This window comes from Ascaphus truei, chromosome 3, assembly GCF_040206685.1.
Source record: "Ascaphus truei isolate aAscTru1 chromosome 3, aAscTru1.hap1, whole genome shotgun sequence".
NCBI lineage: Eukaryota > Metazoa > Chordata > Amphibia > Anura > Ascaphidae > Ascaphus > Ascaphus truei.
The window spans coordinates 401,944,552-402,080,264 of record NC_134485.1 but is presented as its reverse complement, the minus strand read 5'-3'; the positions used below and the strand labels follow the sequence as shown (position 1 = coordinate 402,080,264).

Sequence of the window (135,713 nt, the reverse complement as noted above, 5' to 3'; positions counted from 1 at the left end):
TATGTGGGAAGAGGACAATATCCTATCCCACAACCCATATGGGGAGGACCTGGTGCTATGGAAACACTACATTGATGATGTGCTGTGTATCTGGGGGGGAAGTAACGAGGATCTACTTAAATTCCAAGAGTACCTTAATCAAAACAAATTAAATTTAAAATTTACCTTTAGTAATAGTCCCCAAATCATAGATTTCTTAGATCTAACTTTATATATAGAAGAAGGGTCCATCGAGACAAAAACCTTTTATAAAAAGGTGGATGCCAACACTTACCTGTTGGCATCAAGTCATCATAATCAAAGATGGATAAACAATATACCCAAGGGGCAATTTCTCAGAACAAAAAGAAATTGTTCCAGAACTGAGATATTCGATATACAGGCAGAAGAACTAACGAATAAATTTATGGATAGGGAATACAATCACACTAAGGTAATAAGGGCACTAGAATCAGTAAAAAATATCCCAAGGGAAGATCTAATAGTAATGAATCCAAATAAAAAGAAATCCAAAGAAGGGGAATTTATTCCATTCATTACCAAATATAATGCCATGGCCCCGAAAATTACACAAATAATTAAAAAACATTGGGGCATCTTACAGGGAGACCAAACATTAAACACCATTTTACCAAAAATTCCCCAAATGGTGTTTAAAAGGGCAGATAATCTTAAACTACAACTCTCCCCAAGCTGTCCATTTGACGTGGCAAAAAAATCCAACACCACATGGCTTAGGGAACTCAATGGGTTCTTCACATGTGGGAAATGCATTGGCTGTAAATACAGTACCAAATGTAGGGAATTTAAATCCAATATAACAGGTGTTGTATTTCCAATTAAATCCTTCATAAATTGTAAAAGCTCCTTTACGGTCTACCTGTTAGAATGCCCCTGTGGGCTACAATATGTAGGGCGAACAGGTAGACCACTAAAGAGACGCTTTGCGGAACACATTTACAATATTAAAAGGGGTCTCGAGACACATAGTGTCTCGAATCACTTCAAAATAAAACATAACCAAAACCCCGAGGGATTGGTCTGCAAGGGTATAGATTGCCCCAAACAAAACTGGAGAGGGGGAGATAAAATCAATCTAATATCGCGGCGTGAAAGCTATTGGATATACACCCTAAAAACATTAACCCCAAAAGGTCTAAACATAGAGTTTGACCTGGCATCCTTTCTGAGAGATAGCTAATTGATATCAAATTGATAGTTGATCAATATCAAACATGCAAAATCTGTCAGCCAGCATCATTAAATTCCTATGAGTCCTCTGCTCAATCTGTCCCATACACACTATATGGATACCATTTTGAAGTTCCATTTTTATATAAGCTCATTTTAAGTATATAATCAATTAGTACTGTATTAAATGAATTCAGACATGAATGTTTATATATATTTATTTTCATGCATTAGAAATATCAATTGCATTTGACACCGTGGACCACCCTCTTCTCCTTCACATTCTCCATACTCTTGGCATTCGGAACAGAGCTCTATCCTGGATCTCATCCTACCTCTCCCATCGTACTTTCAGTGTCTCTTCTGCTAATACCTAATAATTCTGCTAATACCTCCTCCTCCTCTATTAATCTCTCTGTGGGGGTACCCCAGGGCTCTGTCCTGGGACCTCTTCTCTTTTCTCTGTATACACTCTCTCTAGGTGACCTAATAACATCTTTTGGGTTTAATTATCACCTCTATGCTGACGACACACAAATATATTTCTCAACACCCGACCTTACACCTACTGTACAAACCAAAGTTTCTGAATGTCTCTCTGCTATATCATCCTGGATGGCCCTCCGCCGCCTTAAACTCAACATGGCTAAAACAGAGCTCCTCATACTTCCTCCCAAACCTGGCCCTACTACCTCCTTCCACATTACTGTTGGAACTACGATCATTCACCCAGTAGCCCAAGCACGCTGCCTTGGGGTCACACTCGACTCCTCTCTCACATTTGCCCCTCACATTCAAAACATTTCTAAAACCTGTCGCTTTTTCCTCCGCAATATAACAAAGATATGCCCTTTCCTCTGTTGCTCGACTGCTAAAACTCTGACTCAGGCCCTCATTCTCTCCCGTCTTGATTACTGTAACCTCCTGCTGTCCGGCCTTCCTGCCTCTCACCTGTCTCCCCTACAATCTATCCTTAACGCTGCTGCCAGAATCACTCTACTCTTTCCTAGATCTGTCTCAGCATCTCCCCTCATGAAATCCCTCTCCTGGCTTCCGATCAAATCCCGCATCTCACACTCCATTCTTCTCCTCACTTTTAAAGCTTTACACTCTTCTGCCCCTCCTTACATCTCAGCCCTAATTTCTCGTTATGCACCATCCAGACTCTTGCGTTCTTCTCAAGGATGTCTTCTTTCTACCCCCTTTGTATCTAAAGCCCTCTCCCGCCTTAAACCTTTTTCACTGACTGCCCCACACCTCTGGAATGCCCTTCCCCTCAGTACCCGACTAGCACCCTCTCTATCCACCTTTAAGACCCACCTTAAGACACACTTGCTTAAAGAAGCATATGAATAGCACTGTGGCTATTCTGAACACGATACATAAAGCTTGGCCCCCTGCAGACGCACTTACCAGAACTCCCTCCTACTGTCTCTGTACGTTCTCCCTACCTAACAATTAGACTGTAAGCTCCTTGGAGCAGGGACTCCTCTTCTTTAATGTCTAAAGCACTTATTCCCATGATCTGTTATTTATATTATCTGTTATTTATTGGATTACCACATGTATTACTGCTGTGAAGCGCTATGTACATTAATGGCGCTATATAAATAAAGACATACAATACAATACAATACAAATTGTATTATCTGTTGTTGTTTTTTAATATCATATGTAATACTGTATGTGAATTGTATTTTAGAAATGTTGTGTTACAGTCTTATTATAACAAGTTTGTGATACATTTACCATATATGACAGTAGTTTGTAATGAAAACATCATCACACCAGTCAATCAGCCCAACACCCCTCTGGGAATAAATATCCTATCAGGGCAAGTCTAGGGCTATTTAGCTGTGCTTAAGCAGCACCTTATAACACCAATTAGCCCAATATCCCTCTGGGAATGATTATCCTATCAGGGCGAGTTTAGGGCCAATTAGCTGTGCTTAAATAGCACCATACAACATCCATGCTCCATTACCCCTGAGGAAGTGACGTCAGAGGTCACGAAACGCGCGTAGGGTGGAGCATAGCTGACGCATTGCTACGTGCTAGTACCAGCTGAGGAGGTTGCTGTTTGAGGTGACGACATCTGAGGTGGACCTGGCGCTCCGATTTGCGGCCGCGAGGAGGAGATACACACAGGATCCGGCCTCCACGCACATCACGGTTCAGCCCCTCATGCTTGCGGACGGCACATTGTAAATCGTGCAGTTAGATCATCTAGCATGTGAGTGCATTATATGTTGGTCTTTTTATTGTTTTATTAAATTGTACTGTACCACACTATTGGGCCTTTTATCTTTTGTGTACCATTGGGCGGACCGGCCATCTGTGGAGCGGGAGCAACACCAGTGGGGAACCCGGTGACAGATATTAATCTCCGGTTTAAAGATACCTTTCAAGGCATGCATTCACCCATCTAGATGTAAGTATCTAGCAGCTGTGTGAATGAGGCTTCAATACATATGAGATACTGCGCAATGGTTTCCTGTTCTCTTTGATTGCAGATCAACAAACTTCAGAAGAAAACCAGGAAGTCAGACTGTGGACATTTTCCAATCAGTTTTTCAACAAACAGGACTGATTTCTCAGGTTATGCACTTGATAGTGCGCCAAGGACTTTGCTCTCTGTACTAACATTTCGGTTTACAGCTATATGGAATAGCTTGTTTATTGTCCTGGGCAGCCCAATCCCATACCCTCCCCTAATCTGATGGTGTGGGGTATATATCATATAGTGGTTATCCTCAATACGTTTAACACACTTATTATTGTCACATTATTTTATTTATATTTTATTATTATTTATATTTCACTTGTTGTATATACTAATTCACTATACACACAATTCACAATAGGTTGAGCGCTTGGTTGTAGTTTAGTTTCTCTTTTCACTTCAGAAAGAGATCGAGCGAATTATTGTTAAATATTGGGGAATTTTGTGCAATGATGTGGTACTGGGCCCACATCTTGTCAAATCTCCGAAATTTATCTACAGAAGGGCTAGAAATTTGAAAAATATTTTAGTCCCTAGTGACATCGGTAAAAGTGTTAATAATGCAACTCATAATAATCGGCTAAGTGCCAAACCTAGTGGCAATCATATTTGTGGGAAGTGCTCTATTTGTAAGTATATGCATCCGGATAGAAAACAAATAATTTCAAAAAGCAATAATGAAACATTCACAGTGGATGATTTTATCATTTGTTCTTCGATGTTTGTGGTTTATGTAATAGAATGTGGATGCGGTTAACAATATGTAGGCAGGACCAAGCGCTGCCTAAAAATTCGCATCCAGGAACACATCAGAAACGTCAGGAATGGATATGATAAGCATAGTGTCTCACGACATTTTATGTTGCATCATAAGAAGGATCCTTCATGTCTTAGATTCAGGGGTATTCAGCATGTACCCTGTGAAAGAAGAAAAGGTGATAGAGTTAAAAAACTATCTACACAAGAAACATTTTGGATTTTTAAGCTCAATACAATGTCCCCTAAGGGGTTAAATGAAGACATAGATGTTTGGGCTTTATACTGAATCGTTAGGAATGTGTCTCTCTCTCTCTCTAGTTTAATCTATATCTCAGCAATGATTAACCATTTATTAGATTTTTTTAGTTTTGTAAAGATGTATATCCTGTAAGTAGGAATTGTTATTAATATCGTCTTCTTTTTATTTTATGTTCCAATTTGATATCTGTATTTTTTATCATGATTCTATGCTCTATATGTTATTAATAAAAATGTGTCTATGTGTTGTTGACATTGAATATTCAACCTGCTTAGGTTCTCCTCCCTTCTTTATACTCCCTCCGTTATTACGAATCCGATTGGGAGCTATCAATTAACTATTGTCCAATGTGGACAGAGGGAGGTGTACTTAATGCAGACTAGATTCAGTGCCAAACTATTCCCTAATGAAGTAGCGAGAGCTACGAAACGCGGCGTAGGATTAGTTGATTTTATTGTTCTACTTATACCTATTATCATTGGCAATATATTGCCGTTTGTTTACCACTTTGTACGCTACGATTGTGCAAGTCTATCGGATCGGGTACACTGGGACTCCAATACCTACTGGACTTACCTTACGTCCAGCGTGTACCACGTGGACACGGAAGCCTCTCTCTGTGACGTCATCCAGACGCGAACCCGGAAGTGCGACGGATAGATGCCTGCAGGCATCGCGGAGAGGAATCTACCTCCGTGAGTGACAGCCCCATTGGATGGAGCTGCCTTTCCTAAGGACTGCGTACCAGAGGGATGTCGCAGACCGCAGGAATCTCCACTGCCGAGTGATCCAGAGCCGTTTCTCCTTCCGTTGCCGAGTGGTAATCTGCTGTGCTACTAGCACTCAATGCGTTTGATCTACCTATTTTATGTACGCCTAATACTTACCTTTTATATGGAATTATAATGTTTTGATATACTTCACCATGCAGTGTGCGCTGTTTTTTTGTGTTTATTGTTCCCAGGTCATGTGGCTGCAAAAACAAGCCCAAATCATCACCTCTCCACAACCGTGCTTGACAGTTGGTATGAGGTATTTGTGCTGATATGCTGTGTTTGGTTTGTGCCAAACGTGACGCTGTTCATTATGGCCAAAAATCTCCACTTTGGTCTCATCTGTCCAAAGGACATTGTTCCAGAAGTCTTGTGGTTTGTTCAGATGCAACTTTGCAAACCTAAGTCATGCTGCCATGTTCTTTTTAGAGTGGAGGCTTTCCCCTGGCAACCCTTCCAAACAAACCATATTTGTTAAGTCTTTTTCTAATTCTAGTGTCATGAACTTTAACATTTAACATGCTAACTGAGGGCTATAGAGTCTGAGATGTAATTCTTGGGTATTTTGCAATTTCTCTGAGCATTGCATGGTCTGACCTTGGGGTGAATTTGCTAGGATGTCCACTCCTGGGAATATTTGCAACTGTCTTGAATGTTTTCCACTTTTGAATAATATTTTTCACTGTAGAATGATGGACTTTAAATTGTTTGGAAATGGCAATATAACCCTTCCCAGATTGATTGGCAGCTTCTAAGATCATTGCTGATGTCTTTCCTCTTTGGCATTGTGTTAACACACACCTGAATGCTCCAGACCAGTAAACTGCTAAAACTTGGGCTTTTATAGAGGTAGTCACACTTGCTGATGATCAATTAATTAAGGGCATTTAATTAGCAGAACCTGTCTGCTACTTAGCATCTTAATTCCTATGGAAGCAGTAAGGGCGTACTTAGTTTTTCACACATGGATTCTCCATTTTGGCTTTATTTTTGTTAAATTAATCATGACACAGTGTAATATTTCATGTGTTGTTGTTCATCTGAGGTTGTATTTACCTAAATTTTAGACCTGCTAAGGAAGAGATGATTGTAATTGTGTCCTGATATGTAAAACCATGGAATTCAAAGAGGGTGTACTTTCTTTTTCACATGACTGTATATTAGTGATTATACTTATTTATTCTAGTGAACTCATCAATGTTTCGGCTCACTATGGAGCCTTTCTCAAGATACAGGAGGCATTTTACCTCCTGTTTATTGAGAAATGTCCCATAACGAGTCGAAATATTTATGAGTGGAATATATTAAATCTCTCTAATTGTGAGTGCCTATCCCCTGGACTTTCTTTATTGTACAGTATCTTACTTTGTGTACAAGTATACAGAGCAGCCCTCTATCGTTACATATTAAAAAAATATATATATATATATATATATATATATATGGACGAAAAACAAACAAAAGTGCAAGCTCCATAGCACGTAACTGAATAAAAAATAGATACATTTATTTAAAAATCAGCAACCCATAAGAATGTGCACTTACAGGATTTAAAATAGAACCATTCATGGGAGAGAAATGTCTAATTGTGGTCATCTGCGATGGTAGGTGGAGTCCCCATAGGCAGAGTAGATGTAGAGAGCCCAGAGCCACCACGAACTCCTATACCGAGTTGGCAGCAAGATAGAAAGGCATTCAATGCCTTCACGCCCTTTGCTCCCTCATGTAGCAGTTACTAGCTCTTGAAAATGCCGCCAGCCAGAGCGCAAGGACGCCAGGAACTCCTAGTAACACGAACACATACGCGATGACGTCACCAGCCCAACACGTTTCATCCTATCATATATTCCTGCCTGATTATATATCTATATATAGACATATGTGATAAAAAATCACTGGCACTCCAATAGAAATTCAATAATGAATAGGTGCATGTCCCATATAAATAATAAAAGTATACATTACCGCATAGCAGCAAAAAGGGAGACAGCACTCAGGTGAATGAAAATAAATGTATTAAATACAGCACATAACTCCAACGTTTCGATCCCACAGGGGGATCTTCCTCAGGGTGGTGCAACAGACACAGGACAGTGAGTGACTTATATACCCCAACACCCAAGTGACATAAACATCTCCACATCATCAGAAAGCATCATCATCGGGCGACAAAACAGCTGTGCATAATACAATCTAATTAGATCATGCTCCAACTCCATGTCTGTACTCCTATTGGGGAATCCAAGTCACATGATCAAACCCAAGCTGTCAGTGTCATTGCATGTAAACAAACTGATGCTGCATCAGCAGGCCCGGTTGTCAAGGCAACCACATGTGTGCTCAACTCTTTAAAGGCAGCAGACACCGGTGGTTGTCATGTGTACTCCACGTGTATAGATACACCACTGCAAATGTGTATGTGCTGTAGCAGTGATGAATTTACTTCTAAACAGCACCTAAGAATAACAGGTACTGGCATGCGTATATCAGTAGAATCCTATGACAGATGGAACCCGCTGTAATCCCAGTCGGGTAACCCATAATAAACCTGTCGGCGTCACATGCTGCTTGGATATACATAGGTTGCTAGTTAACCCCTAGTATACCAGTACTGCTAAAGACACAAAGTGCGATCAAATAAAGGAACATACTGTCTGTAGAACTACATAAATATACAATATACGGACCTGCAAAAATGTGGAATAAAGAACACCCAATACACAGTGAGGGTAAAGTGAAGAGAACCGGGAGGGGAAAATAAAATCAATGGAAGAAGCTGAACGACAAGAATATACAAGCTGTAGTAAAATATACTGTATAATAAATGCCTTTTACATAATCATTTTGAACTACGCTGATCCATGTATACATACAGTTGATGTTGAACAGTAATAATTACAAAAAATTACAAAAAACAACCCAAGTTCATGTCCTCATTCAGGCCTTTGGGGGCCATAGAATCCAGTCTGTGAATCATCCTCGCCTCAAGCTGGAGCAAAAGCCTGTGTCTATTTCCTCCCCTGGTTGGAGTATGGGCTTGTACAACGGGCATACAACGAAAGGTGGCTAAGCTGTGCTGTTTAAGCTTAAAGTGCCTTGCCACTGGTAACAGCTTAAGATCATCAGAATTGGTGGGGTCAGCAAGGGCCTTGCGTATTGTGGAACGATGCATTGCTATTCGTTCCTTAAGCATACGCGATGTCTTGCCCACGTAAAGAAGCCCACAGGGGCATTTGATAATGTAGACTACAAATTTTGAGTCACAATTGAGAAAATCCACAATTTTAATTGGATAACCTTTATGCGGATGCATAAAAGTGTTGCCCAGCATTAAATACTGGCAATTTACACAACCTCTACACTTGTGCACCCCCGGAGCTTTTGTTAGCCAGGTCGTTTTCGCTGCATATTTATCCACTGGGTCCGCCTTTATGAGGTAATCCCCCACATTCCGACCCCGCCGATAGCAAAAGAGGGGTGGGGACTCAAAATGTTTTCCGATACGTTTATCATTCGCCAAAATGTGCCAGTTTTGCTTTATACTGCGTTGTATCTGGCTTGAGGCAGTACTATATGTTGTTACTATGTGAAACCGATCATTTTCAATGGTTGTCACCGTAGGTTTCAGTAGATCACCCCTTGTTGGTAAACGTGCTTTGGCTAATGCTTGATCAATTTCTGTCCGATCGTAGCCCCTCTCTCTGAAGCGATCTGCCATTTTCTGTAAAGCTGCTTCAACATGCGTAGGATCGCTTGTAATTCTCCGTACCCGGAGCATTTGTGAAAAGGGGAGTCCCCTCTTTAGAGGGGGAGGGTGATGACTCTGAGCGTCTAAGAGAGTATTCTTATCTGTGTCCTTTGTATGTATTCTAGTACACAATACATTATTTTCCTTGTATACCACGGTATCCAGGAACACTATATTAGTGGCACTGCGCTTCAGAGAGAGGGGCTACGATCGGACAGAAATTGATCAAGCATTAGCCAAAGCACGTTTACCAACAAGGGGTGATCTACTGAAACCTACGGTGACAACCATTGAAAATGATCGGTTTCACATAGTAACAACATATAGTACTGCCTCAAGCCAGATACAACGCAGTATAAAGCAAAACTGGCACATTTTGGCGAATGATAAACGTATCGGAAAACATTTTGAGTCCCCACCCCTCTTTTGCTATCGGCGGGGTCGGAATGTGGGGGATTACCTCATAAAGGCAGACCCAGTGGATAAATATGCAGCGAAAACGACCTGGCTAACAAAAGCTCCGGGGGTGCACAAGTGTAGAGGTTGTGTAAATTGCCAGTATTTAATGCTGGGCAACACTTTTATGCATCCGCATAAAGGTTATCCAATTAAAATTGTGGATTTTCTCAATTGTGACTCAAAATTTGTAGTCTACATTATCAAATGCCCCTGTGGGCTTCTTTACGTGGGCAAGACATCGCGTATGCTTAAGGAACGAATAGCAATGCATCGTTCCACAATACGCAAGGCCCTTGCTGACCCCACCAATTCTGATGATCTTAAGCTGTTACCAGTGGCAAGGCACTTTAAGCTTAAACAGCACAGCTTAGCCACCTTTCGTTGTATGCCCGTTGTACAAGCCCATACTCCAACCAGGGGAGGAAATAGACACAGGCTTTTGCTCCAGCTTGAGGCGAGGATGATTCACAGACTGGATTCTATGGCCCCCAAAGGCCTGAATGAGGACATGAACTTGGGTTGTTTTTTGTAATTTTTTGTAATTATTACTGTTCAACATCAACTGTATGTATACATGGATCAGCGTAGTTCAAAATGATTATGTAAAAGGCATTTATTATACAGTATATTTTACTACAGCTTGTATATTCTTGTCGTTCAGCTTCTTCCATTGATTTTATTTTCCCCTCCCGGTTCTCTTCACTTTACCCTCACTGTGTATTGGGTGTTCTTTATTCCACATTTTTGCAGGTCCGTATATTGTATATTTATGTAGTTCTACAGACAGTATGTTCCTTTATTTGATCGCACTTTGTGTCTTTAGCAGTACTGGTATACTAGGGGTTAACTAGCAACCTATGTATATCCAAGCAGCATGTGACGCCGACAGGTTTATTATGGGTTACCCGACTGGGATTACAGCGGGTTCCATCTGTCATAGGATTCTACTGATATACGCATGCCAGTACCTGTTATTCTTAGGTGCTGTTTAGAAGTAAATTCATCACTGCTACAGCACATACACATTTGCAGTGGTGTATCTATACACGTGGAGTACACATGACAACCACCGGTGTCTGCTGCCTTTAAAGAGTTGAGCACACATGTGGTTGCCTTGACAACCGGGCCTGCTGATGCAGCATCAGTTTGTTTACATGCAATGACACTGACAGCTTGGGTTTGATCATGTGACTTGGATTCCCCAATAGGAGTACAGACATGGAGTTGGAGCATGATCTAATTAGATTGTATTATGCACAGCTGTTTTGTCGCCCGATGATGATGCTTTCTGATGATGTGGAGATGTTTATGTCACTTGGGTGTTGGGGTATATAAGTCACTCACTGTCCTGTGTCTGTTGCACCACCCTGAGGAAGATCCCCCTGTGGGATCGAAACGTTGGAGTTATGTGCTGTATTTAATACATTTATTTTCATTCACCTGAGTGCTGTCTCCCTTTTTGCTGCTATGCGGTAATGTATACTTTTATATATAGACATATATATGTGTGTATATATATATATTGTGATGTCTCCATCACAGTGTAAGATTTTTGTCCCAGATTAAGGCAGGAAACATAGTATTTCTCTATGTGGGATTTATTTACAAGGATAAATAATACACTAAGAGGTCCACTGTCCCTTTAAGTCAAAACAAAATCATAAAATAAACTCCTACTTCTCTTAGGAGACTAACTACACATTCAGCTTCAACCCTTACTACGTGGATGGACAGCTAAACTGGTTGCCACCCCAAACAGGTACTATTATAGCTGAACACATACAGTCTCTGCACACAGCAATAAAGTGTTTCGCTTATCTGTTACTCCAGGGTTTGGAACAGGCGTCCTCGCTTCAGCACGGTCTCATGTCCTTCCTAGGGGAGCTCAGCCCCACGAGAGCTCAGAGAATCTCTCCTCTGTAATTCCAATGTTAAGGACAGGACATCCCCGCTTCAGCACTGTCTTGTGTACTTCCTTCTTCCTGGGATTAACAGCCCAGGCAGTCCCAACACTCTCCTCGACCACAGTCCAGCAGGCCTAGGGGGCTGTGCCAGCTTCCACAGCTGGGGAGAACTCTTCTCTGTCCCCTTCTCTGGGAAAGCAGTCTCTCTCATTGTGTATAGTCACTTCCTGGCTTTTAAAACTCCATGAGCAATCAGGAGTTCAGCCTGCTCAATTAGCCAGCAGCGGCTGCGGGCTTCTCTAGGGAGATTAACTCTCTGTGCGTTGGAAAGTCCCATAGATGCCCTATTCCAGTACCTAGAGGGAAGTATACGTACACATATACACACACACACACACATATATATTTGTGTGTGTGTGTGTGTGTGTGTGTGTGTGTGTGTGTGTGTGTGTGTGTGTGTGTGTGTGTGTGTGTGTGTGTGTGTGTGTGTGTGTGTGTGTGTGTGTGTGTGTGTGTGTGTGTGTGTGTGCGTGTGTGTGCATATAGAATATATGTTTTTCAGCTTGATCTAATATACTAGTGGGTAGAGTCCATTACACTATAGTATTTATATCGACTAATTATCTAGTTTGGGATTGAATGGCGACATTCCATTCTAAGAGAACACCCTTTTGTGTGGCACAATTAAATAACTATATATGTTGTGCAAAAGAGAATATGATTGAAGTGATTCACAATTGATTTATGGTTATCAATTGAAAATATATAAATCATTTTTAGCCATTAATATTGTCCAACAATTTGTTATATACATTTGAAATTTATTGAGCTTAAACAAGTAAATCAATAATCTTTTAATTAAATTTCAAGGCTATGGGTGATATTGAATATATATATATATATATATTGGTATATACAGTATGTTGTATATCAAGCTCTTTGTCTACTACTGTAGGTATGGCACTCTCTATAAAGATATTAATAATATTTTGATTTCTCATATCAATAGCCAGTTGGCTTTTGTCCTTGATAATTCATTATATCATTGACCAAAGTGAATTGGGAGGTGCTTATATAAGGTATGATTAGACATTATTCACATAACCCCTGAGGAGCCGCAACGAAGAAACGCATAGGGTTTGCATTTTTTCCAGGAGAGTGTAAGGTTAAAAACTGTATCTGTCAGCTATGTTCTTTTCAGGGCCTGAATAGGTTAAAACAGCCAAGCTTTATTTTTGCAAAAAGACTAGATGGTAAAAGTATTTCAGCTTTGGACCAGCTGTCCCAGGATATCTATTACATAAGAAACAAGATTATAAGAAATAAGATCACTAGTCTTGTTTCTGACCCCATTAGTAGTTATTGACCTTTGATCCCTATTTCTACTAATTTAGGCCAGATGGTATATGTCATTTTAGATGTATGATCTATACATGGGAACTGAATTTGTAACAGATGTATGAAATTGACACACAATGTATTGTCCTTGCCTTTTGTATAAATATTCCCCTGTTAGCATATTAAAACAGAAGTGATAATTCAGCCGCCTTGTGTGCATTGAATCTTTGCTTCTCCGAGCTCGACCATCATATCTGAGACAACAGAATATAGCAGCTGCGTGATGAAAACTCTCTGAGTGGAGAAAAGAAAAGGTTTCCTGCCCTAGGTCCAGATTTGACCTATCAATTTGGTGACAGAAGTTGGGATTTCGCACAGGAAAAGGTGAGTAAAGATTCTTTTTATTTGTTTCTCACCTTTCCTCTGCGAATCTAAGTAACCTAAATTTTATAGGGCAGAAGAATCGAGGGTTTAAGTCCCCCGATTTATATAACAAAGGGTTGGAGTCCCAATTGTTTAATTGAGAATCGAGGGTTTACTGTAAGTCCCCAATTTATATAACATAGGGTTGGAGTCCCTGGTTAAGTGAAACGAGCTGTATAACTGTATGGTGTCTCAGATAGGATGGTAATTTAAGTTAAGATAAGAATTGTTTAAAGTTAAGTTAAGATAAGAATTGTTTAAGTTAAGTTAAGATAAGAATTGTTTATTATTACGTACGCATAAAGTGTTAACATTTATTTTCTGTATAAACTCATTATGGGCACTAACATTTCATCATCTGCGGGTAAGTCAGATGTTAAGTCAGATGTTATTAAGTATAAGACTAACAAAAAGAAAAGTGTTAAGAAAAGTACACAGCAAGTTGTTCCCTGTAAGCGGAAGCCAAATCAAAGCCCTAAAGAATTTGCAGTAGAATTAATTGGGGATTATTACTGTGACCCGTTTGTGGATAATTTGGCCGGCTGGTCAGAAAAAATGGAGTCTAGTAACCCATTTCCCCGGGATGGCTCTTTTAATGATTTTCATGTACTTATGATAAAAGGCACATGTTTGGGAGGAGACCCTGATTGGCCATGGTTTGGAGGTGACCCCAAGTGGAATCATAAATATATGAGGGAAAGTGGCAGTGCTTGGGTTAAGATTGCACCTTATGGTTGTGAAATATCCCCCGATGGAACAGTATGTCCCCCGGTATGTCCATCTGCTATAATGGGTGCAACTGCCCCGAGTATGCCCACATCCCCTCCACCATACGTCCCCTCTATTTACCCTAGTTTGTCCGCCCTCGCACAACCCCCTCCCTCACTGTCAGTGGCATTTGTGGATGAGGACATAATCCTCGCAGCCCAGTGATTAAGGCATAATCAAAGATCTCAGGTTGCGTCTCCGGTTGCATCCACGGTTGCGTCTCCGGTTGCGTCTCCGGTTGCATCCGCGGTTGCGTCCCAGGATGAGTCTTCGGTCGCATCCCGGGATGCGTCCTCGGCTGTATCCCCAATTGCGTCCTCAGTCCATAGTGCGGCTGTTTTTATTTATGAGGAAAATGAGTCAGTGAGTGAGACTGATCAGGGTGACACAATGGACCAATACACTTCTGGTCCTGCGGGTCACACTAGATCTCTCACGGCAGCAAAACAAAAAGGGAAGGAATTGGGAGCTCATGAAAAAGTAAATTCTAGGAAGGTAAATAGTAAGACTAAAATCCCCAAGGATAATTTCTCTTCAGAAGAACAGGAAACTATGAATCTTGGTTTAATATCGAAACAACTTGGGGAGGTTGCATACAAATTGAGCAAAATAGCTACTGCAGAGTCCCCTGTATTATGTAAGACAAACCCTCCAAAAACAGATGAGTCCCAGTCCCAAACACTGGAGGTATCCTCTGCAAGTGTGTCATCTGTAGCTATGCCCTTTATGACAGTAGGTGAACAAGTGGTTATAAAACCCCCAGATACACTTGTCATGAATGCATGGGCACAAGGTTGCCCTGACCCCACTAAACACCCTGAGGCTGCGGTTAGGTATCTAAAAAGATGTACTAAACACATGAAATTGGTGGGTTCTGATTATATCTTTTTGTTAGATTTAGTCACTAAACATGCAGGTATCAAATGGACAGAGAGGTGTAAAACTCTTGAATCACAATATGATAATCCTACTGCAACTATTGACAATCATTGGGGAATATCTGAATGGATAGCAGAAATGTGGAAACAGGTTTTGACTGTATTTACAGATGAGAATGGTTCTAGACAAGACATATCTGAGGCTATTGCATGTGTGCAAAAGGTGGATGAAACTGTCACTGATTTTTTAAGAAGGTTTAAAGAGTGTTGGAAGAATGACTGTGGTTTGTCATTAGATGGCGCTCTTGCTCCATTGTATATTCAGCATGCAATGAACAATATGTTGCCAGGCAACGCACAGACAATTAGAATGTGCATTGATAGGTGGCATCAGCTAAATATAGTGGAATGGGATCAGTGTGTTAGAGTGAAAGATGCAGCAGGGGTTTTTCCCCCTCCCGTGAAAAATACGCGACGCTCCAACGCGACCATGTATTTTGACGGAGGACGGGGACGGGGACGAGGTAGAGGTGGTAGGAATCAGGGTAGACGATCCTTTGCAGGACCCCGTAATCACTCAGGAGGGAGATATCATCATAATGGGCCCTGTTTCAATTGTGGCCAGATGGGACATTGGCAAAATGAGTGCCCATATCACTTTCAGGATGCAAATGGGGAGGCAACTGGCTCATGGCAGCCACCGCCTCAAGCCACATCACAAAACCCCCAACACCCCCCACATAATTATCAGGGAGGACACCCCAGGCCCAATTTGCATGTCCAGTGGAAACCACAAACCCCCCAACAATAGGGATGCCAGAGGACGGAACCCCTCATTTGTTATTTGGCCGAACTCTCCTCTCGATGGGAAAATTTACCTGTGGTAACTTTTACTGTTGACGGGACCCTGTATGATTTTTTAGTTGATACAGGAGCAACCCGCTCATCCATTTCGCAGCGGTTTTATAAGGGTCCGGTCACAGATGCAAGTGAGTCCTCTATTGGTGTTGGTGGGGTTCCAGTGGAATGCAAAAGGACACCACTTTTAAATTTAACGTCTGCAGTCAGACACGTGTCCCCTGGTATTTCCCCTTTGGAGGTGCAGCATTCCTTTTTGATTATCCCAAAGTGCCCCGTTAATCTCCTGGGAAGAGATCTTATGGGAAAAATGAGTGTGACATTATATATCACAGACAAGGGTGGGGTTGTGTGTGATACTCCCTATTGTCTTACCACTCCTGCAGGTCCAAAAGAAGATTATGTTACCTGTTTTGTTGCAAGACATACATATGACCCCAATGGGAAGGTTCGCACTCTGATGTTTGATCAGGAAATCAGACAGCAATTGTATGCAGCTTATGATTTTGCACGCACACAAAAAGCATATGTCAATATTGCCTTTCAAACTCCGATTGAGGCTTGGGATTCGTATGATCAATTTCTAGATCATGCTGACCACCCTCAGCCGGACACACAGATGTCATCAATAACTGGACTGTATTTGACACCCCGCTATGCATACATCATTACCCCTGACTGTACATATGAGTGGATCAAAGGACATGACATTGTTTTAAAACCTTGTTATTTGCCTTTGGACAGTTTGCCAGCAATGACTTGTTTTCAAACTTGTGATATTACACCACAGCACATTTTTCCACATCCCTCACTTTCTGAAGTACCCATTTCCTTATGGGCCACGTCATCCACTGACCCAGGTTTTATTGATTGCTCTCCTTATGAGGCGACCTTGAAGCCTAATACCTCCCCCATGTACATTAAACAATACCCCTTATCTGCAGATAAAGAACAGGGTATTGCCCCCATTGTACACGAGCTGTTAGCCAAAGGCATTATTTCTCCTACTGTCTCCCCATACAACACACCTGTTAACCCAGTCCCTAAGCCAGGAGGCCAGCAATGGCGCTTTACACAGGATTTGCGAGCAGTTAACGCACTGGTACAACCTATTGCCCCCATAGTACCAGATGTGAATTCAATCCTCACTGGTATACCTACCACAGCGACCTGTTTCATGGCCGTGGATCTGTGTTCGGCATTCTTTAGTATACCGGTACACCCCAATACCCGGCCTCTTTTTGCTTTCACGTACAGGGGGGGGTCAATATACCTGGAACCGTTTACCCCAGGGGTATATCGACTCCCCAACGGCCTTCTCAACCATAGTCCGTAAAACCCTTGAGTCTTGGTCCCCGCCCTATGATTCTGTATTGCTCCAATATGCAGATGACCTGTTGCTGTGCTGCAAAGACTATGAATCATGTCTCACTGACTCTCACAGCCTGTTTCTACAATTACATGACACAGGACACAAAGTGTCACTCAAGAAACTGCAATTTTGTCTCCCAGAGGTACTATACCTGGGATTCATCCTGTCACATGGGCAAAGGACATTGGCTCCTGAACGTGTGCAAGCAATTGTTGCTTTGCCAAGGCCCAAAACCAAGACTGCATTGCTATCTTTTCTGGGTGTTGTGACATATTGCCGTCAATGGGTTCCTGATTGTTCATATTATGATCATATTCTTCGACAGGCAACCCTCAAAGACATGCCAGATGTTATCCAGTGGAACAATGAGATGTCCGATGCCTTCCGGACACTGAAAGCCTCCCTCTGCTCTGCTCCTGCTCTTTACTGCCAAACTATAAGCAACCGTTTCACCTTTATTGCTCTGAAGGTGGAGCGACTGTGGCGGGTGTCCTTGCTCAGGAACACGGCTGTGGTTATAGGCCCGTAGCTTTTTATTCTAAAGTACTACCTCCCGTGGTGAGGGGAATGCCGGCATGCTTAAGGGCCGTAGCCGCCTGTGCCATGATGGTTGAAGCTGCTCAGACCATTGTTCTTTCACACTCTCTTATCTTGCATACAACACACCAAGTTATACATATCCTTAACAACATCACCACACAGCACATGACAGCTCAAAGGAAATCAGGATATGAGACAGTTTTAACTGCAACCTCTAATCTGGTTGTCAAGTATTACCCCTCTCATGCAGGCCCTGCGGTACTACTGCACAAGTTACTTTCCTGCACTGACACAGGTGACCCAGACGACAGTTTAACACATGATTGTGCTCTGACTTTAAGGGAAGAGACATCTCCAAGATATGACTTATCTTCCTCCCCTTTGTCAACCGGTGACATTGTATTTGTAGATGGCTCTTGCTCAAAACCTATGGATGGTGTTTTTCTTACAGGTTTTGCAGTAGTACAGTTGCCTGACACTGTTTTAATGGCAAATGCTTTGCCCTTTGTTTCAGCCCAAGCTGCCGAGTTGGTAGCCCTGACACAGGCCTGTATACTGTTTGCTGACAAACCAGTCACCATCTATACGGATTCCCGGTATGCTTTTGGAGTGGTACATGATTTTGGGGTAATCTGGAAGAATAGAGGTTTTCGTACATCAGACAATAAAGCAATTTCTCATGCACAGCTAGTTTTAGGTCTTTTAGATGCTATGTTGTTGCCCTCACAGTTAGCTATTGTTAAATGCAAAGGGCACAGTAAAGAGGATTCAGCTATTACTGATGGCAATAATTTGGCAGATATGGTAGCCAAGGATGCGGCATTATCTGCCCAGTTTCATCCTCAGTATCCCGAGGATCACATACCACAATATACTCTGATCTTGCAACCACCCATCCCACAGTTTGACATATTATCTCTTCAATCTCTCGCATCCAAAGAGGATGTTCAGTATTGGGAATCAGAAGGTCTGACAAAGGATGTGCATTCTCTTATGTCAGACAAGGAGGGAAGGGTGGGTATACCAAAGACAGCAGCACCAATTTTTATCAGTCATTTTCATTCTTTTGGTCACATTGGTCGCAAACAAACCTGCAAGACAATACAGACTAAATTCTGCATTAAGGTTCTCCCACTGTTAGTGGAGACACAATTATTTAGGTGTTTGACCTGTGCTCGTAATAACCCCACGGGTAATATTCACGGAGCACACGACCATTTGCCACCACCTGATGGCCCTATGCAGTGTCTACAAATTGACTTTACACACATGCCTAAAGCAAAGGGTAAATTACAATTCTTATTGGTAATTGTGGATCAGTTCTCCAAATGGGTAGAAGCATTTCCCACTGCAAGGGAAGATGCCAAAACGGTGGCTAAAATTTTGTGTAAGGAAGTTATTCCTCGTTTTGGATGCCCATTGATTATCAATAGTGACAAAGGTACCCCATTTACAGCTAAAGTCACGCAGCACATTTGTACACTGTTGTGCATTGACTGGAAGTTTCATATTCCATATCATCCCCAGTCATCTGGTCAGGTGGAGCGCACAAACAGGACGATCAAAGACAAAATCAGGAAGGGCACTAATGGCACCTTTCGAAACTGGCCTGATCATTTGCCTGCTGTACTAGCAGAGATAAGGATGACCCCAAACAAAACTACTGGGTACTCTCCTTTTGAAATTTTAATGGGTAGGCCTTTTCCTACCCCCTGGGCACGGAACCATGGCACGCCACTAGTAGGGAACGACTTGCAATGTATAACTGAGGAATATGTAACACAACTTATTGAGAAATTGAATGGCATCTCTGGTGATGTTTCTGTCTCTTTGCCTTCCCCTTCAGGTGAGCCTACCCACCCCTTTAAGCCTGGAGATACTGTCCTGGTCAAACAGCTGTTCAAGAATAAGACATTGGATCCTCCCTTCGGACCACCTGTCACCATGATCGCCATCACCCGCACTGCCATACTCACAGACGACAGTCCAACATGGATCCACGCAAGTCGCGTCAAGACCGCACCCATTGGTTCCCATGGTCCACCCATCCTGGACCCGTCGGCAAGCTCCTAATGTTCATCATATGTTTATCAATTGTAATAGCTTTGATTTTGGGGCTAATTTGGGGATTAACTTCTTGCATTGTGTATCACAAAGACACCATACCCATTAGTTATAGGTTCAATTACACAATCCAGCACAACCGACAGAAAAGGGAGCTTCATAAATCATCTTGGGAAAAGGATAATATATATGTAAAGTCTCTAATAGTTGTTCACCAAGAAACCAAACCTAATACATCTTGTTGGGTGTGTGGACATGGTCCACATAGCCTTAAACATGGCTACCCAGCAGTACCTATCCCTATTGATCAATCTAAGTTACAGGAGATAGTAGAAAGGGATCTTTCATGGAATCTTACCCCTGACGACAAATCTCAAGAGAGAAAGGAATTAGATCAGATCCATCTTAGTGAAAAGGTTGTAGCCGGAGCCATATGCTACCAGAATGTACAGAATATTCAGGGAGATTCAATTTCTCTATTGCACTCTGACTGTCAGGAGGCAGTGATCACATTACTTTTTAATATACCTCTTATCACACAAAGTGAACATACGATATTTGATTCTCTGAAATTAACCATGAATTGTAGTGAGTTCTGTCAAAATTACGTTACTTATAATGACACCGCCAAGATATGTACCAGTAACCCCCCCAAGTTGTACACGTGGTTCAGAGCACAGCTCCAGACTTGGAAAGTATGGATAAACCCAACACGAACCAATCAGTTCTGGTCAATAGGTGCTTGTGCGTGCGGTGATGGTTTTAGCAACAGTAGTTGTAAATATGGTACTTCACAACTATTGGAAAGAGCGAACACAAGTTACCCACCTAAGATTAAACTCCCATATGGGTATTACTGGTTATGTGGCTCCTGGGCAACTAAGTTCGTGCCCTATAATCATCCCGCCCCGTGCTATCTAGGTTTTGTTCTACCCGCTTTTCAGGTGAAACTTACTCTACCTGAAGGCCGGTTAAGGAACAAAAGAGGTTTAACTGTCAAAACAAGTACAAGCGAAGCATTCGCAGGTACCTTATTCCCTTTTTACGGCATCCTTGATTTATATTCCAAACTGGGATTACTGGTGGACGAGCTAGATGACGCTATAACTAGACTCACTAATGAGCAAGAACAAATAAGAACGGTAGTTTTGCAAAATCGCATGGCACTAGATTATCTGTTGGCAGCACAAGGAGGGGTTTGTAAGTTAGTAGGTAAAGAATGTTGTGTTTATATTGATGACCAATCAAAAAGTATACATCATGACATGGACACTCTAGCAGAAATTCAATCTAGAATGCGAGAGGAACCAAAAGGGTTCGATTGGACATTTGGTCTTGGAAATTGGTTAGGTGTATTGGGAATGAAAATTCTTTATGGAATCATTGCAATCGCAAGTTTATTACTTTGTGTGTATATGTTGATCCAAATGACTAGATGTGTAATCCGTTCTATTTTTGCCAAAAAGGCTGCTTCTGCTTCTACCATTATGTATATGTCTCCCACAATGAGAGCGAGAGATATCAATAGTCTTGGTAGTCGCCAACCACTCATATGTTCATCTCTGATTATCAAACGAGATACCTAAAAGAGATAGGTTTCTGCATTCCCATGGTCTCTTGGAGGTTTCTCCCTTGGAGTTTTTCCTCTCCTGAGTGGTGTGCAGAAGAATAAATGGGCCTGGTCAATTGGATTTTTCTTCCAGAACAAAAGGAGGGAGAGTGTAAGGTTAAAAACTGTATCTGTCAGCTATGTTCTTTTCAGGGCCTGAATAGGTTAAAACAGCCAAGCTTTATTTTCGCAAAAAGACTAGATGGTAAAAGTATTTCAGCTTTGGACCAGCTGTCCCAGGATATCTATTACATAAGAAACAAGATTATAAGAAATAAGATCACTAGTCTTGTTTCTGACCCCATTAGTAGTTATTGACCTTTGATCCCTATTTCTACTAATTTAGGCCAGATGGTATATGTCATTTTAGATGTATGATCTATACATGGGAACTGAATTTGTAACAGATGTATGAAATTGACACACGATGTATTGTCCTTGCCTTTTGTATAAATATTCCCCTGTTAGCATATTAAAACAGAAGTGATAATTCAGCCGCCTTGTGTGCATTGAATCTTTGCTTCTCCGAGCTCGACCATCATATCTGAGACAACAGAATATAGCAGCTGCGTGATGAAAACTCTCTTAGTGGAGAAAAGAAAAGGTTTCCTGCCCTAGGTCCAGATTTGACCTATCAGAGAGGTAATCTAATTTTGGCAGTCAGAGACACTCAGAGATTCTGTGAGCTCAATACTCAGCCTGATAAGCAAAAGTCCATGAGGTAATGACGTCACATGATGCGGAAGCAGGAGACGGAGTGAGAGCAAGGAGAAGCCTGCTAGGGACAGAGAGTTAGACGCAGGAACACCGGGTGAGATGCCGAACGAGACGGGAGTGAGAGACCCGTTCTCTTACAGTAGGTTATATTCCCTCCTCGCAAAGTCATGGACTATATGTAGGTGTAATAACTGAACTTTGAATATGTTTTATATTTTTTTTTTATTAAATAAGTAATTACACATATGTGTATGTGTTTTCAACTTAACCCATCTGTAACAGGGGAGTAATCCCTGTTCAAGTAATGTGCCTCTAATCCAGCAGTGTGGTGGTTAACTGCTGGTAGTCAATTAACAAACACCACCTGCCTAATTAGATTGCTTACAAAAGCCTGTCTTTTGAGACAGGAAGTGAGACTCCTTAGCTCACACCTGAGCTGAACTTTGGAGACAGAGCAGAGATTGTCTTTGACTCTCACAAACAGTCTTGAGCCCTGCCAGAAGAGACATCAGAGCTGCTTCCCAGACACAGGAGAAACTTCTAAACCGGAATGCTGACACACCTTGAGGAAAAGGAAGCTGAACCAGGGACAGAGAAGATTTTCCCTCCAAACCACAAGGAACAAATAAGACTTTTATTTACAAGACTTTTTATATCTGTTCATTTCATGCTATATGTTAGGGGCTGGGAGACATGCTTATCTAAGGGAGTTGTGAACCGCATATTAGTTCACTAGAAATACTCCCAAGTGAATAGAAGCTTTGTTTACCCCTTGTTTGGATGGTTTCCTGATGTTAAGGAAAAGGCGCAATAAAAGGCTTATTTAATTTCACCCTAATCAGTCTCCGTTGCATATCTCTGTGAGCGTCCGCCTACACCATCTTTGATCACTGAGTACCTGGAGGATACCAGACCTAGCTGCAGTACAGAGTCCTGAAGTGGGCTCACAAACAAAATATTTCTGATTCCAGTTCAAATAAGTGTTTGGAGACATGCATTACCTTACTCTTTAAAATGTGTGTGTTACTAATACCGATCCAATCTTTGTTACTGTACAGGCATACTGCCCCATGTTTGTTTTCTTCTTTTTTGCCTCTTGATCTGCACCTAAGTCATTTTGCTCATTATATATATATATATATATATATATATATATATATATATATATATATTCGGAACAATAGAGGGGTGTACTGTAAACTTGTACACAAAGTAATGTACTATATGTAAGGGTTCCGGTCCTGGTTTTGTCTGGAACTCACCCTTACATGGCTATAGAGCTTCCAGGCAAATCCATCCCTGGAATTCCACTGGGCAATTGGAATCAGCTGCTTCTGGACTTACACTGCAGTCTGCTTCTTGTAGCCTGCCATGCAACTCTGTCCCTATTGGCAGCCCGTGCTATTTAGGTTCAGCCCTTCAATCAGGAAGTGGCTGAGCATAATTCTGAAATCACGGTTTCCTGGTAACCTGTGCTTGCTACAAACATCTCTGCCTGGCCTACCTTCGGCCTTCCTGCTCCTGTGCTGAAGCGCTGCATCCCCAGCACCAAAGCTTCAGTGTTTCTGTGGCCTGTCTGCATACTCTGCTTCCTGATGCCTTCAACACTTCCTGCCCTGTATCTGTGCTTGTCACAAGCACCCCAGCTTAGCCCATCTGGCCTTCTTGTGCTGAAGCGCCTATGCTGAAACGTCCAGTCTCCTTGTCTCCTGATCCACAGGTCTTCCCATGCTGGAGCATCTGCGCTAGATTCCCTGTGCTGTAGCTTCTCTGTTCCAGAGACCTTCCTTTGTGCTGAAGTGCCTATGCTGAAGGTCTATGCTGAAGTCTTCCTGATGCCGACCCCGCCTGTGACCTTGACCATTTTCCTGTGCAGCCTACCTTGACCCCCAGCCTGTGACCTTGACCAATGCTCCTGTGCCACCTGCCTTGTCCCCAGCCTGGATAACATTTAACCTGCCTTCTCCAACCCCGACCCAGCTACCCACGACGACAGAATCCACAATCCTGACCCGGCAAGATTGAGCTGTGCAGTGACCTGGAAGAGTTCTTCAGAAGGCTGCATCTTAAGGAATTCTTCCATGACAGACACGACCAAGATTATGCTAACACTGCAGAAGGAGGGCTGCTGCACATGAGCAGAGAGAAGCAAAAATCTGGATCCCACAAACTGGATGCAACCCGAAATTGGACCGATACATCGAAAGCTTTAGACACAGAGCCAAATCCACCATCCTGGACAAAGTAAGGAAACAAACATATAATCTGACACTGATCGAGAGGAGAGCCATAGAATCGCTAATGGCTAACCACAACATAACAATCAAACCTGCAGACAAGGGAGGAGCAGTGGTCATAATGAATACCACAGACTACCTGCGGGAAGCGCACAGACAACTCTCTGATGCAAAATATTACACCAAACTGCAGGAGGATCCAACAACAAAAATACATGAGAACTCAACAGGATCATTAAAACATTCCCGATCCACACAAGAGAACAAATTCTGGACCTGATACCAGCTAACTCAAAACCTGGCACATTCTACATGCTCCCTAAATTTCACAAAGAGGGTAACCCTGGGCGCTCTATTATCTCTGGATATGGCACACTTACTGAGAATATTTATGGCTGGGTGGAAGGCATTCTAAAACCACTTGTCAGGAAAACACCCAGCTATATCCAGGATACCACCGACCTGCTAAAAAAACTTAATGCCATTGGCCCCCTCCCAACAGGAAAACTACTAGCAACCATGGATGCAGAATCACTTTACACAAACATCCCCCCAAAAGATGGGATTTCAGCCTGTAGATACTGTCTGGGACCGCAGGAGTCACTCACAGAGACAGTGACTAAATGCATTGATTTTATTCTGACCCATAACTACTTCACATTTGGAAATGACACATACCTCTAGACAACGGGACTGCTGTGGACACTCGGATGGCACCACAGTATGCCAATCTGTTCTGTGCAAAACTGGAAAGTGACTTTCTTTCCTCCTGTCACTTGAAACCCCTTATATACCTTCGATACATTGATGACATCCTCCTTAATTGGACCGCTGGTGAACAGGACCGCCAACAGTTCCATGAGAACTTCAATACGTTCCACCCGACCATCAACCTCAAACTCACCCATTCCCCGGACGAAGTATATTTCCTAGACACCACTATCAGTATAAAGAACAACCAACTACAGACTTCTGTATACCACAAACCTACAGACAGAGCCAGTTATTTGAGGGACAACAGCTTCCACCCGACACACACTAAGCATGCAACCATCTACAGTTAAGCCGTACAATACAACCAGATATGCTCCGAAACAGCAGACAGAGGCCAGCAGATTACAGCCTTGAGATCAGAATTAATAAACCGTGGATATAACCAAAGAAATGTAGACCAGCAAATCCACAAAACCACCAGAATACCAAGAAGTGATCTCCTTGAATACAGACAGAAAGAGACAAGCGACAGAGTATCTTTGGTGGTCACATATAACCCACACCTAGAAGCCCTATGCAAGATTGCCAGGGAACTACAGTACAACCCATTCTCCAGGAAGATACAAGACTGCAACAGGTCTTCCCTGAAACACCCTTATTATCATACAGACAAACTCATAATCTCAAGAAAATGATGGAGAGAAGTAAAGTATTCAACAGTACAACTCAATGCGGGACAAGACCATGCCAGGACGCAAGATGCAAAACCTGCGCAATGTTCCACACAGTGGGCACAATACAAATACCACACAGGAATCTGGAGTACAAAATCAGAGTACACCTGTTCCTCCAGCAATGTCGTGTACCTCAGGGGGCTGCTACTACATAGGTGAGACGGGACAGGAGCTATACAAGAGAATGAATCTGCATCGCCACAGCATAACACTAGGAACAAGAGACAGTCCTGTCGGCGAACATTTCTCTGACTCTGGCCATAAGATGAACAAATCTGAAGGTGGCCATACTCAAAGGTAATCTTAGAACACCGAAAGAGAGACGGTTCCAAGAATACAAATGTATGCAACTGTTCGAGACACTTAGCGGTGGCCTAAACAGAGACTGCAGTTTCATGAGTCACAACTGACACAAGAGAACTCCCTTCCCATGAGTGCTAAAGGCCATGTCTATACATACTGCACCATATGATTGCACACACAGCTGTCTCTTGCAGATATAAATACTCTATGTAATTCCATCCCTATATACCAATAGGGACCACATATTATCTACACACACTTTTAGTAATGCAACACCCTCTTACATTTTCACACCATTGGTATACACCCCCACTCCACACACACCTTTTGTAAAGCACTGTATACACTGTGGGAGCGTTATAATTTTACTTTACATACACACATACACACATACACACATACACTCTTACATCACTAACATTCAGGGACAATTTAACACCTCAAGTCATAAATCGCATACAGCACAGGGGGGAGGGATAGGTTTCAGTCATTGCTGTATCGGCGGATCCCATCATTCTTCCAGTTGGTGTGCCTGGGTGCTGGAGCACCAGGCAGGTACCTACATCACTAAGTGCACCAACCAAGTAGCACACACCATAGTGGCAGCGCTGATCACATATAGGGGTGGGGGTTAGACTATTGTGGACACCAGAGTGGTCAGGTGCCTGAGGGCCCCATCAGGTACTGTGAACATGATGTGGGGTGAAACAGCTGTGGGTAAGGCCATGTGAGGCTGGAAGGGTAGCTGTAACCAGTAGTATTTCTATCCTCATTATCGTTGTAGATATATGTTCCTAAGTAAATGTTATTGTTATGGTATACGGTGTGTGTGTGTATCAGTATATTGGTTCCTGTGAGGGGCTCCTCTCACTATGTTGGGATCCCTCCCAGGTGGAGGCACTGCACCAAGATTGTGTTGTTATATCACCCCGGGCTCCTCGTGGCGGAGGCTTGGGAACTCCGTGAGCCAACAGGTAATGCCAGCACCAGTAAACTCTTTACACTAGGGGGAAAGAGGGCTACATAGATATATATATGGCAGGAATCAGGAATATATGATCAGGCAGGAATATATATATATATATATATATATATATGCAGACCTGTCTAAGACATGCAAATGAACATACAGTAATATTTACAGTTGCTTTATGCTTTACTGTGGAGGGTTTTTGTCACTTTTTTTACCCACCATAACCTTAATAATTGTGGTATATATATATATATATATATATATATATATATATATATATATATATATATATATATATATATATATATATATATATATATGGTTTCTGTCACTTTTTATACCCACCATAACTTAACTAAGTATATATATATATACTTAGTTAAGTTATGGTGGGTATAAAAAGTGACAAAAACCCTCCACAGCAAAGCGTATAGCAAATGGAAATATTACTGTATTCTCATTTGCATGTCTTAGACAGGTCTGCAACCCTGCCTTTCACCATTATCACCCAGCACACAGCACTTCCACTGCAGCAAGGGAATCTGGGAAATGACGCAAATTAGCACACAGTGCCACCTTTTTCTTCAAAACCATTCAACATAGTTCCCCTATAGGCTTAAGCTTGCTGCATGGTCACAGCTTTGAGCACAGCTAGGGTTAAGATGCATAGCCAGTAAACCCACCCACAGACAGACTGCGTGTATTGTAGCCGTGTAGGATTAATATGAAGTGATACAATGGAGTATCAATAGCTCTCTGAAAGATATCCTCTGTGATGTATAATTGCTGAAAACAACAGGCAGATACTGGGGATAGAGGAACGATCTCACCAGATTGTGTATCCACAATGAATGCTCCAAACCAGCAAACTGCTAAAACTTCGGCTTTTATAGAGGTGGTCACACTTGCTGATGATCAATTAATCAAGGGCATTTGATTTGCAGCACCTGTCTGCTACTTAGCATCTTAATTCCTATGGAAACAGTAAGGGTGTACTTAGTTTTTCACACATGGCTTCTCCATTTTGGCTTTATTTTTGTTAAATAAATCATGACACGTGTAATAGGTCATGTGTTGTTGTTCATCTGAGGTTGTATTTACCTAATTTTTAGACCTGCTAAAGAATAGATGATTGTTATTATGTCCTGATATATAAAACCATAGAATTCAAAGAGGGTGTACTTTCTTTTTCACACAACTGTATATATATATACACACATATATATATATATATATATATATATATATATATATATATACACACCCATATACAGTACATACTCAAGTAAATAATACTGATACTACTAATAGTAGAAACAAAGCAAAATATGGATACTAGCACCCTATAGGAATGAAAGTATGGATGGTGCACTAGGGGAAATAGAGCAATGCATAAAATGGCGTTCCTGAAAGACACTAATTCCAGATGAAAGTAGTGAATCAGTAGGACCCCAGGTTACGTGCACTCAGACCCATAAATATGATATGTATGGTATAATACCTGAATAGGAATAATATACTAGAAACAGTACATTCTTAATGCTAGAACAAAAAAACATACAAATTAAAAGAGAGTATGTCAAATTTAAAAGAATATTTTATTAGTATATAATAGTTAAAATACAGGGGTTTATATACAATGGGCGGAAACAATTGCTGACCGATAGTAGCTGGTGGTAGTAGGATAGATAGTTAGTGATTAATGCGCTCCAGCGCTGGATCCATTTTGTTCATGAAATATAAATGGGTACATAGAATAGGGCTAGTGAGATAATGAAAATATTGTCCTCTGTGGGGATAAAGTGTACGGGTGTACACGAAACGCGTAAGAGGGTGCTTACCTCCATTTGTTTTATGGATTAAATAAAGGCTCATTCTTCATCACCTTGGGACCCACTTCTTTGACTGTGCGCCAGTTCTCCTTTTTCTACATTGGTGCTACTGTAGTAGGATACCTATGTTATGTAAATAGTATTGCATGTGTGGTCCCCGCTCTCAGAGGAGATTATGTGGTTGACTATTTGTGACAACATATGGGGCAATATCTAATGGAGTTTGACAGATGTGTAATATCCCCAGTACATCATTTTATAGGCGTTTTATTTCAAGGAAACGCATACGGAGGAGTGGGGCGCAGCCTCCCAGGTCCTTGGCCAGTCCTCTGTGGAATATCGCTAGCAGGTTCTTGCTCCTATTGTGTCATATAAGTTTCTTTAGTGTTCGCCTCCAGAGGGAAAATAATTATATAAACTGATGATGTTAATCTTTCAGGCCCTTGGGTGGAGCTGCATAGCAGCTCGTACAGGGTAGTGGAGTCCCTTAGTTGAACCAGTAGAAAAAAAATGTTGCAGCTGGAGAAATCTCAAATTCTGAGTTTGAGGGTTTTGTCTTTTTTTTAGGGCCTCAAATGTCATAACTTTTTGGTCTTGGATTGGATCTTGTATTCTACACATGCTCACTTGTCTTTATTTCTTAAACTCCTCTATTGACATATCTGGAGGGAAGTCAGGGTTGCGGTATAGTGGGGTCAAGTGGGACGGGTTCTTGGTAGCCCATATAATGATTTATATGTGCCTCATAGCTGTTACTCGTGGCTATAATCAGGTGGGTCAAGGCCTCCTTTGGTCTTGATTTTGGCCAGCCATAAGATACCTTGGATTCTAATAGCCCCAAATATGTTTTCAAACAATAACCAAAACACATAAAATACAGTTTTTTTTAACCAGTTACTACTTTGAAGATGGAAGGGTCTACTCTAGCTCATACATCTCTGGGGAAGCCTAACTAATCTTGCGGTTTCTTTTTGTGTGCCCAACTGGACATTAGTCTTGGGGGCAGGCATGATCCAATTTTTTCTCCCCAAAGAAAATGTGTCTGGTTATATAATTTGTATAAGGTATATCATGCTTTCTTGGGAACAAACTTCCATGAGGAGGGGAATATCAATTAAACATCTCTATTAACATTAGTCGCTGCATCAGGCTATGCCAATTAGGCTCGGGTGCTAGGTGCCCAGACATTTTCATGGAGGACAAGGACAGTGTCCCAAACTGATGCCTTCTACAGGGTCTAGACATGGTAAGCTGGGTAAGCATTTTCTGCTAAATATTGTGGAGCAGGCCTCCTTGGCACATCATTTGTCTTGAGCCTGGATCAGTGGGGCCCTCGGCAGCCATGGATTCTATCATATCAGTGTCTGTTTAACCTTGCAGGTTCCAGTTATATCTTGGGGGTCACTGTCACTGTGACAGGCCTTGTTGATTCCTTTCTAGGTTAGGGATAGGCAGGTTTATTTCACTGAGGAATATCAGGCCTTCTTCCATATGTTGGATTGCAACCCATCAATTATGATCACCAAGTGAAACAACAAACCCCATCTGTATCTTATTTAACTCTCTAGTTATATGGATATGAGTGGTCTGAGGCCCTGTCTCTTACTCACCATATACTGAGTCAGGTCTCTGTAAAACTGCAGCTGTTGACCCTCATGTTGGATGTAGGGTATTTCTCTGGTCTTGCAGAGTATCAGTTCCACAACATGGGGATAATGCAATTGCTTGACAAAGTCTCTGGGTCTGGTTGCATTAGGGAGCTTTGGTGCCAGGGGGCTGTGTATGTAGTCTATTAGGAGTTAATCTATGCTTACTTTTGGAGCATGGTCTGCCAGACGGGTGTTGCATATTGCTCTAGTTGGTCAGGTTGGACCGACTCGGTTAAATTTCTTAACCATATACTGGAACGCCTGGCCCGGTTCTCTGAGTCTTACAGTTAATCTTGCAGAGTGGTCATCTGTAGACTTTGCCTTTCATCGTCCATCTCATGTTGATAGTGTATAACCTCTTCCAGTCTGCGTTCTGTAGCATCTGTCTGTTCTCCTAGGCCATTAATATCCTATCTCAGCCAAGTGTTACTTTTATGCATTTCCTGCCAGAAGGTTTTTGTAATGTCTCGTAGCAGTTTCTTTAGCTCTACTCTCATAAGAGGCAGAACATCTACATCTACTGAGAGGAGATACTGCTCAGACTGCGCACGTGGTGATCCACCATTTTCTAAGCTGCTTCTTGGGGGGCTGTTGGTTTTTTTTTGGTCTAAAGAACTTTGCTACCTCCTGAGATTTCATGCTCTTAGGTTTCATGCCTGCCATTTACCATACACTTTTGTTCAAGTTGCCATCTATTCTGGTCGGTTCAGTTGTCCACAGGATCATCTGGTGGCATCCGTTGTTCAAGCAGCCATCTTGGAGCACATCATGCATGTGCCACTTTCAACTATAATTTATTTAATCTTATTTTGTACTCCTCTTCACATATATTGACATAACGTATTTATTGTTCATGTTGATGTAGGTATCTTGATTGAACAAACTAATACTGAGGTATAGTACTTAAGCTATTTTTAGTATGCTTTTAAGGAAATATATAGTCGTGTGTGTGTGTTTGAGGGAGTGTTGTTACTACGGCAATCGAAACACACATTTGTTTTCTATGTTGAACATTTGTTGTGTGCAGAATGAAATAGGACGCATGACGTCACTCGCTGCATAACTATAAATGTTATTGTTGATTGTTTGTTCATTACTCCTTGATAAAGCATGTTTTGAGTGTGCAATGCATAGGAGAATGTTTTGCACCTTTGTTTTAATCATGGCAAAATAAAATGTATTTTGTTATCTTTGGGAAACTACTGTTCTGATTATCAGAAGTGCACCATACTTTCCTTGTTCTACTCGGTGAACCAGCAATATCTAAACATGTAACACTGCTTATCAGCAGTGTGTCAAGCTAGTAGCAGTATCAAGAGGCGTTGAAAGGGAAAGTGATACACATACAGTATCACAATGGAATGTACTAAACGCCAAGTGTAATTTGTTCCAAACTGTTGGGTCCTCTTATTCTGCATATCCCCTTTAATGGTCACTAGGTGCACATAATGCATGTTTGAGCACCACAGACTTAATATTCCTGATTCCCTTCTGTCATGGAACAGTGCAAGTGTATTTAAACCCATCCCACCTGTATAGGTTGCTAGGTTAGGTCATTTCATGTACATACATCATTCAAATGACCTATATCTTCATTTTAATAAACTCACTAAGTAATTTGGAACCAGTTCATTTGGCACAAAATAGGCATTATAATACCCATAATGTACTGTACATGCACAACACAAACATGGAATACTTTTTCTTAATAAAACTTGGTTAGTACAGAATAAAACAATGTATGTATGATGGATGGTGTTTAGTAATGAAAGAGGAATGATAACCTTATACTCTTTAGACACAAAATAGGTCTGGGATTTTTTTTACTCTGAACCTACCTGTTTGTTGATTTATTGCAATGAATGAGCTGTCCTGAATTTAATAGGATTCCAGCTGGCCTAGATTTTGTAGCAGAGAACCGCAAATTCATTCATAACCGAGCTTTCCTACTGGGCTATCAATCAGGTCTTCAGTCCGTCTAATGGAATGAGACATGCTGGCCCTCTAGATTAACCTGATTCAATTTAATGCTCAAACTATTTTTCAACTTAATGTGCCCATTTTTATTTATTTTTCAATGTTATAGGTTTGTGCCAAACAACAAATTAAATGTAAATCTATAATCATACACATTCGGTAGGTCAAGAGTCTGTATTCCTTATATTCCATGATTGAGTATGGGAATGCCATGCAAAAGATGCATTATAATGTATCTGTGTTCCACATCAAATTAAAACATATTAGCTTCGAATATACATCACATAAAAGGGGTCTGTATTTATTCAAATTCATATAACATTTATTCTGCATTATGAGTATACAAACTTATATATCTCTTAAAAAAGCCACAAAACATTTTGCAATGATTTCATTAATTGACTCCACATCAAAAATACACGTACACTCTCATGTACTGTAGGAAATGTATTAAAGTGGCATATAGCTATAATGGGTAGCAAAAGCAAGCCTATTAAAGAACATCAGACATGATCCAATAGAGATGCAATGAAAATGAAAACTATCATGGTTAGGTCTAAAAATGATTTGGGCTTGTATACTTAAAAGAGATCATATGTGGCTGTGTATTAAACTGTTAAAGAGAGAGTGTTGTCTTTAAAATAACACAAGGAACATAATTAAGACTATGCATACCTTTATAACAATGTACAGTATCATTATTTTTTAGTCTTGCTGACCATCATTATTTACTTCCACTACTGTGGGAATTCTTGTCTACTTCAGAATCTTGCAAATATTTCAAATGATATGTCAAGTAGAGGCTAAAGTTGAAAACATTCAGGGGCATTCCCTGGACACTATTGTTGCTCCTCACAGCTCTGGGGACCCCTTATGTTCCAAGACATATGACTGAATTTGGCAATAAAAAAACCAAGATGGCTTCTGAGGTCACCCTATACAGTTCTGCAATGTAATTTCCCAATAATGTCATAACTTGTCATTGGCCTCTGGGGTGACATTTTACGGGAGATTTAAAAAGTTAAATATCATGGTCATGGGATAAACGGGGATAACTGTGTGTTCCACATTTCAGTCGTCCCCCCCTCCCCCACCCCCCAAAAATGTAAAAAAAATCAAGCGGCATGAAAGTAATATATTGCATAAACATATATATTATATTAAACAATTTACTAATATTTTTCAAAACACAAACTATATAAGGATCATTTACATAACACATCATTGTTTGTTTGTTTCATAGTCCATTTTGGAGATTTAAGCAAATGAATAATTATGTTTCAATCCGTTGTCAGGTTCTGGGCATAGTTACATGTTGGAAATAATAGATTTATAAGTCTGAAGTTTTCTGTCAAACGAATTCACAGTGTGCTGACATTTTTGTACAGTAATAATTTAAAATGGATTCCTGAACATCAATAATCTTCATATCTGTAGATAAACTGTGTGCCACTTTCTGCACTTTCTGTCATTACCCAGAAACCCTGCCTGAGACGTGAATGTGCTAATGTGAAAGTGATATTTGTATTTGCTGGATGCAAGAGGAAAGGAAAAGATTTGCATAGGATAAATGCATGGATGAATACTCATAGATTGTATGTCTCCTTACCCCATACCCCTGTAGTTGACCTGTGGTACTGTATATCAGAGAATAACATTTTAATAAATAATAATGATGGTAGCAGTAGCAGCAATAAAAGATATAGAATAAGTTACAGACCCGAAGATTGGACTAGAACACATGGCATAAATTGCAATAACAGAAGCACAGTTTTTAAGCAGAATACATTGCATAGACTCAGAATTATGAATACATTTCATTTAAGCAAAAAAAAGGAAAATGAACAATAAAACTAAAGTACAGTGTCCTGGGAGACGAGACGGCTTACACAGGGATCATAGCACAAGGCAGAGTACGGGGGTTAGATACAGTAAACAGGGCTTTATTCTGGCAAAAGCCAATAAAGAACATCACAAGCAATAAACATAGTTTAAACACAAAAAAAAGCATAAAACATTGATACAGTGCTTACGGGGTAGAAAAGGGTTTCTTATCTCTCAAGGTGCTGGGCGCGACATAAGTCAGCTTACCCAGGTAGTCTACTACAAATCTAGCCTTGTTCGCGGCTAAAGTCTCCAATCACCACTGGCTCATATTTTCAAGCAGCCTCTGATCACCGAGAATATCCACGCGCAACATCCAACTGCCTGGAAATCTGGAGCAGTCTGGCGTTTGTGTATTTCCCCATGGCGTTCAGCCAATCACATCGCAGAGGGGTAGACAAATGGGCCAATCCCAGGTGAGGGGCGTGGCTACAGGTCTGGCCATTTGCCGATCATGATGTCAGGTCAAGTGGGAGATATATATAATCAAAAATGAATAGACTATACCGTCACCGGAAGGTCCTTAGCAAACTTCAGATCTAATATGCATGGATGACATACTGTATGCAGAACACAGTACCGGGACATTGATCTCAGTATGAAAGTATTGTTTATTCCCAAGAGGGGCCCACTTGAGATGGGGCATTATCGATGCGATGCAGGAGATTTTCAATCTACAGGTGCGCCCACGACTATTCTAAAATTTGCCTTGGAAAATCTGGGGCAATAACCAACAATACCCCAGTAATGTTGCAACATTTTCTGTGACATTTCTGCAGAGAAACGAATGGCCCATCAGAATAACATAGCAGGGGTCCCAGGCAGTCCATTCAGTTTGAATGGGACTGCCAGAGACCCCCGCTGTGTTAATCCGATGGGCCATTGGTCTGTCTGCAGAAATTTCACTGAAATGTTGCAGCATTACCTGGATATTGCCCCAGAATTTCCAAGGCAAGTTTTAGAATACTCGTGGGCGCACCTGTAACTACTGAAAAGGGAAAAGGGAAACAAGCAAGCATACCTCCTGTAAATACATTTCTTGGATTCAGAATCCATTATATCTGTTAGAATCCATTTTGGATTTGTAAATGGGGTTTATATCTATTTTGTTTACCAAGATTAGTTTGTAATGTTAGTTTCAAAATTTAAGAAAGATTTTGTTTTGTAAAAAATTAAAAAATAATTATTTGTTTTTGTAAACATTTGACTAGGAACAAAGCTAAGGTCAAGATTAGAATATGAGCTACGAGCCCCTGCTACAAAGTACAGATGTAGCCACGAGTATTAGAACACTTGTACCTGGGAAATTCTGGGAGATTCTGGGGCAGTCTCACAGTAAATGCCTCAACATTTCTGTGAGATTCTTAATAGCCCATAGGATTAACACAGCAAGGGATCCCTGCAGTCCCATTCAAACTGCAGGGACCCCTCCTGTGTTAATCCGATGGGTCATTAAGAATCTCATAGAAATGTTGAGGCAATTACTGTGAGACTGCCCCAGAATTTCCAATGCAAGAGTTCTAATACAGTACTTGCGGCTGCATCTGTAGCTGATGAAGGACACTGTTTTTCTTGTATTATTTGTTTTATTATACCCCAGGACATACTTGAAAACAAGAGGTAACTCTCAATGTATTACTTCCTGGTAAAATATTTTATAAATAAATAAAATAAATAAATTATGGTTTCATTTCAAACAAGCTACCTGTATGTACAGGTGATAACTAGGAAATAGTTATACGGAAGTAGATGCGTTAGAGCTAATAAGATACAGCTGAGGTAAGAATATAGAATTATATATTGCCACGTGCTTTACATATACAAATAAGAAAAACATAGAGAGAGAAAATGGGCAATGTAGTATTGCTGCTTTAAAAGAATGGTTAGCATGTGAGTGCACATTCTCAAAGATTTTATCATGGTTATTGATTCCTAAATATAACCTCATATACAATCTGCACTGTTGTATTCCTTCTCTGTTACCCCACAAGCTTTGATGACTACCTGATCACCATTATAGAAGTTGCCACAGACTTAGTTCTGCTTGTTTTATTTAAACAAAATGTGAGTAGTAGTGACTACTGGTACATACAATTCCACACACACTGGAGAACGTATTACACTGTGGTGTGTTTTTATCTCTTCCATTTGGTGTGATATTGCGCTCCCCTATGTTGGAGAAAGTTGGAAATTCGGAAGAACCCAAGAAACAGTCCCTCAGTGGGTTTGAGCAGCAGTATGTGATTATTATTTTAACTTTTGCACTTTATCATGTTTATATTTACTTGAATCACAGATTACTGTATCAGTCACCATTAATGAATGCACGGTTAATTGATTATTTTGCACCAAATCAGGAGGAGTGCCGATTTGCAAATGGTGTTGTGTATATAATACATTTGTTATGCATGCAGACTTTCACAGTCCCTTTGATCCTGGAGAGAGATGCCTGTGTGATTGTGTGAAGTTAACCTTTTATTATTAAACAGCTATGAGAATATCCTACATGTTCCACCATGGGCTTCCAAGGTAACTTGCGGATATTTTGTTCTTTCTTTCCCATTGATGACTATGGGGAGTGGTGCTCAAAAAAAATGACTTGGGTTGTCTTTTTCATCAAAACAGAATTTTTAAAAGTAGATAGGATTGGACTTTTACTAGATCATTATGGCTTAAGCAGGGTTTTACCTAAATGACTAACACAGGGACAGATTCTGTTTTACAAATGGATTTACAGTAGTTATGAACAGTTAGGTTCTGCTTTTGTTTTACTGCTTATCAGTGTGAGTTCTGTTTACTAAAAAGCAATAAGCTATAAGGCATGTTACAGTCCATACAAATGAATGGGACAGGGTCACTTACTAACAGTTAAAGGACCCCACCCATTTATTTGTTTGTTTTACTACTAATTTACTACTAATTGTTTTTCCAAGTGTTGCCTGGTTTTAGGAAGACTTGTGGGTTGTTATTTTTATTATTATTAGTTAAAGTCTCACAGCTGCAATATTGGAGCAAAACTAGTTTAAAATGCTGCATTGTATTTATCAAAGGTAACGATTTACTTGTTTCAATGGTAAGTTTAGTGCAGCTTTTTCCCCCAGTTATGTAGCTTGTAGACCAGGCCAGCACAACATACAGCCCGCACGATGACTCTGGCTTGGCGCCAGTTAATTAAATAAATGTAAAAAAAAAAGTTAACAAAATGGCGGCGAATCCACGCGGTCCCGGCGCGCATGCGCAGGGCCCGCTCCCCCCCCGCTCCCAACTTGGGACGGAGGGGGAAGTAACAGCCGGCTCCTCCTGCGATCCCACTCCCCCCCCTGCTCCCAATGTGGGATGGAAGGGGAAGTAACAGCCAGCTCCTCCTGCGGCCTGCTTCCCACCGCTTACCCTGCGGGCAGCTTCCCGCATCCCCCCGAGCTCACCTCCCATGCCCCCCCTCTGAGCCCACCCCCACGCCCCCAAACCCACCTCCCGTCCCGGCAGCTGCCGCGGGAATATCGGGGGCAGGAGGGGCAAGCTGCACCCACCAGGTCAAGGTAAGTCACTGTCACCCACCCACTCACTGTCACCCACTCACTGTCAAGTACCCACTCACTGTCAAGCACCCAGTCACTGTCACCCACCCAGTCACTGTCAAAGTCACTGTCGCCCACCCAGTCACTGTCACCCACCCACCCAGTCACTATCACCCAGTCACTGTCACCCAGTCACTGTCACCCAGTCACTGTCACCCACCCACCCAGTCACTGTCACCCAGTCACTGTCACCCACTCACTGTCACCCACCCACCCAGTCACTGTTACCCACACACCCAGTCACTGTCACCCACCCACCCAGTCACTGTCACCCACCCACCAGTCACTGTCACCCAGTCACTGTCACCCAGTCACTGTCACCCAGTCACTGTCACCCACACACCCAGTCACTGTCACCCTGTCACCCAGTCACTGTCACCCAGTCACTGTCACCCACCCAGTCACTGTCACCCTGCCACCCAGTCACTGTCACCCACCCAGTCACTGTAACCCAGTCACTGTCACCCACCTAGTCACTGTCACCCACCCATGCAGTCACTATTAGTCACTGTCAACCACCCAGTCACTGTCACGCACCCAGTCACTGTCTCCCACCCAGTCACTGTCTCCCACCCACCCAGTCACTGTCTCCCACCCAGTCAGTGTCTCCCACCAAGTCACTGTCTCCCACCCAGTCACTGTCAATCATTCACCCACCGTCATTCACCCAAGGGGGGAGAGTGATGTGAGGTGCAAGGGGGGAGAGTGATGTGAGGTGCAAGGGGGAGAGTGATGTGAGGTGCAAGGGGGGAGAGTGATGTGAGGTGCAAGGGGGAGAGTGATGTGAGGTGCAGGGGGGGAGAGTGATGTGAGGTGCAAGGGGGGAGAGTGATGTGAGGTGCAAGGGGGGAGAGTGATGTGAGCTGCAGGGGGGAGAGTGATGTGAGCTGCAGGGTGGAGAGTGATGTGTGGTGCAAGGGTGAGAGTGATGTGAGGTGCAAGGGGGGAGAGTGATGTGAGATGCAGGGGGGAGAATGATGTGAGGTGCAGGGGGGAGAATGTGTTGAGGTGCAGGTGGGAGAGGGATGTGAAGTGCAGTAGGGTGGGATTTGTGTGGTTTGCAGGGGGGTATTGTGTGTTTGATGTGGAGGGGGAGTATTATGTGTGGGTGAGGGGGAGAGATGGGGGTATGAGAGATAGATGGGGAGTATCGCAAAGGTTGATAGTGAGGGGTTCTGGGGGAGATATGAGGATGATGATGAAGGGTGCTGGGAGAGATATGAGGATGATGATGAGGGGTGCTGGGGGAGATATGAGGATGATGATGATGAGAGGTGCTGGAGGAGAGATGATGATGATGACGATGATGATGCTGATGATGATTTTACCCGTGTGGCCCAATTTTTTTTCCTTGGAGCAGTTCGGCCCTTTTCACTTTACAAGTTGTGCAGGCAGCTGTAGACTTTCATAAAATGACCCCCTTTATTTACCATCCTGACTGCAGATATACAGTGCAGTAGCAACATGAAAAGTTTGTTTTTTAGACCCCCACATATCTGGCAGTAAAATGTAGTGCAATCCCCTCTCTTAACCAGCAAATAAAGCTGGCTCCATATGTAATATAAATTGCTCTTACTGTAATTGATGTCAGTGAAAATAAACACATTTGCATAAAACACTCCCCATTTTGTTAATTTACACGTTCATGAAAAGTTCCCATTTTAAATTTGATCCCAAAAAATGATGGGATAACATTTAGTAAATCGCAAGCAAAAAGCAAAATCTCCAAAAACAATTTGCTGGAATATTGGTATTGGGCACCTCGTTGTCCCACCGACAACAGGATGTTCCACCCCCTGCTGTCACTCAACATCCCTTTTTCACTTCTGTACATGACCTCTGAGGTGCTTTACATCTTGGCACTGCTTTGCAAACATGGCACATAATCCTCAATTGAATCTCACTGATTAAACTTGAATTATTCCATTCAAATGTGGAGGTACTATGGAAAAGGAGTTCACACCCTTAAGTGAAATCATTTTTTTTTTTTTTGCAGCTGAATGAATTGTATTTAAGGAGTTAAAACATTTTTTTAAATGATTGTATACGTTAAAAAAAATGAATGAATGCAGCATTCTTGACAAGAATGTTACAATCTCAGATCACTGAGCCTGTGATGCTCCATGAGTGATTCCCAAGGCAAACAGCAGACGGGATTACAGACCTCGTGTTCTTCAGCACAGTCATGTGATAACCTCCTGATCCCTGGAAGGCAGCAAGCTGTGTGCATGGGTCTCCTCGCATGACCACTGATCAGGGACTGCTCACTAGAAAGGAAGGTTTGTTTGATCAGCCAGCAACAATGTTATCACTTCATAGTATACTTCCAAAGCGTCATTGACTTTCTAACAAGCAGCAAACATAACTGTTGCAGATCATGCGTTTTCTGATCTGACGTATCTATATCTTGACAGAGACGTGTGATGTAGGATGCAAAATGCTACCCGGTAGCACATATACAGTAGGGTTACATATAATGGTTGGTAATTATATTAACCACAATGATTGCTGGTATCATAGAAAAAGCAGTTGCACTTTTAACTGAAATGCATTACCTTATATGCAAAATGAGGCTCAATTGGAAATTATACTTTACACTAAGAGAACCCCTTAATGCTGCAGAATTGTTAAATAACTGCAGCAGTAAACAATTGGATTATTTTTTTTAGGTGATATTTTGGTATTTGTAGTGTAAACAATTGGATTATTTTTTTTAGGTGATATTTTGGTATTTGTAGTGATGAAGGAGGACCTTAGTATCCTGATGCCCTGTGATTCTTCATAAATAATATTGTACAATATGACTCCTACTGTATCTTCTCTTGTAATGAATGTGGAGTGTATGAAATTATGTCTCCTGCTGCCATTGCCTTTCAAATGCATTAGTTACACTCTACTAATAGAACTGATCTAATTTGTCTGTGATTAAATGTGTGTGGGGTTTTAATGAGAAAAACAAACAGGCAATAAAACGTAATCAAAGTTTGGGTAGGATAATTTAGTAAAAATCTCTAATTTCTCACAGAAAAAAACATTTAAAACGAATTTAAAATCAAGGAGATTTAAAAAAAAGTCACTTGCTGATAGAGAAACATATTTAGAAAAGGTCATTTGAAGTTAATATGTTCAGGCACATTCAACACACATTCCTTTATCTTCAAAACCTATCATGGGCAGTGCTAACTTGGGCAGGGCTTTCATGGGAACGGAATAAAAAAATTATACACTTTTGCTATAAGCCACCACACGTGATCATCTCGAGAAGTGAGGAAGAAAAGAGCAAAACTTCTTCAAGTTTAGAGGAAGCTGTTGGGAGGTCTAGTAACAGAAGCACCAGTATGTCTGGGAAGGTGATTTTTGTTTCGGTTGGCTGCCTACTGGTTGTCTTTCACTCTTGCTATGGGCAGTTCCCCAGGGCCTGTAGCTCAGTGGATGCACTCCTAAGTAAAGAGTGTTGTCCAGCTTGGCCTGGAGATGGTTCTCCTTGTGGAGAACTCTCAGGGAGAGGGTTTTGCCAGGATGTTCTCTTGTCTGACTTCCCTTTGGGTTCCCAATTTCCCTTTAGTGGGATTGATGATAGAGAGAATTGGCCAATCGTGTTCTACAACAGGACATGTCAGTGTCAGGGCAATTTTATGGGTTACAACTGTGGTGACTGCAAGTTTGGCTTCACAGGGTCAAATTGCACTCAAAGGAGATTGCTGATCAGAAAGGAGATCTTCCAGTTGAGCACTGCTGAGAAGGACAAGTTTATCGCCTATCTCAATCTGGCTAAACGCACAACCAGCGCTGACTATGTGATAGCAATCGGGACATATGCCCAGATGAACAACGGTTCCAACCCACTCTTTGCAGATACCAATGTGTATGACCTGTTTGTCTGGCTGCATTACTATGCATCCCGGGATGCCTTCTTAGATGGAGACACCGTGTGGAGGAACATTGACTTTGCTCATGAAGCCCCAGCCTTTCTCCCATGGCACAGATTCTTCCTGCTGCAGTGGGAACACGAGATCCAGAAGCTGACAGGAGATGAAAACTTCACTATTCCTTACTGGGACTGGAGGGATGCGGAAGAGTGTGACATCTGCACTGATGAATTCTTGGGAGGACGTCATCCCACCATCTCCAATTTCCTCAGCCCAGCTTCCTTCTTCTCTTCTTGGCAGGTATGACTGTGTTTTAGCAGCATCAATGCAGAATGTTGTTGTTTTTTTCTCTCCTCCCTCTCCATATTCATGTATATTTATACTGTACATAAATGCATACAAGATTTTATAGAATCATATGCTTAAGCATATATTTATTATATATAATTACAGTATATGCACACAGCAATTAGCCATCAAATGCTACCCCTGATTACATTTGTAGCTGCTGCACATTTTGCAGCCCAGAGCTGATTAGTTCTGTTGTTGTACAATCAACTACAAATGACTATACACTTTTCAAGCTTCAGCAGGAAATTAAAGCTGGCTCAGGAGAGGACTTAAAAAGAAGAAAAAGGTAGCACATTAGTTGATCCTTTGTATATTCCTTCAATTAGTTCTCACTGGTGGAGAATGGTCACTGATTTTGTAAATGCAGCACAGGATGAATGTTGAAGGAAGTGAAAGGATACATGACAGCATCAACTATTCAACAGTCCAGACTCCTTTATCTGCATATTCTGTTACATACTGTACAATACAAAGACTCTACAGTACATCCTGACAATATGCTTTGTATCTTAGAAATAGACTATAGCTATGTTTCTCATTATGCACAGCCTAATAGTTATGCATTTCTATGATCACACAGTGTATATGTATACATACATATAAAGCACTCAGGAACCAAGCTTATTAAACTTTTAATTTCTCTATTAGTTACTGAGAGTGCCTTTTTATTCTTGTACAGCATACTCTTTGTTTTCTAATGCACCCTCTCAAGTTTTTGAAGGTTACTCTAGTGCCGCCTTTCCTACTGTATATTATATACATATATTTTTCCATTATATATATAAAAAATATACATTACAGTACGTCACCTCGTTTTCAAGTATGTCCTGTGTGTGATTGATATAATCAATCAATCTATCATGCAGTCAAAATAAAGATACAAAACTTTATTTAACCAATGTTTCGATTTCCAAAAAATTGATATTTTGTAATTATTGTTACCCATTTCTATCTTATTATACGTTATATGTACAGTATATACATACAAAGAAGTGTAGCAGGGCAATCACAAAAATGTCGTCTCTTGGCCTGCATGCACAAAATGCAAACGGGAAAGAAATGCAGCACTCGCAGGGCTTATATGAAATTACAGAAGTGTCTTTTATTTTGCATGCAAAACGTCTCTTTTTTTTTTCTTCAGGCAACAGTGTATATGGATTAATTAAAAAAGAAGAGAGCACAGTATTTGTCTTATAGGAGTCCTACTCGCATATAGCTCACAAGAAAGAATTGTAAAGATATAACAAATAAAAATGCGACTTGTGAGCACATTCACATATCTCAGACAGGTTTGCACCCTGCTCTTCACTATTATCTGTTGGCATTCAATACTTCCACTGCAGTCAGGGATTCTGGGTAATGATATGTAAATGAGCACACTGTGCCTGCTTCTTGTCCATTGTAACATGTAAGTTTATGCCACCTGTAGTAGATTTTCAGCACAGCCTGGGTCGAAGAAATGCATAGGTATAGCTACAAACTTACTCTCAAAATACAGATGTAGTAAAGGTTATTGCACTAGCTGGTGCATTGTGGGATATTCTGTGATTCTGCATTATCACTACCATTGAATAAGCCTATAATATATATTAGCTCTTAGTGTGCATGCATTGTCTTCTATATACTGTATAACCTGTTCACTTATGTAACTATGTATTGTAACCATTAATTATTTGTCATCTTAACTCTATGCCCAGGACATACTTGAAAACGAGAGGTAACTCTCAATGTATTACTTCCTGGTAAAATATTTTATAAATAAAATAAATGCAGTCAGAACATGATATTCTATGTTACCAGCAGGTGCAATAGAATTTGCTATGTCTGTAAAAATCCTTCAAGAAAAAATATCCCCTGAATTATTTCCTTTAATTTAGGTGTGTCTGTGTTTTGTATTGTGAGGGTGGTGGTGTGCGGATGGGTGAAGTGTGTGTGTGTATGTGTGTGTGTGTGGCCAGTGGGGGATTGACTGAGAGGAGGGGGGCATTGAGTGTAAGAGGAGGGGGAGAGTGTGAATGAGAAAGGGGGAAGATAAATATATTGGAGGGGGGGGACTCTCGCAAGGCCACCGACAGGGGTGGCCCCAGTTGAAACTAGTCCTGGCCCCGGGAAAGCTGTCATCGACCTTGCTTGGAGGGAGTGCCCCTTTAAGTAAACATTTCTCCAAGACCATGGTAGGTCAGTTTAGAGTATATAATGAGGATAGCACTTTCTAGTTTTTAAAAATGCTAATTAATCTCTGCACTAAGAAAAGTGTACACCTAAACTTGAGGGTTTAGGTTGACATACACCTCATCCTAAATCACCTGTACAGGAAGTATCCTTCCTCAGTGTTGGAAAGAAAACCTTCAGATGCATAAAAAAAAATTTGTACGCATCTACTGAAATGGAATCTTGACTCTTAACAGACTAACTTCCTTTCCTCAAATCTTGGAGTCATAGGCACCTATTTCCGAATGTATCTCTCGGGTTTTTTCCCATTTCTCATTCATCTCAGAAGATGGCATAAACAGTAGATTAATCGGTTTGTGGATAGATGAGCAAATGTGCCATCTCTCTCCCTTTTTACAGTTTTGATTAATTGGCCCCATAGACTTTAGCCCACTCTATGCTTTTTATAAACCATATGTCGATGAATCCATGAAGTAATTACAGAAATATTTAATAACCTTTATCAAAAGTCGCTGTATTAGTTACAATACTGGACATTTGTGTACCCCAATAATAGTAGTTCAAGTTAAACATTTTGGTATCAGTAACACTGGGCCTGTTTGGATTCTAAATTAAAAACCTTCTCTCATATTTGCATGGTGGAATACTGTACAATAATATATAATAAGAACTTAAAAACTCAAGAAAAAGTACTTGACTCCAAATAATGGCAATTAGATGTCTCCCTGGATCAACATCGAATGTTTACTTATTTGGTAAATCCCTGTATACTTTTCCTTTATAAAAACACGTCCAAACCTTTTTGAAGATATCTATTGTGTCTGGAATTCTTATTTCCTCCAACCTTAAGGGATGACCCTTTGTCATTTTCGGGTGAATAGTTCTTTTGAAAGCTCCTTGAGTTGTCCTAAAAATATATTTGTATATAGTTATCATATATCCTCTTAGACGTCTCTTTTCTAATGTAAACAAATCTAATTTAGCTAGCCTCTCCTCATAAGCCAGATTCTTCTACTCCCTCCCCCCCCTCCCTTTATTAATTTGGTGGCTCTTCTCTGCACTTTCTCTAGTTCCATAATGTATTATTTAAAGAGTGGGGCCCAAAGGTGTACTTCCTATTCAAGGTGTGGTCTTCCTGATGCTTTATAGAGGGACAGAATGATGCTTATTCCCCTTCCGTCAATTCCCCATTTAATGCATGATAATATCTTATTTGCCGTTGCAGCTACTGTACTGTATGACACTAGCTCTACTAAATTCTTCTCCATCAAGGATTCCCCTAATTCTTCCCCATTTGTAAATTGCCTGTTTATTCTTGTTTCCCAAATGCAAAACCTTAAGTGTATCTGTATTAAACTTCATCTGCTATATATCTGCCCAAGTTTATAGTCTATACACGTCCTTTTGAACAGAAATTACATCCTGCTCTGATTTCACTACCTTACACAATTTAGTGTCATCAGCAAAGATGGAGACTTTGCTCTCAATGCCAACCTCAAGGTCCTTTATAACAAGTTGAAAAGCAGGGGTCCCAGAACAGATCCTTCAGATACTGCACTCATAAATGAAATCTTTTCAGGTTGGGCTAAAATTGTGACAACTGTTTTGTATTCTTCAACCAGTTTTCAATCCAGGTGAAAATATTTGTAGAGAGACCACTTTACTTTACTTTGTACACTAACCTTGTGTGGCACTGTATGAAAAGCCTTTGCAAAACCTAAGTAGACCATATCAGCTGCATTACCCTGGTCTTTATTCCTATTTACCACATCAAAGAAACTAATAAGGTTACTTTGGCATGACCTATCCTTCATAAATCCATGCTGACGATTACTAATAATTTTGTTATCCATAAGGTATTTCTGAATATGTTCCCATACTAAACCTTCAAGTAGCTTCTGTAAGGGTTCCAGTCCAGGCATTGGCTAGAACCCGCCCTTACCTGGTTTCTGTGGACATTTTGATTACTGGCAGCCTGCTATATTGGCTGCACGTGTTCAATGGCTTAAATAGCAGCCAGTGACTTTCAGCCCCTGCCAGAGCATTGTATATGTTTGCCTGTTGCTGTGCCTAGCCTGTTGCTGAGCCTTCCTTGCTCGTGAGCCATCCCTGTGGCTTCCCTGTTCTGGAGGCTAGCCTGTTCATCTGGAATCCTTGTTGCTGACCCCGGACCATGACTCCGACCTTGCTGCCTGCTGCCTTCCCTGACCCTTTGCCTGGACTTTACACCACTGCCGCCAGCCCTAACCTCCTGCATGCTTACCAACTACGGATACTCTTAAAAGACTCTGTCCCTGGGCTCTGGTCAGTTCATTTGCATCCCTAATTCAGCCCTGCGGGTCCACTTCCTGATTGGAGATGAGCACCATCACATAATGCTCAGGCCGCATATGGATCCTGCTGAGGTAGGGTTTGTGCTGTCCCTCTGGGGCCAAATCCTGGATAGGCACTCCACCCTCCTGACTTTGTAGGACACTGTAATCGCTTCCATCAACTCCAGATTGCTAATCCTTGCTAACCATCCTCGTTTTGCACCCCCAGCTGATTCTTCGTCGGCACCTACCACTCCATTTCAGCAAGCTAACCTTGTATTCCAGGATCCAAAAGATGAATTTTCCACCGCTCCTGTTTCAAGGCCAAGTACACCTCACTGTTTCCTCGGCCGTAAGTGCTGTAACCCTTGATGGTTCTAAGACTCCTGATTCAATGTCTGAAGTCCCTATTACTGAATCTAAGGATCATGTTTCAAAGTCAAGTCCCCCTTTCTCTGACTCTCCTGCAGTACCTGCTGTAACCTTTGCTAGTTATAACGCCTTAGATTTAAAAGCAGGTTCCCCTTTCTCTGACTCTCCTGTAGGTGTTTATACCTAATTATTAATGGTTTATTCAAATGGTAAATTTATTTTTCCTCTTATGAGATATCATTGGATGATATGACTCTGGGGTTTTTTGTTTGCCTTCCTCTGGATCAATAAGTAAGTACGGATATAGGATAAAGTATCTCTTGTCTAAATTTAGCATAGGTTGAACTTGATGGACATACGTCATTTTTCAACCTCACTATGGTTACTATGTAACTATGTAATGCTAAAACTCCTGCTTTAAAGTTGTTTCCCTTTCTCTGATTCACCTGCAATGTCTGAGGTCCCTTTGATGGTTTTTAAGGCTCTTGCAATAAAGTTTCTCATAGTATCTGGTATACCTACTGTGGATTCTCAGACACCCCCTTCAGCGACAAGCAGACAATTCTCAGACACCCCCTTCAGCGACAAGCAGACAATTCACATGGTTAAATATACCTAGTTCTGTTTTTTCCAAGACAAGTACTGCTGGGTTCCATGCAATGTTGGATAACCCCATCTTTGTTTCTAATGTGCTTGCCATAAAATTCCCCACAGGATCTGGTATACATGTACCTATTCTTTTCCAGACTCTCACTTCAGAGACAAGTGTATATTTCTCTGATCCCTTTGCAGTACCTAGTGTAACCACTGCTGATTCTCAGACACTCATTTCAGAGACCAGCATATCTTTCACTGACTGCTCTGCAGTGCCTGTTATAACCATTGAGGACTCTGGGACTCCCATTCCAAGGACAAGTTTAAGTATCACTGTTTTTTCAGCAGCATCTGAGGTACTTATTACTGACTCTAAGATTCCTACATCAAAGGATAGCTTTCTCCTCACTGGTTTCAATACAGTACCTTTATGTAACCTTTCATGAGTCTGGGACTCCCACTCCAAAGGCAATTTTATGTGTCGCTGATTCTTCCGGAGTGTTTGAGGTACCCCTTACTGACTCAAAGACTTCTGCTTCAAGTCCAGGTTTTCCTCTCCTCTCACTGATTTCCCTGCAGTACCTGATGTCCTTACTGATTTCAGGGCTCCCGCCTTTAAGACGGATTTACAGCTTATTGATTCCTGTGCAGCACCTAACATGACCTTTCCTGAGTTCATGACTTCCCCTTCAAAGATAAATGCACCCGTCTTGGACTTCCTTGCAGAGCTTGATGTACCCATTCCTATTTCCTGTACTCCCGCTGTGGGGACGGGTATACTTCTTTCTGATTGCCCTTCAGTGACTGGTGCTTCCTCTGCGGATTCTGGAGGCCCCACGGCAGAGACAAGTTTATTGCACATTGATCCTCTTCCAGAACCTGTTGTATCTATTGCAGATTCCAAGGCTCCCACGTCAAAGTCAAGTTTACTACTCATGGATTTTCTGGTCTCTGTATTGATGCATTTCCAAGCCCACCTGCCATGGGGTGCTGGCCTCTGGGAGATGGCCAGTCCCATGGCATAAAGCTACTTCATCACCTCAACTGTGACAGATAAGTTGCTATGTCTAACTGGACTGGACCTCGACAAGAATATTGTATCTGTGTCTGAGTCATCTTATGATGCATTCTGTATATCAAGACTAGCAGTACCGCTGCTTTCTGCCTCAGAGAGTGTACTCAATAAACAGGGTTTCTTCAAGTCACGTACTTGTCCAAGACGTTTCCGAAACAATTCAAAGTAACCAAGATCACTAAGTGAGCCAGGTTCTGAATGCCCAGAGGTCTCTCCTGAAGGGGGGGGGGATACTGTAAGGGGTCCAGGCTTTGGCTGGAGCCCGCCCTTACCTGGCTGCTGTGGACATTTTGATTACTTGCAGCCTGCTATATTGGCAGCACCTGTTCACGGGTTTAAATAGCAGCCAGTGACTCCAAGCCCCTGCCTGAGCATTGTATATGTTTCCCTGTGTTCCTAGCCACCTTGGGTTCTAGTTACTGAGCCTTCCTTGTTTGTGAGCCTTCCCGGATCCTGTTGCTGAGCCTTCCTTGTTCATGAACCATCCCTGTGGCTTCCTTGTTCTGGAGGCTAGCCTGTTCATCTGAAATCCCTGTTGCTGACCCGGGGCCATGAGATTTTCCTGGGGGGGCGGTGGTTACAGAGGTCCTGCGCTCTCCTCCAAGTCATTTAAATTAAATACTGGGGGACCACACGAGGTGTCTGTAACTTCTCTCCTACCTGTTCTTCGGTGACTCATCACCATGGTAATCCGGCATCAAATGGCGCCATGGGGTTACATGATGTTGCATTGCCATGGCAACGTGACATCACATGATTCAGCGATGTCATTTGATGCCGAAGCCAGGGGGGGGGGGAGAGCGCTAGCAGGGGGGAAACTTTGCACACCCCTGATATAGAGTATACATTTCTTAGACAAATATTAAGTAAGCAAATAATGTCACATATAGGTCCGTTATTTAATGCTTGATAGTTACTATATTTTGCTAAATTTCACTGCTGATTTTAACCTCTGACACCATTGTTCTGTTCCATGAATGACCACAGGAGCAGGCACTCACATGGCCCTTGTGCATTCATGGGATGCCAAATGACTTTTGCCATACCACAATCCTATCAATCCCTTATAGCTTTGTGAGGGAACTGACTGAAAGACAAAGACTTCATTTGTTTGTAAAGATAACATGCGGAGGGATCAAGGGCCATGTGATAATTGTGAAAGCAAGTTATTACAATTTTACTATACCGTACTCATTTTATTTTATTGCACAATGAAATATTGTGAACATGGATTCCATTTCACTCACTCCCTAACATTCTTCCTAAGAAGACTTGCTATGCGTATGCTTCTAAACTAGCATCTATTGTCTTTGCCGTTTTTGTTAAATATGATTATGGCATTTCTTTGTCTAGTGGGATCTGGACATGAATATAAAATAACCAAAATGAAAATAAATATTTAGTGCTAAATGTGTGGAAACTGGTTTCAATTTCTTGGTCCATTTATACAGAAGTTGGCACGTTGGTCCATAAGCATCTGCTTGAAATTTTCATTGGTCGTATCAGGTCTACAACAAAAGACAAGAACCCCAATGCTACATCCAATGTGACAACTATTTAGTACATTAATATGTATTTTATCTGTATTCTTTCTAAGTATGGGTCATTTAATTTAATTCTTTGGCCAAAATATACTGTAAACCCATTTCAGTGTGTCACGCACCCCATGCTCTTGGCTGCAGTGATGTTTTGTTTCCTCTTCGCTCTATGCAGTGGAAGAAATAGAAAAGACAATATAATATTGGTAGTGTAGCAACTACTGAAATGTGTTTACATTATATTTTGGCCAAACTATTAAAGTAAATAACCCATACTTATGACTAAAGAATATAGATAATATACATATTAATGTACTAAATAATTCCTCATGTTGGATGTAGCATCGGGATTCTTGTCTTCTATTGTATACTCTACATTAGTCACAAAACCAGTAGCACTCCAAATTACACATATGCATGTATGTTGTGTGTTTGTTTTGTTTTGAGCATGCTACAGTAAAACTATGTCTGGGGGAGGACACAAAACGCAATATTCCTCTCCAAGGTGGAAAGTCACTGGGAATCTCAATTTGAAATGAGCAGCATATGTAAAGAAAAAAGAAAACATATAGTGCAACAAAATTTAATTAATTAAAACACTCGAGCAAGCAGGCTCCAATACACTCACATGCTCCAGGAATAATAAAGGCAATTTAACCACTCTGGGTTCAGACGCAGTAGAATGCTCCGGTCAGCTGCTACACATCCACCGCTTCCGCATGCAGACGGCATCTGACGTCATGGCCCAGCTCTCTCAGTGTTCCAGCAATAGAGGAGGATCATCGGGCTCCGTGGTAGTCAAGGCAATGCAGGACGCACAGGCAGGAAGATGCAAAACACCAGCACAGCTGATCTCACGGCGAAGGGGAGCTGACTGCTTCACAAAGTCTGAGCACACAGGAAAAAACCTTACGCGTTTCGTCCAATAGGGCGGACTTCTTCAAGGGGTGTAAGGATACTGCACCATGGGTCCACAATAAATAGTTCCTCAAATGGGAGGGAGTAGATGACATCACGGCGCATAGCTGATTCTAATAGGCTCAGCACACCTCTACATCAATTAACCACTTCAGTAACAAAGAGAAACGAACACTAAAAGTAAATGTATATTTAACATGATATATTATATAATAAAAATACATTACAAAATTACACAATAAAAATATATAAATATATAAAAATATACCTGAAAACAAACTCCCTAACACAACGACGGATCTAAATGGAGACAAAAGAGGAGATCAGTGCATATATATAAATAGCATTATATTAAAACATTATATTTTAAAAATATCATTAAAAATATATTATATAAAACAGACTATCTTATAAAAGAGGATAAATATATATATATTTAAAAATGCACACTATCGTTATTAATTTTAAAAAGAAGCTAAATCTATATCAATATTAAGACCCAAAGGCTTTAGTGTACGCAATTTGTGTATCCAGAAAGTCTCTTTTTGAGAAACTTCCTGGATACGATTGCCTTCTCTCCAATTTAAAGTGACCTGATCAATGCCAATATAATTCAGACCCCTCGGATCAGACCATGGAACATTTTAAAATGTAAAGGAACACTGTGATTTTCCATACCATTCACAATGTTCCTTACATGCTCCAGAATTCTGACCCGAAGAGGTCTGATAGTGCGGCCCACATATTGTAGACCGCAGGGGCATTGTAATAAATAAATAACAGAGGTACTTTTACAGTTAATAAAATTATTGATTTTAAAAACCTCTTTGGTCACTTGAGACTGGAAGCAATCGGTTTTACTAATACAAAATTTGCAAGCTTTACAGCCCGTACACCTAACCAAGTATCACTAGTTGGTAATGATCTCAAGAAACTAGGAGCAATTCTATCTTTAATGTTGCGTGCTTTGGTATAAATAACTTGAGCACGATCTGGTAAAAATGTAAGGTGAAGATTGGAAAGTAGAATCGCCAAAGTCCAAAAAATGCACCATCTCACCAAGTTGAGGGCTAAAAAAGTTTAATAAAGACTACATAAAATGAAAATAAGGAAACAAACAAAAAACTAATACATAACAACCCTACGCGTTTCAGGCACCTTAGTGCCCTTTCTCAAGGGGGATAATGGGGACTGAGAGTGTATCTGGTATATATAGCCCATCCTATTCAATTAACACGCAGTTGGAATGGATTGATATTACATTGATTGGTTAATTGTAACTTCTTATATGTTTGTGGATATTCAAGATGACCAATGGATATTCAAGGGAACATACCAAAAAACTTAATAATGATCAAAGTAATTAAAGAATAATACAACTCATATAATTACAAATAAAGATTAAAAAAGATAATCTTTAGATTTGAGTATTATCTCAATGGTGCAATCCTATAACATAGTAATGACATTTATATGGAGACATAGTATAGTCCATTAAAGCAAAGGGAAAGGGGGGGAGGAGAGAAAAGGGATAATAACAAGGGATTGATTGGGTGCAAATGTTAAGTAACAAAGGGCAATCATAGCAATCATGAAATAATGCTTACTGTCTATAAGACAAATATTCATATAATTACAAATGGTTGCTTAGAAATAAACAACAAGATTACCAAACAATGTTAATTATAACAAAAGACAGATGCTAGATAAGAAAACAGATGTAAACATTCATAAACATTGTGCAATTTATCTAAAGTAATGAACATGTTAAAGAAAATATTTAAGGTCCCACTCTGTATTCAACCCTTTAGGAATTAATGTATCGAGTGTGAAAATCCAGTGGGCCTCTCTGCGGTAAAGTGTATTAATTCTATCACCGCCCCTGTAATGTATTGGGATTTGTTCATTTGCTGTGCATCTAAAATTTGTTAAGGTACCATCTTGGCAAATACTAAAATGTTTTGATACAGGATGTATCTCATCTTTTTTAAGTATTAATCGCATATGCTCGAGGATTCTCAATTTAAACATGCGTGTTGTTAAACCTATGTATTTCTTTTGACAACCACAAGTCAACATATAGATCACAAACTCCGTTCTACAATTTATGAACATTGGGATGTTGTAAGATCTCGTATTGTCAATGTTGGTAAAAATTGTGGATTTCGTAACATACTTGCAAATTTTACAGCGCCCACATGCAAAACATCCTTTTAATATAGGAAAAAATTCTTTTTTTGTAATTGATATGTTCTTTTTAATTACACTGGCGACACACTTTATTCGAGCTCGGCTAGTCCCACGAATTCGGGTATACCCGGGTGTATTGAGGTTTGTGACTGTTTTCTGCCCGAGTGCATTGAGGTATTTTCCAGGCAGGGATTGAAGCATTTTATTCCCGCTGGCTGCAATACTGCACAGTATATATATATATACTGCATTACAATTCATGAATTTATGCCATCTGGTAGACACGCGAAGCATTGCAGCCTATTAAATCCTAATCATTATCATTTAACAGATCAGCCGCCCATCAGCCAGGCATGAACCCAGGCTGGGAAGGCAAACGCAACGGAGCTTGTGAGAGGTGAGGAGCGGCGCATTCCAGGTATCTGCCAGGTACATACTGGGTATTTGCTCGAATAAAGTGTGTCGGTGCAGTACACTAGGGGCTACAATATTTCCTATAGTTTGTGATCTTTGAAAGACAAATCTGGGTCTCGTGGTGGTAATGCTCCTGAGCAGGGGGTCAATGGTTAATATAGACCAATGTTGATTTACGATATTTCGTATTGCTTCAGCTTGCCTGCTGTATTTCGTAATGAAATAAGGGGTGTCTGTGTTTGTATTTCTCTCTTTAGAGATGTTGCTATCAGTAAATCTATTAATAGCTTGTTCTGTAGATCTATTGATCATCCCCTCTCTATTTTGTTGGAGAGCATTTTGATATGCTTCTTGGAGATTGGTTTTTGTATATCCTCTAGCGAGGAAACGATGGGTTAACTCAATTGATCTTTTATGAAAATCTTCCAAATTAGAGCAATTCCTCCTAAGACGAATGAATTGCCCACAGGGTATCCCCTTAATGAGAGCACGACTATGTGCACTGCCTGCATGTAGCAAGGTATTTTTGGCATTATCCTTGCGAAAAATGTCAGTATGAATCCGTTGGTCCAAACCTACATAAAGTTTCAAATCAAGGTAGTGTATATAAGTGGAGTGATGGTGTGATGTGAAGTGTAGATTAAACGTGTTAGTGTTTATAAAATTAATAAACAATTGTAGTTCTTCCACCGTCCCGCTTCAGATGATCAATAGGTCATCAATGAAGCGGCGGTAGAAGTGTATGTGGTGTCGAAAGGGATTGCTATCTCCAAACACGTGGGTCGCTTCCCACCAACCCATGAAAAGATTTGCATAGGAAGGTGCGAAGCATGTGCCCATGGCGGTCCCACGTGTCTGGAGGTAGCAAGTGCTACTATTAGACTTACTATTTATAGTATAGACTTACTATTTACCTGATACCATTTCACTGCAGTTGGTTTGGTTTGATTATAATTTTTTTGAGAGACTGGTATACTTTGAACCTTTTTTCCAATCATTTTCTGCAATCAAGTACTTTATTGAACACAATTATGGATTCAGAAACAGAACCAGATACAGCCAAAGAGTCTACACCTAAGACACATTTCGCATTTAATTGCTTTGATATTGCTGATAGACTCAGAAAAGCTAATTCTGTTTTTGACAAAGACCATGAACTGTTATGTGAAGATGCGCAAGATTTAAAAAAAGTATTTTTTGCAATTGGAAAAATTGATTTCACATGATCGAAGGGTTTGGTGGGAAATTACTACCCTTGAGAATTATCAGTTGACTAAGCGCATTCCCAGAGGTTTACGAATGAAAAAAAAACCCTACTTTTGGCTTTGAGAGCGATGAGTTTGAGAGACAGTGGAGACAGATTTTGGATGACTGTTCTCTCAGACTCATAGATTTAATTACCTCACACAGACAAAAAGAGAAATTATTAGCAAAAAAAGAGGTGCAGAAACTTCAGGATAGATTATCAGAATTCACACATATGAATGAATTTACTGAATTTGATGAAAAGTTAGCTGCTAATATTACTAAATTTGAAAAAAATCTTATGCAAGCTAAACAGATTAAATATGACAGAGATAGACTTGATTACGAACGTAATCAAGTCTATCTATGGCAAAAAACACAACCTATGCCTAAAACAGTTCAAAAACAATCTGGTGATTATGCAGCCCTAAAACATAAACAAAACAAACCGACTAAATCTATCCTGAAAAAAGCACAAGAAAAACAACAATCTAGTAGACAGTATGACAGAGATACTACTGATATTGATACAACAGACAATGAGTCAGGTACATACGGAGTGTCTTTTTCTGAATATGAATCCCTGGCCTCTTCTACTGAAGAGGCTCCGGTTACAAGACACACACACAGTAATCCAAATACTGTCTCCAGACGCCAAACTAGGTCAAAAAACGACGAAAGAGGAGATATAAATCCAAAGCCAAATATAGGGGGACAACCAGCGAAAAAGAGACGACAATAAATATTAACGAGACCAATGTAATAAATTTGTCTAAACATGTACTCACGAGGTCTGAGTTACAGGTCTTGGATCTGGGTTTAACGTTTTCTCCTGATAAAGATTTTGATCTTTTCTCCACTACAGTTGATTTATTTAAATTTATTAGAAAACTTTCATTAAAAAGATTTTTTAAACAGAGAGAGACTAATGTGGATAGAGGGATCGGAGTCACTGAAATTAATGTCAATAGAGATGATGATTCTAGTGTTAAACTTTTTGATATTAACAACCAACTTACCTTTAAGGAACACTGCTCTCTAAATGATATGATGGGATTGTTAGAAGAAAATGTTAAATCACAAGATCCAAGTCTTAACTTCCTAGGTAAGAAACCATCAGGATTACACAACAAATCTAAGTTTATTCCAGATAATGCAAGAGGGACAGCCATTGAATTATTTAGCCAAGCAGTTAAGAGAGATTTTCTCCTTTTGTCAAAGGGTATACAATTTTCAGTCAAACCTAACAATAGAGATAATCTTAGTCCAGAACTTAGACATGCGCTATCTATCCTCAAAAATAATGAGAATATAGTAATTAAAAAAGCGGATAAAGGTGGCGCAGTCGTAGTTATGGACTACAACTATTATCAAACTGAAGCGTTCAGACAATTAAATGATAATACATACTATGACATTTTACCCTCTGACCCAACGAGAAAATTTCTATCAGAACTCAATGAGTTGTTGGAAGTGGTAAAGGATCTTTGTCTGCTATCTCCTAAAGAGTTGGACTATTTACAATGCCAGCATCCAATCATTCCCGTGTTCCACCACCTACCTAAGGTACACAAATCGTTAGAAACACCACCGGGGCGTCCAATAGTTTCAAGTATAGGGGCACTGTGTGAACACTTATCCATTTACATAGATTATTATTTGCAACCCATTGTGCACTCCCTACCGTCTCACCTATTAGACACGTCACACCTTCTCACTTTATTTCAAGATTATCACTGGTCACCTGATTTTCTGTGGGTTACTTTAGATGTTTCTTCACTTTATTCCATCATTTCGCATGCACACGGTATATCAGCCACGAGACACTTTTTAGATCTAGATCCATCACTATCACCGCTACACACTGCCTTTTTACTTGATTGTATACACTTTTTGCTTACATAATTATTTCCTTTTTTCTGGCACTTGCTACCTCCAGACACGTGGGACCGCCATGGGCACATGCTTCGCACCTTCCTATGCAAATCTTTTCATGGGTTGGTGGGAAGCGACCCACGTGTTTGGAGATAGCAATCCCTTTCGACACCACATACACTTCTACCGCCGCTTCATTGATGACCTATTGATCATCTGGAGCGGGACGGTGGAAGAACTACAATTGTTTATTAATTTTATAAACACTAAAACGTTTAATCTACACTTCACATCACACCATCACTCCATTTATATACACTACCTTGATTTGAAACTTTATGTAGGTTTGGACCAATGGATTCATACTGACATTTTTTGCAAGGATAATGCCAAAAATACCTTGCTACAGGCAGTGCACATAGTCGTGCTCTCATTAAGGGGATACCCTATGGGCAATTCATTCGTCTTAGGAGGAATTGCTCTAATTTGGAAGATTTTCATAAAAGATCAATTGAGTTAACCCATCGTTTCCCCGCTAGAGGATATACAAAAACCAATCTCCAAGAAGCATATCAAAATGCTCTCCAACAAAATAGAGAGGGGATGATCAATAGATCTACAGAACAAGCTATTAATAGATTTACTGATAGCAACATCTCTAGAGAGAGAAATACAAACACAGACACCCCTTATTTCATTACGAAATACAGCAGGCAAGCTGAAGCAATACGAAATATCGTAAATCAACATTGGTCTATATTAACCATTGACCCCCTGCTCAGGAGCATTACCACCACGAGACCCAGATTTGTCTTTCATAGATCACAAACTATAGGAAATATTGTAGCCCCTAGTGTAATTAAAAAGAACATATCAATTACAAAAAAAGAATTTTTTCCTATATTAAAAGGATGTTTTGCATGTGGGCGCTGTAAAATTTGCAAGTATGTTACGAAATCCACAATTTTTACCAACATTGACAATACGAGATCTTACAACATCCCAATGTTCATAAATTGTAGAACGGAGTTTGTGATCTATATGTTGACTTGTGGTTGTCAAAAGAAATACATAGGTTTAACAACACGCATGTTTAAATTGAGAATCCTCGAGCATATGCGATTAATACTTAAAAAAGATGAGATACATCCTGTATCAAAACATTTTAGTATTTGCCAAGATGGTACCTTAGCAAATTTCAGATGCACAGCAATTGAACAAATCCCCATACATTACAGGGGCGGTGATAGAATTAATACACTTTACCGCAGAGAGGCCCACTGGATTTTCACACTCGATACATTAATTCCTAAAGGGTTGAATACAGAGTGGGACCTTAAATATTTTCTTTAACATGTTCATTACTTTAGATAAATTGCACAATGTTTATGAATGTTTACATCTGTTTTCTTATCTAGCATCTGTCTTTTGTTATAATTAACATTGTTTGGTAATCTTGTTGTTTATTTCTAAGCAACCATTTGTAATTATATGAATATTTGTCTTATAGACAGTAAGCATTATTTCATGATTGCTATGATTGCCCTTTGTTACTTAACATTTGCACCCAATCAATCCCTTGTTATTATCCCTTTTCTCTCCCCCCCCCCCCTTCCCTTTGCTTTAATGGACTATACTATGTCTCCATATAAATGTCATTACTATGTTATAGGATTGCACCATTGAGATAATACTCAAATCTAAAGATTATCTTTTTTAATCTTTATTTGTAATTATATGAGTTGTATTATTCTTTAATTACTTTGATCATTATTAAGTTTTTTGGTATGTTCCCTTGAATATCCATTGGTCATCTTGAATATCCACAGACATATAAGATGTTACAATTAACCAATCAATGTAATATCAATCCATTCCAGCTGCGTGTTAATTGAATAGGAGGGGCTATATATACCAGATACACTCTCAGTCCCCATTATCCCACTTGAGAAAGGGCACTAAGGTGCCTGAAACGCGTAGGGTTGTTATGTATTAGTTTTTTGTTTGTTTCCTTATTTTCATTTTATGTAGTCTTTATTAAACTTTTTTAGCCCTCAACTTGGTGAGCTTATGGTGCATTTTTTGGACTTTGGCGATTCTACTTTCCAATCTTCACCTTACATGTTGTCGTTGCTGGATTGGAGTGACGCGCTGAGTATCTGAGGGTACGTGGGTGTTGGCGTTTACTGCATTCTCCCCTGTGAAATCACGTGTCTACAGGGAGAGGAGGATTCACCGGACGGACCGGACGTACTATGACGCACTTCCGGCACTCGGGAACTCCACGCCAGAGATGAGAGACCGTGCAGTGGATATCCAGGACGGCTTCGTTTTTTCTGCAGACAGGGCCGCGCATGAGGAGTGCTACAGGAGGGATCCATAGAGGCACCGACATATGCTCTCTATATCCTAAGGATCTCAGGTAGCGGTTTCCATTGGAACTCCCCTTCTTTTTACACGCAGTCCACAGTGTCTTCTCCATCTACCTTAACCTTCCTGTTACACCCACGTTGTGAAATCCCCTCGTTGCTTACCTCAGCAGTCCTACGTAATTACTACTTATTATTAACTTTTTTTGTACTCTCTGTTTAGAGCTGTGAGTAGCTTTATCATCGATCTGGTAAAAAGTCTTTTAAATATTCATCACTTTTTAAAATATGCCAATGCTTATTTAAATTTTTATTGAAAATCAAATAATTTTATTAACTGTAAAAGTACCTCTGTTATTTATTTATTACAATACCCCTGCGGTCTACAATATGTGATCCGCACTATCAGACCTCTTCGGGTCAGAATTCTGGAGCATGTAAGGAACATTGTGAATGGTATGGAAAATCACAGTGTTCCTTTACATTTTAAAATGTTCCATGGGTCTGATCCGAGGGGTCTGAATTATATTGGCATTGATCAGGTCACTTTAAATTGGAGAGGTGGCAATCGTATCAAGGAAGTTTCTCAAAAAGAGACTTTCTGGATACACAAATTGCGTACATTAAAGCCTTTGGGTCTTAATATTGATATAGATTTAGCTTTTTTTTTAAATTAATAACGATAGTGTGCATTTTATATATATATTTATCCTCTTTTATAAGACAGTCTGTTTTATATAATATATTTTTAATGATATTTTTAAAATATAATGTTTTAATATAATGCTATTTATATATATGCACTGATCTCCTCTTTTGTCTCCATTTAGATCCGTCGTCGTGTTAGGGAGTTTGTTTTCAGATATATTTTTATATATTTATATATTTTTATTGTGTAATTTTGTAATGTATTTTTATTATATAATATATCATGTTAAATAACTCCCACCTTTCTTGTATACATTTACTTTTGTGTTCATTTCTCTTTGTTACTGAAGTGGTTAATTGATGTAGAGGTGTGCTGAGCCTATTAGAATCAACTATGCGCCGTGATGTCATCTACTCCCTCCCATTTGAGGAACTATTTATTGTAGACTCATGGTGCAGTATCCTTACACCCCTTGAAGAAGTCCGCCCTATTGGACGAAACGCGTAGGGTTATTTCCTGTGTGCTCAGACTTTGTGAAGCAGTCAGCTCCCCTTCGCCGTGAGATCAGCTGTGCTGGTGTTTTGCATCTTCCTGCCTGTGCGTCCTGCATTGCTTTGACTACCACGGAGCCCGATGATCCTCCTCTATTGCGGGAACGCTGAGAGAGCTGGGCCGTGACGTCAGACGCCATCTGCATGCGGAAGCGGTGGATGTGTAGCAGCTGACCGGAGCATTCTACTGCGTCTGAACCCAGAGTGGTTAAATTGCCTTTATTATTCCTGGAGCATGTGAGTGTATTGGAGCCTGCTTGCTCGAGTGTTTTTATTAATTAAATTGTGTTGCACTATATGTTTTCTTTTTTCTTTACATATGTTGCTCATTTCAAATTGAGATTCCCAGTGCCTTTCCACCTTGGAGAGGAATATTGCGCTTTGTGTCCTCCCCCAGACGTTACTTTGGGTCATTGTGAAATCACTCACACTAGCTGCATCTCCTCATGGTGATATTAATTTTGTTTTTTTAATATTATATACCGTATATTGTTAAGGTTTGCGCTTACTTTCCTTGCACCATTACAGTAAAACTATGTCTATTTTAGCAGGTCTTCCATTTTAATTTTATCTACTGTATGTCAATATATTATACTGCTTGTATGTATCAAATATATTGTACTGTCTGTTTTTGATTGGTACTTTAAATTTACTGGTTGGATTTCATTCCCCCTCTTCTCCTCTGACTTCTCCTGAGAGTCCCATAAAATGCTTAACCTCCTTGTTTACTTAGTGAAAATATACGTAAATCATATTTAACTTTATATCCATCAAAATTCTCCCTGCTTTTTTCCTCGTGCTCCTTTTTCATCCTTTCTTACTGGTTAGAATTTTGCTGATTGATGATAAAATCCACTGTATGCAGACATTTGCACAGAAATCCTCTTTATCGTGTACTTAATTTATTCTTCCAACTACACAGCTGCGATCCCTTGACTTTACCCACAAAAGTTGCCTGTTTATTCCTATTACCCATATCACTACTGGCTCTGCGCTCCCCCTGGAGATGTGCAAATATGTCTGTTCCTTCAGAAAGGTCACTACAATTCTTTAACATTTGCAAAGTTAGTCGCTGAACATGCTCTTTGCTATTTAGTTTGAGAAATGCTGCCAAATTTAAGCTTATATAAGAGACCTGTGCAGTGCTGATTCTCTTATGACCTTGTTATACACTATGGATCGTAACAGTAAAATGATTTCAAGTAAATGTAATGTAGTTGGAGACTTTATGTTAATTAAAGGATGAGAGGTTTTTTTTTGCTCATGCAAATGTTAACATTGTTGCAATTTTTTTACATTGTAAGTGACATTTGCCATATTTTTAAGTGTGCAAATGTTTAGCTCATCTCTATGCCTTTCCATCTGCCTTAAAATAACTCTTAATAACTGTGTTCATGTAGCTTGTATGCCACAAACGAGATGCTATTTCTTTGTCTAACAGGTTGTATGCAGTGAACCCGAGGAGTACAACCGTCTGAGGACTTTATGCAATGGCACACAAGAAGGTCCCATACTTAGAAATCCTGGAGGACACGATAGAAGGAGGACTACTAGATTGCCTACATCAGCTGAGGTTGCGTTTTGTCTGACATTAACAGAATATGAAACTGTGCCCATGGATATATCTGCTAACTTCAGCTTCAGAAACACTTTGGAAGGTAATAGTGTTATTTCTTTTACCCTCCATGTAAGAGGCTCTGATTTCTAAAGTGTGTCATTTTGATTAAGAAACCTACTAACCTCTCCAACAATGGGAAAGTCACTAGCCAATCATTTTGGGCTCAAATGGCACATTTCACACGGTTTTCTAAAATATCTGTATTCCTTCTAGAATAGCTCTTCTTATATTTGCATTTATTTATATTTTATAGCTGTATATTTAATACTTTTACTCTTGTAACACTGTACAAGGAGGGATATATACTGTATACATATACATACATACATACGTATTCTCCTGTCTTTGAGCTACTGCCAAACATGGTTTTCCCATTCATTTCCTTTTATATTGTTTCCGATTATTTTATTTTTTTTCTAGGTTTTGCTAATCCAACCACAGGAGTAGCTAACCGGTCACAAAGCAGTTTACATAATTCTTTGCACATTTTTATGAATGGCTCCATGTCCCAGGTTCAGGGATCTGCTAATGATCCTGTTTTTGTTCTTCACCATGCCTTTGTTGACAGGTAAGACTCAACATCAGTTTTCTAATGTATATGTAGCACACTTTCCCCCACCCCCTGGGAGATGTGTGGCTACAGGATGTGTGGTGTGGTGCGATAACTGTGGCTCACAGAAAACCTGAGCCTCTGCAGCTGGGAACTTGGGGTGCACCTGGGATGCTCGGTAGCGCCTCCACATGTATGGGATTCTACTGTGCGGAATACCCCCATTACAGGACACAAAGAATTACACATAAGATAATGCTTTTACTGCAGATGACCAAAGATATCTCACATCCATATATATATACAGTCTCACCAACCACCAGGCCATGCACGGCCGTACCCACCAGCCCTTCGTCCCCCAACTGGAACACAGTCCCCAACGTACTGAAGGGGCCCTTGGGCAACCAACCACCCTGGCATCCACAAGGTAATACCCCACCCAATGTGTGGTACAGCGCTGCCCACTAAAATGTTTGGTTAGTGCACGTGGAGACTTGGGTACCTGCCGGGTGATCCCATACCCGGGCGTGCTGTGGAAAATAGGATCCAGCGATATCAGCGATGAGTCCGCCTCTGTGGTGGGTGGTATCCAGCTGGAGTGTCCCACACTGATGATAGTCTCTGATGGAGCAAGTGTCTGGTCTGTGACCCAATGTTCTGGTTCAACAGGGGCAGTGCCCCTATCTATTGGCCTGTCCCTGCAGCAACGCCAAGCTACACAGGGAAGTCAGGGCCTAGCTGGGGCCTAATAGGGGATTTCTGGCCTAGTGCAGGTGCCACAGACACCTGCACACACCTTTTACACCTTCCTTGTCCCAGTTCCGACTGGCGCGGTCTTCGCAGCGTGCCAAATGTATCTTCTGGAGAGCAGGGGAATCCGGGAGCCCTATTGGCTCTGTCGCGTCATGTGATTACCAGCCCACTGCATTCTGGGGGCTGTGGTCCCCACGGAGCCCTCTCTGGTTAATGGCCGCTTTGCCCGCCTAGTCCTGTGCATGCGCGGCATCTTGATGCTTCCAAGATGGCGGTGCACGCACCCCTCCGCTGCCCACCCCGCACCCCGCGGAGGTAAGGGTAATGGAAAAGGGACCCAGGGGGAACCTAGCTACATATATTCAAAACAAGAAAACTACAGTAAATGCAGTCCAGTAATTAGTAATCTACTGTTGATGCTGTGTAAAGGTTACAACAATGGGTTTTAATGCTTTGAAAAATAAGTTCTGGTTGTGAAGTTTAGTTTTATGGGAATTCATTAAATACCATCTAAAAGCTAGAGAGCTACGCTACTACTTTATTTTAATTTCCTTTTATTCAATAGTGACTTTCTCGATGCTCCGGTTTTTATATTGGCATTAAAGGTGCTTTTCCACATTCTGTAGCAGGAAAAAATTATTTGATTCCTGTGGGGAAAAAAGAATGATCTTTGAGTAGGTCCTTCGTAATTCTCATTTTATCTGAAAACGCTTTTATCATAATAATTAATAAATAATAATTATTGTTCTTGAGTAGCGCTTTACAGAGACATTTTGCCAACACAGTCCCTGCCCCATAAAGCTTACAATCTATGTCTTTTGGTGCCGTAGGCTGCGCTTATAGTGCCGGCGACGCGACGTCGCGGCAAAACAAATGTATTGCTGCCGTCACATGCACTTATAGTAAGCGCGACGTGACGGGAGCGACACTGGTGGTGCAAATTTTTGAAGCCGGTCAAATTTGATTTTTCAGAGGCTGTCGCCACATGTGACAGCCTCTTAACGAATCAAAGACCTGGTCGCCCGTGACGTCGCAGGAAAGCGAATTACAACTTTCGCTAGCAGCGACGGGTAACGTCATCCATCACGTCAATGTCGTACGCACTATAAGTGCGGCCTTAGGCTGCGCTTATAATGCCTTGCGACAGCGACGTCGCTCCGAAACAAATACATTAACTCTGTCGCAAGCGCTTTATAGTAAGCGCTATAGTAAGTAATTTGATTTTTTTAGAGACAGTCGCCAAATGTGACTATCTCTAAACCAATCAGATTGCGCTGCCCACCCCCTTCGTGATGTCACTGCCTTGTCGCCAGCGACGTCGATAAAAAAACAACCTATAACTTTCGCTAATGGCGACGGCAACAGGTGACGCCATCGGTCGCATCGCCAGCACTATAAGCACCGCCTAAGGCACAGGGAGATAAAATTACTTGCCCAAGGTCACAAGGAGCTGACAGTGTCTTTACTCACTGGGCCGCTCCTTCAGCCCATTAGCTCATAATTACTTTGTCAAAAAATTTAAGTACAGTATATAACAAAAAACAAACAAAGATGCCCAAAGCTACTTCCAATGTGACAAAAATACACAGTGCAATACCTATATATTCTCTTGAAAATGGGTCATTTAGTTTAAACCCTTTGGCCAAAGCGTCTTAAGCCTGCTGCCACTTACAAGGCATGACCGTTAGCAGGTCCTAGCACTCCCTGAGTTAAAATTCTTATATACCTGTATAATTACAGGAAGAAGGATCTGCATTGGATCTGTCCCAATCAATGACATCCCAATCACACAGTCAATCATGACATGGGTATTACGAGGTATACCCCACGTGATTTGTTAAAATAATGGCCGCTGCATCTGTATGTGTAATGAATGTTACAAGGGCTAGAAAACCTTAGTACTTTATGTACAGTACTACTGTAAGCGTATTAAATGTTCTGCAAAAGAGTAAAAAGTCTTATAACAATGAAACCAGTAAAAACTTTATAAAACAAAACTTATTTTTTATTAGGCTGCACTTAGTTCCGGCGACGCGACGTCGCGTCAAAACAAATGCATTGAATCTGTAGCATGCGCTTATAGTAGGCGCGACGGAGCGATGGAGCGATCTGCATCTCTGTATTCAGTAGAATTTGATTTTTACAGCGACGGTCTCACCATGTGACAGGCTGTAAACCAATCTGATAGCTTTTGATGCAGGGAGAGGGAGGGGGGGGTGATTGTGTGTGTGTGTGTGATTATGTGCAGGGCCGCCAACAGGGGGGGACTGCCGGTGTTGGCATCCCGGGCCCCATGGGCAGGGGACACGGCCGCCCGGACCCCCTGAGCGGTCAGTTTATTTAACGCTGCACCCGGTGCTGGGTCTCTCTGACAGCAACACCGGAAGTCAGCTGGGCTAAGCTTCTGGTGTGCCGGTGTGAGAGGGAGGCCCGGCGCGCATGTGACAGACAGGTACCTGCAGTGGGGCAGGAAAACTGCTGTGACCTGCGGCCGGGCCCCCTGCAGTCCCGCCGGGCACCGCCAGCCACCGCCCCCCCACAGCACTGCCAGCCCCCAGGTCCCCGCCGCCACCCCACCTCCAGTAACCGCCCCCCCCCCCAACACAGCACCACCAGCCGTCGGGCCACCGCCACCACCAGCCATGGTCCCCCCCTCCACAGCCCCGCCAGCCGCCGAGCCCCTGCCCCACAGAACCGCAGCCACCGCCACCGGCCCATGCAGCACCGCCAGCCCCTGCAGCCACCGCCCCCCCTTGCACCAACAGCACCCAAGTCACAACCCCTGCAGCACCGCCCCCCCCACCCTGCAGCCACGAGCACACCCACCCCTCCTGAGATCATCCCCAATGTAAGCCTGATTTTTATATGTATTGGGGGTGTATTTTATATATGTATTTGGGGGGGTTGGGGTATATTTATATGTATTGGGGTTAAGTAAAAGTTGCGCGCTAAAAAAAAATTCTGTGGTATGTGCGCTATGGATTGGGGGGGCCCTGATTGTGTGTGTGTGTGTGTGTGTGTGTGTGTGTGTGTGTGTGTGTGTGTGTGTGTGTGTGTGTGTGTGTGTGTGTGTGTGTGTGTGTGTGTGTGTGTGTGTGTGTGTGTGTGTGTAGTCTGTCAAGTGAAACACACTATTTGAACAAATATTAAATTCTCCCGTAATTTACAGTAAAACTAAAGTTAATTCAGCATACAAACAGAAATTACAACTCCTCTCCATTTCCGCCTTCCCCTTGCTCTTGTCTTCGCCCCTTGCCTTCCCCCTTGCCAGCTGTCACTCACCTTGTAGCAAGAGACGGTCTCCCAAACTCAAATTACAACTTTCGCAAGGACTACGGCGACGGGTGACATCATCCGTAGCCGTAGCTGTAGCCGCAGCTGGCACTATAAGCACAGCCTTGTATGAAAAAAATTCCCAGTACATTTTTAGTTGATTATTGAAACAAATGCTCGTCCCCAACGCCGTGGGTGTTCCAGGAAAGATGCATTTTATGCCTTAAAAAGGCAATTATGTTGTCTTTCACAGCTTGGAAAAGAATCAGGATCATAATGTAATGCCCTTTTATTTCGTCCATAATATTTCTGCTCAAATTCGAAGTCAGTGCTTTCTTGCCCGAATTGCCATCAGAATTAAACATATTAAACCACTGAAGATACAGCTCATAACTGACATGGTGTTTCATAATGAGGTAGAGCACTGCCGAAAAAGGAAGCAAAAGGGCTGGGGCAAAAAATAACAATTATTTATTAGGCATATAAGCCAAAAAAGACAAACACACGAATTTAAATTCGTGTGTTTGTCTTTTTTGGCTTATATGCCTAATAAATAATTGTTATTTTTTGCCCCAGCCCTTTTGCTTCCTTTTTCGGCAGTGCTCTACCTTCTCCCCTTTTTCTTACCTTATCAACCATTGGTATAGTAGCACGCCCCGGTACATATCATTGCTGAACAGCTGGAGGATTTTTCTCTACTAGCTGCTGAGTGGATTGGGTTTTCAGCCAGTGTGTGGCCGGCACTCCAGGCCCCTACCTGTGCACCGGGAACAGAACACAGCTGACGGAGACGAACATTGCGGAGGAGTGGATCGTCCTCCGTCTTCCCATCAGCCACCACCCCATGACAGAGTCGGACGATACATCGCGGGAGAATCACCTGGCACCCGGTAAGGTGGTGTGAGGCTCTGCTTGCAGGTCTCTACTACCATCAGCTTGTCCTTGCATACCGGGTAGCCATTACCGCATGTCCGAGTGAGGAGGGTTTTACCCCGTCTGCTTCGGGGGGGTGTACCATCGGATCGGCTGGAGAACATACCGGTTCAGCACAGGTGAGGTGGGGGTCGTTTAGGCTCACACACACCATCGGCATTACCCACGGGACACTCTTTGCCTTATTTCTTCATGCGTACCGGTTTGCTGTGGCATTTTATTACAGTTCATAACATAGACTTTGCAGTATTTGCAGCATCAACTTGGGGGTCCCCCCCTTTTTTCCGTGTTTCATAATGAGAAGGGCTAGTATGGTAACTTTTTCTGCGCTTCTCAAAGTATTTTTCCTGTATCCTTTGCGGGTGGTCTGTTAGCGTTATGTCTGGGATCGTGCACGTATCGAATTGCATTTGAAGCTGTACTCTCCTGGGTGCTGCGGGTCATGCAGAAGGTGTGCTTAATTCACTGGGCGAGGATAAATGATCTGTGGGGCTTCACATTTGTACCAGTACACCTCTGGGTGCAGCGGGTGTTTGTGGAAGAGGTGTGCTTCTGTCAGTGGGTGAGGGTAGAGTGTCTGGTAGGATGCTTTCCTCCGGTGTTGTGCGTTGTCTTGGAGGTGTGCAGGCCAATTCCGGTGAAGTAGAAGTTGCAGGTGGTGGATGCATTTCTCCAGGTCACCCTCCTGTTCCTGCGTCGGACATACAGTGGGAGGGACAGAAACAAAATAATAGAGCCCAGGAATACCATAGTTAATGTTGCCCATGACCCTCTGCATCACCTTCATTCTCTCCAAAAGTTGATCTAACTTTGCCTCCATTCTTTCTCTGTATTGCTGTGTTGTGTTGCAAATTCTTCCGTAGTCACTTAAAGATTTCACTATGCGAGCTACCTAACTCGGGCTCACAAAAGGTGTGAGTGTGGAATTGTGCTCTCTCTCTAAGAGCTTGGGTGCTTCTTTTGTCAGTGGGTCTTCTGCTTGTGCATCAGTGCAACAGGGGACATCTCGTTCGGCTTCTGTTTTCAGGTGGACGTCTGCTGGGGACTTCTTGTTCATCTTCGCTTGAACCCATTCAATGTCCTTATGTATGACAGTTCTAATTTTCTTCCTGCAAAAGCCCTGTCCAGGACATTTTGCCTTGGGAACTTTTAGTGCCTTTTCTTTTGGAACCTTAGGCTTTCTGGTCATATTTGCCTTTGGCACGCAGAACAACAACGCATGACATATTACACAGTGTCATGATTTATTTAAAAAAAATAAAGCCAAAATGGAGAAGCTATGTGTGAAAAACGAAAAACTCCCGTACTGCTTCCATATGAATTAAGATGCTAAGTAGCAGACAGGTGCTGCTAATCAAATGCCCTTGATTCATTGATCATCAGCAAGTGTAACCCCCTCTATAAAAGCCGAAGTTTTAGCAGTTTGCTTGTCTGGAGCATTCAGGTGTGTGTTAACACAATGCCAAGGAGGAAAGACATCAGCAATGATCTTAGAGAAGCAATTGTTGCTGCCCATCAATTTGGGAAGGGTTATAAGACCATTTTTAAACAATTTAAAGTTCATCATTCTACAGTGAGAAAGATTATTCAAAAGTGAAAATCATTCAATACAGTTGCCAATCTTCCCAGGAGTGGATGTCCCAGCAAATTTACCCCACGGTCAGACCGTGCAAAGCTCAGAGAAATTGCAAAAAAAACAAGAGTTACATCTCAGACTGTACAGGCCTCAGTTAGCATGTTAAATGTTAAAGTTCATAACAGTATAATTAGAAAAAGACTGAACAAGTATGGTTTGTTTGGAAGGGTTGCCAGGAGAAAGCCTCTTTTCTCTAAAAAGAACATGGCAGCACGGCTTAGTTTGTAAAGTTGCATCTGAACAAACCACAAGACTTCTGGAACAATGTCCTTTGGACAGACGAGACCAGAGTGGATATGTTTGGCCACAATGCACACCGCCACATTTGGCGAAAACCAAACACAGCATATCAGCACAAACACCGTATACCAACTGTCAAGCACGATGGAGGGGTGATGATTTGGGCTTGTTTTTGTAGCCACAGGACCTGGGAACCTTGCAGTCATTGAGTCGACCATGAACTCCTCTGGAAACCAAAGTATTCTTGAGTCAAATGTGAGGCCATCTGTCCGACAGCTAAAGCTTGGCCGAAATTGGGTCATTCAACAGGACAAGGATCCCAAGCACACCAACAAATCTACAACAGAACGGCTGAAAAAGAAAAGAAACAGACAACTAAGGGAACTACAAAACAAGTCACCAATGCAACAATTCAAGACTTGAATTCATGTATAAAACCTGAATGATAAATATAAAATGGTTTAAATATACAGTTATGTTTGTGTATGTATCTGTTTTGAAGCATCTACATCAAAATATCTACATAGCTTCTAAATAATCATCATATAGATTCAGTCCAAGCACATACAATGAATCAATGCAAAATGCAATATAATATAAAATACAATATGATATAAAATACATTACATATTACAATATACTATAAAATATAAATAAATAAATACATTGCACTTGCATAATACAATATAATATCCTGTAAAAAAAGAGGGATGATAGGGCCAAAGAACGTGCTAAAAAACCCCAAAAAACTGAGGCTGGATGAGTGCGCTGGTGTTAATATGCTCATTGAAACATTTGGGGGACAATGTATCTAATGTATAGATCCAGAAAGTCTCCCTAAGGCATAACCTCCTGAATCTATCACCCCTCAACAGGGACACCGGAACACTCTCCAAGCCTCCAATGGTCTTGGATGATGGGTCTTTATTATTTTTGGTCAAAAAATGTTTGGACAAACTATGGGCTAGGTTATCATTAATAACATTTCTCCTGTGTTCCAAGAACCTAGTGCTCATAGTACGAATGGTTCTTCCCACATATTGGGGGCCACAGGAGCATGATATGAGGTAAACTACAAAAGTTGAAAGGCAATCAATTCTACCTTTTACCTCATATTCATTCTGATTGGAGAAGGAACAGAAAACATTACCGGTAACAAAATATTCTTCATATTTTTGGCCTGTTATACGTTACTTGTATATTACTCCTAATATTACCCCTAAATATTTTTGGCCCCCAGTCGGTTAAGGGATGTTGCCAGTGAATGCTCTAATTCTACGAATTAATTATGTGGCAACTATTCATGTGGGCGCAAATGTTGTCTCACATGTAAACATCTAGCTACAAGTAATGTTTTCTGTTCCTTCTCCAATTACTGAGCATTAGAGGTAAAATCAAGGTTCGGCTGCTGTAGATAGTAGTCAGGTAGGACCAGGTTACCAGATGGAACTGTCAAGGAATAATCAGGTTGGAGCTGCTGTTCACGATGATTTTCAGATGGTGTCCGATTGCAACGTATAATTCAACCTGTTGGTCCCGTTTCTTCTCCTTCTGAAGTTTCCATGATCAAACATATTCTCAAAGGATGGTTCCAATACCCCAAAACCTTCTGTCACACCTGGATTGGGGAGGGATGTGAATGAAGCAATCATTAATTGACAAAGTAAAGCGCACTGAATTTTTCCATTTACTAGAGTCAACTGAATCCCTGAAGTATTCATAATTGGCAATGAGATAGCTATATTTTCTGATACAGTGGCTTTCTTATCTGCTGCATCGTTAATTTTCTGAATATAGTAGACAAATTAGACAACAATCTGGTTTCCCTACAGCAATTGACATTGCACTCTTTCTCAACTCACGAAAAACTCAGGTGTGAGTGACCAGAACGTCTAACTATTGTATAAGTTGAAGACATTGAACTTTTATGTTTTGCAACAAAATATTAAAACAAACAAATTTTGATAAGGTCTTGAATGGGGAAGACCATTAAACAATGAGGAATTGTAATGAATTCCAGTATATTGCTGGATCAGTCTTGCACCTGCTTGAGACTTACAGCACTCTACATAGACTCACTAACTTAACACATTCACTGTGCCATATGGCGGATAGGCGATGAATTTCAAACAAATAAATCAGAAATCTGTCTGGCATATCCTGTTTAATTCAGGTTTGAATAGCAACACGAAGAGCTGTCTCCAGATGTAATCATTATACATCACATTTAGTTGAAGACATCTCCAAAACAAAACGATTGATGTCCAGACTTTAGTTAAGGAAAACTAAACTTACAGACAGGCTACATCTGTATTGTGATTCTCAGAAGGTCTTGAGTTTGAAATATGAGCTTTCATGTGTGTTGTTGGCATAGAACACTACTTGTGTTAAATTCTAATTTCATATACCAAATACAGCTCAACCCCGTTATAGCGCGATCCGCTATAACGCAGATCCGGCTATACGCGGTTTGAGCGTGGACCCCGAATTTAAAAAAAATATTTTTAAAGTTTTTTTTTTTGCACACACACTGCACACACTCACTGCACACTGCATACATTCACAGCTTACTACATACACTCACAGCACACTGCACACACTCACAGCACACTGCACACACTCACAGCACACTGCACATACTCACAGCACACTGCATACACTCACAGCACACTGCATACACTCACAGCACACTGCATACACTCACAGCACACTGCACACACACACTCACAGCACACTGCACACACACACACTCACAGCACACTGCACACACACACACACTTACACACACACAGCACACTGCATACACTCATAGCACACACTCACAGCACACTGCATACATTCACAGGACACTGCATACACTCACAGCACACTGCACACACTCACAGCACACTGCACAGACTCAGCACACACTCACAGCACACTGCATACACTCACAGCACACTTCATACACTCACTGCACACTGCACACACACAGACAAACTGACACACACTCATATACACACACACACACACACACACACACAGAGACACTGTCTCTTTAAGGGAGCTTGCTCTCGCAAGGTGGAAGCAGAAGCAGAAACAGGGAGAAGAGCTGCCAGATGCCGGGTAAGTGCTTTGTGCTGTTGCCGCTTCCCCGCCGGGTCTGGGAACGCTGGGAGAGTTCGCAGCTTCCCCCCTCCGGCGGACACGGTACCACCACAAAAAAAAAATGTAAAAAAAAAAAGGACCGCTATAACGGGGTTAAGCTGTATTTTTATTTTATTTTTTATATCTATAACCTTTACAATGGGACCAGACTAAGCCCACCCTCCTCGGCAAGTTCGATTTTCCCACTCATCCATCTCGAATGCCATTTTTATGGCATGGGGGAAACTTTTTTCTGTTAAATTTAAAAATATGTCTTCTATTTCTTAAAACGCTATCTCTGTAAATCCTAGAATATTCTGAACCACCTAATCACATTTGGCTGAGTTTGCCCTAGGCAAATATATTAGTCTGGACAGGGCTACTCCTGAGTGTAATGGGCAAACAAATATCTGACTTTTGCACCCTCATAATCAGGACTTGTTTGGCATCATTTGATTTGTCTGATCGCAGAAGTTACACAGATATATTTGTTGATCTTGTGAATGATGTCGGATCCACAATATCTTCTATTAAGTAAACTTACACAGACGTGGAATGTCTTCCTGGTAACACCCACTTGCGTTACCCAGATCCCTTGAGGAATTTATTTTCAGTTATCTAAAGATGCTCTGTTTATTTTCACAATCAGAAAGAGTTGTGGATATATGGTTTTAATCTTTCCTCCTCCTCCCTCACAATCCCAAACCAGGTTTGCTCTTTGATAACCCCACTTTTAGACAGCCACAGAACATGCTGGGGTCATTCTGGCCTGACCCCAGAAATTGTTTCAAGTTCATAAAAAAAAACATATTTTTAAGATGTAACTTGAAACTCAAATTAACCTTTTGTATCCCGACGTAGTCAAATACTGAATCTAGATAGGGCCTATCATCGCACTCCCCCACAGTGACTTTACCTACCTTCCTGTAGTGTTGCTTCCAGTTTTACTGAAGGCCTATTCCCTCCTGCTCTACCAGAATGTTTTTCATTGGCGGCATTGGAGAAAACATTAAAATTTGTTAGAATGAACCAGACAATAACATAGAAAAAAAGACATGACGTTGAAATATTTGTGCTGCATGAAAAGAAGCTGTTTATGAGTGCACAGATTGCAGTATAAATGTCCTTTGTTCCATTTGTATGGTGTCACATTTTTTCCCCAACATATTCTCAGTAGTAAATGTTGAAAAAAGCAGTGCACGGCCAGAGGAAAGGATCCAAATTTGTTTTTTCTTTATTAAGACATGGTTAAAAATAGGAGGTACACAGCTCTCCTATGCGTTTCGTATCGCAAGTACTTTTACAAGTACAGTACTTCAAGTATATCAGTAGGCCTGTATAATGGCATTTTGGTAATATTTCAGATGAGAAAGCAAAGTAAAGTAAAAAAAATAACAATTTTTAAACCATTCTTAATGAACTGTGATATTGCAAATAATGAATGGTTACTAAGATCTCTTTTTATATTCTCACACAGTCCAAAAAAATGGTTTGCTCTGCAGAGGGTAGCTCTGTTTGTCTATTAGTGCGTTTTAATTTTTTAAATTTGAATTTAAAAAATAAAATGTATTTTAATGTAACTTGTTTCTTTTAAACAGCATCTTTGAGCAATGGCTCAGAAGACACCAACCCTTATTGACGGTTTACCCAGAATCCAGTGCGCCAATTGGGCACAATCGTGGATACAATATGGTTCCTTTTATTCCACTATATACTAATGGAGAATTCTTTAACCCATCAAGAGATTTAGGATATGATTATGACTATTTGACAGAAACAGGTACTGTTTTTTATTATTAAAAACCACACTAACATATACTTATTAAACTAAATATAGTAGTACTTTAATGAAAAACTAATATTAAATAACATGCTGATGCCTAATAAACTCACTCAGATTAAAATCATCCTGATTAATTATGTGAAGCATTCATTTTAATAAAACGTTACCCAATACAATGACCTAGATAGCACTAGCCAAAAGAGTGTGGTATGTACAGTATGTTGTAACGAGTGCTCGCCACAAACAGGACGTTACCGCAAGGACGAGGTGGGTATTATTAAACACCGACCCAAGCCGAGAGGCCACGTGTGCAGGCTCATTGTCGTATATCCGGTTCAGGGTAGGAGAAGTTGGGTAGTAGATATACTCGCCATGGTCGAGGGGGGGAGACTGGAGGTTAGTAGAGGTCACATAGATGGGGTCGAGGGTAGCAGAAGGCAGCATAGTAGGTCGAGGTATAGATGAACTGTAAGGAAAGGCAAAGCAAAGCAAGGCAGGACAAGGTATAACAGAGTGGTTGCAACCAGCACAAAGTCACAAGAAATAAACTGTTTTGCTCAGCCAATTTGCAGAGGCAAATGCTGAGCATATAAAGGATGAACAGCCAATTGGTGATCTGCTGGACAGCAGGGACTGATAGTGAAACCAGAGCACTGATTAGTTGCTATGCAGTGTGCACACAGCAGGTGCTGATGAGGTAAACCTGCAGCAAGTCTGAATCAAACTCTGAAGCGGAGCCTGAGCCCAATCCTCACATATGTACAGTATGTATATCTTGTATAGTGTGATACTGGATGTATTATGGTACTGCCAGCAGTAATATAAAAGGGGGCGGTAGGGCCAGGCTTGGGAGCAAGTATGAGGAGTTCTGTCTGACATGTTCAGTTTGAGTTGACGGAGTGCCATCCAGGATGATCTAGTGGATGTAGAGATCTAATGAGGTCACCTAGAGAGTGTGAAAAGAAAAGAGCTCCCAGGATAGACCCCTGGGGTACACCACCCACAGAGAGATTGTAGGTGTTGACAAATGAGACACTAAAATTACAATGGTAGAGGTAAGAGGGAATCCCAGATAGAGCTATTTTACTGATACCAAGATTATGGAGAATGTGAAGGAGAGGGTGGTCCACAGTATCAAAGGCTGCAGAGAGGTTGAATAATAGTAACAAAGTTTAATGACCTTTGTCTTTTGCAGCATGGAGGTGATAAGTTATTTCGTGAGGGCTTGTTCAGTGGTGTAAACAGAGTGGAAGCCAGATTGTAGAGGATCTAAGAGAGTAGGTGGTGAGAAAATGAAGTAAATGAGAGAACACAAGGGGTTCAACGAGTTTAGAAGCAAAAGACAAGACAAGGCGATAATTAGAGAGAAGAGCTAGGCTTGTTGGTTTTTGAGAAAGGAATATAACTGTTGCTTGCTTAAAGGAGGCTGAAAATATAGTAGAGTAGAGGGAGACAATTGAAGATATGTGTGAGTGTAGGGATTAGAATAGGATAAAGAAGGTTAAGGAGATGAGAAGGAATGGGGTTAAGAGGGCAAGTAGTAGAGAAGAGACATGCATTGACACGTCCTCTGTGACAGAGAAAAGGAGTCAAGGAAGGCAGGAGGAGAGTTAGGAAGAGGTGTAGTATGTGAGGAGAAAACAAAGGGGATATCATGACGAATGGAATCCACGTTTGTCTTGAAATAGTCAGCAAAGTCCTGAGGTGAAATAGAGGAGGAAAGACCGGTAACAGATGGTGGTCTGAGTATAGAGTCAAAATCAGAGCAGAGTCAGCGTGGGCTAGACTTGTGAGTTTTGATTTGTGATGAAAAGTAGGTTTGTTTAGCCTGGGAGCTGGCTGAGTTGAAACAGGATAGAATAAATTTGTACTGAAGGAAGTCTGCAAGAGCATGAGATTTCCTCCAGAGGCATTCAGAGGAGTGAGTGCATAAGCGGATCATGCATGTGTGGCAGTTTAGCCAGTGTTAGAAGGGTCAGAGTGGAAGAGAAAAAAAGAGGCAACTAGATCAAGAGAGGAGGATAGGGCAGAGATGTTGTTCCTGACCAGGTTGTCAGTCTGTAGCAGAGCAGAGGGAAGATAGGGATGAGAGTAGAGTGGAATCAAGAGCCAGTAGGTTAATGGAACGCAGGTCTCTGCAGAAATGAGGGGTAGGTGGAGGTGAGAGAGAGAAAATTAGAAGATGATGGTCAGAGAGAAGAAATGGAGAAAAGTGTTTGGTAAAAACCAGGTCTAGGTAGTGGCCATCCTTGTGGCTGTTGGCTGAAGCCATTGGTGAAGACCAAAAGAAGAGGTTAGAGAGTAGAAGTGGGAATCCCAAGGGAGAGAGGGGTCATCAATACTGGTAATTGAGGTTCCTGAGAAGAAGGGGAGTCAGAGGAGAGAAATCTGTATAGCCAGGATTCAAAGAGAGAAAGACAGAAGGGGGATGAGTAGAGATACAGTGGCGGCTAAACTAATTCTCAGGCGGCCTGCACCGCGGGTAATTTAAACCCCGTACTGACGTGGCCGGTTTTTTTTTCCTGGCGCCGCAGGCGCTTCCCATTGTTCAACGCATTAGCGCTGAATGGGGAAACGGGCCGCGCGCGGCCCCAAGATACGGCTGGCCCACGGCCAAGTTCGGCGCCAGCCAAAAAAAGCCCCGAAAAATTACGGGTAACTGTTAGAATGAAGCTGGCTGCAGCAGTAGGTGGGGTATAAACAGATGAGACCACGAGTATTCTAAAGCTTGTCTTAAACTAGCCCGGTTACATTCTGGGTATGTGCTGAGTGTAACCTGGCTAGTTTAAGGCAAGTTGAAGGCATTTCTGCATTGACTAATGACCCATAGGATTAACACAGCAGGGGTCCCTGGCAGTCCCATTCAGTTTGAATGAGACTGCCAGGGACCCCCGCTGTTAAACTGATGGGCCATTAATCAATGCAGAAATGCTGGGTCTAGTTTAAGGCAGGTTTAAGGCATATATCCAGCATGTACCTGGATGTACCTGGGTCTTTTTGGCGATTACCACTGGTTTGTGTTAGAACAGGCCTGCACAACTTGTAAAGCGAGAGGGGCATCATCATCATCATCATCATCATCATCATCATCATCATCATCATCATCATCATCATCATCATCATCATCATCATCATCATCATCATCATCATATCTCCCCCAGCACCTCTCATCATCATCATCCTCATATCTCCTCCAGCCCCCCTCATCAATCTCTCCCAGCACCCCTCATCATCCTCATATATCTGCCCCAGCACCCCTCATCATCAACCTTTGCGAGACTCAGCCTCTATCTCACACCCCCATCTCTCCCCCTCACCCATACACAATACACCCCCTCCACATAACACACAATACCCCCCTGCAGACCACACACATCTCATCCCCTGTGCACCTTACCCCCTCTGCACCTCCCCCCTGCACCTCACCTCACATCACTCTCCCCCCTGCATCTCACATCTCATCACTCTCCTGCACCTCACATCACCCCATTACACCTCCCCCTCCACCTCACCTCCCCCCTGCACCTCAACTCACATTACCCCACTACACCTCCCCCCTGCACCTCACCTCCACCCCTGCACCTCACCTCACCCCCCCTGCACCTCACCTCACCCCGCTGCACCTCACCTCACATCACTCTCCCCCTGCACATCACATCACCCCACTGACACTGACACTCTGCCACTGCCACTGACACACTTCCACTGGCACGCTGACACACTGACACACTGACACACTGACACACGGCCACTGACGCACTGACACTCTGCCACTGACACACTGACACTACCACTGACACACTGACACAGCCACACTGACACACTGCCACTGACATAGCCACACTGACACACTGACACTCTGCCACTGACACAGACACTCTGACACACTGCCACTGCCACACTGACACACTGCCACAGCCACACTGCCACTGACACACTGACACTAGCTCTGAGGAGCAGCTGCAGGGGGGGTGTCCTACCTTTCACTGTGGAACATGCTGGATGGAGGGGGAGCCATCTTGGTCCCTGGCAGCAGGCACCTCACTTCCTGCTCTCACTAACAGGCTCCACTGTCACTAACCCCGCCCCCATCCTCTGCAGTCAGACCGGCCTTAGCTCTGTTCCTTCTCTCCTCTCTGCCTGCAGGGGATCTCATCAAACTGCTGGCACTCCTTCCCTAATAGGCAGAGCGGGCTCAGGGGGAGGGAGGGGGGTGGAAGGGCATCACGATGCTAGCGCTCCTTCAATGTGTCGGCAGAGCGGGCTCAGGAGGGGGTGGGGAGCGTGTCAAAATGCTGGTGCTCCTTCCCTCCTGTGTCTGCAGAGCGGGCTGTAGGGGGGGACATCATGGGCCGCACAGGGAATCCAGGCGGGCCGCATGCGGCCCGCAGGCCATATGTTGTGCAGGCCTGTGTTACAATAACCGTGGGCATTACAGTATAACTGCCACACGGAGACTTATCAAAAAGCTGGACAGTGTGAGCCTCAAAGGAAGGACAGGAACGAGTGGGATAGGAAGGGTTTGATAATGACAGTTTGAGGAGTCCTGCTCCTCCACCCCTGCCATCAGAGCGTGAGTGTGAGACCACAATAAGAAAGAGCAGCTTCCAGTGCAGAGTCAGACTGAGGGAGCCAAGTCTCAATAGTAGCATGGAGGAACAGAGAGTGAGATAAAAAGAAGTCATGCACAGAGAGGAACTTGCTAGAAATGGAGCTTGCATTCTAAAGGGCACAGAGGAAGGGGAGAAGGGAAGGAGGTTGACCGAGGATGGGTATGAGGTTAGAGGGGTTTACACTGCAGGGAGGTGAAGTTGCATGTGAGATGTGAGGATGAGAGTTTATAGAAATAAGTTATGCAGGTATTTATGCCACCATACTATCATTAGTGATCAGCAAAAGAGTGAAAAAGCTCAATATTTACTTAGTTATGTAACAGTGTTTCCTCTACCCTCTGGGAGATTCTGCCATTACTGGTCATGTGGTGCATGATACCTGCTGGTAACACAAGGGCTGAGCTGTCTGCCGATGGTAGTGGGGACACAGGATCAGGTTTCTGGGGTACATTATGTGACAGTGAATTGGTAACAAGGCTCACTAATAAAGGTCAAGCCCACTTCGTTGCCCCTGATCCATGTTTAGGGGTCCTAGAGTCTCAGCTCTTGGACCTGACTGTCGTGTATGTAATACCGTGCTTGTATGTAAAATATGCGAAAAATTATTTTTATGTTTTTGCCTTTCCAGGAGTGCCAGCAAGCAGAGATTGCTAGGCTATGAGTTTCAGGGTGGGTTTTGCGGAGAAAATCTTTACAGATTGTGGCTAGGTACTGTAGCGGGGTTCCAGAGTTACAGGATAAACAAAAAATATAGCCAGGAATCAGGTAGGATACATTGAAGCACAATGCTCCGGTCAAAATCCTACCCTAAAAACGTTCGTGCAGCTCACCGCCAGGAGTCTCTGCTTCAGCACAAACCAGAAAGGTAAAAGGGGCATAGGGTATCAAGGTATCCCCAAAATGGTACAGAGGTCCCTAGTCTAAAGGGGGGTGACCAGTTCATGCCCAAGTCACCTCTGAACCTGGTACAGGGGTTCTGGGGGGTGCTCCAGCTAAAGCTGTGAGGTTATTTTGTGTAAACATGTAAAGTCAGGTTTTTGTAGTGTGGCAGGGATATGGCTAGTGAGAATAGAGAGTACACATTCTTATTCTATCCCTGGCACCAAAGAAGGACTTAGACATTTTTAGCAAGACACAGTATCCAAGTATATTTTATTAAACGGGTATGTTTAAAATGTATAATGCTTGGTGCACTGTATATGAGGTGGGTATTTCTAAGTCCAGGGTTCCAAGAGCCCAGCTGGCTACCAAGTTGTTGCCAATAAGTCTGCTCTGTTCCTGGACTTGAAAGCCACAGAGATGCTAAGGTGTTGAGGATAACTCTGGTACTCCGCCCGTCCTGAGTACTCATGTCCTGGCATGCATCATGGCTATCAGGAGAACATTTGCCCAACCCCAGCGGGGGGATCAATATGCTAAAAGGCAGAGGTGCCAGGTTGGCGCATGCCCCTTGGCATAATTGAAAACGTGGACGCCTAGCTTCAGGGTACCGGCAAAACGTTGATAGGCTGGTGGCAAAATTCCCATACTCTGATTGGCTGAGGTATTCTGTGAATGGGACTAAAATCCTATAAGAAACTTAGCAGCCAAACAGCTCGGGAGATTCTAAGTACCAAGACAGCAGTGGCAGATTTGAACTGACCAAAAGATGCTCTGAGAGAAATAGACACGGCTTCAGAAATTTCAAGGCAAGACATTTTCTAAATAGGGGTCGCGGCTGGAACTACAAGCCGAAAAAAGAGAACCAGGACATTTGGTACTTGCTCCCGGTCAAGGGATTTCAGCACCTCCAGAGTGGAAAGAGAGGTGGTGGCAGGAACTGCATGCTGAGATCAGTTCCAGGACTTTCGGGCTTAGTCCCGGTCTGTAAGGAATCGGGGAACATGTCTCCCGTGGCGTGCTTCCTCCTTTCCTGATGCTTTGCATACTCTACTGCAGCTTACACGGAGGGCTTTCAATGCTTCCACAGAGATTTGCTCCGCCCCCGCTTGTGACGTGCGGCCGCCCTGCATGGTGCGCACACGTGACGCTCGTGCACCGCTCCCCAGCTGCGTGTCCACACTCCTGATCTCTCTCACCTGTCTCCTGAACCTCACAGCCTATCCCTGTCTCTGTAGTAGACGCTCCTCCACTCTACTCCCTGTCTCATTGGCTGCCTATTCTCAAATATGCTCAGCTCTCTCACTCCTTCTTTGGCTGAGCATAGTTCATTGTTGCCTTGCTGTTCCCACGTCCCTGTTCCTGCTGTGTTGCTTTGCCTTGCCTGTCCCTGTGTTTGATCTCCTCTGTACCGACCCGGCTAGACTTTGGACCCTTCTGTGGATATCGACCGTGGCTTGCCTCTGACCTTACGTATCTCTCCATCCATAACCACGACACACAAACAATGACTATTCTACTGGCTCCAACTCCTTGAACATGGCACCGGGCTACCGACTACTCTCCCGGCTCAAACCTCTAACCTCGGCAAGTATAAAGACCATTCTACTCTCTCCAACCCTGACACGGCAAACCTTGACTATCCACTCTCCAGATGTGCCTCCGTTGCTGTGGGTGGCGTGTTCTATACTCTCCCACCTCAGTACCGGGGTTCTGCCTTGTTCGTGGTGAGCACAAGCATTACACAGTCACCTAAAGGACTTGTAAAGACTTTGTTTTCTATGCTATTTCGACTAGGAAAGGTTAGTTTTGTAGCCCAGACCCCACCTGTAAGTCTGTTTTCCTCTATATCATTGTAATCCACTGTGTGTATGTCTGTTTCAATGAAATTTCAATTTGTTTTACTTCTTGGTTTTGCTCAATGAATGATCCCAGTAAAAAGGTGTAAATGCCTGGTCTTCAGTGACAGGCTTATTTTTACTGGTGGCAGCGTTGGGATCATTGAGCCTATGTTTTAAAATCCTGCGGGGTCTTATAACATAGAGGGAAACTCGAAGACTGCGAGCTTTCAAAGCAAGTGGTAACGTACACATGGTTTACAAAGCAGAGAAACCACAGGTTCTCCTTGTCACTTAGTTTAGTGCCATCTGGCGAACATGGACAGACGTTCAGGTCAGGACCAAGCCAAGATTGTTGTCCTATTTGAGAGCTATGGGTTACCGATGGATGGTCGGTCAAAGACTTTGCTTGAGGAGGACATAGAAGCTCACGAAGAAAGCATTTCTCCACTTGAGGGGGACATAACCTCAGCTGCAGTTGCAGTGGTCACAAGACAACCCAGGGCGCAGGAGGTTATTCCAGCCCCGGGGGTGGTGGAAGGACATGGGGAGGGAGTGGGCATCAACATGGACATTGTGGGGGGACCAGTTCGAGGGAGTGCAGCACTGGTAACCCCAGTGGCTACCAGAATCTCCACCCCTGGAATCACCGCTCTCTTTTCCTCATGGGGAGAGGGGGCTACCTTGGACGAAAGGGACTGGCTGCTTGCAGCCGCACAAGGAACATCAGCCCCACACTCCCACCTGGTTAACAGGGAGCAAGCCTTCCCCCGAGTGGACCACCACAGCTTTAGAAAATTTGTGGATGGCACGGATAAAATTGATGGGTTTTTAAGGAAGTTTTAAACCCAATGTCACAGATACAAGGTGCCAGAACGAGTGTCCACATCGCGTGACATGTGACATGTAAATAATGGGATACTGGCACCCCATATCTGGGCTTGTAACTCGGGATGCAGGGTGTCTCTGAGGCTGAAATCAAAGCAGTTCAGCTCAGGAGACCCCCTGCTCCAGCACACTATTAATAAAAATTGCATTAATGCTGCTTCATTACCATAGCGGATAGACGCTATGTAATGAATTATTGTTTATTGATATGTGTGTTTTGACACTACTGTACATGAGCAGGGGGTCTCCTGAGCTGAACCGCATTGGTTTCAGCCTCGGGACCCCTACTTCATGAGATACAGGCCCCGTTATGGGGTGCTGGAATCCCCCTGCAGAATTTAAATCCCCTGGTCACGTGACCGGGACGTTTAAATGCATAGGAGGTACCGGCACCCCATAATGGGGCCTGTATCTCAGGAAGTAAGGGGCCCCCTATGCTTAAACCAACGCGGTTCAGCTCAGGAGACCCCCTGCACATCTGCACTAGGAATAACATTTAAATGTTAAAATAATTTTTTTTCTGGCGAGATTAGATCCTGCCGGGTGAGCCCTTCTCGGAACGCAGGTCGTCTCGGCACCGGCAACTGGCCATGTTTGGAAATGCTGCTCTCACTGGTATTCGGGGCTTTCTGCATACCGTCAGAGCAACTCGCCAAAACATGGCGAGTTCAAAATCCTGCCGATAATTGTTTTCGGCGCTTACTGCATGAGGCCCCAAATTTGTATATTGTTATCATATCCCCTCTTAGGGGCCTATTTTCTAAAGTAAACAAATCTAATTTAGCTAGCCTCTCCTCATAAATCCTATTATCCATCCCCTTTATTCATTTGGTGGCTCTTCTCTGCACTTTCTCCGGTTCCATAATATCTTTTCTATGGAGTGGTGCCCAAAATTGCTGTCCATATTCAAGGTGCGGTCTTACTAATGCTTTGTAAAGGGGCATAATTATGTTTACTTCCCTTCCACCTATTGCCCGTTTAATGCAAGATAAGATCTTGTTTAGTCTTTGCAGCTACTGCATTACTTTGGGCAATATTGCTAATCCTGTTGTATACAAGCACTCCTAAATCCTACTCCATCAAGGATTCCACCTATTTTTTCCCATATAATTTGTACTAAGTCGCCTGTTTATTCTTGCTTCCCAAATGCATAACCTTACATTTATCTGTATTAAACCTCATCTGCCATTTACCTGCCCAAGTTTCCAGTCTATCCAAGTCCTTCTGGTGAGAAATTACATCCTTCTCTATTCTTCTACCATACACAATTATCATTAGCAAAATTGGAGACTTTGCTCTCTATGCCAACCTCAAAGTCATTAATAAAAAAGTTAAAAAGTGAGCGTCACCGATCCCTGAGGTACTCCACTCACAACTGTAGCCCAACCTAAAAATGTTCAATTTATTACAACTTTCTGTTGTCAATCCTTCAACCAGTTTTCAATCCAGGTGCAAATATTTTTATTGAGTCCAATTTGCTTTATTTTGTACACTAATCTCTTGTGTGGAACCGTATCAAAAGCCTTTGCAAAATAAAAGTAGACCATATCAACTGCAATACCCTGGTCTAAATTACTACTTACTGTACCTCCCCCAAAAAAATAATTAGGTTAGTTTGACATGACCCAATCCCTATCCTTCATAAATACATGCTGACTATTCAGAGTAATTTTGTTTCCAACTCTCTTTTCCTGAATATTATCCCGGTGTACACCTTTAAGTAGCTTCCCCACTATTGATGTCAGGCTTACAGGTCTGTAATTCCCCGGGTGTGATCTTGCTACATTTTTAAATCAAGGCACCATGTCGGTTTTGCACCAGTCTTGTGTTACTGAGCCTGTGGAAATGGATTCCTTGATATTAAATGAATGGTTTGGCTATTACTGAACTTAACTCCTTATGAACTCTTTTACATTCTTTATATCTAAAGATTTATAAGAAAATACTTTTGCAGCACATGTTCCCCCACCCCCTGGGAGATATGGCAGCTACGGTATATGTGCTGCTTTCCTGTGGCTCACAGGAGACCTGAGAGAGCTGCTGGGAGCCTGGGGTGTATCCTGAGCCAGTAATTGGTAGCGCCTCCACCTGTACAGGATCCTGCTATGTGAGATAACCCTGTTACTGGAACCCCATACAATAAAACACACGCTGGTACGTATAACAGTTTTACTGCATGCGAAAGAATACTGAACATATGAAAAACAGCTCCCCACACGCTGTCACGCATGACCGTGCCCTCCAATAACCACCAATCCGGTGTCCACACACTGGCGATATAGTCACACAAAGTCCTGAGGGCCCTCAGGCACCCAACCACCCTGGTGTACACGATTATAAACTTCCGGCCAAATGTGTGAGACAGCCCTGCCCCCCATTAACGTGTTTATAGTTGGTGCACTTGTAGTACCTGCCGGGTGCTCCGACACCCGGTAATGCCCCACTGAAGGATAGGGTCCAACAAGAGCGGTGGTCAGCGATGACGTCTTTTATGTGGTAGACCGGGAGGCCTGGCATTTGTGACTCAACTTCGAACACTCCGTCTCGCCAACGGTCGGCCAATTTATGTTTCCCGGGGATTCCGAGGTTGTGGATGATGATGAGTTTACTCTCAAAGTCCCAGCCTTGTTCTGATTGTAGGCGGTTGGGTAGGCCATAGTGCATCAAGTATCGCTCCCACCGGATCTTCGACACATGATGGCCTTCTGGTCTTTAGTGGGGAAAGCTTGAGCGTAGCGTGTGTAATTGTCCGTGATGACCTACAAGTCACCAGTGCCTCTGGTGTCTGGTTCAATGCATAGGAAATCCATACACACCAGGTCATGGGACCTGAGCTCTTTAAATGAGCCATTGGTGTGGTTCAGGTGGGGAGGGTCATGCGCTGAATGCACCGTGAGCAGCGGCGGCGGCACTGTTGTTATACTGACTCTCGCATCCGTGGCCAGAAGAACCGGTCTCATATCAGCCCAAAAGTCTTCTATACACCAAGGTAGCCATGTTCGTCGTGCAGTGGGACCAGATTTTGCAGGTTCTTGGGCAAGACCCAGTTTCCTTCTATCCGTGTGATTGTGGTACTGCACCACCCGATAGAGTAGACTGTTATCAATTTTGAATTTATCCATTTGTCACATGAGTATCACGACCATGTCGCTGGGGGCACGTTTCAGTAGCGCAGGCTTGTTTTGCTGGATGGCTTGGTGGATCATGCCAGCCACTTGATCCTTCATTTGATATTGCATCATAACATTTCCCGCAATGATTTTGTCGTGATTGATATTCATCCCTTTCGGGGTCACAGTATGTGGCCGGAAGGGCCTTGGATTGGCATCCCAAGAAATCCGTAACCCTCAGTTCAGAGAAGGCCCCTTTATCATGCACAATAGCACCGTTGAGCATATAGGTCGCATCCCTGGTCCAGGGATCTCCTCCCAGAGGCCACCATCTGGGGTGGTACCCAGTCCCGGTCTTCGGGATAGAGCGTCGGCTCCAATGTTCAGGGGCTCAGGTTTATATTTCAGTGTAAACCGGTAATTGGAAAGGGCCGCCAGCCATCTGTGGCCGGTGGCGTCCAGCTTGGCGGACGTTAGTATGTATGTTAACGGATTGCTATCCATCCATACCTTGAAGGTGACGCCGTAGAGGTAATCATGGCGTTTGTCCACGATTGTCCATTTGAGAGCGAGGAACTCCAACTTATGGACTGGATAATTCTGCTCGCTGGCATAAGAAAAAAAGAGAAAATAGGGGAGCAAAGGACAAATGGAAAATGCTCCCCTATTTTCTCTTTTTTTCACATGTACAGTCTTGGACAGATCTGAGTAGGGTTTGAGCAACTAGGACTCCCCTGTGGAGATACTTATTATCATTCTCTACGGTAGTATCACTTATCATTGTATTGCGTCCCTTACTCTCTCCCGTTTCATGTGCCACTGGTTTGAGCTAGCGTCGAAGTTTTTGTTCTTTTCTGTGGCTGACATAAGCCACTGGTCGGAGGCCATCCGGATACTTCTGGTGCAGGACTGCACCTAGGACATTGAGGCTCGCATCTACATGGAGAATGTAGGGTTGTTCATAGTCGGCATAGGCAAGAACAGGTGCCTCCGTCAAGCTCCTATTCAGGCTGTTGAAAACTGTTTCAAAGGCGGCCGTCCACTTGTCGCCAAATGGTGTTTTCGCAGAGGTGGCCTTTTTCCCGATATCCTCAGGGTATATTTTTAGGGGGTTGTTAAGAACTTTTGCTCGACTGGAATACCTGTCCACAAAACGTCGTAGTAGTCACAGAAGCCTAAGGCTACGGTCCCAGTGCCTTCTACAGTGCACGCCCCAGTGTGCGCTGTGCGTACAAGTACTGCCCCTCAATGGGGCTGGGCCCAGTACGCACCTTCACGCCATACAACAACATTTTCCTAAAGACAGGGAAATTGAGTTCACAGTTTGCGACGGAGGCGTGGCCACGCCTCCACCTGCGGTTCAGCCAATGAGGGCGAACCAGCCGTGTGAGGTCATGGCACGCCCCTGGAAAACCCCAGCCACATCCCCTGTTGCAAACACTGTAGCCTTCTCACAGACCGCAGATCGCGATGAAGCGCTGTGCACACGCCGCCCTCCCCCCGCTGGGCACGCGTGCTTCATTGCTGACTGGGACCACAGCCTAAGAATGAACGGAGTATTACGACATTCTCGGGTCTGGGACAGTTCACCACAGCTTCTATTTTGGCAGGGTCTGTGGCTATCCCTTCCGCGGACACTATATGTCCCACATAAGTCACAGACGTGCGACAGAAGCAGCACTTATCTAAGGACAGCTTCAGGCCTTCTTGGCCCAGACAATCCAGCACCTTCAGCAGGCATTATTTATGTTCTTCCAGGGTCTTACTGAAGACGATGATATTGTCCAGGTAGACCAAGCATTCCCGCATATTCATGTCACCTATGGTTTTCTCCATCAGGCGTTGAAACGTTGCTGGAGCTCCACATATTCCTTGGGGCATATTGTAAATTGATAGAAGCCCAGAGAACACACGAATGCTGTCTTCTCCTGGTCCTTTGCACTCATCGGTACCTGGTAGTACCCTGAACTCAGATCCAGCACACTGAACCATTTGCTCCCCGCCAGCACGTTAAGAAGTTCTTTAATTTGTGGAAGGGTATAGTGGTCAGGTACGGTGCGATTGTTCAGTGTTCGATAGTCCACACACAGGCGGACCGACCCATTCTTTTTCCTCACCACACGATGGGTGACGCTTATGGGCTGCGGGACTCGGTTACAATCCCCGTCTCCTCCATCTCCTGTAGAAAGTCTCTCACGTCCTCCACATCTCGGAGGACGATGCAAAGGGACTGTTCTCGGAAGGTGGTGGTATCAATTAATCAGATGGTGTTGGGTGTTTCGGCAGCAGCCCACATCCATCTCGTTCATCAAGAAGACTTCTCGTCGGGCTTCCAGCTTGGCTGTCATCCGTTACCTCCATTCGGTGTACAGGGTCGAGTCCCGAAGTCAAAGGGCAGGCCTACCGTTGGCTATTACTGCAGCAATAGTTGCTTGCGCGGCCATCGTATCAACACGGGTAACTGGATATATTCGACCCAATTGTTGGCCTTGATCTAAGGACATGGGGTACGGGAAGATGTTCTGTATGAACACCTTGATTCGCCCCAGCAACTTGGATTTCCATTCCCGTACTTCGGGCACCAGCTGTAGCTTCTGCAAGCATCTTCCTCAGGCATACTTTCTAGGGAGAAAAGGTTATCGGCCTCTTCTCGGCCTGGGTAGTAGCACACTGCGGCCATGCGCTTCACTCCCCCTGGTGAAATCTCGGTTACACCTGCTCGGAGGTTGTAGATGATCCCATGTCCACCTTGGGCTGGCACCTTGCAGCACTCTTACTTTAGCATGGGGTGAAACTGCAGGACAGACAGGGGTAGTTCTCCAGCATTCTTCAGGTAAGCTCTGATTACTGCCCGCACTACGTCGGTGTTGGTCCCCAATATGACCGGGGAACTTGGGAATTCCAAGGGTCCAGGGCAGATTAGCGCCTCTACATCCATGGTGTGCCGTTGTTCAGCTGGGGTATTTCTAGCTGAACCTGCACCCCGCCGTCTATGCGGTACTCCTACTTCTACTTGCTGAGGCCCCACAGCTTCATCTTGTCTGTTGCTTGTAATGGCAGATGTTTGAGATGTTAATCGTAGAATGACCTGTACACAATGGTGACCTGAGACCCAGTGTCTAGCAAAGCCGATACTCATCAGTATGTGTACAATGGAGGTGTTTCTTCAGGGTTTGGCACTGGGGCTCTTTCTGCGGGCGGGGAAGTTGTTTCTGCCGTCTGAATGTTGCAAATCATGGCCTTGAGCTAGAACGTTCTAGTTGGAGTTTTTTTTTCCTCTGGGCAGTCCCGTGAAAAGTGGCCCTTCCGGCCGCAGCTGAAGCAGATTGTGTCACTGTAGTCCAGGTGGGCCCGGTAGGTGGGGGATACTATCCCAGACACCCTGAACTTGGTTGTAGGCGACTTGGGAGGAGGGTCCTCCTCAGTGCTTGGCATTTCTTGGACCTTCGGAGCGACCGGCTCCTTGGACTCTGCCTTGCGGACCTCTTTGTCCTTCTTGGACGCATGTAAGAGTGTGTAGGATTCATGTCCCTTTACTATCCCTAGTAGCTCCTCGAAGAAGTGTTGAATACTGTATAATTTCAGTTTTATATTTGGGGAAATAGTATTTTAAAATGTTCCTTATTTTTTTTGTCGCCTCAATCTTGCTGTTTCACTCTATTTAAGGGGGATATTTCACATAGTGGGTAAAAAAGAAGGAAATTAAGCAATCTTACCTGTTTGCAAAGTAATTGTGATCTAATCATCAGCCAATCAGCAGCATGACAAAATAGGGATAATGGGAATAAGAGCTTTAGACATAAATGTCATTATTAGGGAAAAAATCCATAGTGGGGAACCAGCAAGAGTTCATGATCCTATAATAGTGTGTAAGGAACGATCAGTATGTCACAGGTCACTTATTGGGAGCACCGTAGCAGCAAAATGAAAATGAATATTCTAGTTCACCTATTGGACGACCACCTTGCAGCTCCTGAACCAGGGATCCATAGATAAGTCCCACTGCACCTGGTTCAGGTAGACAAAAAAGCAACCATCCGTGGCTGTTTCTTTGTAATTAAATGTTGATACATTTGTTTCAGTGAATGTGTTAATTCTTCACTTGGACTGCAGTGAAATTCTTTTTGTTGAGGGAAAAAAATAATGCCCTAAAGTATATTTGTTTCTGAACCCAGGTAGCAAGATTGGAAAACTGCCCAGATTTAATTAAAGCATTTAGCCTTCTTTATCATTAAATGCCACTTTCAACATTTAATGAAACCTCCTGTGATGGAACCACATTAATACATTTTCCTCTGGGTTAGAACTGCTCTTTAGCAGATGTCAATCATTTGCATGCTGCAGTTGGCAGCGTAAAACCATGTGCTCCTTTTTATTATTAAGAACCCTGTGGTCCCTTTTATAATTTTTCTTTTTTCTTAGTGCAACGCTCGGATTGAGGAAAAGTGTGTGTGTGTGTGTGTGTGTGTGTGTGTTTGTGTATATATGTATATATATATATATATACACACATATAGTATATTTATTACTCACACACACACATGAAGTGATCCAATATACCAGCATAACACAGCAACTGGAGAAAGAAGTGATTTATTGGTCCATGATGCAGACCAGAAGCCCAGTGTTTTAGTCCCCAGGGGGACCGAAACGTCTGTCTTTTTGTCTGTTGCTGTGTTCAGTGTTTTGTCCCAGTTTATACCTCTCTCCATTTGCCATGCACTATGAATGCAATCTTTTTGGCATATTACCCTGTGTGCAGCCATTTTTATATGTATATATGAACAGTATGTATGACAATAGTAATTACAGCAATCAGTGTTATTCATGTCTAGTTTTTAATAGGACAATTCTACAGCATTATGAGATTATATGATATTCTGCTTTAAGCTTTCTTAATCTTAATTAGGGTCTTGTCACACCAAATATAATTGACAAGAATCCTTTTACTGTATATGCAATTTAAGTAACTTTGGGCCTCATGCAGTAAGCCCCGATAAGGCGTTTATGGGCATTTTTTCCCTTCCAGATTCAGTAAGCCCCGATAAGTGGGAATTATCGGCAACTTTTCTTCCGAAAAAAAAATTTTCGCCACCCGGCTGCCGATAAACCACTTATCGGGACTTTTTTAACCCGCCTGAATTCAGAAAGCCCCGATCAGCTTTTCGGTGCTGATCGGCAGGCCAGATTGGAGATTTTATGGCCAATCCAGCCCGCCAACTAAAGTTGGCAACTTGCTGAAGGAGAAGCATCGGCAAGGGCGACACTTAGAAAAAATCAGCCCTTTTTCCTGCCTGTGATTGATGCCGGGGGTCTCCGGAGCTGATACCCGCACCGGAGCCCCCCGGCATGCATCCGAGGCAAGAAAAAGGCATTTAAAAGCCACTTCATTACCTTAGCGGCTAACCGCTAAGGCAATGAAGGGGTTAACCCACCGTGCCAGCGTTATTGTGGGTAGCGGGGATGGGTGAGGGGGGTATTTGGCCCTGGGTGTGAGTTTAGGACTTGCGGGGGGGTTGCGGGGGCACTTAACCCCTTCACGACCGTAGCAGTTAATACCGCTACGGTCCTGAAGGGGTTAAGGCCTCCCGCTACCCACCCGCAAGCCCTAAACTACCACCGTTGGGGCTAATACCCCTTTCACCCACCCCCACTAGCCACAATATTAAAAAAATACACACCCCAGCCCCACAATAACTACATAAATAAATAATTAAAGATATATATATATATATATATATATATATATATATATATATATAAACCCAACAACACCTATACCCCCCTAACATACTGTATAGTAATGTGCACAATGACTATTATCCACAAAAGGATAATAGTGCAGTTGTCCATTTACAATACATACACACCAATAAAGACATTAAATACATGTAGCACTCACCCATGTACGGCTGCCACGATGAAGGCCATCCTCATCTTCATCCTGCCCATGCCCCATCCGCTTCTGCAAAACAGACACAATAATTAAAACATTCTATGTAATGTCCCCTAACCCCTTAATCACCATAACGGTTATTAACCGCTACAGTCATTAAGGGGTTAACCCACCATCACCCACATACCCTCTCCCACTAACCCCCCCAACCCTGAGGCCCAACCACCCTCACCCACTATCCACAGGGGAGTACTACCAAATACCCTTGGGGCCTATACCCCCTCCCCCAGCACATACAGTACAATAATGAGCCAAATAAATATTATCCACATAGGTATAATACATTATTTGGCCATTATTAAACACATTCAATACGGTAATAAAGTGATTTAAATTGTACTAACCTCATCAATAAGAAGTCTCCATCGCCAGCATAATCCTTGGTGTCCGTTTCCAAAATAATAAATAGCCAAAACATTTGAATACCAGTAACATAACACTGAACCCCTTAATCACCTTATCGGGTACTAACCTGAAAGGTAATTAAGGGGTGAAGCCATCCTGCAATGCCAACAACACTTATGCATAACATCCTCAATGATTTAAAAACCAATTGCCTAACCAAATCACATTTAATCATTCAATCTGAAGGCTCACATGCCTCTTAAAACATTGCATTTACAGTGTATACATGTAGCATAACATGTAAACTACATGTACACGCTGCAAATCAATGTTAACAATACAATAATCCCACTCAAATCGCCATACATCACAAGAAGTATATTATTTAATCCAATTAACTCACCATCAATGAATTAACACACATCAATTACATCCCTAAACAATTAAAATACCATCCATACCAATTACACAATGAACTAAAGCTATCGTAACAGAGAACCACTTCAAAACATAGAAAAAAGTACACCAACAATTACAATATACTAAAGCAAGGCTTTCCATAACCTACTGTACGGCCTAGAAGCCCAAAACTTACATCTCTCTAATAATAAAATACATTTACCACACATCTATGCATAGCCACAATGATTAACAATACAGAATATCAAGCTTTAACCACAGTATCATTTATTACCCTGTATATATATATGTAGACATACATACATATATACATACATACAGTGGCAACAAATGATATGCATTTTAAAAAATGAACACATGAAAAAGGTGTGAAAAAAATTGATGACGTCACTTAAAGGCAATGACAGCACAGCCAATCAGAATGGCTTTGCTGCAATTGCCTTTAAGAAAACGTCATGAAAAGACACATGGCCGGACTCACATGGTACGGCAGCCAATCAGAGTAGGGATGGAGTTCCCACGCTCTGATTGGCTGCCGTACCATGTGAGTCCGGCCATGTGTCTTTTCATGACGTTTTCTTAAAGGCAATTGCAGCAAAGCCATTCTGATTGGCTGTGCTGTCATTGCCTTTAAGTGGGCCCAATCAGGGCCGTGGGAACCATATGACGACAAATGTGACGTCATAGGCCTTTAAAAGCCTATGGCGTCTCATTTTGAAGACAGACGCCGAGGAGGAAGGACCTCCTCCTGCAGATTGAAGACCTGGGCGTGGCACCGGACGCCAAGAAGACCCCGGAACAAGGTATTTTAATACAGATTCACATGGATTAAAACTAGAACAACCCTTGATTGTCATGTTGTATTATTTTAATGTTTAATTTTTAATGTTTTTTTATTTCATGGTTTCCTGTTCCTGGATTGTTTCGTGGATGGTGTCGTGGATGGTGTCGTGGATTGGTTCGTGAGTAAGCTGATCAACGGGAGTCGGTGGGGGCAAGTAATGGTAAGTTTAAGAAAGAAATGTATTGAATGTAACTGTGTTTTTTGTTGCTTTTTCATGTGTTCATTTTTTTAAATGCATATCATTTGTTGCCACTGTATGTATGTATGTATGTATGTCTACATATATATATACAGGGTAATAAATGATACTGTTGTTAAAGCTTGATATTCTGTATTGTTAATCATTGTGGCTATGCATAGATGTGTGGTAAATGTATTTTATTATTAGAGAGATGTAAGTTTTGGACTTCTAGGCCGTACAGTAGGTTATGGAAAGCCTTGCTTTAGTATATTGTAATTGTTGGTGTACTTTTTTCTATGTTTTGAAGTGGTTCTCTGTTACGATAGCTTTAGTTCATTGTGTAATTGGTATGGATGGTATTTTAATTGTTTAGGGATGTAATTGATGTGTGTTAATTCATTGATGGTGAGTTAATTGGATTAAATAATATACTTCTTGTGATGTATGGCGATTTGAGTGGGATTATTGTATTGTTAACATTGATTTGCAGCGTGTACATGTAGTTTACATGTTATGCTACATGTATACACTGTAAATGCAATGTTTTAAGAGGCATGTGAGCCTTCAGATTGAATGATTAGATGTGATTTGGTTAGGCAATTGGTTTTAAAATCATTGAGGATGTTATGCATAAGTGTTGTTGGCATTGCAGGATGGCTTCACTCCTTAATTACCTTTCAGGTTAGTACCTGATAAGGTGATTAAGGGGTTCAGTGTTATGTTACTGGTATTCAAATGTTTTGGCTATTTATTATTTTGGCAACGGACACCAAGGATTATGCTGGCGATGGAGACTTCTTATTGATGAGGTTAGTACAATTTAAATCACTTTATTACCGTATTGAATGTGTTTAATAATGGCCAAATAATGTATTATACCTATGTGGATAATATTTATTTGGCTCATTATTGTACTGTATGTGCTGGGGAGGGGGTATAGGCCCCAAGGGTATTTGGTAGTACTCCCCTGTGGATAGTGGATGAGGGTGGTTGGGCCTCAGGGTTGGGGGGGTTAGTGGGAGAGGGTATGTGGGTGATGGTGGGTTAACCCCTTAATGACTGTAGCGGTTAATAACCGTTATGGTGATTAAGGGGTTAGGGGACATTACATAGAATGTTTTAATTATTGTGTCTGTTTTGCAGAAGCGGATGGGGCATGGGCAGGATGAAGATGAGGATGGCCTTCATCGTGGCAGCCGTACATGGGTGAGTGCTACATGTATTTAATGTCTTTATTGGTGTGTATGTATTGTAAATGGACAACTGCACTATTATCCTTTTGTGGATAATAGTACTGTTGCCCATTACTGTATTGTATGTTGTGCATTGCTGCTATGTTTATTGGGGGCATTTGTCCCCAATAAACATGCTACTATGCGTTAACCCCTTCATTGCCTTAGCGGCTATCCGCTATTGTAATGAAGCAGCATTAATGTATTTTAATAATATTGTGCGGGAGCAGGAGGCCCCCTGAGCTGAAGCGCATTTATTTGTGGCTCAGAGACCCCCTGCTTCCCGAGTTACAGGCCCCGGTTTGGGCCATCGGTTACAGTGTGGACGCCATATTTGTTGCGGGAACGCTATAAACATGGCGGCGACACTGCCACCCGATGACACATACCGGGGCCTGTAACTCGGGACGCAGGGGGTCCCTGCTCCACAAAGCAATGCGGTTCAGCTCAGGGAACCCCCTGCTCACTGTACAGTATTATTAAAAATACATTCATGCTACTTCATTACAGTCGCACATAGCCGCCAAGGTAAGGAACGAGTCTTTATTGATGTGTGTTTTTTACTGATAGTGTAGATATGCAGAGGGTCTCCGGAGCAGAACCGCGTTGGTTTCAGCTCCGGGGACCCCGTGCTCCCCGAGATACAGGCCCCTTTTGGGGTGCCGGTATCCCTCTGCTTTGTTTACAGGTCGCGGTCACGTGATCAGGACCTTTAAACGCAGAGGGATACCGGCACCTCATAAAGGGGCCTGTATCTCGGGGAGCACGGGGTCCCCAGAGCTGAAACCAACGCGCTTCAGCTCCGAAGACCCCCTGCACATGTCCACTATCAGTAAAAGTTGTTTTTAAATACTTTATTTGTTGCAGATGTTTGCGCTGAGAGAGCGGCTTGTCTCTCTCAGCTGCAAACATCTATCGGCAGAAAAGGCCTTATCGGGAGCCAGGCTGTATCGGCACAGGCTCATCGGCAGCTTTGCTTTCGCAGTGCTTCGGCAGGGATCGGAAGGATTCGGCCCTTACTGAATACTGCGAGGGCAAATCGCCCAAAAAAAGCCTTTTCGCAATTCTTGCCGAAAATTTTGTATCGGGGCTTACTGCATGAGGCCCTTTGTCTTTAAAAATATCATTTTTTTTCTAATGGCTCTACCACGGCTGTAGAGACTCGCAAGTATTTCCCTGCACCATGTAGAAACCTTATGGAACTGTACAATCTGGTTTCTGTGTCCCATTTCCATATTTTGCCTGTGATGGAAGTTTTCAGAAAATAAAAGACCAGAACTATTTATCACATGTTAACATTCACTATGTTAGTCGATGTTTCAATGCCAAAGTTCTACTGACCTGATTAGTCTTGCACTATGATTTCCTGATTTAGTAGAGTGGGTTTCCGGGTCTTCTACTGGTCCTCAAAGTTGCTTATCTCATCTCGTGATGTCATACATGCTTATGCTTCCAAGACAGGGATTCTGGATTTTAACAGAAGTGAGGCTCAATGGGTTCTCATTAGCATAATGTCCTATCCATTTTTAACATGGAAAAGGCTTTTGTCTGATACATTCCACAACGTGTAAAATTAATATGGGACAAGGAAGATGTAGTGGGCCAAACTAGAGACAGCGATGTCATTCTCTTGGACATATCAGGTATAACTTTGGTCACTGACCGCATTATGAAGCTGGTATTTATTGCAAATAAGTAGAGCTAGGCGAATCTGCCCAAATCCATTTCCCAAAATGTCTTGTATTTTCCCCCTCAAAAAAAGTTTTTCGCGGTGTAAAATCCGCAAACTGATTTGGTCGGTTTCATCAAAAACCGCCATTGGATAAAACCCGTGGAAGGATTTGTAGAATCCAATCCGCGGATTGCATTCTACAAATCTGTCCATGGATTGAGGCATCCACTAAGTGTATTTTGGAAATAATAACAAAAGCGCACAACGCAAATCATCCTTTTTGAGATTGACCTTCGGACCAAAGAAAATGGCCAATCCGCTGTGGATCTCAATTCTGCAAAAAAAGTGTCCATATCTACAGATAAGACACAATTAGATTATGGAAGGCAAATAAGTGAGACGAACCACCATACAAAGTATCGTAAACATGGAATATCGATGAAACAATGGGGTGAATGAAGACAGTTTGAAATAAAGCAGACACGCCTGGATATTGTTTCTGTAATTTTTTAAAGGGGCAATCCTTCTTTGGGCCAAAGTGTACATCTACATTGCCCCAAAGGCGGATGCTGGATGGAGTTCCCCAAGAGCTGCTCCCCTCTGCACAGATCCAGCATGGTAAGGGTTAATTTCTGCTATTGCTTGTACTGTGTGGAACGTCAACTCCACCCACTGGAATGTTAATGAAGGAAGACAAAGGACTTCGAATGCGGCTGTGGATTAAATCTTAACCCCTTGAGTGCACATCTGCGTTGCCCCAAAGGTGGACAGCCTTTGGTGCAGGCGAAGGACAGCTAAAGGGTGTGAGCCATTTGCTGCCATTCGCTGATGTTTGGTGATGTTAAAGCTTCTCTATTTCAATCTGAAACTCACCAGCCCTTTTATCCCCTGTAGCCAATTTTCCAACTCTGTCTATGAAATGTCTGTGAATTGACTGTATAACCCTGTTTATTTAATATTACCATGTAGTGTTATAACTCTGTGCCCATGACATACTTGGAAACAAGAGCTAACTCTCAATGGATTACTTCCTGGTAAAACTTTTTATAAATAAACTATTTCCAGTGACATATTTTAAGGGCTCTCATCTCGGTCATTGATGCGTTTTTAAACAGTTGTGCCCCGCTTCTCGGCGATCTGCCAGTACGGTGGTATTCAGAAGGGGGCTGCCATGTCTGCGCATGCGCAGAATAGGGACAGCCGAGTTCGCACATGAGCAGAACGGGGCCGGCTGAGGTCGTGCATGCGCAGAACGGGGAAGTGGCCAAGTGCGCGCATGTGCAGAAAGGGGGACTGCAAGTCTGCGCATGCACAGAAGGGGAGGAGACGCCGAAAATCGCTGGTTCTGCTTTTCAGTGATTTTTGCTTTGCGGTGGCGCCATGAACCGGAACCCTCAGTATTGTACACATCTAAAACCTTTAAGTATTTGTAATTTATTTAATAAAGTTAGACGTTGGGGGAGTTTAATTTCCTCTGGCTTCTCCCTTTCATGTGACTCTATAAGCAATTGCTAAACACAGAATCCCCACCTCCCCTTAACTTTATTGGTTCTTTGATAAAACGGGGTGGGATAAGGGTAAACGTTTGATTGACAAATACTTCCCCATTCAGAGGCCCCTAAGAAATTTAACTGTCTTACTACATGGTATTTTGCCTTTTCAAGGCTGGAATTTTGTCATTTTTTAATTTGATGTCTATCCACTATAGTCCAATTGTGCCTGGGTTTAAAAAACATAGATACTAGTGCCATTGTACAGTTCTCGCATTTTTTATGTGAGTCCTTAGACTTTAAAGTCCAATACCCTGGTTTGTTCAAAAGCAGCTTTCACTATATTCAGTAGAACTTAAAAAATATATATATAATCAAAAAATAAATAGATGATACCGTTCTGTGCCTAACGAAATGCTTTTATTTGTGCGAGCTTTCGAGATACGCATCAGTGTATCTCGAAAGCTCGCACAAATAAAAGCATTTCGTTAGCCACAGAACGGTATTATCTATTTATTTTTTGATTATTGAAGCTCGGCTAACATGGTACTGATACCTCTACATGTATATATATATATATATATATATATATATATATATATATATATATATATATATATATATATATATATATATATAATATTAATTACTGTGTATGCAGCAGAAAACAGATTTCTTTCTCCTAATTATTTTTTTTTATATGCAATATGTATGATGAGTGAAACTAAATTTAGCATAGTTTGACGTTGATGGACGTGTCTTTTTTGCAACATTCTGTAATCATACACACTTTTATAAATAAAAAAAAAACTATCACCAGGCTCAATTAACATTGGTATTGGAATTGATTGATATGTGAACTGTGCAGATTTGTTTTCCATCTACTTGAGGCATGTGATGATAGCCTGATTACACATGTATAGAAAGGGTCAACATACAGTAGAGTAAATAACAATAGTTAAAAATGCATCAGTCCATGCTGAAGCATAATGTTGCTTATGAGAAAGAATTTGTGAAGAAATGTGTTTTCGGATGGAATGCTGCAAAGGGATCTGTGATGCTTTGCATGTGGCTGTGTTTGTGTTGCCCTTTTCCTCGACCAATCAGGGGTTGGTTCATATTGCAAACACCTAGCTAGGTGAGATAAGATAAGCTCTTTGTTAGCTGTGAGGTCAGAGTGTTTTAGTTGTGAAGCAGATTTTGTTTGGAGAAGCAGCTTGGGAAGAAGCTGTGTAAAAGTGGGATAAGATGCAATGGACCTCCAAGGTAGTATTTTCTGAAATACTACCAGTGCCACGCGCTACCGCTACCGCAGGGAGACAGTAAGAGATTAGGGAGGTTAATGTATGGCTAAGAAAGTGGTGTAGGAAGGAGGGTTTTGGGTTTTTAGAGCACTGGGACTCCTTTACTGAGAGGTGCCATCTTTATTCTAGGGATGGATTGCACCTCAATGAAGAGGGATCTTCTGTGCTAGGGGGGGAATGTTAAAAAGGTTGGAGGAGATTTTAAACTAGGATGGAGGGGAATGAAACAGATAACGAACTAAATAGAATAGATGAGGAAACAAGGGGTTATGGAGGTAGAATGGGGGCAGGTGCGAGTTTGACAAGCAGCGAGACACTCATAGTAAATACAGATAATACAGATAATACAGATAATACTAGAAAACTTCTAAAGACTAAACCAAATTGGCGCAGAAAGAGAGGAGAAGATAAGATAATAGTACAGGCGTAAATAACAACGTAAATGCATGTTTGCTAATGCAAGAAGCCTGACAGATAAAATGGGGGAGTTTGAATTAATAGCTACAAGGGAGCAGTATGATATCATATGTGATGAAACTCATGACTGGGCAGTTAATTTAGAGGGTTATTCCCTTTTTCAGAAGGATCGAGCAAATAGAAGACGAGGTGGAGTATGATTATATGTTAAACCAGATCTAAAGCCTATTATAAGGGACGAAGTATATGAAGGGAATGATGAAAATGTAGAGACCTTGTTGATAGAAATTAGCAGTAGAGGTAAAAGTATAAAGAAAATGTTTGTAGGGATATGCTATAAACCACCAAATATCAGTGAGATTGAGGAAGCTATAGAGGTGAAGAGAGAGTGTCCGGTGCCACAGCAAACAGCAGATCTGACATGAGTTCCAAGGATTGTACAAAATAAGCTTTATTGAGATGAATACACACTTGTAAAACAGCACAGCCTCCTCCTCTACGCGTTTCACTCTATACTAGCGCTTCGTCTGGGCGTGAAACGCGTAGAGGAGGAGGCTGTGCTGTAGCCTGCTGTTTAATAAGTGTGTATTCATCTCAATAAAGCTTCTTTTGTACAATCCTCTTCACCTCTACATGTTCACTTTGCCGGATGCACGCTAGGGGAAGTGCCTTCAAGGAGCAACAGGACCCAAGACGGAAGAGCTGACAGGGGTAAGATTACCTTTCTTTACCCCTGAGCCCCGACTATCATAGTGGTCTTCCTATGCTCTGTTGGCCTCCCTTTCAGCTATTCACACTATAAGTGTTTGAATCTCACAGCGGGGAGCCTGAGCGCATGACAGCCACACACCTCTAGATTGAGGAAGCTAAAATACTTTTGCAAATGGAGAAAGCATCAAAACTAGGTCATGTTTGCATAATGGGTGATTTTAAATATCCAGACATAGACTGGGGAAATGAGATTAGTATTACAACAAAAGGAAACAGGTTTTGGGGGGTACTTAAAGACAATTATATGACCCAAATTATTGAGGAACCAACCAGGAGAGGGGCAATACTAGATTTGGTAAAATCAAACAATGTAGAAGTAATACCCATGTTCCAGGACTTGAATATTTGCTAACAGTGATCATAACATGGTCTCATTTCAAATAAATGATCAAAAAACAGATTACTTGGGTTCAGCAAAGACCTTAAACTTTAGAAAGGCAGATTTTAATAAACTGAGGACTAATCTGCAACTAATACATTGGGATGATGCTTTTGCAGGGAAAATGTAGAAGATAAATGGGTAGTCTTTAACACATTGTTAGAAAACCATACTTATCAGTGTATACCATTGGGTAATAAGCAGTGTTCGACAAACCCGTTCCCCCACTCACACCTGGCGAGTGGAAATTGGCTCGTGGCCAGTAGATTTCCCCTGCTCTGCAAAAATAAAATCCCCTGCACCAAAAAAAAAAAAATCTCTCTAACTCTGTGGTTCCCAATCTGTGCGCCGCGTGGCTGGCCTACAGGGACACCACGAGTTTGAGTGGGGATTCCCCCTCACAGCCCATCCATCCTGTGCTGCCCACCTCACTACACCGGCAAGTTGAGGAGAAGCTACAGCATGGAGAGGAATCTCCCCCCCTCCTTCCTGTACCAGCAGCCAGGGACAGGGGAGAAGCTGCAGCAGGAAGAGGAAGACAACCCCCCCCCTCGCCTCACTCCTTTGGCTCCCCCCCCGCCTCACTCTGGTGCCTGCTGGAGAGGAAGAGGAAGCTCCCCACCCCCCCTCAGCTGCAGGGAGAGAGAGAAGCCAGCCGGCTCCAGCCACTGCCAGAAAGGTGAGAGAGACCTCGGCTGCAGGGATCCCCTCCCTCACTGCTCCACCCAGGAGCCATAGACCCCACAGCCTTCTGAGACCCCCCTCCCTGGCTGCCCACATACCACCACCCCCAGGGTGCCCAGGTACCGATCACTCCCTCCTCCCCCCCAGGCTGCACAGAGCCTCCCTGCAGCAGCACCCTTTCTCCTCTACTCCTCTGCTGCAGTTCCCCTGCACTTTACGCCCCTCATGCGTGTGTATATGAGAGAGTGTGCGTGTGTGTGTATATGGGAGAGGTGTGTGTGTGTATGTTTGTATGAGAGAGAGTGCATGCGTGTGTGTGTGTGTCTGTATGGGAGAGAAAGTGTCTGTGTATGGGAGAGAAAGTGTGTCTGTGTATGGGAGAGAAAGTGTGTCTGTGTATGGGAGAGAAAGTGAGTGTGTGTATGGGAGAGAAAGTGAGTGTGTATGTGTATGGGAGAGAAATTGAGTGTGTGTGTATGGGAGAGAAATTGAGCGTGTGTATGGGAGAGAAATTGAGTGTGTGTGTGTGTGCAGGACACCAGAAGTACCCCCCCAATCAGTCACCCCCCCACCCAGTCACCCACCCTACCCCCCACCCAGTCAACCAGTCACCCACCCCATCCCCCCAACCAGTCACCCAGTCAGTCACCCCCCCCACCCAGCCACCCACCCATCCCCCAACCAGTCACCCAGTCAGTCACCCCCCCCCCCACCCAGTCACCCAATCAGTCACCCCACCCAGTCACCCAGTCAGTCACCCCAACCCCCCACCCAGTCACCCAGTCAGTCACCCCACCCCCCACCCAGTCACCCAGTCAGTCACCCAGTCAGTCACCCAGATCAGGTAAGATCCCAGGTGGGATTGCTGCTTTAGTTATTGTTAAGCGGGGGCATCCAGACGCATCCAGTGGGTGCAGGAAACTAGTCATTCACATCTGGCTTTTTTTTCTAAATCCGACATTTACACACACACACACACACACGTAACAAGGACTAATTGTAGTAAAATGTAATACAATAAATAAAATTATGTCAAAAACGAATGTTATTCAATTTTTTTTAAAGCGGGACTGGGGGCGGGGCTGGGGGCAGGACTAGGGCGGGGCTGGGGGCGGAACTAGGTGGCGAGTAGATTTTTTTGTTCGGCGAGTAGATTTTTGGGTGATTTGTCGACCACTGGTAATAAGTATAAAACAAATAAGTCAAAACCAATGTGGCTAAATAAACAGGTAGGCAGTGCCGCCAACAGAAATCATGGGGCCCAGGACAAATGGAAGGAGCAGGGTTACCCCCCCCCCCTAACCCATAGCGCACATATCAAGAAAAAATATTTTTTAGCGCGCAACTTTTACTTAACTGTTTTCTTATTGTAATACGGAAAAAAAACATTACAATGCAATCTGTTTATTTTTATATTTTCAACAAAAGACAGGTGACTGCCTGCCTGGGTGGGTGGATGACAGTGACTGGGTGGGTGTGTGGGTGAGTGAGTGACTGGGTGGGTGGGTGAGTGACAGGGTGGTGGGTGACTGAGTGACTGGGTGAGTGACTGGGTGGGTGAGTGACTTGACTGAGTTACTAGGTGGGTGCCTGAATGGGTGGGTACTGAGTGACTGCCAGGGTGTGTGAGTTGGATGGGTATCTGCCTGTGTGGGTAGGTGAGGAACAGGAAAGGGAGGTTTATATAGGCAGACTGAGAGGTGGAGCACAGGTGCAGAGGTGTCAGGTATCAGGGTATGGAATGTTCCTTAGTTAGCAGCAGCAATCCCAGTGGACAAGTATAGGTACTGAAGGCTAGAACAAGACATTGAGAGTGGCAGCAGTCCCGGTGGCCAAGCATGGGTACAGCAGGCTACAGAATATGACAGTAGCTGCAAAGGCAAACAAGATCTTATCATGCATTAAACGGGCAATAGATGGAAGGGAAATAAACATAATAATGCCCCTTTATAAAGCATTAGTAAGACCACACCTTGAATATGGAGTACAATTGTGGGCACCAATCCTAAGAAAAGACATTATGGAACTAGAGAGAGTGCATTGAAGAGCCACCAAAATTAATAAAGGGAATGTACAATCTAACTTATGAGGAGAGGCTAGACTTACAGTTAGGTCCTGAAATAATTGGACTTTCAGCTTTAATTCAAGGGGTTGAACAAAAATATCATATGAAACGTTTAGGAATTTCAACCATTTACATACACAGTCCCCATTTCCCCCCCTTATTTCAGGAGCTCAAATGACTGCTTGAAATCTGGAACTGATGTCACCAAACGCTGGGTTTCCTCCTTTGTGATGCTTTGCTAGGCCTTTACTGCAGCTGTCTTCAGTTGTTGTTTGTTTGTCGGTCTTTCTACCTTAAGTTTTGTCTTCAGCAAGTGAAACGCATGCTCGATTGGGTTGAGATCAGGTGATTGACTCAGCCATTGCGGAATATTCCACTTCTTTGCCTTAAAAAAATCCTGGGTTGCTTTCGCAGTATGTTTTGGGTCATTGTCCATCTGTAAAGTGAAGCGCCGTCCAATCAACTTCGCTGAATTTTGCTGAATTTGAGCAGACAATATAGCCCTATACACTTCAGAATTCATCCGGCTGCTTCTGTCTTCTGTCACATCATCAATAAACACTAGTGACCCAGTGCTATTGTAAGCCATGCATGCCCATGCCATCACACTGCCGACACCGTGTTTTACAGATGATGTGGTATGCTTCGGATCATGAGCCGTTCCAAGGCTTCTCCATACTTTTTTCTTCCCATCATTCTGGTACAGGTTGATCTTAGTTTCATCTGTCCAAAGAATGCTGTTCCAGAACTGGCCTGGATTTTTAGATATTGTTTGGCAAAGTTTAATCTGGCCTTTCTATTCTTGAGGCTTACGAATGGTATGCACCTTGTGGTGAACCCTCTGTATTTGCTCTTGTGAAGTCTTCTCTATATGGTAGAGTTGGATAATGATATGCCTACCTCCTGGAGAGTGTTCTTCACTTGGCTGGATGTTGTCAAGGGGTTTTTCTTTACCATGGAGAGGATCCTACGATCATTGACCACTGTTGTCTTCCGTGGATGTCCAGGTTTTTTTGTGTTGCAGAGCTCACCAGTGCGTTCTTTTTTTCTCCCTAGAATGTATCAAACTGTTTATTTGGCCACTCCTAATGTTCCTGCTATCTCTCTGATGGATTTTCTTTTTTTTGCAGCCTAAGGATGCCCTGTTTCACTTGCATTGAGAGCTCCTTTGACCGCATGTTGTGGGTTCACAGCAACAGCTTCCAAATACGAAAGCCACACCTTGAATCAACTCCAGACCTTTTACCTGCTTAATTGATGATGAAATAACGAAGGAATAGCCCACACCTGTCCATAAAACAGCTTTTGAGTCAATTGTCTGATTACTTTTGGTCCCTTGAAAAAGAGGGAGCTACATATTAAAGAGATGTCATTCCTAAACCCTTTCTCCAATTTGGATGTGAATACCCTCAAATTAAAGCTGATAGGTTGCACTTTAAGCCCATTTTCATTATTTAACTCTAACTTGAATGTATTTTGGTACACAGCCGAAATAACAAAACTTGTATCAGTGTCCAATTATTTCCGGACCTAACTGTATTTACATTAGAAAAGAGGCGTCTAAGAGGGATATGATAACTATATACAAATATATTCAGGGACAATACAAGGAGCTTTCAAAAGAACTTCATCCCACGGGCAATACAAAGGACTCGGGCCATCCCTTAAGGTTGGAGGAAAGGAGATTTCTCCAGCAACAAAGGAAAGGGTTCTTTACAGTAAGGACAGTTAAACTATGGAATTCATTACCCATGGAGACTGTGATGGCAGATACAATAGATTTGTTCAAAAAAAGGTTGGGCATCTTTTTAGAAAGGAAAGGTATACAGGGATATACTAAATAAGTAAACATGGGAAGTATGTTGATCCAGGGATTAATCCGATTGCCAATTCTTGGAGTCAGGAAGGAATTTATTTTTCCCCTTATGAGATATCATTGGATGATATCACACTGGGTTTTTTTGTTTGCATTCCTCTGGATCAATAAGTAAGTATAGATATAGGATAAACTATCTGTTGTCTATCTGCAGCCAGGGATTCCGGGAAAAGGCATGCAAATGAGCATACAAACAAATATAGTTATTCATAATGCATTCAAGGATTCTTATGTATTAGTTTCTACCAATTGTTTTCAGTTATGCCACAAAGTACTGTCATTTCCAAAATTTATTGCTATCAATTTAATTAGTAAACCTTTAATATAAGAAGCTGTTGGTATTACTATACTGTACTTAACAAAACTTTCTCACTTTTTCCACTGTTTGAATATTGTACATATTTTGTAGGACTTCAGAGAGATCTACTTGCATGTTTAGATATTTATGCAATTTTATTTCGTATTACTCATTTGACCTAGTCTAGGAAAGTTTGGGTCTACTTTCCAGTGCATGTGCTTTGCAATCATTTTCTCGACCCATAACGCTTGTGCTGCAAGGTGTTGCCTGCCCTTCTGGCAGTGAAAGGTTTTAAAAAAAGTTCTTAGTATAGTCATTGTTTATTTAATAATGCTACTATATACATGTGTAACGGGTATTCCACCCCACCCAATCTCATACAGTATGTAGTGTGGGTGAGTAGAACATGTGGTGTTACCGGTGTGGTGCGTATACCTGCAGGCTCACAGGAGGTCTGAGCCTCCGCTAATGAGAGCCTGGGGTGAATCCTCTGGAACGGATCTTCGTTTACAGCGCCTCCACCTATGTAGGATTCTAGGGAAGTGTAGAATGACCCTACATAGGAACCCAATAAGAAACTACACACACAGTGATTATATATAACTAAGGGCTTTACTACGAACATAGAGAATATCATAATCCATTACATAACATCATAACCTGTGTCCCTCTCACGAGGAGACACTACCCGTGGTGACGTCTCGCAGGACGATTCCCCGACACCAGGTGATCCCACCCAGTGTCCCAAGAACCCCACCCAATGTCCCGTACTCCTACAGAGATAGTCACTGGGTGACTGCGCAGTCACTAAAACCTCTAGGCCTGTTGGTGCACATATAATATTGATACCTTCCGAGCACTCCGATGCTCGGGCCTGCAACACTCTTCTCAAAGGGTCAGACGTCCGTCTGATCCTTTCCAGGTACTCTGCCGGTGGACCCCAACGAGGGTCCCACCGCTCCACGGGAACTGCAACCGATCACGGCAACACCAACCGCATGGGAACAGCAACCGCCGTTATCAGCTTTCTGCCTAACTACTTCTAGAGTGACAGCAACCCTAACCTAGGGCCTGTCCCTGAGGAACCGCAACCTGAGATGGCTTGGGGAAAACTCCTAGGGCCTGTGGAACATTAACCTGCCCCCCTTCCCCTAGCTACCCAGTCTCAACTGTAACTGCTAATCCTAACAGCCTAACGCACCTGCAGCCAACACTCAGCTCACACTGTCAGCCTGCAGGGATCCACACACACTTCACACACACTGCACGCACTGCGCCCAGCACATGCAGCGACACACACACAGACAGCTGCAATCACACACAGCCACCTGGATCCCGTAGCAATCCACTACTAGCACACTGTGCCTATTTGCCAGTGCCCACAGCCCTACCCGCTGTGGCACTGCCAAACCTGCACCTTACACACACTAAGGGCGACCTCCCTATCTAGGGCCGTCCCTTATCAGTTACCCACTAACCTGGTGGGGAGTTGGGGCCTACCTGGAAGGTGAGGGTACCTATCAGGATGCAGGAGCTGCACTCACTCCCTGCATCCTTCCTTCCCCTTCAGCTCCTCTGCTCCAACTGACGTGACTCATGCAAAAGCCCGGGAAATGTATCTCTTTCCTCCAGGGCAGTCCTACAGCCCTATTGGCTCCTATCAAGCACCTGGTGCCTGCCTCGCTATGCCTCATGGGAATTGTAGTTCCCAGGGGGCTGCTACACCATTGGGGCCGCGTGCACGCTTCCCCCGCGCATGCGCGAACGCCTAATGGCCGCCTCAAGCTCTCCCTATGCTTCCCTACTCTCACGCAACCTCCTAAGAGCTGCCTTAGCTCCCTACCCCTATCTGCGCATGCGCGACCTATCTGGGGCTCTCCTGCCCTCGCGCGATCACTGCGCATGCGCGACTTGAAGCGCAATGGCGGCGCCCTGCTCTGCGGCCGCCGGGACCTTAGAGACGCGATCGCGGCCTTAGCAACGGCCCGATCGCGTCCCCGGCAACCGGCCGCAGGCAGGAGAAGCCGCGCTGCTCCCTGCTCCAGCCCCCACCCTTGGAAGCAGCCGTCGGGTTGTTCAGTACCCGCGATCGAGCTGCGCCAGGGGAGGGGGGTCTCCAGGAGCTGCTGGGGACCAGGGTTACACTCTCCCCCTGGTGAAACACCCAACGCCCTCGCTTGGGGAACGACATAGCATGGTACACAGTTATACAATGAAAAGGCAGTGCATATGTACAACTTATCAATGGTGACTTTAAACCCCAGGTTACAATGCATTTCACACCCATTAATACCCGAGACTAGCTGAGACTGTTTGTGGGGTGCCCCTACCAGATCAGATGGGGTACCTCACTTTTGCGTCCGTGAGCCTCCCCCAGAAAAATTTCTTGGAGAGCACACTCTAAGGCGACAGTTTCTGGCTCTTCGCTACTTCCTCCCCCTGGTGGAAGGAGTAGCCCAGTGTCTCTGAAGCAGACCTTTACCCGGTCATCCGCGGCAGGGATGCGGTAGACCAGGAGGCCAGGACCTTTCCCGCGGTCCACCACCTGGCGAATGGCACGCTCCTTTTTGGGCGTAAAGGAGGCCAGTCTCCCGAAATCGTCCCTTACACAGTCCTTGTCCCTACGGACTTGCGAGGCTTCCACTGAGAAGCAAGCACTGGGAAATGTCTCGGTTTCACCTGGCAGGGGGGAAAAAGTAGACACCTTACCCCTGCAGTGATTCATGGTGGCCAACAGGTCCTCGGGGACGCTGTCAGTTCCCACCTTGGTGGTATCGGGACCTGCCCCCGGCACTTCTGGGGCAGTCCACTTACGCGCTGAAAACTCGGGAGCGTTGGATCCCAGTCCTGGGACCACTTGTGTCGGAGCACACGGGCTCACACTCCGCTCAGGAACCGTAGCTTTGGCCTTCTTCACGGCCACCTCCATCGGAGTCTGTGGGGAACAAGGGGGTTCCTTACCACTCGGCTGGCTGACGATGAGCTTCCCTTCTTCCGGAAGGATCGGCGGTAGACACCGGTCCACTCTCTTCCCTGGACAGCTACCTTCTAATGAGGACACCTCCGCCAGGACGCGATGAAGAGGGGAGCCCTTCGCCCGGGCGACCTGACTTAAGGAGCCATCGTGCTCCGCGGTCACCTGGAGGCTCACCCCCGACACCCCTGGGGCAGTCGACTCACCCTTGTCGGCGTTAGGTACTGGTCCCCATTCTAGGACCGATGGTACCTCTGTAGTAGGTCGGACTGACCATTGTAGGGCACACGGGCCCACAGCAGGGTCCGCAACATCGGAAGACACCTCTTCCAGGGTACACGGAACCACAGCAGACTCTGTATCCTCTGCATTACCGCTGGGGTGGTTCGCCGGTAGGCGCATCGCCACCGATGGGACTTCCACCTTTTCCCCGGAAGATATCATGACGGTATCCTCCGCAAGGTAGTCACCAGATTCTCCTGAAATGCAGCCATTGGGTGTGGGTACGAAGCTGGCGTGCTCCGGTACCTCCACTGCAGCCGCACTCTTCTCTGCCAAGGGTTCACTTAGCTCCTTAGCTGACTCTGTAGGCTGGGGTACAATAGGCATCAAGAAAATTGCACCGCAACAATCACATTGAGGTTCCCATGCCAGTGCACCTCTAGGACAGTCACAGGTGGGGCTAAAGCACTGCGTACACGCCTCCCCATCCACCTCGGTGATCCTGAAGTCTAGTGGAACTTGGGACATAACGGCTCCCTCGTCATAGGCTTCTTGCAAGCAGGGGCACAGTAGCATAAGGAGATCTATTCCTGGCGCTCGCCAGGGCACATACACATTAGGGTGTATCCCCTGACAGTCTATCTCATCCTCATGCATCATCTCATCCTCAGAGATCAGAGTGTCTATCACAGCGTCCACGTATGGTTGAAGATAACCGTGCTTGCTCCCCCTGGTGGAATCTAAAGGAAGGGCACTTTTTACAAGGGATTGATTTTCGCTCTGCTCTGAGTCACTCACATCACAGGGGAGGGGCTCTGATTTTCGCGCCAAACCCGGACAGAATGTTGCGACATCTTTCTGTACAGGCTTGCAGTCAGCAGCACGTGCGCTCTCCTGATTTGGCGGGAGACGCCATTTTGCTGGGTCGGCATAGACTAGGGGGTACCCTTCTGAGGGGCCCCCGGGCATGAACAGTACGGACGGTGCCTCTGCCAGGCATATATCCTCAGTGTGAGTTACAACAAAAAGTATGGTTTTCCATGTGGACGTGGGATCTTTTTCCTCCTCTAAGACACATGCCCACGGCCACCCAGGAATTTTACACATACCCTCCCGGACCTTCATTGCGGGTATACTAGTGGGTATGCCTCCTACCGCCACTACCTGGCCAGGCTCCATATACTGCCTCAACGCCCAGGCAAGGACCTCGTCTCCGGACTTCACAAACATAGCGACAAAAATAGGAACGGGACAATTTAGAAAAAATGGACAGGGCACCCCAGGTGTATCTCAGCAGCGCCTCCAAATGTAACGGGTATTCCACCCCACCCAATCTCATATGTAGTGTGGGTGAGTAGAACATGTGGTGTTACCGGTGTGGTGCGTATACCTGCAGGCTCACAGGAGGTCTGAGCCTCCGCTAATGAGAGCCTGGGGTGAATCCTCTGGAACGGATCTTCGTTTACAGCGCCTCCACCTATGTAGGATTCTAGGGAAGTGTAGAATGACCCTACATAGGAACCCAATAAGAAACTACACACACAGTGATTATATATAACTAAGGGCTTTACTACGAACATAGAGAATATCATAATCCATTACATAACATCATAACCTGTGTCCCTCTCACGAGGAGACACTACCCGTGGTGACGTCTCGCAGGACGATTCCCCGACACCAGGTGATCCCACCCAGTGTCCCAAGAACCCCACCCAATGTCCCGTACTCCTACAGAGATAGTCACTGGGTGACTGCGCAGTCACTAAAACCTCTAGGCCTGTTGGTGCACATATAATATTGATACCTTCCGAGCACTCCGATGCTCGGGCCTGCAACACTCTTCTCAAAGGGTCAGACGTCCGTCTGATCCTTTCCAGGTACTCTGCCGGTGGACCCCAACGAGGGTCCCACCGCTCCACGGGAACTGCAACCGATCACGGCAACACCAACCGCATGGGAACAGCAACCGCCGTTATCAGCTTTCTGCCTAACTACTTCTAGAGTGACAGCAACCCTAACCTAGGGCCTGTCCCTGAGGAACCGCAACCTGGGATGGCTTGGGGAAAACTCCTAGGGCCTGTGGAACATTAACCTGCCCCCCTTCCCCTAGCTACCCAGTCTCAACTGTAACTGCTAATCCTAACAGCCTAACGCACCTGCAGCCAACACTCAGCTCACACTGTCAGCCTGCAGGGATCCACACACACTTCACACACACTGCACGCACTGCGCCCAGCACATGCAGCGACACACACACAGACAGCTGCAATCACACACAGCCACCTGGATCCCGTAGCAATCCACTACTAGCACACTGTGCCTATTTGCCAGTGCCCACAGCCCTACCCGCTGTGGCACTGCCAAACCTGCACCTTACACACACTAAGGGCGACCTCCCTATCTAGGGCCGTCCCTTATCAGTTACCCACTAACCTGGTGGGGAGTTGGGGCCTACCTGGAAGGTGAGGGTACCTATCAGGATGCAGGAGCTGCACTCACTCCCTGCATCCTTCCTTCCCCTTCAGCTCCTCTGCTCCAACTGACGTGACTCATGCAAAAGCCCGGGAAATGTATCTCTTTCCTCCAGGGCAGTCCTATAGCCCTATTGGCTCCTATCAAGCACCTGGTGCCTGCCTCGCTATGCCTCATGGGAATTGTAGTTCCCAGGGGGCTGCTACACCATTGGGGCCGCGTGCGCGCTTCCCCCGCGCATGCGCGAACGCCTAATGGCCGCCTCAAGCTCTCCCTATGCTTCCCTACTCTCACGCAACCTCCTAAGAGCTGCCTTAGCTCCCTACCCCTATCTGCGCATGCGCGACCTATCTGGGGCTCTCCTGCCCTCGCGCGATCACTGCGCATGCGCGACTTGAAGCGCAATGGCGGCGCCCTGCTCTGCGGCCGCCGGGACCTTAGAGACGCGATCGCGGCCTTAGCAACGGCCCGATCGCGTCCCCGGCAACCGGCCGCAGGCAGGAGAAGCCGCGCTGCTCCCTGCTCCAGCCCCCACCCTTGGAAGCAGCCGTCGGGTTGTTCAGTACCCGCGATCGAGCTGCGCCAGGGGAGGGGGGTCTCCAGGAGCTGCTGGGGACCAGGGTTACACATGTTTGTATTTTATTGTTTTCAAAACTATACAGGAGTTTACTAACCTTGAATAACGAAATCAGAACTGCTCCTTTTCCTCCCCATCCTCAAGTTAGTAAATGTGTCATATGTCATGAAAGTTTGTGCAAATGTTTTAAAATCCAGTGCTGTAGGGGAAGAGACAATCAACATTGCAAGGGTTAATACATTTGCTGGCTTTATTAGTCATTTATGGGGGTGTGATTTCGTTATTTATTCAAACCAGGGAAATAATTATGCCTCAATGTGAGTGTTTATTGATTCACAAACCCATAAAAATTATCAGCTCTTACATTCTTCAGACGCTCTATTTCTTTTTTTTAAAAGAATTACATATGTAGTTCCTTTAGTATTAGCAAATGTTCACCATAAACATGCCATTGTAACCCTTTTGTATTTATATTTGTATTTGTAAAGTCCATGGTTCTGTTTGCTGTTCCATGTCATTGCATAACATTCTTCAGCAGTCTTGATTGGAGATGTTATATTGGCTTTCACCACTGTAGTAACCAAACATTTTATTTCTATTGTATCTTGTCAGTTTTTTTTTTTTAACTTTGATCTGTACATTTTGCAGCTATAACTGAGAATGTAACATGTCAAACTTGGAGCAGGGTGGGGTGTTCAATTACAGTTTTCCTTGGAAATGTTAGGCCATTAAGGAGTTGTCTGATATCACTGAGGCTAAAATACTTTGTATTCTATCAGCTGTAGATGGTTTACACCTACAGTAATAAAGGTAAAAAGGTTTGAAAGAGTTGTGGAGAGAAAACAAACTGCAAGTCCTTATCTATGGTGAAATATCTTGCAAACATCAGAGGCTGCTATTTTAACAATGAAAATTCATTATACTTATGTATAGTTATTTGATTTGGATTCCTAAACAAGCTTCTTCAGGATAACCCGAATCCTGAAAAAAAAGATTGTCATAAATCAAAAAATACAAAAAAACTTATTAATGTTGTGAATGTTTTTTTTTCTGTCATTTTGTTGAGGTTGTAAAATTGGATGATTAGGTCTACAGGTTAATCCTGGTTTCAGATGTCTCACTCAGCAGTAAATAGCATGTGCCCTATATCTTCTATATGCTTCAAAGAAGACAACACATGGGCTCTCGATAAGCCAAGATTTACTGTGTAATAGCTGTACTGAACATGGGGCACTATCACAAGGAAACTTCCACTGGAGAGCCCCGATCTGCAATAACACCATTTAAGGAATAACTCCCCTGGTCTTTGCTCCACAAGCCGTGAATGTTTTTCATAAAAGGCCTAGAGATGATGTATTTATATTGCTTTATAGTATCAGTTCTTCCATTTTCATACAGTATGGTTTGGTGTAGAATTCCTAAAGATATTAACAAGTGACACTGTCTGGTAGTAGAATGGGCCAATTGATCTTATTGCTCATGAAGGTGAATTTTTGAACTGCTTTCTAATCATTCTTAATTTTCTTAAGTGGGCACTTGCAGATAAATTTATTTTCTTGGCCTTGGCCTGTTTGAAAACACACTGCTCTCCAATCTTGTTTTTACTGCTTTGAGTGATGGGGGTTAAAAAAGGTCACTTGTCTCTGCTGATGATTATAGATCTATCAGCTGCCTTTGAAATGATGACCAACAGCCACTGTTGAATCCTCTGCTGAGTGTGGACCGACACAACAATAGCATGAATATATTAATTCCTGGATATCCTTTTTGTAAATGGTGTGAATTTGTTTCACTGCCACATCATTTTTTCTGTCGTGGCACAGGGTTCACTTCTGTCTCTATTGATGAACATGTTCTGTACCTGTATAGAAAAGCTGCTTTCAAGTGTGGAATGGTATGGTAAAATGCTTAAGCCCACCCCACACAACCAATTATCAAATCAAACACGCAGTCTGTTAAATCTCCTTTCTATACCCAAGATTTAGAGTGTAATTTGTGAAAGAGATGTAAAAGAATGGCCTGCATTTAATGTCTTCATTTTAGTTTTGAAGCACAATTCATTGTTCTAGTCTGTTTATTTTAATTTTAGGAAATCAATGCACAAAAGATCTACCTTTAGTTTTTGCTCAAATGGTTTGGGACATTCTGGGCCAAATATACTAAACCGTGTTAATTCTTGAAGCAGCACCTTATGGCTCATTACAAACTTGCACTAGGAAATCATTAACTTGAATAACTTCTATATTTTTGTTTCTTTCATAAATCTGCTGCACTTTATTGCAACACTTTAAAAAAAATTTTTGACAACTTTTCATAAAGCACATGGAAAATTGCAGAATTATTTTTATTTGCAATACTTACAATTCTGAAGAAAAAAAAGGATTATGTTAGAACATGATGTGTAAGATTTGTTTCAGTCAATTACAATGTTGCAACGGTTTTACAATTTATATTTGCATATGATTTTTTACATCTTATATATATATATATATATATATATATATATATATATATATATATATAACTGAAAAAATGTTTATGTGTGGGTTTGTGCGGTTGCTGATTGGTTGGCAGCGGCTCATGCCGTTATTGGCCTGCGGGGTGGGGTGATGTCACAAACAGGACGTCACACTGCGGACCGCCAGGTACCATCCCGCCTCACTCACACACTCCACCCGTCACGCCGCCTCACACCCTCCACCCGGACAACCGCCACCTCACGTGCTCTTCACCCTCCCAGCCTAGCAGGAGACCAGCCGCCTCACATCCTCCACCCACCGCGCCTCACCTCCACCCGCCGCGCCTCACCTCCACCCGCCACGCCTCACCTCCACCCGCCGCGCCTCACCTCCTCCCTCATGCCTCACCTCCACCGCGCCTCACACCCTCCACCCGCCCGCCACCTCATGCGCCCTCCAACCCTAGAGGGAGACCCACCACCTCACACCCTCCACCCGCCCCACCAACTCTCACACCACCCGCCGCGAGAGTGATGTGCTGTGCAGGTGCAGGGGGGAGAGAATCTTGTGAGGTGTAGGGAGGGGGGAAGAGTGAAGTGCAGGGGGGAGTGATGTGAGGTGCAGGGGGGGAGAGTGATGTGCAGTGCAGGTGGGGAGAGTCATGTGAGGTGCACGGGGGTAGTGAGATGCAGGGGGGAGTGAGGTGCAGGGGGGTAGTGAGATGCAGGGGGGAGTGAGGTACAGGGGGGAGTGATGTGAGGTGCAGGGGGGGTGATGTGAGTTGCATGGGGGACAGTGATGTGAGGTGCAGGGGGGGAAAGTGATGTGAGGTGCAGGGGGGAGAGTGATGTGAGGTGCAGGGGGGGAGAGTGATGTGAGGTGCAGGGGGGAGAGTGATGTGAGATGCAAGGGTGAACGGGGGAGAAAGAGAGGGCAAAGAGTGGAAGGGGGAGAGAGAGAGGTGAATGGGGAGAAAGAGAGGGGGAGCGGAGAGAGAGAGGGGAGCAGAGACAGAGAGGGAGTGGGAAAATTCAATCCCGGGCAACGCCGGGTATATCAGCTAGTTGAAAATAATGCCTAATACGGACCAAAGCAGCATGTTGCTTAGGTAAGGGCAAAAGCCAGGCTGTATGTGTACAGTAAATCGTGGTATTACAAAGCGGTGAAAATAAGTCTCGCTCTTTAAATAATGATTATTTGCACTTTACATTTAGAACATGTAAGTATGTTGAAATGCAAAATGCAAGTTGACTAGCAGAGTAAGTAATGAAGCTCTGAGTTCAAAATCTCTTGAAAGTAACAGTGCCATTGGGAAATTCACAAGAATAGCACTTCATCTTTCTCTTGACTACAGAAGCAATGAAATAGTGCAATCTCTCTTGTGCTCTTACTGTACATGCCATTTAAGTGATTTTACTGTAGTTTGTGAAGTCCCAGGAGGCAATTACTAATAAATCTAACTCTAGTTTTTCTTCTTTTTTTAAGCTCCTAGTTCCTTTAAGGACTTCTTTATACCCTACCTGGAGCAAGCACGTCAAATTTGGCAGTGGCTGGTAGGAGCAGCTGTGGTTGGTGGTTTAATTACTGCAGTGATTGCAGCGCTTCTCACTTTGGTATTCCGGAAAAAAAGAAAAGTCACATCTGAAGAGAGAGTGCCTCTACTCCTGGAAGCTGAAGACTATCAAAGCATTTATCAATCTAATCTATAAAACCATCATGTACAGATGTAGCAAGACTAATTGTTTCCGGCACCAGGGCAAGCTGCGGTTGTGTGACTTCTGAGGATTAATGTTGTGAGTGATCCGATACAGAAGCATGGACATGAACTCCCACGCAGCATGACTGTCTCCAGCGCTACGGACCTTCACTTTTTTGACCGCAACACCAGAGACAGCGAGTTTTGACATATCTGTACTAGCTAATTTTAACCATCAGTACACTACTTGTTAATGGCAAATAACTTGCCTTGATTCCCAATTTGTACCATAGTGTACATATAACAGGACTGTGTAATACTTGGCAAGCAGTAGATATTTTTACAGTCCTCCTATTTCAGTAAATGTTAATCATTTTGAGAACCAGAAGTACAGATGTAGCTAGACTTCCTGTCTACGGTAGCATTGCAGCAAAGTGAAGGTGCGTGGTGGTGAATGGGACCTCTTAATCCTCCAGTGTCACGACCACCATGGTCCCCTGACCACTGGTGGCAGTGTCCCCAAAGACACATTGGCTATATCTGTAACACTTTTTGCTGCAGGTTCTTCAGGCAACAAAATGGTTAATTACAATAATGTTTGGAAAGTTTGATGTCCATTAAAAATATGCTGCCACTGAGAATCAAATGTCTAGCAGTCTAATATCATATGTATATGGTATATATATCTGTCATGTTTGAATTTCCATAAATATTGGTCATGTGACCAAAAAATAAACATTTTCCTTTTATTAGGGAAACCATGTATGGTCTTTGACTTTTGGCTGTTTGGATATGTTCATGCGGCATAGTGGACTATTAAATGTTTGAGCTGCTGCACCATGCTGTCCATTTCACATTATACCCCTTTCCCTCCCTCTCATTCTTAAAAGTCCTTGCTGTCTATCTCTTTCTCCCCCTTGCTGTCATCTATCACCCCGTGGATCAACCTCTCATTTTCTTGACAACTTTGCAACCTGGCTTCCTCGCTTCCTTTCTTCTGACACACCTACTGTCATCCTGGGAGACTTTAACATACTTATTAACAATCCTAATGCCACACAGTCGACCATTTTCGCTCCTTAACCTCCTCCTATGGTCTCTCCCAATGGACCACCTCTTCTACTCAATGAAATGGACACTCTCTTGACCAGGTTTTCTCCTGCTTCTTTGTCTCTAACATGCCCTTCCCTCTATCTGACCACCACCTCCTAACCTTTAGCCTCACTCTACCCTCTGCAGCTTCCACAACACCTACGTCAAAATGCACATAAAGAATCCTACATGCTCTAGACCCCCTCCAATTTTCAACATCTTTACAATCTCTCCTCCATTCAAACTCTACCCTTTACGGGCCCGACCTAGAAACCTCTCTATTCTACAGTACATAGACAAGACCACTCCTGCCACCACACGTCACCCCTGACAACTTAAGCCAAAACCATGGCACACAAACTTTATCCGCTACCTTCAAAAGTACTTACACACTGCTGAACATGTCTGGAAGATATCCTGTTTCAAAGTCAATTTCCTCCTCTAGACTGTAAATTCATACACTCCTCCTGTAACACTGCCCTCTCTCTTGATTAGCAAACCTACTTTCTGTCCTCTAACACTCAACGCCTACTGTATTCACTAGCTTTAACTTTCTTCTCTGCACAACTGTACCTGCACCACCTTCCGCCCCCATGGCATGAAAACCTTGCCACCTACTTCACAGATAAGATTGAGTCTATCCGAGATATCTCCATGTCTGACTACACATGGACCACCTATCTCCCTTCACACATAGCCCCAGTGAGCGCGCGTGTGAGAAATGGAGCACCTACCAGCACTCGTGGCCTTCACCAGAGTGATCTGAGGGCTTCAGATCACTCGCGGCGGGGATGAGTGGTGGGGGCGCGGCCATGATGTCACGCGGCTGGTTTGCCCTCATTGACTGAAGCGCCGCCGTGACGTGGCCATCGCTCGGCCGCCTTGCCAAAAGTCAAACTTCTTGACTTTTCAAAATGTGGTCACACCATTGCCTTTGTGCCTGCACATGCATGCACTGACTGGGGTCGGCCCCATATAGCACCATCTCTTGTTCGAGCCACACACGTGTGGTCGCGATCATTGGGAGTGAGGCCTTACATCCACCCATAGCTCATTTCCCCTTGAGACTAAGGATGAGGTTTCCATGCTCGTCTCATTCATCTCACCCTACACCTTGCCCCCTTGATCCTATTCCCTCACATCTCCTCTGCCCCCTCCCTGGCACGCTGAGCCCTACCCTAAGTCACCTTTTTAACCAGTGTGTAAACAATCATACTTGTGCTGTGACAATGATAATATTATAATTAAAAAAAAAAATAAACCTGATAGTACATACATCAAGTAATATGCTTACTACTTTATAATCATACAAATCAATAAAGAAAGAATAAATAGTCCAAACCAGTCCTTTGGTGAACATATAGTGGTAATAATATGGGGGGAAAGTCCAGAACAGGTAGATGATTCGTCTGGAGCAAATTGCTGCTTCTACAATGATTTTGCTAAAATTATAAATGCATCTGAAAAGAAAAAGAGAAGCGTAAGCTCCATAGCGTAATAAGAATAAAACAATTTAACAAAAATAAAAACAAAGTCTCCAAGACTTGCACTTGCAAGGAGAAATAGGTCATTCACATTTGAGAGAATAAATCTCTGAACAGCATCACAATCCAAATGGAGAGTCTCAGATACACAATTGGAAGGTGTCCCACTTCTAACAATCCAGAGCAGCGAAAGAACAAAGAGCAACAAAGTGCAAAAAGGGCGGTGTGGTGATAAAGGGCATAAAATAGTGCCGTTAATTTGTGAATATATCATACAAACTTTAAATAAAGTGCAAAAATGTGTAATCATATAGTGACTAAAGGATTATGTGAAAATAGAGAATAGGAATTGCAGCTCAAAACCCTTTAAGTGGATGGTCTGTTGGATCCAATTCAAACGTTGATTGCCTCAAGGTGTGGGGGAGCGCAGGTTCAATATGTAATAAAACATAAATGGAACATAGTGCAAATAAAAGTTTGTAACAATCATGTGTGTTAGATACTTGGTCGAATGGAGACTCATGGTATCAATCTAAATGAGGCGTTTCAGAGATCAGTGGCAATGAGCTTGACTCTGGTGTGTGGAATGCAGGAACTTCAGTCAGATAGGATAGCATGCGGTGTCACTCAGGGATATTCACCAGTCAGGGTAAGGAGAGAAAGAATATCCATAGCGTAATCCAGTATAAGAAATTATTTTATAGAAGCAATTTAAAAATGAACACTTACACAGTGTCATACGAAATAAGACACATAAAATGTTGATGTCATCAGATTAGGTTACTCCCCGCTACCTCCGTCACAGACCTCTCCATTTCAGCTCAGCACTGTCCGAATCGACCGTGTGTGAAGCTGCAGATAGATGTCCTGATAGTGGGGGGGTCTTTGGCGCAAGTTCTCCCGTCTGTAGGACAGCTCGGCGCAACATCCAAGGGGGAGCGGGGTGGAGTCCTCTGATGATGTCACGTGGGCGACTCTACGCATTTCACTAGGCGTGTAACTTCGTCAGGAGTCATGGTTACCCTACGGAAGCCTCGCATACTAATACCCTGAGCAGAAGACTGATTGACTAAGCGATTAACCAATGGTGAATCAGACTACGGAACATCCCAAGTCTGCCAAATACAAAATAATAATACTAAGAATAACGGAGTAATCTCGGCGCAGTGAACAAGGCGATACAAGAGGGGAAAGAGGAGGAAACACAATTAGTCACAGAATATATCGTATTGTATAAAATTATCATATAAACGGTATAATGTCAATGTCTGTATTAAGGTCCTTTGGAGTCATAGATTTGATTCTATGAATCCAAAAGGTCTCTCTTTTGGCAAGATTTTGAGACCTATAGCCACCCCTCCAGTGGGGAGTGACATGTTCAATTCCCCTAAAAGTGAGTAAACCAGGATCTATAGAAGATATATCGATGATCTGTCCCTGATTTGGGAGGGGGAGGAACACAAACTTATAAATTTCTTTACATATATCAATAATAATGATCTGCATCTGAAATTCTCTTCTAAATATAGTAAAACTAATATTGAATTTTTAGACCTTGAAGTGTATATTGACAAGGGGCTCATTAAGACAAAAACTTTCTTTAAAGATGTAGATGGAAATAACTACATTCATAAAAAAAGCTGCCATCATCCGAAATGGGTCTCGAATATCCCTTACGGTCAACTAAGACGAATTAGAAGGAATTGTACAGATTTAGACACATATAAAGAACAGTCAGAAATTTTGATTAAGAAATTTCAGGAAAAAGAATATAACCCCAATACTATTTCCGAGGCAGTAGAAAAAAACAAACTGTTTAGATAGGAATGAATTATTGCACCCAGAAAGAGTTATGAAAGTACCAAAAGAAAGAGATTATCAGACTACATTTATTACTCAGTATAATAGTGAAGCCACTAAAATAGCAAAAAAATTAACAAACATTGACATGTATTAAAGAATGATCCTATACTTGCTAATGAAATCCCAGACCGTGCTCATGTCATTTTCAAAAAGGCAAATAACCTTAAAAGTAAACTTGCTCCTAGTACTTTTAAAATTTTAGAAAATAAGAAAGATCATTGGCTCTAAATACCAGTAGGGTTTTTTAAATGCGGGAATTGTAAAGTCTGTATTTCAGGCTCTAATGAAAAATTGACCTTCTCCTCCAATACCACTGGTGAAAAGTTTGACATGACTCAATTTATTAATTGTAAAACAGATCATGTAATTTACATGATCGAATGTCCATGTAAAATGCAATATATCGGAAGAACAATAAGACCCCTGAAAGTGAGAATTATGGAACACATAGTTAACATTAGACGTAAATTACAAACCCATAGTGTTCCTAAACACTTTGAACTGTTCCATAATTCAGATCCTGGTTTACTCACTTTCGGGGAATTGAACATGTCACACCCCACTGGAGAGGTGGCGAGAGGTCTCAAAATCTTGCCAAAAGAGAGAACTTTTGGATTCATAGAATCAAATCTATGACACCAAAGGGCCTTAATACAGACATTGACATTATACCATTTTTATGATAATTTTATACAATACGATATATTCTGTGACTAATTGTGTTTTCTCCTCTTTCCCCTCTTGTATCTCCTTGTTCACTGCGCCGAGATTACTCCGTTATTCTTAGTATTATTATTTTGTATTTTATATTTGGCAGACTTGGGATGTGGTACATGGTGGACAGACAGAACCCCTATTAGTAGCACTCTGATCCAGTATGAAATGGTGATAATATTAAAATAACTTTATTAAATGACAATATCGTTAAAATATTGGGGTTTAAAACAATGATTAAATGATACCAAGTTATTCTTACTCTATGAATATGTATATCCAGATGAGTGTACAGTGGTATATTAATGTCCAGTGTTAGGAAAGTTCACTGGCCCTAGTAGTCCTCTATAGAGTGGGTTAACTAGGGTTCTTTTGTGGAAGTAACGGTCAGTAAGAGCCACAAATGTAGTGCCCCTGTAGTTTGATACTAGTAGGTGCACTAGTGAATGAGACCTGTACTATGCTGTTTTTATACTGCAGCTAATAGTACATTATAGATACGGTGGAACAGATCTAGGTCTTAGTGCACCTAGTGTTGTGTTCCTAGCACCAACTTATGTAGATGTAGTATATAAGTATAGCTATGAGGTGCTTCACACATATATATTCCAAGTGTATGATGGTGTTATTGGAATGAACACTAGTATTACTGAATGTATTACAGGTAAATGTGGTGGCACTGCTGTAACTACTGTATAGACTTATACCGAGTTTGCAGCTGAGTACTGCTTTGTTTACAGTCCCTTTATTTAAGCTCCCCAGAACTTCTGAATGCTAGAGACTGTAATGAATGCAAAAGATAAATTAACTCCATACTGCAATATTGCATTCGTTCCTAACACACATTTGGATACAGCCTCATGTGTCTCATATCTTGCCATTCAACACACACATACAACACCAAAGAAATTGTAACAATACAAGGAATAAAACAGTCATAGACAAACATCAGCACATTGAATAAATTATTTATTTATTTACACAATAATGGTGTCACAACAGTGATAGTCAATAGTAGTTAACTCTAGATGACATATAGTTAACACATGCTTAAGCAAACTGCCATATATACAATCACAGCAGCATGTCACAGCTCCATATAATCTCTCAGATTCAAGGATATCGATCGCTGGTTTAAATCCCAGTCAAATACCAGCCATACAGTGCGCATGCGCTAATATCCAATGGGGTCACTACAGGTTAATCCAAGCGCTATAAATACCCTTCTAAGACATAGGAAACCTTCTGATTACCTTAGCCTTGACAAAGCACTCGCGAAACGCGCGCGTCGGCAAACACGTGACCACGTGCACGCGCGGAGCCGGAGTTCATGTACACTGACTCAGTTAGATTCAAGAGTCAGCGTGTCTCAGCCCGTGCACAAAAACGGACTATTGTAAGATCCAATGATCTTAAAAGTCACCAAACAGTAACGGCACACAGTAATTCTGGCATCATATTATTACTCCAACATAGGAAGCCTGAATGCTAATCCCCCACTACAGTATTTAACTCACAGGGGGTAATACACTGAGCAAACGGCAACCAATCCAGTAATTAACCCCTGGATTGCCAGATCATCACCACTAATGAGGAGCACTGATCTAACTAGGGGAAGGTCTTTCAGTTGACCGGTATGTGTACCCTATAAGGAGCAGTACTCAGCTGCAAACTCGGTATAAGTCTATACAGTAGTTACAGCAGTGCCACCACATTTACCTGTAATACATTCAGTAATACTAGTGTTCATTCCAATAACACCATCATACACTTGGAATATATATGTGTGAAGCACCTCATAGCTATACTTATATACTACATCTACATAAGTTGGTGCTAGGAACACAACACTAGGTGCTCTAAGACCTAGATCTGTTCCACCGTATCTATAATGTACTATTAGCTGCAGTATAAAAACAGCATAGTACAGGTCTCATTCACTAGTGCACCTACTAGTATCAAACTACAGGGGCACTACATTTGTGGCTCTAACTGACCGTTACTTCCACAAAAGAACCCTAGTTAACCCACTCTATAGAGGACTACTAGGGCCAGTGAACTTTCCTAACACTGGACATTAATATACCACTGTACACTCATCTGGATATACATATTCATAGAGTAAGAATCACTTGGTATCATTTAATCATTGTTTTAAACCCCAATATTTTAACGATATTGTCATTTAATAAAGTTATTTTAATATTATCACCATTTCATACTGGATCAGAGTGCTACTAATAGGGGTTCTGTCTGTCCACCGTGTACTAAGTTATATGCCCCTTACAGCACCACTTCCCATGCTCTATAGTTAAGCTGTAGCGGGGGTAAACCATATGTGTATAGACTTGGGATGTGCCCTAGTCTGATTCACCATTGGCTAATCGCTTAGCCAATCAGTCTTCTGCTCAGGGTATTAGTAGGCGAGGCTTCCGTAGGGTAACCATGACTCCTGACGAAGCTACACGCCTAGAGTCGCCCACGTGATGTCATCAGAGGACTCCACACAGCTCCCCCTTGGATGATGCGCCGAGCTGTCCTACAGACGGGAGAACTTGCGCAAAAGACCCCGCCCCCACTATCAGGACATCTACCTGCAGCTTCACACACGATCGATTCGGACAGTGCTGAGCTGAAACGGAGAGGTCTGTGACGGAGGTAGCGGGGAGTAACCTAATCTGATGACATCAACATTTTATGTGTCTTATTTCGTATGACACTGTGTAAGTGTTCATTTTTAAATTGCTTCTATAAAATAATTTCTTATACTGGATTACGCTATGGATGTTCTTTCTCTCCTTACCCTGACTGGTGAATATCCCTAGTGACACCGTATGCTTTCCTATCTGACTGAAGTTCCTGCATTCCACACACCAGAGTCAAGCTCATTGCCACTGATCTCTGAAACGCCTCATTTAGATTGATACCACATGAGTCTCAATTCGACCAAGTATCTAACACACATGATTGTTACAAACTTTATTTGCACTATGTTCCATTTATTTTTTATTACATATTAATCCAGAGCAGCATAAGGTGTAACCATCAGATTGGTTATAGTAAGTGAAGCAGAATCCACAAAGATCACACCAACGACTGCCCACCTCAGACCCGTATAGCCAGAAGCTGGTAGCAGGAATATCTCCTGAGCAGTATTGAAATTGCCTCTCATGTAGGCCTCCGTTCATGATTGGTGAAGCATCAGACTCGTCCCAACATGTTTCATCACATGAGTGTCTTCATTAGGGGTGATTGGATGATTGAGAATTGTGATTTAAATAGCTTGTATAGCAAGGCAACCCACAACACAGATAAATTCAATCAGCTGTGAGGGGCTGCAAATTGCTGCCTCTCGGAAGGTTGCTCAGGTGTATAACAGGAAATAGAGTCATAGTGATATACCAAAAGTTTTTTTAGAAAGCAAAACTACACTAAAATAAAATTAATAATATGACTACAACAAATCACATTCTACAGTGAACACAAAAAATAATGAAAGCCAATACTGTACTGACCATATCAATATTTAAATTCAAACAGATGAAATGACATATAAAGAAAGACAAAGGGGCTCAGTCATTAAACTTCGATAAGTGACTTACAGCTCTATAAATGCACTTAGTGCGATATTGCCTGTGTTGCTATTCACAAAGCTCAGATAACAGGGCAATATTGCACTGAAAAGTCTTTTTTATAGTACTATAACACCCTGATAAAAAAAAAAAGTCGTGCAATAAGCCAAAAAATGCCCAAAATCGATTTTTTTGCCAGAAATGGCTATTCCTAAGCAGTGATGTTTTGGTGCCAGCTAAAGGTATTGCAAGATGCATAAAAGCAGTTTCTTTTAGTTTTACTGCACAGGATTAATACCGGAAGCCGGCGTAGATCCCCAGAGACCCAAGGGTTCCCCCAGGTCCCTGCTACTTCGGGAGGCCATGTGGTTCATGCATCTCTGGGGGTCCCCAGGGGTCCCCACATGTCCGGGGGTGCCCTATAGGTCTCCGGGGGTTACCTGGAGTCTCCAGGGGTCCCCCACGGCCTCCGACATCAATCCTGTGCAACAAAAATAAAATTACAGCCAGTTTCATTAGCGGCTATCCGCCAATGTAATGAAAGGGTTAAAAAGACATTAGCCATTCTCAAGCACAATGTGTTTACACATAAGGCACCTTGACCTACCGCATTTGAAGTTGCCCTTGTCCACAGGGCACATTGCATCCAATGTAACAGACTCAATTTATTAGTGCCAGTGTGTTTTAATATTTGATGAACTGCAGAAAACTACAGGTACTGTGTCAGTCAAGTGGCACTTCAAATGTGGGTCACTGAGTAATACCTTCCAGTGTCTATTGAGAATTTTGGTAATTTGGTTAGAATAACTATTGTACTTCGTGACAATCTTTGGACCACTCTTATCTTTGCCACCATTATTTTTCTTGTATTTTGATTTCTCCAAAAGTATTTTTCTCTCTGTTGCCCTCACTTGAGTATACGATTTCAGAACTAGCTCCGAATCACAAACGTCCTGGGCAAAGTTAGTCATCAGTCGACGAGACTGTGCATTGAAAATATCATTAGAGGAACAGTTCCTCGGTCTATTAAACTGACTCAGAGGGATATTTCGGAGCCACTTGGCATGGTGACTGCTATCTGCATGGAGGTATCTGTTAACTGCTACATCTTTAAAATGTACTTTAGTATGTATTACTCTGTTAACGTCAACCGAGAGCTCCAAGTCCAGAAAGACTTTATCCGACGAATTTATAGAATGGGTAAATTTTAATCCCAAATTGTTACTGTTAAATTCAGTGAGGATATGTTCAAGGTTGCCCTAGTCTCTGTCCCAAATGAGAAAAATGTCATCAATATAGCAGCCATAGTATACCAGGCAGGCCCCCAGCTGGGTGCTGGTCCAGATGTAATTGGCTTCCCAATGCCCCATATAGAGGTTAGTGTAGCTGGGAGCGGACCTTGGACCCATGGCCATACCACACGCCTGGAGATAGAAGACGTCGGGGAACAAAAAATAGTTATTGCTAAGAAAAAATCTAATAACAGAAAGAAGACACATACATTGAATGTTTGGCAGCTTACCATCACTTTTTAGAAAGGCTCAACTGCACTCAAACCCTTACAATGCTCAATACAGGTATAAAGTGACTGTAGGTCACAGGTGTCCCATTTGTATGTAGATTTCCATTTGATGGAGGAGATGGAGTCGATAACGTGAAGAGTGTCCCGCAGGTATGACCGCAGTTGGACCACATAAGGCTGTAAAAAGTCGTCCACATACCTGTACACACTCTACATCGTTGACTCCACCCTTGAAATAATGGGCCTACCTGGTGGGTTGATGAGGCTTTTGTGCACCTTAGGAAGGTGATAGAAGATAGGTATACAAGGGTTCAACACATACAGATACCTAAACACATCCTTGGTGATAATATTATCCAAATGAACCTACTTAAGGAGATTACAAAGATATAATTGATACTCAAGAGTAGGGTCACCAGGGAGAATAGAATAGGACATAGAATCTGACAGCAGTCTACGGGCTTCTGAGATATATGCATCTCTGTTATGAAGCAAAATGCATCCCTCTTTGTCTGCTTACCTGATAATGATATTATTAAGTTGTTTTAATTCTCTTTTTGCCCTTAATTCACCTGAAGTTAGGGTATTTCTGATGGAGGATGAATTGGTACAAAGTTTTTAAAAATCACAAAGTACAAGAGTATAAAATGCATCAATATAACTCCCTTTAGAATGATACGGATAGAATAATGACTTTGGTCTAAATGATGTATGAATGATACCAGAAGGGAAAGAATATACAATGAGATCTAACCAAATGACACCAGCTACATTGTTACTTGCAGTTGGAGATAGTAAATCCATATTCTGATGTGAATCACCTAATAGGTCAGCAGGATCATTGATGCAATCTACAGTTCTGTGAAAAAGAAAGTACACCCTCTTTGAATTCTATGGTTTTACATATCAGGACATAATAATAATGATCTGTTCCTTAGCAGTCTTAACATTAGGTAAATACAACCTCAGATGAACAACAACCCATGACATATTACACTGTGTCATGATTTATTTAACAAAAATAAAGCCAAAATGGAGAAGCCATGTGTGAAAAACTAAGTATACCTTATGATTCAATAGCTTGTAGAACCACCTTTAGCAGCAATAACTTGAAGTTATCGTTTTCTGTATGACTTTATCAGTCTCTCACATCGTTGTGGAGGAATTTTGGCCCACTCATCTTTACAACGTTGCTTCAGTTCATTGAGGATTGTGGGCATTTGTTTATGCACAGCTCTCTTAAGGTCCAGCCACAGCATTTCAATCGGGTTGAGGTCTGGACTTTGACTGGACCATTGCAACTCCTTGATTATTTTCTTTTTCATCTATTCTGTTGTAGATTTGCTGGTGTGCTTGGGATCATTGTCCTGTTGCATGACCCAATTTCGGCTAAGCTTTAGCTGTCAGACAGATGGCCTCACATTTGACTCTAGAATACTTTGGTATACAGAGGAGTTCATGGTCGACTCAATGACTGCAAGGTTCCCAGGTCCTGTGGCTGCAAAACAAGGCCAAATCATCACCCCATCCACCACCGTGCTTGACATTTGGTATGAAGTGTTTGTGCTGATATGCTGTTTGGTTTTCGCCAAACGTGGCGCTGTGCATTATGGCCAAACATCTTCACTTTGGTCTCGTCTGTCCAAAGGATATTGTTCCAGAAGACTTGTGGTTTGTTCAGATGCAACTTGGCAAACCTAAGCCGTGCTGGCATGTTCTTTTTAGAGAGAAGAGGCGTTCTCCTGGCAACCCTTCCAAACAAACCATACTTGTTCAGTCTTTTTCTAATTGTATTGTCATGAACATTAACACTTAACATGCTAACTGAGGCCTGTAGAGTCTGAGATGTAACTCTTGTGATTTTTGCAATTTCTCTGAGCAATGCATTGTCTGACCTTGGGGTGAATTTGCTGGGACATCCACTCCTGGGAAGATTGGCAACTGTCTTGAATGTTTTCCACTTTTGAATAACCTTTCTCACTGTAGAATGATGGACTTTAAATTGTTTGGAAATGGCCTTATAACCCTTCCCAGATTGATGGGCAGCAACAATTGCTTCTCTAAGATCATTGCTTATGTCTTTCCTCCTTGGCATTCTGTTAACAGACACCTGAATGCTCCAGATCAGCAAACTGCTAAAACTTTGGCTTTTATAGAGGTGGTCATACTTGCTGATGATCAATTAATCAGGGGCATTTGATTAGCAGCACCTGTCTGCAACTTAGCATCTTAATTCCTATGGAAGCAGTAAGGGTCTACTTAGTTTTTCACACATAGCTTCTCCATTTTGGCTTTATTTTTGTTAAATAAATCATGACATGGTGTAATATGTTATGTGTTGTTGTTCATCTGAGGTTGTATTTACCTAATTTTAAGACCTGATAAGGAAGAGATGATTGTTATTGTGTCCTGATATGTAAAACCATAGAATTCAAAGAGGGTGTTCTTTCTTTTTCACACAACTGTAATTCCCTAGTGCTAAATATCGGAATGTCATCTGACTTCTAGGAAGAGTAAATTGAGAAAAATTGTTTGTGTAGGTTTACAGATAAAACATATTTAGATCTACAAATAGATCAAAGGATTTTGGTTTAGAATTAGGAGCAAAATATAACCCTTTGTTCAAAAGAAGAATTTGATGAAATGTGAGAATATGAAATGATAAATTACAAATTCCACTAGGCTCTGTACATCCTTTATTGATCTGGCCTTCTTCTCCTATATATACCTCCCTGCTCTTGTCCCTCTTGTCCTCTTTTTCTTCATAAGGGAGTGTTGGATGTGTTGTGATATCTGCATTCCCACAATGGGTAAAGTCTTTCCATCTTTGATGACTGACCTACAGTATTTGGCCATATCCTAAAAATGACGTGGAAGGTAGACCAGATTTAGATTTAATACCGGGTGATTTTTTTTTAGATCTCGGTCACCAAATCTCTATCACTCAGTGATGCCTGTGCTCCTACCAATTCATCAGAACCATGTACAGTATGATATCTTGATTGGAGAGAGCACTATATTTGTTAGACACCCACACTCATTTTGTTTTTGTTACCTCTAGGACATGTAACTAATAATTTTGGTGTACTGCAGCCCAAAGAAAATGTGTGGCTCTGCTACTGATAATACTCTTTGTAATCCTTAATTGTCCAACAAGTTTACTGTGTGACTCATCCACTAGACTACTGGCATTATATACCTTCTGACTGCCAATGTCATATTAGAGTCTTATTTCAACTCTGGTATTTTTTTTATTCTATATATGTCATTTCATTTGTTTAAATCTCAATAATGTTATGACAACTACCGTAAAATGTATTCTCTATTGTGTTCATTGTAGAAAAGATGTACTGTATATATCTTACTTTTATGCTAGTGATTAGGTTATCACCTTTCTGTCACTTTTATGACATTCAATTAATGATTTTGGTTCATTTTAGTCCAATGATTTATTGTGGCTTTGCCATCGATAATACTCTTTGTAATCCATACATTTACAACAAATGCATTGTGTGGGTATATCCACTGGAGTATTGGTAATCTATATCTCTAGACTGCTAATGGTAGTTATATTATAGTCTCAATCCAAATTTGGTACTTAGTGTTTATTTATATGTCATTTCATTTGTATGAATTTATATATTGATATGGTCAGTACAGTACTGATTTTCATTCTTTGTGTGTTCACTATAACGTGATTTGTTGTACACTTATTAGTAATTTTTTCTTAGTGTAGGATTGCTTTCTAAAAAAAACTTTTGGTATATCATTATGACTCTACAGTATTTACTGTTATACAATCTGAGCTTCACTTACTACAACCAATCCAACGGTTACACTTTATGCTGCTCTGGATTGCTATAAGCGGGACTCCTTCCGATTGTGTATTTGGGACTCTCTCCGTTCGGATTGGGAAGCTGTTCAGAGATTTATTCTCTGAAATGCGAGTGACCTACAGTACCTCTCCTTGTAAGTACAAGTCTTGGAGACTTTGTTTTTATTAAATTGTTTTAACCTTATTAAGCTATGGTGCTTCTGCTCCAAACTTTCACTTCTAGGACTGGTATATCATATTGCGTGCACTTTTATAAATTATTTATTCTTTTCACGGTCACGAGTTTTATGATACATGCACATTAATTACACATTACAGTATATTTATGATATTGGTTCGTAAACGTACAGTATCACTCACTTTGAGGTTTATTGTGTATTAGGCACTGGTAATAGTTTTTGTTTGGTGCTGATTCCTTTTTTTGTTTTATATATATATGAAATGTGATCACTGTGGATATATAAAGACAATAATGTGAGATAGGAATAGTGTATGGCACAATAATAGTGAATAGTCAAGGAAGTAAAATTGAGTGCAAACAAAATAAGAATGAAAACATAAACAAAATAGATGAAAGAACAATCCGGCAATGATTATTGTGAGGAAGAAACCAGGGTCTGATATTATGATCAAAGTGTCCAACTTGTAGTGGTAGTTCTGCAGCTCTCAACGGGGATGCACCACATCTGAAGCTAACTACATGGAAAGAGAAAGAGAGAACGCGCACAACATAGTGTAAATCGGATTTAAAATGTATTGGTACAAAAATAAAAAAAACTTTAAGCTGGGTACACTCACAAGAGTAGCAGGTAAAATATCATTGTGAGAATCATTCTCATGAAAATCCAAGTGAGGGAGGATCCACTGGCATTAGCAATGAGCAGTATCCGAAACTCGCGTACCATCTACAGCAGCTGTTGTACAGCCGTGTACAGTATGGTCTGTCGCTATCCCATATGAAGTGAAATAATCTTCATCAAATGCGTTGGAAATTTGTGAACCGATCACATGAGCACTGAGGGATGTACCAGAGGAGTCCTATCCTGTAGGAGAAACACAGGTGAGTGGTAGTGATGTCAGCACAGGAGTGCATGAGGCGTGGTCCCGTCACTTGGGAGGGTTTGTGTGAGTTGCACCCTCCATGTTGTGGTTGGCACAGCCACATACATATGGACTGTGTGTAAGGCAGCAGCCATCTTGAGGATGGCGCTGCAGGAATTGTAGGTCCTGGCTGTTCAGGATTTCCACCACGGATAGGAGGCGGCGTACTCAGCCCTGATGGAGCCAGCGAAGGGAGAGGTAGTGTCCAGGGAGCTAGTCAAGCCCCCCGGACTAGGCCAGACCCGTTCCCCCTAGCCCCGGCCCTGCATCGTGGGATCATGAATGTGGCCTGAGGAAATACCCTAGTGTACACGAGTATCCAGGAAGGTACCCACATGCACCAACACTACACGCGGGAGGGTAGCGCTGCCCTCACACTTACTTTGGGTATTGCCTTGAAGGACACCTTGCACCTTTAGGTGCTCAAGGGTTATTGTGACTGTTATTGTTATTATTATGACTGTTACTGTTATTATTGTGTGGGAACTGTGGGACCACAGTAAAGAGTGTTGCGTATACCTTGTTCTGGTTGTGATTATTTGGGGTATACCCTCTAGTTATACCGGTTCCCATGAGGGGCTATCCCACCAATGCTGGGATCCTCACGGGTGGAGGCGCTGCACCAGCCACCAAGGCTCCCCAGGAGTGGAGGCTTGGACATTCTATAAGCCTAACAGGTTAGCACCGTAACACATTATCTGCTGTTTCCCTCAGGGGTAGGGAAAGGGTGTTACATAACTAAAAATTAACCTTTTCATTTTAGGCTTGTTAGTATGGAGCGACAAAGCACAACATGTATTCATTATTGAAGGTCGTATATCTACTGTCAGGGTTCCGGACCTTCACTGTCTACAGTAACTCTCCGTATACTCCCACAAACAGAGATGTTTCTTTTTGCACTGTGTGTATCCTTGTCTTAGTATTTTCACAGAGCATGCAAAATGAACCCTTTAAATGGTTTCTTCAGTGAAGCTGACCGCTGAACCCCAAAGATCTATCTACAGATCCCCCTCAGTGCATTGCCTCAGAGTTTCAATAGAAGATTTGTTTTTGACTCGTGTTCCTTAGCGATGAGCTGTCAGTGTTTTAAATAAACGACTTCAAAATTACAATACAAGTATAATTAAATAGCAAACATTATTATTGTACTTACTAATAAATCAACAAAAAAATGAACACACTAGTGTCTGTTGGACAATATCCAAAAAGTCTTTAGAACCAAGATAGCTTGGCATCTTTAAATAATTTGGAGATCATATCAAGTATTTTCTCCATCATTCATAACTTTGGTGAAATTGGTTTGATTTTTCAAAATCGAACCATCCTTAATGTAACCTTAAAATTAGTTAACCATTGTTTCAGTTATTCTGTCATCCCTCTGTGGAGTGTCTTACTGTTTTACTTAATTTGTTTCTGAGAATTTGTGTCTATTGAATTCATTAATCTAACACCCATATTAGCACGTCCTAATATGGTGACTGTAGTGTCCATTTTTGTTCTCTGTGATTTATAAGGTCAAATACTAAGTGTGACCAACGTTTGTATGGACTGCCCTTGAAATGCTATGTATGTTGTGCAATTAGCATTTTTGGAGGTAACAACCAACCAACCTCTAGGTTAAATTTCCAAGTAACCAATTTGTATTTTACCTCCCTTGCTCCTGGTGTTGGTGTGTCTAACTTAATTTGTATTGGAACTCCTTCTTTAAATTATGATTCTGTCACTGTAACATTATAGAACAAAAGACAAGAAGACATTATACTACATCTAACTTGATATTATAGTTAAATACTTATCTGTATATCTTTTCATATGCAAGGGTCATTTAATTCAATTCATTGACCAAAACATTTTAAGCCTACAACCCAACCCACTTACAGTAACATTATAGTAAGTATGAGCATCCTTGCCTAGAACATGTACTACATGCTTTTATTGCAGCTTGTCATTCGTTATGTTTGTATTCCCAGCTACCCATATCCTCTGATTTTAGTCCATTGAACCACCACACTGCTTCTTCCTTTGTTGTATTTTCAGATAATTAAGATACTTCTTTTCTTAACAGTGTATGATTCTGGGATACCATTATACTACTGTGATACCAGGTAAATCCTTCCTGATATTTGCAGTAGCATAATACCTTTATGTTATCTCCCTTTTTTATGTTATAGATAATGAGACCTTGTAGAATTCACTTTCCCAAACTTCCCCCACGACCTGAGAACTGAGAAACATGTAATTAGTTTTCACAGACACTTGTAACTAAAAATATGTCCCATCAACCATGGTACTTGTTATGGGTATACTCACAAAACAGTGAAAAACCACATACTGTAATACTCGTGTCCATTTTATCTGTCATTGGCCTTAAAGAGTTGATATTGTCTGTCTGATATCGCAAGGTCTGCTTCCCGTGATACCAGTTGGTGTCGTAGTTCAAACTTTTGCTTGTACCAGCTAACTGAGTGGTCCGTTGATCTTTTTAAACAGTGGTTGTCGTTCATCTGATTGAATCTTTGGTCTTTTATCTTTGGTCTTTCTGTAGCTGCTTTTGGATCTGGGTCATATTTGGCTTTCAAACAAGTCACAGATACCATGAACCTGTAAAGTTTATACACACATGGGGAAAGAAAATGCTGGGGGTTCCAAATAGGAGCTTCTTTCAGGTATCCAAATCGGTAATTCATCTGGCGAAATAAAGATCAAAGCGCAATATCAGTCCTTAGCAGTGACATCTGTTTGCTCAGATTAACCTGCCTCTCCTGTATATAATTTACATTGATCTATATATACTGTTTCTATTTAAAATCTTGGATTCTGTGTAACAAACTTTTTACAGTAACAAAAGTATTGCTCCATTTCTTTAAAATTATAAAAATATCTTCCCAGTTTGCCTAACTATACCTAATTTTACTAATATTAATTTGACATATTCCACCCTCAACAAACGGTATTCTGTATTTGCTAGTGTAGCTCCCTTTCCCCCGTGTCTAGGGTGACTATGTGAGGTGCTTTACCTCATGGCTCACAGGAGGCCTGATCCTCCGCTGCAGGGAGCCTGGGGTGTACTTAACATGTATGCTAACAGTGCCTCCACTTGACAAGGATCCTCACAGAGTGGATAGCTCCTCCCAAGACAATATACCCAGTAATACACACCAGAGTATGGTATAACAATATTTACTGGACATGTACTAGGAACACAAAGAATGCAATACAACACACAATACATATATGTACATAGACCCACAAAGAATCTCCACAGTACTTGGGTGCACAGGCACCAGTGTCCCAGTGTCCAGCCCACAATTGTCACTCCCACCCCAAGTGTGTGCGACAGCACTGCCCACAGTGTGTATGGCCGTTGGTGCACTTTGTTGGGATGTGATACCTGCCAGGTGCTCCGGCATCCGGTACTATCACCTGATGAAAGAGGCCCGTCTGGTCCCATGCTGTCGCCGTCAGCGATGGCATCCGCCTCTACGTGGGGTGGACTCTCGCTGGAGCGTCCCACCATGAATAGAGTCTCTGTATCTCGAGGCTGTGGTCTGGTCCCAGACCAAGGCCGCAAATACTGTGCGGTGTCTTGCTGTGTATCTGACACAATACAACTACAGGGGCAATGTCCCTAGCTGATGGCCTGTCCGTGCAGCACTCATGAGCTTATGTGGACACAGGGTCTACCTTGGGCCTAATTAGGCAAGCTATGAATAGTACAGGGAAGCACAGCTCCCTGGACACCACCTGTTCACTCTCTGCTCCCCTTCCGACTGAGCGTGCGGTCCCAGCACACCAAAATGTATCCAACTGTGAGCAGGGGATGCTGCAGCCCTATTGGCTGTTTTGCATCATGTGAACCGCAGCCCCTGGGGCTGCTGGTAATTGTAGTTCCACTGTGGAGCTATTCTATAATGGCTACCGCTCTTTGGATGCAACTGTTCATGCGTGCACATCTGTAATAGCCGCCGCACTTTGAGGCATCTCTGCGCATGCGCGACTCATCATAGCGCATGCACCAACCCCAACATAGCGGCCCCCACTAGCCGGGTGCCCTGCTGAGCCTCCGGACCACCAGAGCGCTCCCTACACTGCCCATAACCCTCTCTGCAGCCTCCCTGACAGCCGCAGCCTATCAGGGGTAAGAGAGACCAACGGGGAACCAAGGGGGACCCAGGCTATACTTTCCCCCTGGTGAAAGAACCAACAACCCCACTTGGGAACGACATAACACGGTACACAATTTTATATATTGAAAAAATGCAGGAATATGTACAACTTAACACTGCAAATGACTTTAAGCAGATTGTACAATTCAGTGAACATAAGGATCACAGACCTTATCCTGCTTCGAGACCACTGCTGAGATTCATAGTGGTGTGCTCCTAACGCATCATAGGCTACCCAATTGGGAGGGTGCC

General features: G+C 42.7%; 1 protein-coding gene across 1 annotated transcript; it reads left to right on the top strand.

The window, feature by feature from the left end:
- The first annotated feature begins 41,151 nt into the window (after positions 1-41,151).
- TYR (tyrosinase) lies at positions 41,152-116,875 on the top strand. Its single transcript, XM_075592554.1, has 5 exons — positions 41,152-42,213; positions 61,980-62,196; positions 62,577-62,724; positions 74,266-74,447; positions 115,902-116,875. The coding sequence occupies exons 1-5, from the start codon at positions 41,167-41,169 to the stop codon at positions 116,123-116,125; spliced, it is 1,818 nt and encodes a 605-aa protein (XP_075448669.1). The 5' UTR covers positions 41,152-41,166; the 3' UTR covers positions 116,126-116,875.
- Positions 116,876-135,713: the final 18,838 nt, after the last annotated feature.

Bases quoted from the DNA above. Each gene is read 5' to 3' on its own strand.
- TYR (XM_075592554.1), top strand. From the start codon at position 41,167: ATGTTCAGGCACATTCAACACACATTCCTTTATCTTCAAAACCTATCA. The intron at 42,214-61,979 runs GTATGACTGTGT...TTTGTCTAACAG, and splicing joins CCTTCTTCTCTTCTTGGCAG to GTTGTATGCAGTGAACCCGA. The intron at 74,448-115,901 runs GTACTGTTTTTT...TCTTTTTTTAAG, and splicing joins TGACTATTTGACAGAAACAG to CTCCTAGTTCCTTTAAGGAC.